Source organism: Bos indicus, chromosome 2 (genome assembly GCF_029378745.1).
Source record: "Bos indicus isolate NIAB-ARS_2022 breed Sahiwal x Tharparkar chromosome 2, NIAB-ARS_B.indTharparkar_mat_pri_1.0, whole genome shotgun sequence".
NCBI lineage: Eukaryota > Metazoa > Chordata > Mammalia > Artiodactyla > Bovidae > Bos > Bos indicus.
Window position 1 is genome coordinate 20,852,738 of NC_091761.1, and position 144,179 is coordinate 20,996,916.

Below are 144,179 nucleotides of genomic sequence, written 5' to 3' on the forward strand. Positions count from 1 at the left end.
GCATTATCCATTTTCTATAATTTATAGAGTAATGTATGAGAATTCTTATACCAGGTACTTTAGATGGTAAAGACTCTATTATTTGAAATTTAATATAAATTATTTTTATTTATATATTTATTAATTGCTTTGGATCAACAAAAATTTTTTTGAGTACCTATTATGTGTTAGGCATTGTATTTGATGCTAGAGATACAACAATGATCAAAAGTAGCCCTCGCAGATCTATAGTTTAATGTGGAGATAGATATTAATCAAATAAGCACAATAATAGATATACAATTTTAACTATGAGTAAAACACAGAGTCTTAGAAGAGTCTGTAGGGCTCTGACAGGGTAGAACTTGTAGAATTTTACTTTTTTTGGTATATGAAAATTTATTAGTATTGTGCTTTCATCATCAAAATTTATGATCTTGGTCTTTCCTTCTTGCCTTTGTATAAAACCAAAAGAGAGAGATTGGCTACTTTGACAATTGGCTACTTAAAGCAGACTCCAGGAATGTCACCAACAGCATGACCTTTGCGACCAAATCCAGCAACCAGAACTTCATCATTTTCCTCAATAAAATTCAAGCAACCATCATTGGGTACAAAAGCAGTGATTTTTTTGCCGTTCTTGATTCGCTGAACCCTGACACACTTCCTGATGGCAGAATTTGGCTGTTTGGCTTCAACTCCTACTTTTTCCAGCACAGTTCCCTTGGTGTGAGAAATGCCGCCCAAAGGGTTGGCCTTCAGGGCAATGCCCAAGTGGACTTTCTTGTACTGTGTATCATGCCACTTCTGGTCTCGTCGGTGGCTACGGAGCTTCCCGGCAGTAGGAAGACCGCGACACTTGCCCATCCTGCTGGCGCCATGGGCCTGAGCGAAAGAGAATTTTACTTTAAGTAACATCTATATTTCCTGATTTTTGTATTTATCAAAGGTGATGCTTTAACTTAGAAATCTATTTTAAAAAATTTTATCTTGCTGGGTTAATTACTCATATAAAACCTATTAATTCTGCAATACACAAGTCTAATATTTACATATTTTAGTATTATAAAACTACTGTGTAACATAAACTTCTGTGTTAATTTATTAATTAGGATCATAGAAGAGAATCATAGATGGTAACAATTAGTAAAGTCAAAACTAAATCAGCTAATCTTTTGCCAGTTGCTTCTTCTGCAGTCCTTCTTCCTCCTCACACCCAACACCCCCCACCCCCTTTTCCATATAGTTCAGCAATCATTACCCTTATTCAAAACAATGACAGGCAATATATTTGACCCCCCAAAAGAAGTCAGTGCTTTAGAATCCATGACATTCTGTATTTGGAAAGACTCTTAAGTATCTGAGGGTTACCCAGTGCTGAAGTGTCACTGAGCACTTCTGTTGTCCATTCTAGTAATTTTATTCCCTTTATCTTCGAAGATCCAATTAGAAGATTGCTTTTATGAAGTTCAATTTGATAATACACAAGATACAGATTCATTCACTTTTTGAACAGATTGTAGATATCCACATCACAAAAGCTAAATTTATATATATGAATGTGCCCCTAGCAACAGAAATACACATTTTAGTTTTTCTTTTTTCCCATAGTAATAGTGGTAGCTGCGAGTTAAGTCATTCCCTACTTTTCCAGATACTCCTTTTTTTTTTTAATTTTATTTTATTTTTAAACTTTACATAATTGTATTAGTTTTGCCAAATATCAAAATGAATCCACCACAGGTATACATGTGTTGGTCTTATATGGGAAGCCACTGAAAATGACCCAGTACCTTTAGCCCTTTACCTAGTGTCTTAGATCAGGCTTCCTAGAAGCAGATCATCAGATGAGGATTCATGTGCAAGTGATTCATTAAGAAAATACTCCTGGGAGAAACCAAGAAGGGGATGTGGAAAGCAGGACAGGAAAGAGAAGACATACAAGCAAGGATGAATCTCAGGCCAACTCCGATAGAGAGTAGGTTCAGCCTGTGATTTGCAGGGGAATCTGGAATGTAAGTTAAACCTCAGGATTGTCCTAATAGCAGAGGGTAAGGGGGCTGGTCTTTCATACTGTGGCACACATCAGTGCCCCCTGGGTGAGGTAGAGTAGGGGGGAAGTAAATTCCTAAGACTTTCCAGTGTTCCTAGGACATCTTCTGAAAAACAGTCCAGTGTTCGAGTTTGAAAGCAGAAACACATAAACAGGTAAAATAGGATCTGAGGCTATTGGGGAGAAACATCGGCAGTGCTTGCAACACCCTGTCTGGGCACTCCCCCCAAACCCATTCTCCTTTACTTCATGAGCACATAGTTAGTGGGTCTCCCTTGCCAAGCATGGCCCTGTAACTGTGTTCTCTTCAATGGAACAGAGTGCAAGTGATATGTGCCACTTCTGGGCCTAGGATAGCTTCACCCATACTATCTTTCTCCTCTCTGCTGGCTGCAACTCTGGGTGATCCAGCTTATACTATAAGAATAATGACAATGACCTAAGGTTTGATGATGCAATATGATGGAAGGGCTGGAGTCCCTGGAAGACTTCTTAATGATCCAGAGCAGTCAGGGTGGACTGTTAGGGGAGAAACAAACCTCTTCTTCAAACCACTGAATTATTGTTGGGTCTTTATCACTGCGAGGGCTTCTCTGGTGGCTCAGTGGTAAAGAATCTGCCTGCCAATGCAAGAGTTGCATGTTCAATCCCTGGGTTGGGAAGATCCCCTAGAAAAGGAAATGGCAACCTACTCTAGCATGCTTGGGAAGTCACACGGATAGAGGAGCCTGGCGGGCTATAGTCCATGGCGTCACGAAAGTATCAGACAGGACTTGGTGACTAAACAACAACAACAACAACAACAACTCATCACAGCAGCCTAGCTATTTTCTAATTAATACAAGATGCTTTATTCTTATTGTAACATTATATTATAGATTCATTTTAATTGCTTATTCTTGGTTTCTTCTATTAAAATATATATTATATGAGAGCAAGAGCTTTATCTCTCTTTTTCTTGCTGTCATAAAATACTCAATAAGTATTTATTTAGTGAATAAGCAAAAGCATAGTTACCTTGTCCCATAATTATTAAAAATTTTAAAACTACATTATAATTATAGAACCCTCTATAAAACTAAATTCAGAGTGATATAAAAGAAATGAAAAGAGTTTAAGGAAAAGTAATCGAAATGTTTAATAAGATAAAATAGTGATATGGAGATAAACATACTGATATATTAAAAATGGATGGCAGATATATCGTGTAAACTTGAAAAAACAAGGCTGAAGGGCACCTTGATAACTGTCTTTGCGTATTGGAAAGGTGATTATAAAGAGGTTGCTGACCAACTGTTTTCCATGTCTGCAGAGGAAAAACTTCAGGAAAGAGCTTAAACTGACCTGACAGTAATAGTGATTAAACATTAGAAAAGGCTCCAGAGTAATATTGTAGAATCTCTGTCCCTGGTGAATTTTAAGGACAAACCATCTGTCTTAGACATTTCAGGCAGAGCCTTGCAGGAAGAGAGAGGTCTGGATTAAATGACTCCTTGAGCTGGCTCCCTTTCAATTCCAGGAGTCTGTGCCACTATACAAGGTATCAGGGGATCTGGCAGTGACATATTTCACTCCAGTGACCAGCCAGATTGATTAACTGGCATCTCTTATCTGTAGCTTGAGAGAACTATTTCTCTGGCTGGGGATGATGGGGTGGGTCGAAAGTAGAGAATAAGAAAACAAATTTTCCCTTCCCTTAAAAAGATATGAAAAAGTATAGTTTGCACCTACAACTCTAAGATACTAAGTGATTTCCATACTATCAATACAAACTAGAAGAGTTCTAAGATTTTTATACCTTTTAAGTGCTAGATTTTATTTAGTAAGATTAACTTCTACAATGATTGAAAAATAATGGTTTACTACTATATATAAAATAGATAACTAATAAGGACCTGCTGTATAGCACAGGGAACTCTACTCAGTACTCTGTAGTAACCTATATGGCAAAGGAATCTAAAAAAGAGTGGATATATGTATAACTGATTCACTTTGCTGTATAACAGAAACTAAGACAGCATTATAAATCAACTACATTCTAATGAAAAGTTTTAAAAATTAAAAAAGATAGTGGTTTAATACCAACAGTGAAATGACATAGAATAGAGAAAAATGTTACTATTGACATTCCATTATATTTATTTACATTGTTTTGCAACATTAGCAACAATGTAAAAATGCTATTTATGATATTGCATTGAATTTAAACTGTACTTATGTCACTCATCAATAATAATGTTAGAAGTTCCCTAAAGACAAGCTTTCATTAGAAGAGGGAATTCCTAAGTCTCAGAAGTTGACTTTTTTATTACTGAATAATATCATGGCTACAAAAGCAATTCAATAATCTTAGTGAAATTTCACATTTTTGCTACAATCCAAAGATATACTTTTGAATTCTTCCAGAAAAGGTGGGAAACCCCTTTAAATTCTAAGGTGTTTTAGTGTTTGTTTATTTATTTGTTTCTACGTATTTATTCATTTATTTTAATGGTAGCTGTTGTAAAGTTACAACTCAGTAGGAGTCTTTTCTTCATTAAAAGTAAAAAATCTAGTCATATTTGGAAAGAAATATTGACTGCTCTTAATGTAATGAGTTTTGAAAGTAAATGTTGCTCTTCAATACATAAAGTGATAATCTGCTGCTGCTGCTAAGTTGCTTCAGACATGTCCGACTCTGTGCGACCCCATAGACGGCAGCCCACCAGGCTCCCCATCCCTGGGATTCTCCAGGCAAGAACACTGGAGTGGGTCGCCATTTCCTTACCTCCCTCATAATTAGAAAACTACAAAATTACAATGAGAAACCATTTTAAAAAATTTAAGTATAGTTGACTTACAGTGTTATGAGATACCATTTTTATCACACACTGTGTTGGCCAGGGTTGGGGAGAAAGACATTTCTGGTGGGAATGTAACTTAGTACAACCTCGATGGAGGATAATTTGGCAATATCTATTGAAAGTATAGTTGTCTAGACCCTTTAGCCCAGCAGTTCTACTTCTAAATATTCTTTCTTACAGATGTACATGACATAGAAAGAAATGGCGCATGTAAACGATTATGGGCTTTTTTGTATTGCTTGTAACTGTTAAAAGATCAGAAGCAACCTAAATATTGATGATGAAGAATGCTACATCCTTTTAATTGAATATAACACATCTATTAAAAAGACTGCCATTCTTAAGATATATGCTTAATAGTGTATAGGATGAACTAATCTTTGTGCCAAAAAAAAAAAAAGAGTGAGTGAAATATATCCATATATTCACAAAAGATATCTGAACTAAGAACTGGCAATAGTGTTTGTTTCTGGGGAAGGGACCTGTAAGTGCTGAGAACAGGATAGGAGAGAGACAATTTTCACCTTATGCCCTTTTGCAACTTTTTTTTTTTAATTTTATTTTATTTTTAAACTTTACAATATTGTATTAGTTTTGCCAAATATTGAAATGAATCTGCCACAGGTATACCTGTGTTCCCCATCCTGAACCCTCCTCCCTCCTCCCTCCCCATACCCTCCCTCTGGGTCGTCCCAGTGTACCAGCCCCAAGCATCCAGTATCGTGCATCTTTTAATTTTGTATCATATGTGTGTGCTACCTATTCAAAAAATAAACAAAATTATTAAAAAAGAAAAATATTGTGAATAATTCATTTATTCTGAGTTTGAGGATTTGTTTACATTAACACAGAATTATCTTTAATTTCAGAGTGTAGAATTATGGCAATATCAAACTTTTTTAGACTCTGCTTGTACTTTCTATGTGGGCTATATTTATGGGTTATAATTACTATTTATAATATGAAAACCCACTTTGAAACAGTTTTAATATATTGCCATATATAAAGACCAACATTATTCATTTTTCCTTCATCCTTAAAGTATGAGGTCCTTGAAGCCAAGGATCTTGTACTCTTTCACCTAGAAAGATAAAACAGGACAAAATTACTTTGTAAAAAATTATTATGTTAATTATAAAAGTAAGATATGCCAGGCATATTTCAAATTTGGTGGTTATTTTAAAACTGACCTAAGCAAGGGCCGATTTACACGTTCACCCACAGTGTATGACAGTACACATCACAGAACTTATCTCAGGTAGACTATTTGACACGTTTCACTCCATCACCTCAGCACGCACGTGAGAGCTCGGTCGCTTCAGTCTGCGACCCCATGGACCACTGCCTGCCAGGTTCCTCTGTTCATGGAATTCTCTAGGCAAGGATATTGGAGTGGGCTGTCATGCCCTTCTCCAATCACCTCAGAGAAATAAGGACAAATAAATAAATTTGGCTAAATAATTTAGATGGAAAATAAGAACAACTTACTGGTATAAAATAGAATTCCTAAAGGAAGCATAAGATCTCTGAAATACTCTGAAATGAGCCATTTTGCAAAAGGTTGAGAGTGAAATTTAAATAGCTTCAGTGTAGGAAAAAAATGGAGTAGATAATTCTAGAGTGAATTTATCTCTAATAGAAATTGATTTCCAAAACAGTAACCTACTTTTCAATAACACAAACGATATTTCTAGGATAAAAAAAAGATAATTTGCTCATAATTTGTTATGGAGGGTCAAAGTTTAATGCCAGAGAAATTAGTACTGGAGGTGTTGAAAGATGGCATGTGCAAAAACAGCTGAATATAAAAACAATAATTTAAATTTGCTATGAATTGTTATAAAAAAGTAATATTCTAAATTCTTTCATCAAGATTTGATCACCATTACCAATGCTAATCATATTGGAGCCTAAGGCATAGGAATAATATACAATATTTATTCCATTAAATTTTTTTTGACATTTTATTAATTACAGATTTTTTTTTTTGCATTGATCTTAACAAGTATAAAGTTTATGTTGATTACTGAGTTTTTTGACACCTCCCTATAGTTTGGACTTGATGCAAATGCCTCATTCACTTCATCTAGTTCTTTTGATCACTCAAATACTAAAATAGTGTTAAAAGAAGAGAAAAAAATAATTTAAAGCCTCTCTTATGTACCATTTCCTCAATGTTCCCAATATTCTATGGAGAGATATTAAAATGAGAAAAAATAGAATTGATGAAATCCTAAATTAAAAAAATTTTTACAAGCGAGCAAGATATGTATATTTTCTCCATATTTTATATATGAAGAAATTGAGGCTCAAAGATGTTAGTACTTTGCTTTGGGCATACAAAAAAACATGTGGCTCAGCTAAGATTGAAACCGTTTTTCTGTCATTTACCAGAGCCCGAATTCTTTCCAATACACTGAGTTCTTTCTCAGGGAATTATTGACATTTGAATTAAGCCTCAAAAGAAGAGTAGGGATTTGCTAGGAGTAGAAAAAGAGACAAGACATTGCAGGCAGTTGGGAAAATTGTGGAGAAAGCCTGGAAGTAATGTCCAGAGGCAGATTTACCAAGAAACTAAGGAGGTTGATATGTCAAGACTCCTTGGAATAAAATGTTAATAAAGCTTCTTGATAGGAACTTTAGTGATGGTGCTCTCAAAATTACATATTTTTGCAAAATTTGCCCAAGTAAGATATTTTAACTCCAACCAGTGAAGATTGCAGTGTCTTTCCTTCTGACTTTCTTCCATTCAGTTCGGTTAAGCTGCTCAGTCGTGTCCGACTCTTTGCAACTCTGTGGACCGCCAGCATGCCAGGCTTCCCTGTCCATCACCAACTCCCTGAGCTTGCTCAAATTCATGTCCACTGAGTCAGTGATGGCTTCCAGCCATCTCATCCTATGTCATCCCCCTTTCCTCCTGCCTTCAATCCTTCCTAGCATCCAGGTCTTTTCTAATGAGTCAGCCCTTCATATCAGGTGGCCAAAGTATTGGAGCTTCAGCTTCAGCATCAGTCCTTCCAATGAGTATTCAGGATTGATTTCCTTTAGGGTTGACTGGCTGGATCTCCTTGAAGTGCAACAGACTCTCAAGAGTCTTCTCCAACACCACAGTTCAAAAGCATCAATTCTTTGGCACTCAGCATTCTTTAAGGTCCAACTCTCCCATCTATACATAACTATTGGAGAAACCAGAGCTTTGACTAGACAGACCTTTGTCAGTAATGTCTCTGCTTTTTAGTATGCTGTCTAGGTTGGTCATAACTTTTCTTCCAAGGAACAAGTGTCTTTTAATTTCATGGCTGCAGTCACCATCTGCAGTGATTTTGGAGGCCCCCCCCCCCCAAATAAAGTCTGTCACTGTTTCCATTGTTTCCCCGTCTATTTGCCACAAAATGATCAGACAGGATGCCATGATCTTCATTTGTTGAATGTTGAGTTTTAAGCCAACTCTTTCACTCTGCTCTTTCACTTTCATCAAGACGCTCTTTAGTTTCTCTTTGTTTTCTGCCTAAGGGTCGTGTCATCTGCATATCTGAGGTTATTGATATTTCCCTCTGCTATCTTGATTCCAGCTTGTGCTTCGTCCAGTCCAGCATTTCACATGATGTACTTTGTGTATAAGTTAAATAAGCAAGGTGACAATATTCAGCCTTGACATACTCCTTTCCCAATATGGAACTAGTTCGTTATTCCATGTCCTGTTCTAACTGTTGCTTCTTGACTTGCATACAGGTTGCTAAGGAGGCAGGTCAGGTGGTCTGGTATTCCCATCTCTTAAAAATTTTTCCACAGTTTTTTGTGATCCACATAGTCAAAGAATTTAGGGTAGTCAGTGAAGCTGAAGTAGATGTTTTTCTGGAATTCTCTTGCTTTTTCTATGATCCATTGGATGTTGGCAATTTGATCTTTGGTTCCTCTGCCTTTCCTAAATCCAGCTTGAACATCTGGAACTTCACAGTTCACATACTGTTGAAGCCTGGCTTGGAGAATTTTGAGCATTACTTTGCTAACGTGTGAGATGACTGCAGTTGTCTGGTACTTTGAACATTCTTTGGCATTGCCTTGCTTTGGGATAGGACTGGAATGAAAACTGACTTTTTCCAGTCCTGTGGCCACTGCTGAGTTTTCCAAGTTTGCTGGCATATTGAGAGCAGCACTTTAACAGCATCATCTTTTAGGATTTGAAATAGTCCAATTGGAATTCCATCACCTCCACTAACTTTGTTCATGGTGATGCTTTCTAAGGCCCACCTGACTTCCCAGGATGTCTGGCCCTAGGTGAGTGATCACACCATCGTGGTTATCTGGGTCATGAAGATTTTTTTGTATAGTTCTTCTGTGTTTTCTGTTTGTGGGATATATTTACATGTTTCACAGCCACTCCTGTGCTTATTGCTAACCATCTCAGGGTAAGAATAACCTCTCAGCATACTTCAGTTGCCCTTTCTGCCAACTCACTTGACCTGGTGATACGAAGGTGCAAAGGCCAGGGGCTTCTGCCAGATGAATGGTATCTGGATGATGGGAATGGCTTGTTAGGGGAGGAGAAACAAGGTTTGAAATGTATGGACTAGAATACAGTTTGTGGAAAATTCTTTCAATCATCAGATGAGTAAAATTATGAGTTGAAAGTTGAATTTTCATTAAGAAAGTGTCCTTTTTAGAAGCCAAAAATTTAAACTGAAGACTCACAAAAGCGTCAAAATACCAAAAGATTTCTTATTATCTTGGAATACATGCTAAAAATGCCAAAATCATAAAGAAAAGGATGGATTCATTAGAGGCAAGAAAATATAGTGACAGTGGAAGAGATAAAGATTATGAGACTCAGGGCACTCCCAAAGAGGAAATGAAAAATCTGGAGAAACAGAAAATAATCAAGCAAAATACAATTTGTATAGTCAGCAAATGTTGGCAGCAGCTTCATGTTTATGACTTTATTGACTTTAATAAGAACTGTGGTTTTTTTTATTATGGCCCTATCGCTAAAATGTAATAATGTCACTCAGTATTTTAATTAAAGACAAATTCTCCTTCAAAATTGTGAGTCCAATAATATTTATATAGAATCAAACAGAACATAAAATGAGCAAGAGAGATGTTTCTCAAAAAGATATTTTGAAAAAAGTTCTGAAGAGTCACACTCTTATGAGATTCTGGCTAGTTTATCCCAAGGCAAAAAGAGATGATAAATATTGTTTCATTTCTAAATTATTTTCAACAAGACAGACATTACTTACACTGGATGGTTTTTCAGACTAAATGAATTTATTGATAGCCCTCAAAAGCTGTGACTATTCTATGGAGCACAAGACAACTATCTTTTCTTAGATTACCCATAAATAAAAAAACCAGCTGAGTAAGAACATTCCAAATTATTTTGAAGTGCTGAAACAGAAGTAGTTGAGGTTATTGCATTTTTAAGGGGACTTTCAGAGGTCATGATGAAATATAATCATTCATATAACAGAAATTTAATGGGAATCCTAGAAATAACTATTAAATTTAATTCATCTTTGCATGAGAACTTGGAAAAATGCCCAAAATTGAGGGGGGGCGGGGAGTAACAGTTTATGAAGAATGAATAGAAGTAATGGGAAAATATATAATAGAAGGGTTAACAGATAAATAAACCAGAAACCAAATGTTACTCCATTTTTGTAGATTCTAGGCCAGAGGTGTCTGACACTGATTAGTTGGCCATTGTTGTGCTCTACTGCTGTGATTGAAAATTCTATATATGGTTTTGACATTTTTCACCAACTGAAAACCAGCCTTTGGCTTTATTCAACAGTGTGAAATAACTTTTGGAAATAGTAACCTGTGGTTGAAAACATTCATGGAGTACTGTCCGTCTAGACATAGGTGAGGAAAAGGGCTCCCAGCACTCTTTAAAGATATTAATAAGTATGCAGGATGTATACCACGTGCAGTTTATTCCTTTAATCTATAAGAGAAAAAGCTGCTTCCACAGTTGTTAACCATGTTGGCATTTTACAACAGCCATTTTCATTTCAGTTTCCTCTCATAAATGGAGTATTTTACATAAACATATCAACTTGGATTTAAAAAAAAGTCTAAGGGTAATACAATGGGTTATCCACTGTAAAGTTGCTCAAGCTTTGCAACACGGGTCAAGGAAATTTTATAGGCCCTAAAATACTTTTTTCAAAGATTTGGAAGGAAACCCCCACTACAAAAGTCAACCAAAAAGTTTATTCAAAAAATTGACACCCAGCAAATACATCACTATAACTGTAATGTAGAAAGACACTTTAAAATGTTTCTATAAGATATTTAAGAAATTGCAGTCACTATCTTTGAATTATATAAAGGGGACCATCTTTCTTCATCCTTAAATCTATTTATAAAAAACTGAGAAAAAATTCAGATAAAAATTAATGGAATATGAAACAAAAGTGGAAAAGGTAAGCAGTTAAGCCAATAGAAATTATTCTGACATCAAGAAGTATTTGTAACAACAACAAAAAAGATTTGAAATCATCACCAAAGGCAGGAATTAACCAATGGAAGAGATATATTTCAAATAGAACTGATGAATAGGCTCTTGTATAGTTTGATCATGCACTTAATGAGAGGAAAGAATCATATGAACACAATAGAAAAGGATTTATAACTCTTTGATTTGACACAGAATGATTACATTGCAAAAAGTAATATAAAACTCGTAATATGCTATTGCAACAAAGACATCAAGAATGAGTAATAACTGTTATTGATTCAAAGACTATTTTTAATTAATTACTGCACAAAGAAACGTGAAAACTCTGACATTTTATGGTGTCTAGATGAAAAAAACTAGCAATCTGGTAGCACTTTTCCCACACTTGATAGCCATTCTTAAAATTTACATATTAACAGAAAGCTGAAATGTTTTCCTAAACAATCAATAATGCAAACCATTTAAATCAACAAAAGACTGGATTATCTTTCCACTCTTTATAGAAAATGATATTATAAAATTATTGTCACATAAAGAGTCAATGAGAAACTAGCAGGCTGAACTGATGTGGTCAAATTATAAGCCTACTAAAGCCTATCTTTCTGCTGATTACATCTAAAAACACTAGATGAAATGCAAAAAAGCAGCTCTATGAGAACTTTGGAAAGTAAAGAAAAGCAGGCAGATTGGGGAAAGAAGTCAAAACCTGGGGAAGTGAGCTGTATGGCAGTGAATTTCCCATATTTTTGCCTTTTTCTTGCTCATGGTCTTAAGTGTAGGCTCCTGGTACAGCTGGCACATCAGTACTACAGACAGCTAAAACTCAGAGAAATCCTATCTTTCTGTCCATAAGACCAGAAAAGGGGATCCCTGTGGGCCAGAGAGTATGGGGGTAGCACTCTTTTCTCTCTCTTATTTTACTTCCTTTTTCGTTTGTGTCTTACAGAGGGCTGACCTATAGTGGAGTTGAAGCAGTGGGTTTCCTGTCTTTCTGTCCAGAAGAGTTGAGAAAGGGGAGCTGAGGGCCAGAGAAGGTAGGGAGCATTTCCATTTTTTAAAAACCTTTCTCCCCGCCCCCCAATGCCTTGCCCAGTGGGTCGCCCCAGTTGTGGGAAACTGGCAGCAAAATGGACATCTAGAAATCCAAGAGAAATCCCACCTTTCTGGCCAGAAGATCAGGAAACAAGGCTTCAGAGGGCTGGAGAATGGGAGGGAAATCCTGGAAGGGAGAAACTTAGGGAAGATGATTCCCCCAAATCTGTGATAAACCAGCATAATGCCAGCCAACATCACTGAATTGCACACGTTTGGGTGAGATGTATTATTACTCACAATACATCTGACACCAAATACGTGGTTTTCTTCCTTTCAAATGAACCAATTTTCCCACTCTCTGGACATCAACTGAGTGTCCTATGATTCAATTCAATTCTGACACTAATCATCAGAAATTAGCATCAGATGCCACAGGGTTAAGGGCTAGGTCCCGGAAGATTGGACTTCCACAATGACTCAGTGGTGAAGAAGCTGCCTGCAATGTAAGAGCCATGGGAAATGTGGGTTTGGAGGAGAGCATGGCAACCCACTCCAGTATTCTTGCCTGGAGACTCCCATAGAGAGAGGAGCCTGGCAGGCTACAGTCCATAGGGTCACAAGGAGCTGAACACAAGTGAAGCAACTTAGCATGCATGCACACCTGGATGATTGCCCTCCCTTCAGACCAGTCACAAAACTATTGGGTCCCCAGGATACCCATGCTTCTATCTGACAGCTACAAATCAGGGTTCCTACAACCTCCCTCCCTCAGGTTTAATAATTTGCTCAATCAACTCGTAGAACTAAGGAAAATATTTCACTCACTTGTACTAGTTTATTTCTGCTTTATGGCAGAAAGTGAAGAGGAACTAAAGAGCCTCTGGATGAAAGTGAAAGAGGAGAGTGAAAAAGCTGGCTTAAAATTCAACATTCAAAAAGCAAAGATCATGGCATCCGGTCCCATCACTTCATGGCAAATAGATGGGAAAACAGTGGAAACAGTGACAGGCTTTATTTTCTTGGGCTTCAAATCACTGCAGATGGTGATTGCAGCCATGAAATTAAAAGATGCTTGCTCCTTGGAAGAAAGGATATGACAAACCTAGACAGCATATTAAAAAGCAGAGACATTGCTTTGCCAACAAAGTTCTGTACAGTCAAAGCTATGGTTTTCCAGTAGTCATGTATGGATAGGAGAGTTGGACCATAAAAAAGGCTGAGTGCCAAAGAATTGATGCTTTTGAACTGTGGTGTTGGAGAAGACTCTTGAGTCTGCAAGGAGTCTCCAAGGACTCTTGGACTGCAAGGAGATCCAACCAGTCAATCCTAAAGGAAATCAATCCTGAATACTCATTGCAAGGACTGATGCTGAAGCTGAAACTACAATACTTTGGCCACCTGATGTGAAGGGTTGACTCATCAGAAAAGACTGATGCTGGGAAGGACTGAAGGCAGGAGGAGAAGGGGATGACAGAAGATGAGATGGCTGGATGCCATCACTGACTCAATGGACATGAGTTTGAGCAAGCTCCTGGAGATGGTGAAGGACAGGGAAACCTGGCGTGCTGCAGTCCATGGAGTCTCAAAAGAGTCGGACGTGACTGAATGACTGAACAACAACAACTGGTTTATTATAAAGGGATAGCCAAATGAGAGAAATGCATATAAGGCAAGGTATGGGGAAGGTGGGTGGTTTGGAGCTCCCACACCCTCTCCAGGTGTGCCCTCTTCCTAGTACCTTAACATGTTTACCAATCTGGAAGATCTCTCAACTCATAGGTTAGAGATTTTTATAAGGTTTCATTATGTAAGCATGATTGATTAAACCTTGGCCATTGGTGATTAATTCAATCTCCAGCCATTATCCCTTCCCTGGAAGTCGGGAGATGGGTCTGAAAGTTCTAAGCTTCTAATCAAGGTTTGTCTTTCTGGTGATCTGCTCCCATTCTGAAATTATCTAGGAGCCCCTCAGCCAAGAATCAGCTCATCAACATATCAAATGCATTCTTATTATATACGAGATTCCAAGGTTTTAGGAGTTCTATGACAAGAACCTGGAACAAAGCCCAAATGTATATTTTATATTTTACCATAGTGGGACCATATATTTACCATATATTTACCAAGTTATATAGCTAAGTCTTTGTAAATGGATCTACAAATCTCAAATATCACACTAACTTTTAAGTGGTACATGAGAAAATAGAAAATAGCCTACAAATAAATTAAAAAAATTAATCAATCAAAAGACCCCCCCCCCCAAACTAATATTGGGACCATGACCTACAGACAGTGAAGACAGAAGAAGAGATGAAACTTGTGTTCTTGAATGTAAATATGTTGATTGTATGCTACCTAGAGTTGGTCAAACTGTGAAATTTGAGGGTTCAGTGCTCTAGACTTCTGACACCAATCTATATTCACATTCAATAATTCACTCAAAGCATTCAGAACTCATTGACGATTATTATGCCTGTGGTTACAGCTTATTATAGGATTCAAGATTTGAAAATCAATATCATTCATCATATTGACTCACTAAAGAAGAAAAACTATGTGATCATCTCAATAGATGCAGAAAAAGCATTTGACAAAATTCAACATTCAATCATACATTGAATATCAAACTATATTATCCCATCTATAACATTTGTATATATAAATAAAATTCCATACAAAAATGGAATTCCTACAAAAAATAAAGGATTGATTTGATTGGTAAACCTCTGAAATTAGGCAACTGGAAATCCTAACTATATAAACATTCAACAGCATGATAAATACTTTCTGCAAACGAAGAAGGGACTTCCTTAATATAATAAAAAGATTTACAAAATACTTACATCTAATATACTAAAATTGAAAGACTGAATGTTTCCCCTTAAGATTAGGAACAAAGCAAGGATGTCTGCTTTCACTACTTCTATTCAATATTGTACCATAGTACAAGAAAGCAAGAGAAACAAATGAAAAAAGCAGATTAGAAAGGAAGAAAAAAAAAAACTCTGTCAAAACTGTGTGATTCTTCTACATAGAAAATACCAAGAAATTTATAAAAACCTCCTAGTACTAATAAACCATTTTAGAGAAGTCACAGGATAAAAGGTCAAAATATAAAAATCTTTTATTTCTACATATTGCCAACAAACATTTGGGAATCAAATTTTAAAACACAGTATCATTTAAAATAGTACCAAAGCCATAAAATACTTAGATATAAATCTAACAAAAATATGCAGGACATGTATGCTGAAAACTATAAAATAATGATGAAAGAAATCAAAGAATATCCAAATAGAAAGAAATACTCTGTCTTTGGATTGGAAGACTCAGTATTGTTAATATGCCACTTTTCCTCAAGCTATTCTATGTATTCAATGCAATCCCAATAAAAACCAGAGCAAAGTTTTTCCTAGAAATTGATACATTTATTTAAAACTTCATATAGAACTAGGATAGCCAAAACGATTTTTAAAAAGAGCAAAGTTGGAGGACTCACACCACCTCATTTGTTTACTGTAAAGGTATGTGAAAAAAGTGAAAGTGTTAGTTGCTCAATGTGCTGGACTCTTTGGGACCCCATGGACTTTAGCCCGCCAGGCTCCTCTGTCCATGGAATTCTCCAGGCAAGAATACTGGAGTGGTAGCCATTCCCTTCTCCGGGAGATCTTTCCGAGGCAGGGATCAAACCCAGGTCTCCAGCATTGCAGGCAGATTCTTTACCACCAAGCCACTGTAAAGGTATAGTAAACTCATTAATAAAAAGACAAATAATGCCATTTAAAAATTGGCAAATGTTTTGAACAGATAATTTCCTGAGTATGACCTATTTGGATAATAAACAGAAAACTATAGAGCTGCTGTATCTACAAAGGTAGCACAGGGAGGTGGTTTGTGCTCTGCATACACTACACAGTCGCCTTTATCTTGGAGAGAAATATTGGGTCTGATATTAGTATTGCCATAGCATTCGGACTTTTCTAGAACATATGTATATGTTAAGAAAACTAGTGCTTTTGAATATATAGTCTAACACGAAGTTTCTTGTGCATTATAGCTCAAAAATATTAATAAGTTTTGAAGTTGTTCACAATTCAGCTGCACGTAGAGTTGTATGGACTTTTATTTATATATACAAATGTTACAGATGGAATAATATGGTTTGAGCAAGAAGTCTGGTTTAGTGTCTACTGTTTGGGAAATTTAGCTCTTAACCTTTCTAAGAAATGAATTGTATAGTTAGGATTTCCAGTTGTCTGTTTTCAGAGTTCTGCCAAGCAAATCAATCCTACATTTTTTTCTCATGTATTTGCTCATGGCTCACAGCAGCAAGTCTTTTCTTCTATTTTTATCTTCAGTTTTTTCTCCTTCCTCATTTCTTAGAACTTTGTCTTTAATTTCTCACATCTTTTATTCTTCCTTCAAGCTTTTTTTTTCAAATCCCTGGCATGTCCCAATTCTCTGTTTTTATAAGACATGTTTTTTTTTCTTAAATATATCCAGTCTCCCATTGGTGATCACTTGTAAATCATCATGACTCAGTATTTATCCTGTTAGCTACCACCTACACGTGTTTTACTAAGCTCAAGGCAGAAAATTTGTCTTCCATATTTTATGCTTTGTAAAACCCCATGTACTCTTATGACTCCTATTAAAAATAAATCTCAGTGTGAATTAGCTAAAGCTATATCTTCCCTGTTTTATGTGTAAGCTTTACATGCATACAAGAGAAGACTCAAGTTTCACCAGATCCCTGATTTGCCATGTGTACCCTCATTTTTCAGGAAGCATTAGAATGCCATCTTTTTTGGACTTAGTGGACAGAAAGCCAATAATTTATTTTACCTTAGTTTATATATATTTTCCAGAACAAGCAAAGTTGTTTTTTTTTTTTCTTTTCAAGAAGGAAATGTTCCTTTTACAATAATTAGTTTAGACTTACATGGAATTATCTACATGCCAGGATACTTTGTATTCTAATTTTAAATTATGCCTTTCGGACACAATTGGTCTCTGGAATTATGCATTACTTATGATAATAGGAATCTCTAGCGTTAGACTTGATGTCAATATTTATTTTCAGTTATTTCACAGCGATCTAGACTTTCTGTCGCCTCTCTTTTATTGAAACACGGGAAGCACATTTAGTGCTCATTTGCTTCTGGAGTGTGGGCTGGACTCATCTGAACGTAATATGAGCAAACACGCTGAGGAGCTGTGGTGCTCCTTTTGCGGCACCCTAAGCGCTTGGCTTTTGGTGCTGTGCTTTCCCTGACTTGCCGTCCCTTTCCTCCCAAGTACTGTCTATCTATCAAACATAGCTTCAGAGGCAGGTGTAAATACAGGTGCATTTTTAGTCTGAATTCTAAATGGTGAAGCAATCTCAGCTGCAGGTCTTGAGTAGTGTGACCTCTGTGGTTATCGTCCTACTTCAAGTGAAGGCTAACTTGATAAGCCACCAAGATTTCTGCTCAATAAGAAAGGTGCATATTAATTTTCTTTTGCTGCTGTAACACATTACCACAATGTTAGCATCTTGAAATAATACTCATTTATTATCTCACAGTTCTGTAGGTCAGGAATCCAGGCACGCTGCAGCTATTGTGCAGTAACAGCATGTGGTTAGCCTGGTGCAGGGCCCAGGCATGGCAGTATCTGCCACCTGTGTCCACCAAGGATGCACAGAACAGCCTCAGGCTAGTTTTAGAGTAGAGCCTGCTCACCTCCTGGTCCACACATGGGCCCTCCAACCCAAACACACCCTTCAAGGTGTAGTCCCTGGAGCCTGGATTCTCTGCTGCTGCTGCTGCTGCTAAGTCGCTTCAGTTGTGTTCGACTCTGTGCGACCCCATATACGGCAGCCCACTAGGCTCCCCCGTCCCTGGGATTCTCCAGGCAAGAACACTGGAGTGGGTAGCCATTTCCTTCTCCAATGCAGGAAAGTGAAAAGTGACAGTGAAGTGGCGCAGTCGTGTCCGACTCTTAGCGACCCCATGGACTGCAGCCTTCCAGGCTCCTCCGTCCATGGGATTTTCCAGGCAAGAGTACTGGAGTGGGATGCCATTGCCTTCTCCACTGGATTCTCTAGAGCTCAGAGTACCTCTTTTACATCTGCAGAAGTCCTTCATAGCAGTACCTAGACTATCGTTTTATTGATTGATTGATCAGGGGATGGGAATCTCGGAGGGCCATCTTTAGAATTCTACTATATATATTCTACTAAAGGTATATATATAATATACCTTTATTTACTATAAAGGTATGAAATTCATGTGATGAAAATGAAAAAATTTTTTGGAAAACACATGAGAATACCTGAACAAATGTGGAGTCATACCATAAGCCAGAAAGGGGAGGCTCATGTTGAAGGATATTATTCTCCCTGAAATTAATACCCACAATTAAAGAAATGTGAATAAAAACCTACAGCCACATGGATGAATCTTAAAGACGTAACTTTGGGTAAAAGAAATAAAGACATGAAAAAAAATTTATGATTCAATTTACATTGAGTTAAAAACCAGGCATGAAATATACTGTTTGAGTAATTAAGCAATAAAACTATAAAGAAAAGCAAGGAAGTCAATATTTTAATAATCATGATAGTGTTTGTTAACTCTAGGTACTTGGGGGTTATAAAGGAAGGGGCACTTTGGGGCCTTTGGGGTGTTGGTAACATTCTACTTTTTGACTCAGTGTGGGTTACATGAGTGTTTTGGGTTATAGTCTTTAAGTAGTATACATCTGTTTGCTATATTACCCATTAAAAAAATAATTCTAATCTCTTTCCCCCCCTTACTTTCTGATTCTTCCTCTACATCTACAGTGCTTCATAGAGAAAAAGAGATGTTACAGTGAGACTACACAGAGAACAAGCAATTCAGTCTTTAAAAAACAAGATGTTTACAATGTAAGTTCTTGAGAATTTGTTGAGAGTGAAACATAACATTCGAACCTATTTCCCTCTTAACCCTGGCCAGATTAGCTAAAAGAAACCTCTGAATTGGTAGGAGTATATGGAGCATAACACCCATAACACCTTCCCCAGTGAGGGAAGGACAGGGTTTGATGCGAGTGGTAGAAAAAGAGAGCACTGGAGTAGGCTGAGCACCATTTCAGTGGACAGGACAGGAGGCCTGGGCTAGGAGCCAGGGAAGCTGTTACAGCAGCCTGTCAGGGCTGCCTGCTGCCTACATTTGCATCATTCAACAAAGGACACCAGCTTTCCTCTAAACTGCCTGACGGAGCACGTAGGACACTTCTGTAAAGGATGGAGGGTGAAATCTTGGACTACCTGGTACTGCATCATCTTCCTTTCTCCCATCCTCCCATCCCTAGAGGGATGTGCTTTTAATAAGCACTTAGGGTAACTCTCATGCAGGTGGCTTCTGGCACTGGAGTACCACTTTCCAGAGAAACTCCCTGAGAGGAAGACTCACTGGTGGCACTTGTTAAAATTCAAAATTTGATGCCTCATACTAGAGAACTTTTTTTTTTAAATGAAGGCCCCAGGTAATTTGAAAGGAAGTTTGGCAAACAGCTTTAGAGACTTTTACTTTTTGTTTTCCCACAATACTTATATTTGCATTTTGAAAAAATAAGTACTTTGTGGAAAAGAACATATTACAAACCCGAACACTTTTTCTCTAACTCAGACTTCTCAGTGCTGCAGACCCATAGATCTGTTTATGTGACATCTCTCCTTGCAGTCATGAAAATATCTGAGACTCAGCCTGTTGAAATCAATTGAAATCACCATCTCCCCCCAAATCTCTTTCAGTGTTCTCCACACCTCAGTGAACATTGCTTTCCATCCACTGTGCCTGCCAGATATCCTGTCATGACTCCTTCCTCTCCTTCAATCCCCATTCATTCCTCTACTTTACCTAAATCCATTCTCTAGACCTATTTCACCTCCTAAATTGTTCCATTTCCCCCACTTTTCTCCATCTCCTTGTGCCCATCCCAATCCACTTGAACTACTTTGGTCCAAGACTGACCTTGTTCATATCTCCACACTGCAGCGGGAATAATCTTTTCCAAACACGGATCTGATCAGGTTAAATCCCTACCCCATTTTGTTCTCAGTATGGCCAAGCAAGTCCTGCTTAGTCTGGTCTCCCTGCACAGGGCTCTAGTCACAATGACTTCCTTTCAGACCCTTGGGCTTGCACTGTTCATTCCTGACAAAAGGCTGTACATATATTGTTCCCTCTGTTTTCTTTTCTCCTTTCTTCAGTTTCTCATCCTTCAGATCTGTATTCCAGGCGACCTCCTCAAGCATGCCTTACCTAACTTTTCTGACCAGATCAGTGACTGACTCTAAGCTCTCAGAGCACCTATCTCTTGCAACTTTCATTTATCTATCTAAATAAACGTGGCTCGCTTATTTGTTGAATTAGATCTTTACAAATTCCTTTGCCTAGAACAGTTTGTTTCCTTGCTCATCGTCTCTTTGCTTTTCACTTCCTTAGTATCTATTGCAGGACAATTTTTAGTATTAGTATTTACAGCTAAAACACACCTCTGGCTGTTCTTGCCTTAGCATTTTCCGATCTTTTGAACATTTGCCTCTACCACAACACTTATTTACCTTATATTGTGTTTTTTTGTTGTTGTTGTTGTTTTCTCAAAGGTTTCTCTCTCTAGTGTCAGTGGCTTTGCTGTTGCTGCTGCTAAGTCGCTTCAGTCGTGTCCGACTCTGTGCGACCCTATAGACAGCAGCCCACCAGGCTCCCCCATCCCTGGAATTCTCCAGGCAAGAGTACTGGAGTGGGGTGCCATTGCCTTCTCCGGTCAGTGGCTTTAGGGCAGCTATTTTACTTATCTCTGTATTCTCAGCACTTAACACATGGTCTTGTCTTCAATAAATATTTGTAATGACTGAACTGGAGCCTTAGTTCAGCCATATAGTGCATATGCTGATCTTTCTGCTTCTAATATCTTCTCTCACTTTGCCTACAAACTCTTACCACTTGATACAGAGGAGGCAGTGATATAGAGGAGGATAGCATTACTTTCAACAATATATGTATAATTTTTATTCAGTTCCTTTCTCTTTTCAGTTTCATTTGAAAACTGATAATTACCTTAAAAGGTTATTGGAAAGGTTAAAAAAGTTAATGATCTAATTAGTACTCCTCTGTCTCTGCCTGTCAGGTCAAATTTCTCCTGTTCTATATCAACTACCTAAGGTATTTTGTCTCAGGATTAGGTTTTTGGAATTTCTTGTACCCAGTTAGCTCTTTTGTTTTCCCCCACCTGTTTTTGTCCTCTTTTCAGTAAGTCTTGATGGATCAATTAAAACTAGAAAACAAATCATTAGCAAATAGAAAGTATCTCTTCCTTGTTCTCTTAGAGAGATTGTCCTGAGGTGAGGAGCTATATTTGCAAAACTGCACAGGCCTTTCATTTATTTATTTTAAATACATACACATATCCAAATTCTTTTCCCATTTAGGTTGTTATATAATATTGAGCAGAGTTCCCTGTGCTATACATAGGTCCTTTTTGGTTATATATTTTAAATATAGCAGTGTGTACATGTCAGTCCCACACTGCCTAACCGTCTCTCCCCACTACCCTTCCCCTGTGGTAACCAAAAGTTCATTCTCTAAGTTGCCTTTTTTTTAAACTTTAAAATAAGAAAGGATGAATAACAAAATGTTTAAATTTCCATACCAAAATAAGTGAAATGTTTCATTTTCTTTTAGATATGTAATGTGTCTTACCCAGAGCATAAGAAGAAACTTTGGTTTCCTTCCCTTCACATTTACAAATCTGTAACTAAACATTTTAGCAGTTAAGCAACTCTACAGTGAACTATCTGGTAGCTACCAGTATAATCAATTATTCTTACCAACCAAATACTTTGCTTTCTTTTCGTAATTTACCTGTTTGGTTGTCAAAGTTTAAACATAGCATAATACAACGATTATACTCTTTAAAATACCATGGGCACTTAAAATGTGTATATAACTGAACAAAATAGAAGTTCCATGAAAAATGTTTGAACACAGGCGTAAATCGTGACAAGAGCTTATGCTGAAGTTTCTCTATGCTTCTCCAACATTACCTTGTGTGATTCAAGTACTATTTGTTATTGAGACTTGTCACTCTCAGTTGACTAGTAAATTTAATGTGCTTTAGCCAACGTTTAAAATCTGAGGCAAATAAAACCTAGGTGATTTATTCGTGGGCCTAGTACCAAGACCTGCCAAGGAAGTGTTCTTAAGCGTTTTAAGATAGAAAACTCAGTTTATGTTGTTAAGCCACCGGTTTGAAAGCAACATCCTCGGGCAGTTGACGTTTACCACATAATGGTGAGGTAAGCGGCCCAGTCATCAAAGGACCCTTTTTCAAGTCCATGAGTCATAAGTCTCAAGCACTCCTGGAGTCCAGGCTGAATTTCTTCACTAGCTTGGTTGGGAACCCGTCTCTCCTAAGCTGTGTAGTTAACTGGCTCCGTTGCCGGCTGGATGACAGCTGATCCCGCACTCTTCAGGGCGGGCTCGTGTCCAGGTGCACCTATCTCCACCGTCAAACCCACTCCTCTCTCTCGCGGCGGTCTAGGGCCATCCGGACCAATTTCGGGGGTTTTCTTTAGCCAGTGAGACTTTGCAGAACAGGTTCCAAAAGAAAAGCAGGAGGCAGAGGAGGAGTAAGAAGTAATTATTGGTAAGAGTCAAAACAAATGACTCTCCACCTGTGAGACGCGACGACGAGCACCCCATTTGGCTGCGGAAGCCACAGGGATGCACAGACCGCCTCCCGCCAACCGTCTGCCTCTTCCCCCAACTGCCCACCCTAGTCACGGTCACGTGATGAGGGAGCGGCGCGCGCCGGCCACGGCGCTGATTGGCCGGCGGAGGGAGCGCGGGGTTTGATGGGAAGGAGTTGGCCGGGCCCATATCTCTGTCACTGGCTGGTGCTGTCCGCTCTGGAGGCGGACTGCGGGGTGGTGGCTGAAACTGGCAGAGGTGGACGCCAGCGCCGGGCTTTGCCCGTTTCTACTTGAAGGTAGAGGGTTCAAAATGAGGGTCATTGGGAAGGTTCGGCAGAAGGGAGGCGCGCTGAGCTTTTCCCTGGGAAATACGCTGCCGATTATCTCGCTTGCCTCTCCCAGGCGCCTCCGCCTTATGCCGAGTGGCCTACCAGTTGCGCGGCGGCGGCTAGTCGAGCTCCTGCCCGGCTGGGTGCTGACCCCTTCTCACCGCCTGATCCCCTTGGTTTCCCGGTCCAGTGGCTGGGATGGCTCTGGAGTGTTGGAGACCCCTTTTTGTCCCCGGAGGGGAGTTGGTTCCCCAGCCTTTTTTCAGAGATTCGAGGCGGGGGTGGTGGTGCGGTGGCTGGGTTGAGCGGCGCACCATCCCTTTGGCCCACCTCTCTGTCCGAGCGAAGGGTCAGAAGGTCCTACAGTAGGCCATCGCTCTGCGTGGGTTCTACCCTTGTCATCTTTTGCTGAGTTGTGCAGAGGCGCCGCGAGTGGGAGAGATCGGGAGGGACCGAAAACTGTCAGTGTCATACTGCTCGGCCCAGGCTTGTGGGCGTGGATTATGTGCTGCTTAGAGAAGCCTCTCTTCTGCCGTTGTACTTATTTGAGAGATGGTGGGGTGAAGGGAAGGGCGAGATTGCGTGGGTGTCATAGGCCTGGCAGAAGAAGAGCAACTCTAAACCGCATCAATAGTTTTAATTCCTGAATATTGTGTATGGGGATTAAGAGAAAGTTGGGATTGGTGCTCTCAGTTTTGCTGATGGTGCTCTCGCTGTACTAAGTAAAATCTATGACTCACTGAATTTTCCATTTTCCGTTTTTCCCAGTAGGCTTCTGGTTTGTGGTGCCCATTGTCGACTGTTTTCTCCTTTCTCTGTGGCCTGGGTGTCACTGTTGACAAAATTGTCACCACACAAAATTCAACAGCAGTTTGTGTGGTTGTGAGTAAGCTTCGCTTCAGGGATATGTTCAAACTGGCAAGGAATGCTAATTTCTTGTCCTCAGCAGCCCCCGTAGTTTAGTTTTAGGAGAATCAAGTTGATTTTGAACACATTTTTAAACGAGTGATGCATTTACAATTAGAATTTCAGTTTTTCTGTCATCTACTGGGATGAGCCCAATACTGTTAAAAACCTTGGTGTTCATATATTATTAACTTGAAATATTCTTTCTTAAGGAAGAAATGGCTTACAACAGGTATGATTTGTTATAGAAATCTTTCCAATCAAATAGTCATTTTTTGAGTAGTATTTAGTTTAGAATGACTATTGACTTACCGTGAAGACTAGAACTTAATCATTAAATAATAAAAGTACACTTTTAGAAGTGTACTTCTTTTCAGTAATTTTATTTTTGAGCAATAAATGTGGTTTGGGATATTTCAGAATTGTCCTTTCAGTTAGGATATTCGGGAGTTAGAGTTCTAGAACAAACCCTTTTAATCTCAAGTTGAATAGTCCAGTGTGTTATAGAGGTTTCTATTGATGGTGACTGAATAGTTTTTACTTAAGTTTGGAACTTGATAAAACTAAACTTCCTTTGCTGTTAAAGGCCCTATAGGGTTATTTTAATGGAAGAGTTGTTAGAGTATTTTGCTTTTTTTTTAATATTGGAGGAAACGAGAGCAATACACTTTCAGTTTAAAATGCAAACTAATTTTGTTTTCCAATTTTAAAATTATGAAACAGTTTCTTTATAAGAAAGTAGAAAGAAATGTGTTCCATATGAGAAGTACTGCTGTACTACATGTGTTTTCTGGTAATAGTAGTAATAAGTTCTATAGTTTATTATACACTTCATTATTTGTTGAACACTGTGCCAAATAATGTATGATTTCATTTAACTTATACAACAATTATGTGAAGTGTACTTTCACAGCTAAACAAATGCTGAACTGAGGCTTAGAGAGTTTAGTTTATCCAAGATCGCATAGCTAGTGTGTGGTTGAGTCATATTTTGAATCCAGACCTTTTTTATTGCCTTATTTCAATATGACTTGAAGTAAGCTGAAAATTTAAGAATAACATGTCTCAAGATTTTAAATTCTGACACCTAAACCTGAGTGTGAATAGCAGTTAGTAGAAAGCATTCGAATAATATGGTGGGCATTGTTATTTATTGAAAAACACATTAGATGCACCCAGCTCTTATGGTCATGTCAGGTCCCATTATATCAAAGTGGAAGGAGACTCTTTGTACATGTTCATAGAAGAGTTCTTAGAATAGGCCAGTTGAGATTGAACCATCTGTCCACTCAAGGGCAAGCAAATCGATTTATGCTTCAGAAAAAAATGCTAGTAGTTTGATTCTCATGTATTTTCCCTGTGTTGAAAGGAAGCAGAGATGGACTGGAGAAAGGCAACACCCACAGCAGTAAAAAAACAATTTGTGTTGAGAAATTAGGATGTGTCAGACACTGTTGTAAATCCTTTAGAATGCTTTTTAACATTTGAGAGGATTCTTATCTATCACTGTTTTGCAGATGAAGATAATGAGTAACTGAGAGGTTAAGTACTTTATTTGCCCAAGGTTTCATAGTAATGTTAATGTTTCATTAATACCAAAACAATTCTCAAGCAAATAATTGATGTGAAAGTTGGTATTAATTGTAGTATTATGCATATATTTCATATGACATGTATTTTAAAAGTGATATGCAGTAAACAAGTAGAAGTAGTACTTGAAGACTTCTTGTACCAGTTCTGCCCCTACCTGGAGGTACATGATTTTGGCACATCATTTAGCTTCTCTTCCGTATAGACTTAAGCACTCAAATTTAATCAAATAAAGGAATTGGGCTACATGATACACTGTACCAATCCTGGATCTTGTGTTTATAACTTTCCACTGCAGTAAGCCTGTTTACCAGATGTTTGAGAATGTCTGAGGTGCTTTTACGTACAAATAATTCAGTGTAATCTACAGAAAGATTTTATTTCTGATTTTGAGTTATTGGAAATAACTTGTTTATTTTTTTGGCCTTTTTTATTGAACTATAGATGATTTACAATATCATATAAATTGCAGGTATGTAACTTAGTGATTTACAATTTTTAAAGATTATTCTCGATTTATAGTTATAAAATGTTGGCTATATTCCCTTGCTGTACAATATATCCTTGTAACTTATTTGTTTTATACATAGTAGTTTGTACTTCTTAATCCCCTACCCCTAACTTGTTGCTTTTTAAAAAATCAAAAGTAAAATACTGTGTCTGGGTCTTCTATTAGTACTTACTGTCTTTGGGAACTTAGTAAATTATTTCACTTCTGTAGCCTCAGTTTCCTCATTTGTAAAACAGATTGATAATAGTATCTAAATGACAAAATTTATGAAAAACATTTGTTTTATGGCTTGCTAGAAGATTGAGTACTCAGCGTTTAAATATTATTGTCATTAATTTCAAATGTTAAAATATCTAGTTTATGGTAGCTATAAACTTGGAGGCACGTCACTGTTTCAAACCAGAATGTGTAGGTCAGTTGTATACAAATCACTGTCCTATACACCATGCATACGTGGGATAATGTATACTTTGAAAGTATACAAGTTAAGTGGTTCATCTGAATCTTCCCTCCCCAGTCACGTGTCTTGGTGATTTTTAGCATATATGGTTTTAAGATCTATTTAATGTCTTAGCTTAGAAATTTTTAGTTTTATTCATTAAAGTTCCTGTGTTTCCTACAACCACATTTTAGAAATTTGAATACTGAGTTACTATTGAAAGATTAATAATAATATTTAGATTGCAACTTAAATGTGACTTTATAGCATTGATTACATTTATAAACTGCAGAAATTTTTAGGATAGATGATAGATATTTCTGTCCATAAAAGTCACTTTGTATGTTTTATAATTAGATTTTTTGTTACTTCTGTAACCGAGAAAGTTCAAGGTAGGCATGCCTTATGCTAATTCCAATCTAAAAATAGTATTTCAGAGTGTATGTACTTACTTGGTACTGGCATTATTTTGTGATTACATTTATTGGTTTAAAAAAATGTAAGAATTATGGCCTAACTTTTTTGCATGGAAATGAAGCAGTTTTATATTGGTAGAATATAACTGTAACCTTGTAAAAATATGTAAGTTTGAAAATATAATTCAACTATTTGAATTTAAAAGAATTAAAAATTATATAATTATTGACTGGTAAATTGATTTAGGTTATAATATTGCTGATACATTTTTTAAATGTATGGTAATATTTAATATAGCTTCCCTTGTGGCTTAGTGATAAAGAATCTACCAGCAATTCAAGAGACTGCCTGCAACACAGGAGATGCCAGTTTGATCCCTGGGTTGGGAAGATCCTCTGGAGAAGGAAATGGCAACCTACTCCAGTATTCTTGCCTGGAGAATTGCATACATTTGAGACTCATAGAAAAACAACCAAAAGATGGGGATAGGAGATACAACTGCCTGACATGACACTTTAACTAACTTGAGGGACTCAGAGTTTCAGAGAGAAATGCTTATTTGGGTGTTGACTGGTTCTAGACAGATCAGAAGTCTGAAGATAGAGTTCCTTTGGGTAATGTTTCTTCTGAGTTATGGACAAATGACTTGATTTCTTTCTACTTAATTTTCTTATCTGTAAAATGGTAGTAATGAAGATTATCCTGTGAAAAGTGATACTACTATTAACTTTAATGTACAGAAAAGAAATTATGGCTCAGAAACATTAAATGATATGCTCATTGTCACAGGTAGCCTTGTAACCCTTATTTTCTTACTCAGAATCCAGTTGACTTTCTATTATTGTAAAGTGATGTTATTTCTGAACATTGTAGAGCACCCCTAACTCCAAATAACTAGTTTAGTTGGGAGACAGCCAAATGATAGATATGGCTGTATTTAAGAATGTAGAATAAAAGTATAGCAGAACTTTTCTTGTAAGAACAACATAGAGGACCTACTTTAAGGAACAGAAAATTGCAAAGTGGTATAAATATACACTTTTAAAATGCCTTGCTACTTAAAAAGTCCTTCCAGCATTATTTTCACTTTTAAATATGTTCTGCCTTGAAAGAAAGATTTTTTAAAAGGTGGACTATCTGCAAGTCTATCTGAATTAAAATCTCACATAAGTGAAATCCAAGGAAATTAATATTTTATAGTATTTTATTTATTTTATAGTATTGCAGCATTTAAATTTTATAGTGAGTATGCTGTGTATTTAACTTAAACTTTAAAAATAATTTCTTTATTTCTAGCTGTGAATTCCTTTGGACAACTGATGATATTTATTATTGTGCCCAGTTTTTACAAATGAAAAATGGGTGGATTATTTTCTCGATGGAGGGTAAGTTAGTTTTCTTTACAACAGTTCCTAGTCTAATGTAAAAGTGTCCCATCAAGTTATTTGTAAAGATCTTTGTGGTGTAAACTTGAGTAGTAGTTTAATATTATCCCTAACTCTATTCAATTTTTTTTTTCCTTCTTGTGAATTTGTTTTTTATTTGGACTTTAATGGTTATACTTGCTTTATAGGTGTCTCATGTCTCTGTTTAACAGGATTATTTCACTTTGACTTACGAATTATTTTTATTTCTCTCTTTATACCTTCATGTACAAATGATTATCTTTTATTGTTTTCATAGCACCTAAATTTCAGTCTTACTTGAAAGATAGTTGAAATTATTCTATGCAGTACTTAATGTTTTTATAGGTTGTATCTTTTTGCTTAAAGCTTATCACAAATATTTACTGAAGTGATACTAGATGTACTTTTAGGAACTACTAGGTTAAACACAATTAAAAATAGAGTTTTATTTTATTGGCTAAGTCTTTAAATTTAGGGTTATAAAATATATTGGTAAATGCTCTTCTTTAAAATAAGGGAAGGTAATGTAGTCTAGGACAAACTGCTTATTTTTTTTACTCCTTTTTACCGTAGTAACGGAATCTAGCAGTACTTGACATACAGTTTAGTTTTTGAACTATTGCTGGAACTGCTTTGCTTTGGATTGACATTTTATTGATACTGTCCACCCCGCCCCCCTTTAAAATCTGATAATTGAATTTATCTGTTCTTCCTTTATCTTTCTTGTTAGGTTGAACCATATGAAATTACCAGTCTTCAACAGTTCTGACTCCATAAACAGCAATTTCATATGGTTTAATCTAATATTAACAATTCCTGTGGGTGCTGCAATGAATTGATTATCATTACCCTGTTAGATGGTTGAGTATATAATTAGTAATTATTTTTTCAAGTGTTATGTGAGCCATTTTGGCTGATTTTTATTCTAGGTGATATAAAAAATGTCTCTGAAAAACAAGCTCTGTTGTAATGAAGTATTCTTAGATGCCCTTTAAAAATCTGATCTTCAGAAAAGTACTTTAGGAATTCAGAATGAAGGTAGCTTATTGATTTTTGACCCCCAGCATCCTAAGTGAACTTATAGCAATAGTAGATCAGAACATCTTTAGTTTTGAATTTTTAAATAGAATTTATAGTTATAATAATTTAATATAATTATTTAGAATTAATAATTTATAATAATAATATAATTCTTTTGAATAATCATATCTAAGAAAATTTTCCTTAAAGGAAAATTTAAACGAATTAATCCTCAATAATTTCTAAGTATGTTTGATTGGGGTTAACGAGAGTAAAAATTGAGCTACAGAGTTGAAAGTACTTTTGGGCCTAAAAATAAGTTAAATAGGAGCATCTTATTTCTTTAGTCTTGTGTAACTTTGTTTATACTTATAATTTTTATTTAAATCTAAATCTCATTTGTAAATAAACAGGAATACATATTGCTTGATAATATTGAAAAAACTTAGTTTTGGATTAAAATGTTCTTTTATGATTAAAAAAGTCAAAGTGTTTCCAAGTTAGTGATAACAAGCTTTAATGCTGTCTCCTATTTCTGTTTATATAACAGACGAAACCTTCAACTGTAGAGGTTCTGGAAAATATAGATAAGGTATGTTCTTTGGCTCTGGGGTGTTATCTAAATATTATTTTAGTATATATTACTTTGGAGACTAGATCTGGTATGGGAATTTAGAGGTGATATACAGTAAGCCTGAGAACGTTCATGTTAAAGTCCAAAGTCTTATCAGTGACTTAAGAACTCTGTGTCAAGTAATAGTGTAAATCAATGTTACACCATCATAGATAAGTAGATTATAAAATAGTCTGAAACTATTTATATCAGCTTGCAAACTTCACAGCTTTTTACAGTTTCTATCATAAAAAATACTTATTCCTTGGGAATATTGAGAATGATGAATAGATTGAGGGAATCTAGTATGGATCACTGTTTCAATTTTTATTAATCCTTTTTATAGTTACTTTTTGTTTGGCCTTATACAAAGAGAGTTACTACTTGTTTGTTTTAACAAATACTGAATATTGATGCCAATTTTATACCTCTTGAGCTTTGCTAGTTTGATAGGTTATCAAATATTATTTTTAAATATTTTCCATAAAAAGATTTGTCAAATCATTATAGGCATTTTAATATATTTTAAACTTCATTTTTAATTGTCTTTTCATATTATGTTCTATTTCAAATATCAAGGTATTATATTTCATTGAATTTTAAGGGTTGTTTCTCTGTAACTTCTCTATCATGTTAAATTTTTTTTAAACAGTTTACTTTCTTTATGAATTTTTCTCTTCACAGGAAATTCAAGCATTGGAAGAATTTAGGGAAAAAAATCAGAGATTACAAAAATTATGGGTTGGAAGATTAATTCTGTACTCTTCAGTCCTCTATCTATTTACATGTTTAATTGTATACTTATGGTATCTTCCGGATGAACTTACAGCAAGACTTGCCATGACACTCCCATTTTTTGCTTTCCCGTTAATGTAAGTAAAATATTCTTTTTGTTGACTTTTCTTCTTTCTGACTAGATAGTTTTAATATAGTCAGTTTCTTTTTATTATGAAATATAGTACTGTTGCAGATTGAATAAATTTCCTTTTTTTTGCAATTTGAAAACTGTTTCTTTAAAAAAGTAGAACAGTTGTTCTAAACTTTTATTTACAGTCCAGTGTACTTGAGGAATATGACCCAGTGACATTTATAATAATGGTTCTATATGGTAATCTTTTTGTGATTCTCTAATAGATGGTCATGCTTCCTAAGAGTATTGGGCATGGAGTGGGCATTTCTGATTGTGGGTAATGGTAAGTGAGGGAACGCTTATAAAACAAAAAGAACAATTGCTCCAGTGATTCTGAATGTATTCCATTCTCCTGCTGTTCCCCTCTTTTTAGTAACTGCTATAAAGCAATTGACTCTTAGTATAGAAATATTTTGTAATATAGTACTTTACAGGAGATGAGTCATGATTGAAAATTTTGACAGAAAGTTGAGTGAAAAATTTGTTCAGTCAGCAAATGTTTATAGGTACCAATTGTGTAGATGTTGGATTATTGTGGTGTATGGTACACAAAAACACTAAACCTTTGTCCATAGATCTTAGACTGCATACATTAACTTAAGTATAATGAGTATTATGAGAGTGTCAAATGGTCTGGGAGCATTTGACAGGATCCCTAACACAGTCTGGAGTGGAGGTGGGGGTCAGAGAGGTGGAGGTGGGGGTCAGTCCTTTGTTTTCTTTATTACTGCTGCCACAAATTTAGTGATTTAAAGTAATACCATTTATTATATCACAGAAGTAAGTCAGAAGTCCAGGTAGTTTGGACTTTTTGCTTAGGGTCTTACAGGTTTAAATCAGTTATCAGCTGGCCTGGAGTCTCTGGTGGGAAGAATCTGCTTCTAGGCCCAAACGAGGTGTTGCCTGACTTCTGCTCTCTCTGCCTCTGATTTCCTATTTTGCCCTTGATTGGGAGAAACTTCTGCTTAATGGCTTAGCTGGTTATATTAGATCCACCAGGATAATCCATGTTAATCTTCCTATCTTAAAATCAATTGAGTAATAATTATATCTGCAAAGCCCCTTCATCAGTTCAGTTCAGCTCAGTCCAGTTCAGTTGCTCAGTCATGTCCGACTCTTTGCGACCCCATGAATCACAGCACACCAGGCCTCCCTGTCCATCACCAACTCCCAGAGTTCACTCAGACTCACGTCCATTGAGTCAGTGATGTCATCCAGCCATCTCATCCTCTGTCATCCCCTTCTCCTCCTGCCCCCAATCCCTCCCAGCATCAGAGTCTTTTCCAGTGAGTCAACTGTTCGCATGAAGTGGCCAAAGTACTGGAGTTTCAGCTTTAGCATCATTCCTTCCAAAGAAATCCCAGGGCTGATCTCCTTCAGAATGGACTGGTTGGATGTCCTTGCAGTCCAAGGGACTCTCAAGAGTCTTCTCCAACACCACAGTTCAAAAGCATCAATTCTTCGGCGCTCAGCCTTCTTCACAGTCCAACTGTCACATCCATACATGACCACTGGAAAAACCATAGCCTTGACTAGATGGACCTTTGTTGGCAAAGTAATGTCTCTGCTTTTGAATATGCTATCTAGGTTGGTCATAACTTTCCTTCCAAAGAGTAAGCGTCTTTTAATTTCATGGCTGCAGTCACCATCTGCAGTGATTTGGGAGCCCCCCAAAATAAAGTCTGACACTGTTTCCACTGTTTCCCCATCTATTTCCCATGAAGTGATGGGACCGGATGCCATGATCTTCATTTTCTGAATGTTGAGCTTTAAGCCAACTTTTTCACTCTCCTCTTTCACTTTCATCAAGAGGCTTTTTAGTTCCTCTTCACTTTCTGCCATAAGGGTGATGTCATCTGCATATCTGAGGTTATTGATATTTCTCCCGGCAATCTTGATTCCAGCTTGTGCTTCTTCCAGCCCAGCGTTTCTCATGATGTACTCTGCATAGAAGTTAAATAAGCAGGATGACAATATACAGCCTTGACGTACTCCTTTTCCTATTTGGAACCAGTCTGTTGTTCCATGTCCAGTTCTAACTGTTGCTTCCTGACCTGCATACAGATTTCTCAAGAGGCAGGTCAGGTGGTCTGCCCCTTCATAGCAGTACCTAGATAACTGTTTGTATAACCAGAGAATGGAAATGTTGGAGAGAGAGGGTGGGTATCTTGGAATTCTGCCTACCATAGCCTTCCTGAGGAAGTGATGTTTGAATTTGAGATCTGAAGGTTGAATATGTGTAGCAAGGGTTGTGTGATATGGTAGGTAGTGTAGTAGGCAGAAGGAATGGCATGTGTGAAGACGCCAAGGGAAGATAGAGCATGTAGGTTTAAAGAAGTGAAAGAAAGCTGAAGACTGGATTATGGAGAAAAATCTGGATAATTAGGCGAAGGATATTTCTTGTGGGCCTTATAGTCCATGATAAGGATTTTAGCTTTTAATCTAAGAATAGTGGGCAGCCACTGAAGACTTTTAAGAAGTATGACATGATTGTATTGTTATCTTGAAAATACCACTAAGGCTACAGCATGGAGAGTAAATTAGAAGGGAGTAAGAAGGAAGGAATGATGCTAAAGCTGAAACTCCAGTACTTTGGCCACCTCATGCAAAGAGTTGACTCATTGGAAAAGATTGTGATGCTGGAAGGGATTGGGGGCAGGAGGAAAAGGGGACGCCAGAGGATAAGATGGCTGGATGGTATCACCGACTCGATGGACATGAGTTTGAGTGAACTCTGGGAGTTGGTGATGGACAGGGAGGCCTGGCGTGCTGCGATTCATGGGGTCGCAAAGAGTCGGACACGACTGAGCCACTGAACTGAACTAAACTGAAGAATGAATCTGGAGCAGCAAGATAAAAGGTTATTGTAGCTGTCCGAGAGAGACATAGTGGTAATTTGCACTTGAATGGTGGTAGCAGCATTGAAGAGGAACAGATGGTCTGAATGAAGTGGATGGGTTGAAGAGATTTAGGAGGTAGAATTGAGGTAATATGGAGAGGTTCTTCGTGATTGGTTGGATATGGGGTTGGGGGGGTGAATTGCATCAAGGATAAAATTGAAGTTCATAGCTTGGGAAATTTGGCTGATGGTAGTGTCATTCATCTGAATAAGCAACAACATGAGAGCGAGCAGGTAGTTGACCCACTGAGACCGAAATACTTGTGTTCTATCCAGATAGAGCTGCCAAGTAGGATGGTTAAGTATGACTATGAAGTTCAGGAGAGAAATTTGAATAGAAGGTACAAATTTAGGATTTGGAAGTATATAAATATTAGTCAAAGCCATCATTTGTCTATTCAGTAAATATTGAGTACCTGCAGTGTATTAGGTTTGGAGCTAGCCCCCAGCAATAAGATCTTTGTCGTCATGGAGCTTGCATTCTGTTGGGGTTGGACAGACAAAAAATGAGAGACAAGTAAACAAACAAAGTTAATTTAGAGAAAGATAAGTGCAATGAGGGAAATAAACAGGTGATGTGATAGAGAGGAGTAGGATACTTCAGGATGGTCCAGAAGGCCTCTTTTGAGGACCTGGTATTTGAAGTGAGAACTAAAGTATGAGAGAGAACCAGTATGGAAACAGTTGGAGTATATGGAAGATTATTTATATATACAATGTAGAATAGCATGTATACCCACAGAGAGATATAGGAAAGGATTATCCTCAAAATAATAATGGTAATTTTCTCTAGGCTTTGGAATTTTAAGTAGTCATTTCTTTCCATTTGCTTTTTTGGTGTTATTTGAATTTTTAATATCAATGTATTCTTCAAATGAAAAACACAATTCCAAGAAGATCTTTCCAAAAGAAAATGCACAGGCTGTGAAGTATGAGAGAGTATTACTTAGGCGAGAATCAAAAACATAGGTATATCTGGAATGTGTGAGGAGAGGATGAGCAATGGAGAGGAAGAGCAATACAAGGTGAGCTTGCACAGTCTAGGTCATGGAGATCACAGAGAGGAGTCTGAATTTCATTTTGGGTGAAATGGTAAATGTGTAAAGGTTTTAGTAGAAAATGGCATGATGATATCTAAGTTAAGATCATATGTGCTGTCGTAGGGAGATGGAGTAAGAGGAGGACAAGAGTAGAAACCAGGAGATCAGCTCAGAGGCTGTTATAGAAGTTTAATTAAAAAATGAAGGTGGATTAGACTTCCCAGTGACAGTAGAGATGAACAATGATTTGGAAATATTTTGGAAGTGAAACTGAGACAACTTGATGGGAAGAAATGGAAGGTAAGGGAAAAGGAGGAATCAGGGTGATAACAAGTTTTTTGCTTTGACATTTGGTGGGTAGGATCTTTTTCTTTGGGACTTCTATAGTAAACATGTTTGGTTTAGTCTTTAGGAACTCCTAGAGCTGATACAATTTTAACTTTGTGTGTAGGTTAAAGAGCCAAAAATCGAGTGCATGCATATTACAAAATAGTTGTTTCTGCCATTTAAAAGTTTTTTCTTCTCTTTTGAAATCTATTGGAATGCTTCTTAACCCCACATGTAGTCACAGATTTCATAATGCTGAGCTTCTTTCCCTTGTTTCCTTCCTATTTTTTTCCCTTTAAATGAAGAGAGAAAAATTTAGAAAGTGAGTAAGTGGAAATATTAGTTGATTTAAGTGTCTTTATATACTTAAACTTCACTTGACATCCATTTCCATATAAAAATTGATTTTCTGCTTATAAAAGATTTTTTATCTAGTTGTAAAAGAACGCCTGGCAGGGAACTCTACTGTGTTAATTCCAGTGCCTATCCATAGATTGTCATCAGCTATTTTGACTCAGAAGACTTTTTTTCCCAAATAAATCATACACTGTTTTTAAAAGTAAAAAATACTTAGTTTCTTTAAAAATGTTTGTTATTTCTTCCATTTGATCTTTCCACTCTTTGAGTATGAAACTTTGTTATCCTTACTGTGTCCTTTTGCTTGTTCTGCATCAGCTACATCTAGTATTTCTTGGCATGTTACACTTCAGAGCTATTTCTCACTCTCTCATTCACATCTGTGACCTGGTTCTCTGCTGCAGTTTCTATTTCAGTGTGCTCGTCACTTTTGGAAGCATAGCCCAGTTATCCAACAAAGAATAGAATTGTCCTTCTGATTGATGACAGTCAAAAAAGCATGAAATAAAATACAGCAACCTGAGAGTGAATGTGGTAAATAGAAAGAAGACTCACCACAGGACATTTTCTTTTGAGTGTAATGTGAGCTGTTGCCCAAGCTTACCCCTGGACTTTTTTTCTTTGGAAACTTCTTTTTTTTTTTTTGAGGTTTTTTTCCTTTGGAAACTTTTTTTTTGAGGTCTTAACCAGGTTTTGCTTAAAGAAATGGAGGCAGAAGAAGCAATAAAATGCATTGCTTCACTCTCATCACTGTCTACATTGATTGTAAAGTTTAGACATCTACCTAATAACTACAAGAAGTGACTGCTGCTTCTGCATTCCAAGTTTCCCAAATGCTTTTACTTGCAGAGAAGTTATAGATTTTGGACTGAGCATATATTGCCTAATCATAACTATTCCCCAATTATCTTTTATTATAGAATATTTTATTATGTCTTCTTTTTAGGATGTAATATGGAGGGACTTGGTGAGATTCCAATCTATTGTTTTTCTGCTTTTCAGATATGATAATATATTTATATTTCTCTGGTCTCTTTAACTGTTACTAAAACTGAAAGTAAGGTGAACTGATTTCATAGGAATTATTAAGACTGCGTGCTCCATAGTGAGGGAAGGTTTGGGTTACAGTTAAATTTTTATATTTCTACATTTTGCTGGCTGATACATGCATTACCTTGGGAGCTGGCTCATTTTTTGAGTGAACAACCGTAAAGTTCATCTCTATCCTTAACTAACTCTTTGAGCAACCTTATAAATTTTTATTTCTGGATACCTTATTCTTACTAGTTAAACCTTTCTAGAAATTCCATTCAAAAGATCATTTCAGAGACCAATTAGCATAAAATGTTGACTTCCCCATAGGATTTAACCATGTTTTCTTTCCCTGTATGTGTGTTTTCCTCTTAAAATGAATTTATGAAGGGGAGAATTTAAGCAGAGTAACTGAGGAAGGTGGTTTTGTGCTGTTTGCTATGTTTTCTTAGTTTTCTGCTTGAAAGCTGTTTGAGGATAGAGCTTTGATCTTATACTGATACAATTTTTATGCCTCTTTCCCACTTTATCTTCTCCCAACAGCTTGTGATATATATTTCCTCAATCCATCTAGATAGCTAACAGACATAATTTGTAGCCTTTTAAGGAAAGTTAAAAGTTTGTTTCATGAACTCTAATAATAAAGTATCGAGTATAATAAAGTTCAGTTCAGTTCAGTCGCTCAGTCGTGACTATTTGCGACCCCATGGACTGCAGTACACCAGGCCTCCCTGTCTATCACAAACTCCCAGAGCTTACTGAAACTCATGTCCATTGAGTTGGTGATGCCATCCAGCCATCTCATCCTCTTTTGTCCCCTTGTCCTCCTGCCCTCAATCTTTCCCAGCATCAGGGTCTTTTCCAATGAATCAGTTCTTCACATCAGGTGGCCAAAGTATTGGAGTTTCAGCTTCAGCATCAGTCTTTCCAATGAATATTCAGGACTGATTTCCTTTAGGATGGACTGGTTGGATCTCCTTGCAGTGAAAGGGACTCTCAAGTTTTCTCCAACACCACAGTTCAAAAGCATCAATTCTTCGGCACTCAGCTTTCATTATAGTCCAACTCTTACATCCATATATGACTACTGGAAAAACCATAGCTTTGACTAGACAGACCTTTGTTGGTAAAGTAATGTCTCTGCTTTTTAATATGCTGTCTAGGTTGGCCATAGCTTTTCTTCCAAGGAGCAAGCGTCTCTTTAATTTCATGGCTGTAGTCACCATCTGCAGTGATTTTGGAGCCCGCAGAAATAAAGTCTGTCAGTGTTTCCATTGTTTCCCCATCTATTTCCCATGAAGTGATGGGACCAGATGCCATGATCTTAGTTTTCTGAATGTTGAGTTTTAAGCCAATTTTTTCACTCTCCTGTTTCACTTTCATCAAGAGGCTCTTTAGTTCTTCTTTGCTTTCTGCCGTAAGGGTGGTGTCATCTGCATATCTGAGGTTATTGATATTTCTCCCGGCAGTCTTTATTCCAGCTTGTGCTTCATCCAGTCCAGCATTTCTCATGATGTACTCTGCATAGAAGTTAAATAAGCAGGGTGACCATATATAGCATTGATGTACTCCTTTCCCGATTTGGAACCAGTCTGTTCCATATCCAGCTCTAACTATTGCTTCTTGACCTGCATACAGATTTCTCAGAGGGCAGGTCAGGTGGTCCGGTATTCCCATCTCTTTAAGAATTTTCCACAGTTTGTTATGATCCACACGGTCAAAGGCTTTGGCATAGTCAATATAATAAAGTATCTCTCATCAACTATAGTTGTAAAGAAGAAGGTATCTGAACACCTCTTGATATTTACTCAAGGAGACTACTTAGTTTTTGTAGGTAAGAAAATAATTTTGCAGGCATCCCTTTTATAATATTGATAGCTATTAAAACATAGATATTCACTTGATATAATTTTGTATTTAAAGAATTATGTACTGAGACATAATTAAGAGACAAATCCTATTCTTGGATAGGGAGATTCAGTATTGTAATGAGATTGGTTCTCCCTAAATTAATCTAAAAATGTGTAATCACAATAAAAAGACTAAAAATCTTGGTACACTTATTCCATAATTTTTAATGGAAAAGTAAGCAAATAAAAATGTCTTGAAAAATCTAGAAAAGGAGCAGAGGTCTACCAGGCTTCAGATGTATTATAAAATTTCATTAAGTAAAAGTTTGGTCTAAATAGAGACACAGACCAAAGGAAGAGAGACACAAGAATCCAGAAATAAATCTCCAAAGGAATTTTTATTGCATATGGTTTTTATACATGATAAAGATAACATTTCAACTCATTGGGGGAAAATGGTATTGAGTTATATCTCCCTTTCCATTATAAAATAAAATAAAAAAAATAAAGCTTGTATATATGTATGGAATTTAGAAAGATGGTAACAATGACCCGATATATGAGATAGCAAAAGAGACACAGATATAAAGAACAGACTTTTGGACTCTGGGAGAAGTCGAGGGTGGGATGATTTGAGGGAATAGCATTGAAACATGTATATTACCATATGTGAAGTAGATGACCAGTTCAAGTTCGATGCATGAAGCAGGGCACTCAAATCCAGGGCACTGGGACAACCCTGAGGGATGGGATGGGGAGGGAGGGGGGACACATGTACACCCATGGCTAATTCATGTCAATGTATGGCCAAAATCACCACAATATTGTAATTAGTCTCCAATTAGTTAATTAAAAAAATAATTCTACTCAACATTGTTTAATAAAAAAATTATTTTCTTAAAAAAATAAAGCTTGTTCATTATACCAATATAAATTATTTTTGTTTGAATGTGAAAATAACTCTTGCTAAACCCTTTGATGATTAAATAAACTGACAAAATAGTCAACATAGTTATAAATACTGAGATCTGTATTTTTTCACTTTTAGCTTTATATATTGCTAAGTCTCATCTTAAAACATTTCAATAAATTGGATGGGTTTTGTGCAGTTGTTAGAAAGAAAGCACTTAAATTTGGCAAAAAGGACCAAATAAGTAAAAACTCCTTTGTATATGATTATTGCTAAAAAATCATCAGAGATTTATGGAATGTTAATCCTTCAGTAAAAATGAGGAAGGTTTATGTTGTTTGAGTTTTAGACATTCTGCTGCATTTTAACGTTTATCATTTTTAAATTCAGTACAGTAAAAACACTTACTATGAAGGATTTAAAATGTTTACTGAATCTAAGGTGTAGTTCTGTTTTATTGAAACTCCAATTTTTCATGTTAGAGCACCTTTATAAATTTACAGTGCAAGTCACTGATAATATTCAACAGAAATTCATTCCGACTTACTTTTCAAATAACATCAGATTCATTCAGAAAGGAACAACAGAAATAATTTAATGAATATGAGTTAAGGGATTTTAGTATGTCTTAGTATTACTATCTTAGAACTGATTGTGTATATGAACTTAACTGATTTTCTGTACTAGTTTTGTATTCAACCATAATAATTGTCTTATTGTTTCTTTTTAAAATTTTACTTTTTGACCCTTTTTATTTTGTATTAGGGTGTAGCCTACTAACAATATTGTGATAGTTTCAGGTGAACAGTTTCTAATAAATATTTTAGTTGATTCTTTGAGAGTTTACAAGTATGCAATCTTATTATTTGTAAATAGCAATAATTTTACCACCTCCTTTTAGATTTTTTGACTCTTTTCAGAATATTCCCCCCTCTTTCCTAATTGTGTTGGCTAATACTTGCAGGACAGTGTTAACTTACAGAGAAGATAGTTGTCATCCTTGACTTGTTCTTTCGGAATGCTTCTAATTTCCCCATTGGGCATTATTCTGACTTTTGGTTTGAGACATATATTTTATGTTAAGGAATTTTCTAGCTTTTTGTATATTGTTTAGCTTTTTTTAAGAAAGATTATTGAATTTTGTTAAATGCTATTTCATCATCTATGGAGATAGCCAGATAATTTTTCATCTTACACTTCTTTATATGATAGATCATATTAAATATTGAATTCAAATGCCAAAATGTTGATTTCTAGGAAAATTTCTACTTTCTTAGTTGCAGTCATTTTGTAAAAAATTAGAAAGCTTTTCTTTCTTTTTAAATGGTCTGTAACAGTTTAAATAGTACTGGCAGTATTTGTCCTTTACAGGTTTAGTAGTATTCCATTTGAAATCTTTTGGGCTTTGTGTTTTTTAATAGCAGCTAGCTCTTAACAACTTTTAAAATTCAATAGTAGTTAATTTTTTAGGCTTTCTCTCTCTTCCAAGGTTACTTTTGTTAATCATTCTGCAGTTTTAAAATATATTTGCAGTGTTGTAATAGTAGTAATCACTGTCTCTAATTGATTTTTAAAATCTTCCTTGTAGCTATGATTGCTGCTTCCTTATTGTTTCTTATTTTGTATATTTGTAATTCTTTTTTGATTGAATTGTTTTTATTAGCTGTTTTATTCCAAAGAACCAGATTAAAAAAATGACTTCTTTTTATTAATTATTTTTTCATGCTTAGGTTTACTTTATTCTTGTTACTCAAAATTAATGCTTTAATATATTTATTTTCATTCTTATTTCTTAACACAATACACGGTGCATATATTTGAGGCCATGGTATTTTCTGACTGTTTTAGTTTTATCCCACAGGACTTAATATGTGGTGATGTGTATTTACTTTGGTTATTTTAAGACATCATTGCATTTTTTTATAAGTTTTTATAATTTAAGGGTTATTTCTAGATGGCAGGGTGTATTTGTATGTTTGGTTTTTTGGCTTAGTTATTATTGGCAGTTTTTTTTTTTTACAATAATAAAATATATTTATCAGTTTTCACAATCAATAGTTGAAAAATAAAAGATAGTCATAGTTGCAAGCCATAATGGGAACATGATTGATCTAACAGTATAAAATAATTACATACAATTTGGAAGATCAAGCAGAGTGATGTAAGTGAAAGTGCATACATGCACATGTTTTCATCCACCCAGCCAATCTGTGTCTTTCTGTTGATACATATAATCCATTTACAATTAAGATAATTATTGATCTGTATGATCCTGTTACCATTTTCTTAATTGTTTTGGATTTATTTTCTGTAGGTCTTTTGCTTCTCTTGCGTTTCCTGCCTAGAGAAGTTCCTTTAGCATTTGTTGTGAAGCTGGTTTGGTGGTGCTGAATTCTCATAACTTTTGCTTGTCTGGAAAGCTTTTGATTTCTCCATCAAATCTAAAGGAGACTCTTGCTGGGTAGAGTATTCTTGGTTGTAGGTTCTTCCCTTTCATTGCTTTAAATATGTTGTGCCATTCCCTTCTGGCTTGTTTCTGTTGAGAAATCAGCTGATAGCCTGATAGGAGTTCCCTTTTATGTTATTTGTCATTTCCCCCTTGTTGCTTTTAATATTTTATCTTTGTCTTTAATTTTTGTCAGTTTGTTTACCGTATGCCTTAATGTGTTCCTCCTTGGGTTTATCCTGCCTGAACTCTGCTTCCTGAACTTGGTTGACTATTTCCTTTCAAATGTTAGGGAAGTTTTCAGCTATTATCTCTTCGAATATTTTCTCAGGTCCTTTCTTTCTTTCTTCTCTTTCTGGGATCCCTATAATGTGAATGTTGATGTGTTTAATGTTGTCCCCTAGGACTTCACTGGTTGCTCAGCTGGTAAAGAATCTGCCTGCAATGTGGGAGAGCTGGGTTCGATCCCTGGGTTGGGAAGATCCCCTGGAAGAAGGCAAAGGCTACCCACTCCAGTATTTTGGCCTAGAGAATTCCATGGACATGGAGTCACAAAGAGTTGGACACAGCTGAGTGACTTTCACTTTCAGAGATCTCTTAGGCTGTCTTCATTTCTTTTCATTCTTTTTTCTATATTGTGTTCTGCAACAGTAATTTCCACCATTCTGTCCTCCAGGTCATTTATCTGTTCTTCTGCTTCAGTTATTCTGCTATTGATTCCTTGCAACCCACTCCAGTATTCTTGCCTGGAAAATCCCATGGATGGAGAAGCCTGGCAGGCTACAGTCCATGGGATTGCAGAGAGTCAGACACGACTGAGCGACTTCACTTCTCTTCAATATACTATTCATCTTTGTTTGTTTGCTCTTTAGTTCTTGTAGGTCTTTGGTAAACATTTATTGCATCTTCTCCATTGTTTTCCCAAGCTCCTGGATCATTTTCACTGTCATTATTCTGAATTCTTTTTCTGGAAGGTTGCCTATCTCTACTTCATTTAATTGTTTTTCTGGGGTTTTGTCCTTTCATCTAGGAGATAACTTTCTGCTTTTTCATCATGGTTAGTTTTCTATAATATGGTTTTTGTTTTAGCTGCTGTGGAACTGTGCTTCTTCCTTCTGCCCTCTGATGGATGAGGCTAAGAGCTTATGTTAGCTTCCTGATGGGAGGGACTGGCAATGGGAAAAACTGGGTCTTGCTCTGGTGGGCAGGACCTTGCTCAGTAAAGCTTTAATTAAATTATCTACTGATGAGTGGGGTTGCACTCCCTCCCTGGTAGTTGTTTGGCCTGAGGCGACCCAGCCCTGGTGTCTAGAGAACTTATGCCAAGAAGGACCTTCCTGGCCTGCTGCTGCCAGTGTCCCTGTGGTAAGTTCCTGCCAACCCAGGCCTCCACAGGAGACCCTTCAGCACGAGCAGGTAGTTCAGTCTCCTGTGGGATTTCTGCTCCTTTCCTCTGGGTCTTGGTACATGCAGAATTTTGTTTGTGCATTTCAAGACTGGAGTCTCTCTTTCTCCCAGTCCAATAGAAGTCCTATAATCAAATCCCACTGGCCTTCAAGGCCAGATTTCTTGGGGATTCCCAGTCCCTTTGTCAGATCCCCAGGCTGTGCAGCCTAACATGGGTTTCGGAACCTTCACAACAGTGGAAAAGCTTCTTTGGTATTACAGTTCCCCAGTCCGTGGGTCACCCACCCAGTGGGTGTGGGGTTTGGTTTCATTGATGGTGCTGCTCCACTCCCACTGTCTTGCTGTGGCTTCTTCGTCTTTGGACGTGGGGTATCTGTTTTTTTGGTGAGTTCCAGTGTCCTCCTGTCGATTGTTGTTCAACAGTTAGTTGCTGTTTTGGTGCTTTTGCAGGAGGAGATGAGCACACATGCTTCTACTCCGCCATTTTGAACCAAGACCCTATTTCTAGTTTTAATGTATTTCTTTCAGAGAATGTTGTTTAATAATATTTCTACTTCTTTGATCTTATTGAGACTTTTTGGTGGCATGCTGTTTGGTTACTTGCTGTGTTTCATGAATACCTGAAGATAGTGTTTTTTTCCCACATACACAGAGTTTGATAGTATCAGTGAAAATGACCTTGCTGTGTTATATAGGTCTTCTGTATCCTAGTAACAATGTACTTTTACTTCTTGCTATATTTCCTTTAGTTTTCCTTTATATGAATGTTGATACTTTTCTATTTGATGAGTAGATATTCCTAAACTGAAAGCACATCCTTTAAAAAATACTTTTTACTTTGAAATAATCACAGATTCATAGAAAATTGGAAAAAACAGATATACAAGCATGTCCTATTTCTCCTTCACCTAGCTTCCCCAGTGGTTACATCTTGCATGACTATAGTTAAATAACACAGCTGGATATCGTTATTGGTTCAATTCATAGAGCCTATTCAGATTTCACTAGTTTTGCATATGCTCATTTGTGTGTATGTATTTTATATTTGTTTAGTTTTATCATATGTGTAGCTTCATATAACTATCCCACAATTTAGATCCAGAATTGTGCAGAGTTCCTTTTTGCTTCCCCTTTATAGTCATAACAGCTCTCTTCCACCTGCCCCATTCCTAACCCCTGCCACCCCAATCTGTTTTCCATCTCTATAATTTTATTTCAAGAATATTATAAAATCGGATCACATACTATATAACCTTTTGGAATTGGCTTTTTAAACTCCGCATATTCTTGAGATCCATCCAAAATGTTATATTCTTGTGATCCATTCAAAATGTTAAGTATGACAATAATTCCTTTTTATTGCTGAGTAGTATTTCATGGCATTAATGTAGCACAGTTTGTTAGTCCTATTCTTGTTGAAGGACATTTGGATGTTTTCCAGTTTTTGGCTCTCACAAATGAGACTTCCATGAATATATGTGTACAGGTTTTTGTCTGAATGTAAGTTTTCATTTCTCTGGTGTATATACCTGAGTGTAATGTCAGAGCCACATGTAAATACATGTTTACTTTTATAAGAAATTGCTGAACTTTTTTTCAGAGTGTGTGTGTATTCAGTCGCTCAGTTGTGTCCGACTCTCTGAGACTCCATAGACTGTAGCCTGCCAGGTTCCTCTGTCCATGGAATTCTTCAGGCAAGGATACTGAAGTGAATTGCCATTCCCTTCTCCAGGGGATCTTCCCAACCCAGGGACTGAATCTGGGTTTCCTGCACTGCAGGCAGATTCTTTTCCATCTGAGCCACAGGCTTTTTTTTTTTTTTTCAGAGTAGAGGTACCTTTTTACACTCCCACTGTTACGTTTAAGTGGTCTAGTTTCTCTGCATCCTTGCCAGCGTTTACTGTTTTCTAATTTGATCATTCTGATAGGTGTGGATTGATAGATCACTGTGGTTTTAACTTACATTTCCCTGATGGCTGTGATGTTGAACATATTTTCATGAGTTTATTTTCGATTTGTATCATCTTCTCAGTGAAATTTCTATTCATGTTTGCTGTCTGATTTTCTAATTGAATTATTAGTCTTTTTGCTGTTGAGTTTTGAAAGTTCTTTATGTATTTTAGATAGAAGTTTTTTGTTGGATATATGGTTTTAAAATATTTTTTCCCAGTCTGTAGTTTGTCTTTTCATCCTTATAAACGGTTTTTCACAGAGCCAAATTTATTATTTACAATTTTCCTTTTATGGATTGTGCATTCGTTATCAAGAACCCCTCTGTAACAGACTCAGACTTAGGGAACGAGCTTATGTTTGACAGCGGGAAGGACGGGGGAAGGGATACCTCAGGAGTTTGGGATGGACATGTACACATTGCTATGTTTAAAATGGATAACCAACAAGGACCCACTGTATAGCACATGGAACTCTGCTCAGTGTTACGTGGCAGCCTGGATGGTAAGGGTGGATTTGGGGGAGAGTGGATATGTGTATGTGTATGGTGGAGTCCCTTCGCAGTTCACCTGAATGTATCACAATACTGTTAATGGCTATATCTCAATGCAAGACAAAAAGTTAAAAACAAAAAACTGCCCTGTAGCTGTAGGTCTTGAAGAATTTCTTCTTTATTTGCTGTGCTTTTTTCCTTCTAACATTTTACATTTAAGTTCATAATCCATTTTGAGCCTGTTTTTAAATATAAGATGTGAGGTTCCATTGAGATCCTGTCTGTTGCTTGCTTTCTTTGCCTGTGGATGCTCAGTTGCTTCAGCTGTATTTGTTGGAAAGAAACTTCATCCTTTTTAATGCTATAAAATAACCTTTTTCTAGTTTGAAGCTTTGTTTGATTGGGGGGGTAGTCTTGAATTTAATTTTGTGTCATATTATGATCAAACCTTATTTTGTGTGTATTTGCCTACTATATTTTTTGTCCATTGTTTAATTTTCAACCTTCAAAAAACTTAGTTTTAGGTGTCAGTTTACATTATAGGGTTGGTTTTTATTTTATGATCTAGTCTGAAAGTCTTCTTCTTTTGCTCTGGTGAGCTTAGTTCATTTACATTCATTTAAATGAAAGATGTTGGTCTAAGTTTTGAAACATAATTTTCTATTTTGATTTTGGTTTTTATAACTTACAAACAAAATCTATAGGTAGGTGGTATGTTTACTTTACTTTCGTCCAGTTATTTGTAAGAGGTTTATGTGAGAGTATAGAGGCAAGTCTTCCTACATTTTAGGCTATCTATAATTTTCCATATGATCCAGGGTTTAGTATGTTAGTTTGTTCAGCTTTTATTTGTCTCTGGCTAATAAGGTTAGGCAACTGTGTATAAAATTTTTCATAATTCAAAACTTCTCTGCCATGCTGCCATAGAAACAGAATATTCTTTGTAAATAGGGTATTTATGAGTGATTTCTCTTTAAGCCCTGATTTTTCTGTTTCACTGTTGGAACCAAACTGGGGAATTTCTGCTTGTAGCATGTGTATCTTGTTCTCACTGTAATAAACATGAGTTCTAACCTTTACACTTTGAGAAGTTTATCTTCCTGTCTTTTAGTGAGATAAGCAGTTTTCCTTCTCTGCTTTTATTCTTTTGAGCCCCAGCATGATCTCTATTGTTTTGGGGAGCCCATTCACATATTTTGAGAGATGAGTTTTAGCTTATCTTAATTTTATCAGAAAATGAATTTGTGTTTTTGTTTCCCTTCTGTTTGGATGATTTCCGAGAAGGGGCAAATGGAGACTATGCCACTATTCTCAAAGTATAGGAGTCAGTAGAAATATCCTTAATATCTTGACAAACAAGTTATTGTATTGTCATAAGTTATGTTTAATTATTGGGAGTGCAACATCTTTATTGGGATAACTAGAACACATATTCCAGAAGTACTTTAGTTCTTTTCCTAAATTTTATTTTAAAGAATTAGCTATTTAAAAGAATTTCATTTAACTTCTCTTTAAAAAATAGCTAACTGTATTATAGTCTGTCTTTTTAAGTCTTGAAGACTTGACAGTTAGAAATGTGTATTGTTTGACAGCTCCTTTTCTCCACCAGTTGTTCTGATAAAAACCAAAAGAAGAATTTGTTGTCCACAAAGGGGTATTAGTAAGTTTTATTATGAAGTAAGGGACTGTATTTTCATTCTTACAACTTTTACACTTTGAAAATTACATATACTTTTACAGATATCTACCATTTAAGAAAATTAATAGATTTCCTACAGAGTTTTAGTCTTTATCTCTGCAGTTCCTTCTCCTGTGTCCTGTTTTCTTCCTCTGTACTTTTTTTTTTCCCCACCCCCAAATCATCTCTCAGTTTGCTGCTGTTTGAGTGGATTTGCAGTGGGGAAATATTATGGGACTTTTCTACTCTTGTAGAATCTTTGAGGGTTGTGAGTTGTATGTTTAACCTTTTTTTTCATCTCCCTTCCCTGGATAAAGAAGGCCAGTGTCTTTTTTTTTTTAGTACTAGGGTAGTTGTCCAAGTACTATGTAGGAATCTGCTGCTGGTTATTTTGGTGTTTTCATATCATAAAAATAAATTGTCATAATACAAAAAACATGTACTAGTTATCTGTTGCTATGTAACAAATTGCCCCAGAACTTTGTAGCTTAACAAATGTTTATTTTCTCTTTCAGTTCTTGAGGGGCAGAATGTGGGAGCAGCTTATTAGCTGGATGGTTCTGGCCCAGGGTCTTTTTTCATATAAAAATTGCAGTTAAGCTATTGGCTGGGGCTACAATCATCATCTCAAGGCTTAACTAAGGCTAGAGAATTTACTTCTGAGCTCACACATGTAGTTGTTGGCAGGACTCAGCTCCTTCCTGGCTGTTTGCCAGAGACCTCTGTTCTCATGAAATGGGCTTTTCTGTAGAGTTCCCTGAAGGTCTTCATGTCATAGCAGCTGGCTTCTCTCAGAGTGAGTAATCCAAGAGAGAAAGATAGCAAGCTGAAGAGGCCTGAGATGGAAACTGTGTATTTTTATAACCTAATCTTGAAGTGACATACTATCACTTCTGTCGTATGCTATTGGTCACACAGACCAACACTGGTGAGAGAGGGCTACACAAAGTTCAGAGTTGTGAATACCAGGAGACAGAGTTCACTGGTGGTGACCTTGAAGGCTGATTCCAGGAATAGCAATGATGTATTTCAGAGTGAAGAACTAGTTTTCATACTTATTATTTGAATTTACATATAGATACAATGTATTTCTTTTATAAAATGATAATGTTTGTATACTTATTCTGATATGTTCTATGGAGAAAGGAATTTGGTTTATTTACATTGAATTTAAGAGATGACCTGGGCAAGTCTGTGATGAGGATCATTCTTCGATTTTCTTTTAATTCTCTTAATATCATTTGATGTCTTACTAATGTAAAGCCTAAAGAATTACTCACAAAATTTATGAAAGGAGATGTTTAGCTGAATTTACTTGTCAATTATTTATTTGATTGTAATATTTTGTTTTTTCTCAAGATAGCTTATTTGGTAAAGTTCCCTATAATATTCAATAACAGGGAAGGAGTATCAACTTACATTTGTATAATGCTCTGGATTTGTAAAATGTGTTTTTCCTAATGTATAGAAATAGATAAAGTTTTAGAGTTCATGTTTACCTAGTAAGAAGGAATTTTATAATTTGTTCGTAATCTTTTGGAGGATTCATAGATCCGTTTGAGAATGATAAGGGCAACGGTCCCTCCAGAGAAATGCACTTAGGTGCACAAAGGCAATTTCACAATTTGGAGGGACCATCAGGAGGTCCATGAATTTTAGATTGAGAATTCCTCCTTTGAAAGCACAGGTAGATTTCTGGTGGCTTCTGAAAGGAGTGCTTTTTTATTTTCAAAATACAAAGGGAAACGTTGTCTCTGACTGTAATTAGAAATGTGTATTTGTTTTCATTTAATGTGGCTTCTAATCCATGTCTCCTAATTATGGTTTTTGTTTCCGATTTTTGCTTCTTCTATAGCATCTGGAGCATAAGAACAGTGCTTATTTTCTTCTTTTCCAAGAGAACAGAAAGAAATAGTAAGTTTAATTTTGAAGTTTTTATAAATACATTTAAAAAACCCATCTTATATGGTGCATTGGTTTGTAATTGAATGACAGGTTATGAAATGGTATACTGAAATGACAGTGGTAAATATTGAGAAGTTGTTCACTTTAAAGCATAAGAAAGTTTATGAATGATAAAACTGGTTCTATTTTTCAGTTGTATTATTTCTCTCTTGTCCATTTAGAATTTTTTTTACTCAATACACAAAATAAGTCATTTCTTATTTTGTGTGAAGAGAAATTATACTGGTTATCTTTATAGAAAATTTATGTTATTAGGGAGTAAAATATAGTTAAACATCTTTTGATTTATTCTATTAGTTGCGTCTATTCCTTTCAGTCTCACAGTAGTGTGGAATGTATTATTACCAAAACACAAAGCATTGTACTTTTTATGCATTGACGGTATAATTATACTAAAAGAATACACATATATATTGACTACCATGTTAACTATTCATCATGATATTCCCAACACACAGAAAAGCAATGTTAGAAAAATTAGAACATTTAAAATGGGATATCTCATCATAGAAGAATTTCTTCATAAAAATAAAAAGTGAAAATGGAACTTCAAAGTAAGTTTCTCAGTGGCTTATTTCTGAAGTAAAGGTAGCTATTTACCAGTTGTGAGTTAATTAAATTATGTAATTGCAGCAGATGAAAAACACGTATTTAGGGAAAATCCTTACTTGGCTAGTAGCCTTTTTAGCAAGAACAATTGGTTGAAGAGTTAAGAACACTGGAAGCAACATAGTTCCATTATGTTCATATATTCATATGGATGAATATGTTATATAACATTATGTCCATAATTCCAATATGTTCCTAAACATAGCAACATTTAAAAACAAGACAGATGATTTCAAGTGATTGTCAGTTGGCTCTTTTTTTTCTTTTTTGGCCACACTATTTGGCTTGTGGGATCAGTTCCCTGATCAGAGATTGAACCTGGACCATTGCAGTGAAAGTGCTGAGTCCTAACCACTGGACTGCTAGGAAATTCCCTGTCATTGGTTCTTGATGAGTTGACAGATGTTACTGATACAGCAAGAATTAGCCTCTGTAAACAGTCTGTGTAGAACATGCTGGGAGAGAATTTTTTTAAAGAAGTTGAAAAAGCACTAATTTAATACAACCTGAAATGGACTCTGCTGAGATTCATTTACAACTGTTGTGGTAAAAATATGTGTGAAGCAGAAAAAGGCTTAGTGGGTTAATTTACAAAGCTCATGAAACTGTGAGGTGTTTAAATTCCGTGGTTATTTACTTTGTTACTCAACAGCAGGTATCAATACTTGCAGAGCATATTTGAACCTGTCATGGGTTATTGAACTCATATAGTCAGTGGGGAACTTCATGTGCTCTCACAGACTTAATCATCATCAGTTATATGATCTTTTATCAGAAATAGAAGTGGGGGGACTTCCCTGGTAGCCCAGTGGTTAAGAATCTGCCTTGTAATGCAAGGGGTGCAGGTTCAATCCCCAGTTGGGAAACCAAGATCCCATTTGCCACGGAGCAATTAAGCCCATGCACTGCAACTACGAAGCCTGCAAGCCACAACTAGGGAGTCTGTGTGCCGCAAAAAAGGGTCCTGCATGATGCAGTGAAGATCCTGCGTGCCACAACTAAGACCTGACACAGTCAAATAAATAAAAGAAATAGAAGCAGTTGGATGGATTAGTAATAGTAGTAAAGTTTTATTATGATATTTTGAGCTCGACCAGGATCGAAATGTTTCTGAGGCAAACTGCCTTTAATCACTGTGAATGAACTGGGCTTTGGAAATTAGGTCTTGCAGACTTGATAATGGTTCTTAATGAACTCAGCCTAAGATTACAAGGTGAAACAGTCCTCATATGTGAAACCTATAGTGCTATAAAAGTGATTTAGAAAGCAAATAACAATTTAATGACAAAAAGTAATTTTTTAAAAAGTGCTATGAAAAGTTAAGAAGATCTCCATTCCCACACAGATTTGTAGCAGCTATATTATATGAGCTCAAACTGCAGTTCCAGCAGTGTTTTTCACACCTCATGCAAGTACAAAGGAAATTTCCATATTTCAAAATCCATTTAACTGAAAGTGATTAATTTGCAGTGACATAATAAAGACAAATATCAAGAGAAGAATCTAAAGAATTTTATAAATGCCCTTCACACAGTGAATATGCTCAATTAAAATCATGTGGTTATCGATTGATTTAAATATTTAGCAGCACCTATCTGTGTGAAAAAATTTTCAAAAATAAAATGTTTGAAATCTCATTACAGATAAACTAACAGATTGACTTTTGCAATCATTTTTGTTGGTAGGGGATACTAATTTTGAATCTCAATTAAGTGAAATGTTATCCCCCCACCTACCTCCTAAAATTTTTCTTTTCATTGGTAGACCTATGTTATGAACAATTGACCACAATTATTATTATATTTGAATTTTGTCATTAAAAGTTTTGTGGGAATTCATTTACTCTTTTGCTTTAAAATTACCTACTTAATTTTGCCTTTTGGTCCATAAAGCCATTTGCTGTCTGGCCCTTTATAGAAAAAGTTTGCTGATCTCTGCATTAGAGGCTAAATATTTGGCTTGGTCTTATCTAAGTAAGGGCTTCCCTGGTGGCTCAGACCGTAAAGCGTCTGTCTGGAATGCAGGAGACCCAGGTTCAATCCCTGGGTCGGGAAGATCCCCTGGAGAAGAAATGGCAATCCATTCCAGTACTATTGCCTGGAAAATCCCATGGACAGAGGAGCCTGGTAGGCTACAGTCCATGGGGTTGCAAAGAGTTGGACACGACTGAGCAACTTCACTTTCGACTTCACTTTATCTAAGTAAAGATGATTGTTCTCTTTAAAGATGTCAGTAGTTTTTTTCTCCTTTCAGTAATAAGTCAGCTATAACATTAAAGACTACCTAATACATTTTGGAAAAAATATAGTAAAATCATCTTTTCAGAAGTTTATATTTCTTTGAATTTGTATGTAAATAATAATATTTGAATTGATATTTAGATGTTTGCTACTCCAAAACTTCAATGAAGAGATAATTTTGTAAGTAAATTTAATGAAAAATTAAGAACAATTATTTAAATTCTATTTGGTAAAATTTTTAAAAATTTATTTTTTGATTGAAGGATAATTGCTTTACAGAATTTTGTTGTTTTCTGTCAAACCTCAACCTAAAGCAGCCATAGCTATACGTATATCCCCTCCCTTTTGAACCTCCCTCCCATCTCCCTCCCCATCCCACCCCTCTAGATTGATACAGAACCCCTGTTTGAGTTTCCTGAGCCATACAACAAATTCCCATTGGCTATCTATTTTACATATGGTGGTAAAATGTTTAAATCAAGTTTTAAGTCTCTTCTTTCTCCCTGGGATAGTATTCCTATTTATGCTAGTTCAATATTTCTAGAGAAAAACTAGAAACCTAAAATAAATTTGTAAAGCAGATACTGATGTTCATAAATTACATAAATTATATCCTTTGAAATAATTGTTTATGTTCTACCAATGCAACCTAACTAAGCATGCAAATCTTGGAAAAGTTTAATTTTTGAGAAGTAATTAGTATCATCTTCCTTTTCAAGTCCCTCCTCAGGTATAATACTGTAGGTTTGCAAAGGTTTTCTTTTTAGTGCTCATTTTCTTGAGATCAAATAGCTTAATAAAATGTTCTTTCTTTATAAATAAAAAGAACATTTTTATAACCAATGTATAAAAAGAGAATCAGTGAGTGGGATGTTGAAAGGAAGGAGAAATTATAGAAAGTAATGTTTCTGAAAATATTTAAAAATATATATTTTTTTACATTTGGGAAAAGTGTTTTATTCTATGTAAAGTCCATTTTTTCCCAGCTGAGCTTGTAGTATATAATATAGGCAAACATATAAAATATATGTGGGTAAAGATGAGATAACTTCTGTTTGTACACATCAGTGAAAAATCCTAAAATGAGAATGTTTTCTTGCAGTTGCTTAATGTATATCATTTGACGTGATTTTTTTCTTGTATCTTGAGCATCTTAGTATCTGATTTAGTTTTGGTTTAAATCTTGTTTTCTAGATGAAGCATTGGATGATTTAAAATCCCAGAAGAAAAAAATAGTAAGTTAACTTTTATTTAAGTTAATTTGTATAAAGCTAATGAATTAAGGACTGAATAATTAATGTTTATATGCTGTAAGTAATGACTCTCCAAGGAACACGTATGCTTTTAAATAGCAATTTAATGGTGAAGCTAAATTATGAATATTTTTGCTAGTAAATAATGATTGACAGGAAAAAGTAGTTAGGTGGACTTACGAGATTCTCAGAGTTCATGTCAGTTGGAAGCTGAGAAGTTAGTAAATGAATCATTTTGGAGCACTAAATGAGGCAGAGGGGTAAAAAGGTGAATATCTAGATTTATTATTAGGGCCAAAAAAGGACCAAACATCATGTCAGTTCTCAGATTTTTTTTGACATAATAAGGCTGAGAGAGAGGGGAATCAAGAGGATTGGCTATAAAAGAAATTTAACAATGAAAAAAGAAAAATAACCCTAAAGAAAAGGTGGGGTGGGGAAGAGAATATTTCTTATTTGATTTCTTCCATTGTCATTCTGTGTCATTGTCCATTCTATCAGCAGTTCTAATTACATGGGCATCTATTGTGGGGCCAGTTAAATGCATCCTTCAGATGGGTTGGAAAGACAAGGACCAAGAGAGAGGAAGGACTTCAGATATTTAGAGGTTGATATTTATTAGTTTTACTAAGTGAATTGAACTTGGTGTTTGACTTGAATTTATATATACTTTTTTCGCATAATTATTTTTGAAATATAAAAATGATAGTTGACAGGAGTATCATGTTATATGGAAACTTATTTAATGATATTTAATCATATGCAAAATCAGTTTAATGTAATTTAGTCTAACGTCCCAGCTGAGCTATTTAAAATCCTAAAACCCAATGCTATTAAAGTGCTGCATTCAATATGCCAGCAAATTTGGAAAACTCAGCAGAGGCCACAGGACTGGAAAAGGTTCATTTTCATTCCAATCCCAACAAGGACAGTGCCAAAGAATGTTCAAACTACCATACAGTTGCTCTTATTTCACATGCTAGCAAGATAATGCTCAAAATCCCTCAGGCTAGACTTCAGCAGTATGTGAACTGAGAACTTGCAGTTGTACAAGCTGGATTTAGAAAAGGCAGAAGAACCAGTGATCAAATTGGCAGCATCCGTTGGATCATAGAGAAAGCAAAGGAATTCTAGAAAAACATCTATTTCTGCTTCATTGACTCTGCTGAAGCCTTTGACTGTGTGGATCACAACAAACTGTGGAAAATTCTTAAAGAGATAGGAGTACCAGATCACTTTACCTGCCTCCTGAGAAACCTGTATGCAGGTCAAGAAGTGACAGTTAGAACTGACTGGTTCAGAATTGGGAAAGGAGTATGACAAGGCTGTATATTGTCACCCTCCTTATTTAACTTATATGCAGAGTACACGATGTGAAATGCTGGGCTGGATAAATCAGAAGCTGGAATCAAGATTGCTAGGAGAAATATCAGCAGCATCAGATATGCAGGTGATACCACTCTAATGGCAGAAGTTTAAGAAGAACTAAAGACCGTCTTGATGAGGATGAAAGAGGAGAGTAAAAAAGGTGGCTTGAAACTCAACATTAAAAAAAGTTAAGATCATGGCATCTGGCCGCATCACTTCATGGCAAATAAAAGGGGAGAAAGAGGAAGCAGTAACACATTTTATATTCTTGAGCTCCAAAATCACTGCGGATGGTGACTTCAGCCATGAAATTAAAAAATACTTGCTCCTTGGAAGAAAAGCGGTGACAAACCTAGATAGCCTGTTAAGGAGCAGAGACATCACTTTGTTGACAAAGGTCAGTGTAGTCAAAGCTATGGTTTTTCCAGTAGTCACGTACTGATGTGAGAGTTGGACCAGAAAGAAGGCTAAACACTGAAGAATTGATGCTTTCAAACTGTTGCTGAAGAAGACTCTTGAGAGTCCCTTAAACTGCAAGGAGAGTAAACCAGTCAATTCTAAAGGATATCAACCCTAAATATTCATTGAAAGGACTGAGGCTGAAGCCGAAGCTCCAATACTTTGGCCGCCTGATACGAAGAACTGACTTATTGGAAAAGACCCTGATTGAGGGAAAGATTGAAGGCAAAAGGAGAAGAGAGAGGGTGTCAGAGGAGAACATGGTTGGATGACATCACCGGCTCACTGGACATGAATTTGAGCAAACTCAGGTAGATAGTGGATGACAGAGGAGCCTGGTGTCCTATAGTCCATGGAGTGGCAAAGAGTCAGACACTACTTAGCGACTGAACAACAACAACAATGTAATAAGTAACAATTATGGATGAAACTAATAAAAGTTATGAAGGTTAAGGTTAATGTTAAAAATTGTTCTGTGAATTGATAAGAAAAGACAACACTAGTCAAGGGATTTACGTACCTGAAAAATAAAGAAGCTTTAATTTTGAAAGGATTCCTTAATCTTTTTTTGTTTGATGTCTCTCAGTGTTCTGTGAGGTATTTATCAAAATTGCATTGACATTTTTGATGGTCCTAAATTGAGTTGTAAACATATTCCCATTGTATCTTATTATATTTCTGGCATTTTGCATGTTATGGAACAGCCAGAAGTTCAAAATGAGGAAATGCCAACGATTCTCAATAATATAGAAGTTGTGATATGATTGGTTTGCTGATGTGATGAAGAATATCTGATAGTGTTGATGAAAGCCAAGCCCTACTTGTACCAAAATGGAGAAATACTGATTAACATAGAAAAGGCAAAGAGGAAGACAAAAGAAAAAAGGAAAAAAGAAAAGTTCTAAGTGATGAGAAGCTGATTCAATGTCAGTGGAATTACATGACCAGAAAACAGAATCTTAGAGAACACATGATTGGGGAAAAATTATCAGTAGAGGAACAGAACAGACTTAGAAAATTCTACGAGAGAGCAAACTAAGCTATTTACTTCTTAAATAACCCTTGATGGAATCGCAAAATAGAAAATGTGCATCTAGGTCTGCCAGTTGGGAAATTCAGTTCAAAGTTCAGTTGTTTTGTATGTATAAATGGTTTATGAGGCATCAGTATTACAGAATAGTTCAGAATGGCATTTCTCTTGCAGTATGATTAGAGAAAAATAAGTTGGCTGCACTCTAAGGGAACATAGTTTACGTTAAATTGATTGTTAAAGGTTACAGTACTGTTGCTATTGGGAACTAGTCCCTTGTCTTTAATGCTCAAGCCCTCACCAGAGCTGCTTTGTTTCAGAAGTACTTTATATTTTGTTTAGAACAATGGCTGTTAAAGGGTGAATTTGTAAGGAGCACAGTGTTAGCTAATGATTGTACTGGTAATGAGAGGAGAAAGAAGGGACATTGCTTTTCAGCAAAAACAAAATGTAACCATATGTTTTACCCTACATTTATAGCTTTAAATATACTGACATGACAAATACCTATTAGTTTAAAACTACTCAACTCTTAACTCTTTCATTAAAAAAATTAATATAAATTGTATTTACTACTTGACATTTTATTGAAGGTGGTTTTCTCAGGGATGCATCTCTTTAATCTAGATAGATCTGTAATGTAATTTGTAATATGTGAAAGTGTAATTTGTAATAGTAAACATGAATTATCAATTGATTAAAAATTACTTAGAAAGGAAAATGAGTAAGAACAATCTTTTAAAACAATGTTTTAAATCTAAGGACTTAATCTAAGTATTTACTTACTAAAATAAAGCTAGGAATTAATCTTTAGTTACCTAAAAACTCTCCCAAGTCTAGATGTGAACATTTTGCCACTCACATATTTTGTGGTCTTTTTTTTTTTTAACTTTTAGTTTAAAAAAAAAATCACTGTTCAACAGATAATCCGTCTGTATCCATGAGCATTCCATTAAAACAGTTCAAAGTCAAAATCCAGCAAAACATGAGTCAAAATGACCTCTTTGGCTTCATGAAAATTCTGTGCTTTTTTCTGAGTAGAACAGGTATTTCTGTATGGTAAGTCCTTCCTGGCATTTCTCAGGCAATTTATATTTTTCCAAGTCCTGAGGAGAATCGTTTGAGAAATTGGGAACATGGGAAGAAGTATTATAATTCTCTGAGAATTAAAACTTAACAATCACTACAAATGTTACTGGTTCAAAAGAATCCACTGCCAATTGAAAGCAGGAGCAAAAGCGGCTAACATGCTGAGCTGTAGGTTAATGTGGACGTTTCAGGTGACAGGACAGAGCACATAGAAGTGGCACAGTCTACTTAGTCTTGCTTTTGTGGCCATGTTACAAGTATGTTATGGGCCTTGTCTCTTATAATAGTGAGTTATTCTTACAAATAAATGTTAGTAAGTTTATTTATTATTTTTTAAGGACTTCTTTTGCTTCCAAAGTTTATTTCATGGAATGTCACTCACAGTATACTGTAGTATACTCTGCACAGAATCCTGTACAAAGTGACATTCCATGAAATAAATTTTGGAAGCAAAAGAAGTCCTTAAATTGACAATTTTAGCATATGATTCTGTGTGGGGCTATTAACCTCACTAGAAGTTTCAAATGTTACATTTTTATATTACCCAGTAATATTTGCTGGCATTTTCCAGTGTTTGAATATTCACTATAGGCTACATATCTTTGTAAATACTTTAACAAAAGAAATACAGAGAGAGAAGTTAGTGTTATTGTGAAATATGCCTATGTGAAATCAAAAAATAATTTAAAATCTGAATTATTAAAAAAATATTGATTTCAACAGCAAAACTAAAATCAGGATAAGCAGACAATATTTTCTGGTTCAAAATTGGAAAAGAAGTATGTCAAGGCTGTATATTGTCACCCTGCTTTTTTAGCTCATATGCAGAGTACATCATGTGAAGTGAGGCTGGATGAAGCTCAACCTGGAATCACGATTGCCAGAAGAAATATAAATAACCTCAGATAGGCAGATGACACCCACCCTAATGGCAGAAAGCAAAGAGGAACTGAAGAGCCTCTTGATGAAGGTGACAGAGGAGAGTGAAAAAACTGGCTTAAAACTCGACATTCAAAAAATGAAGATCATGGCAACTGGTCTCATCACTTCATGGCAAATAGATCGGGAAACAATGGAAACAGTGAGAGACTTTATTTTTTTGGGCTCCAAAATCACTGTGGTTGGTGACTGCAGCCATGAAATTAAAAGATGCTTGCTCCTTGAAATATAAGCTATGACATACCTAGAAATGTATTAAAAAGCAGAGACATCAGTTTGCTGACAAAGATGCATATAGTCAAAGGTATGATTTTTCTAGTAGTCATGTATGGATGTGAGAGTTGTACCATAAAGAAGGATGAATGTGGAAGAATTGACACTTTTGAACTGTGGTGCTGGAGAAGACTCTTTAGAGCTCCTTGGACAGCAAGGAGATCAAATCAGTTAATCCTAAAGGAAATCAACCCGGAATATTCATTGGCAGGACTGATGTTGAAGCTGACGTTCCAATACTTTGGCTATCTGATGAGAAGAGCCGACTCATTGGAAAGGACCCTGATGCTGGGAAAGATTGAAGGCAGGAGGAGAAGAGGATGACAGAGGATGAGATAGTTGGATGGTGTCACTGATTCAGTGGCCATTAGTTTGAGCAAACTCTGGGAGATGATGGACAGAATCCTGGCATGCTTCAGTCCGTGGAGTTGCAAAGAGTTGGACATGCCTGAAAGACTGAACAACAACAGCAAGACATTATTTTATCATTTTAAAAATATGTGTTTAAATGTGAAACATGTACCCTAAAGCTGTGAATTGAAGATGCTTTTGGGCACACTCTTTAATAATTTGACCAAAGTCAATGCAAAACAAAAGACGTTTTTAAAGAAAATGTTGTGTGTTTATTTTCTGCTGCACCGAGTCTTCCTTGCTGTGTGTGCGCTTTCTCTAGTTGCAGTGAGCAGGGGCTGCTCTTCATTGTAGTGTGTGGGCTTCTGGTTGCAGTAGCTTCTCTTGTTGTGTAGCGTGGGCTCTTGGGCATGCAGTCTTCAGTAGCTGCAGTTTGTGGGCTTCATTGGTCGTGGTGCTTCGGCTTAGTTGCTCTGTAGCATGTGGGATCGTCCCAGACCAGGGGTCAAACTGGTGTCCCCTGCATTGGCAGGAGGATTCTTAACAAATGGAGCACCAGGGAAGTCCAAAATGCATTTTTCTCTTTTAAAAAATTTTATTTTTTAATATATTTTTGGCTGCGTTGGGTCTTTGTTGCTGTGCGGGCTTTTCTCTAGTTATGGCAAGCAGGGGCTGCTCTCTAGTTGCAGTATGCAGGCTTCTCATTGCAGTGGCTTCTCTTGTTATGGAGCATGGGCTGTAAGGCATGTGGGCTCAGTAGATGTGGTTCCTGGGCTCTAGAACACAGCCTCAGTAGTTGTAGTACATGGTCTTAGTTGCTCTGAGGCATGTGGGATCTTCCCGACTCAGGGATTGAATCTGTGTCTCTTGCATTGGTAGGTGGATTCTTTACCACTGAGCCACCAGGGAAACCCCAAAAGACATTTTTCTACGTGTGGAATATTCATTAAGAAACAAGCATCAAGAATATTGGATAGGGCAATTAATGCTTTGTGTGTTTTAAAATTTTATTTCAAGAATTATAATTTAAATATTATAGAATTATCTCTCAAAATAAAAAAAAATTGACATTTATTTTGTGTTAGTGTTCCCTTCTTTTAGTGTTCTCTGATGAAATTCTGTATCAGGTAGAAATAAATTTATATGTTCTCAAAATATATAAGCTTGGCAAAATAATGTTGATTGATAATAAATAAGCAATCTTGTGTTTATTTTTCTCTTTTTTATATTGTTTATTTAAATTTTTGGCTGTGCTGGGTCTTTGTTGCTGCACAGGCTTTTTTCTAGTTGTAGCAAATGGAGGCTACTCTCTACTTGCAGTACACAGGCTTCTCATTGCTGTGGCTTCTCTCGTTGAGGAGCACAGGCTCAGGCTTTAGTATTTGTGGTACATGGGCTCAGTAGTTGCAGCTCCCGGCTCTATAACACAGGTTCAGTTCTTATGGTGCACGGGCTTAGCTACCCCGTGGCATGTGGAAGCTTCCTGGACCAGGAATCAAACCTGTATCTCCTGCATTGGTAGGTGGATTCTTTACCACAGAGCGTCAGGGATGGGGAAACAATTACAGACTATTCTTTTGGGCTCCAAAATCACTGCAGATGGTGACTGCAGCCACGAAATTAAAAGATGCTTGCTCCTTGGAAGAAAAACTATGACCAACCTAGACAGCATATTAAAAAGCAGAAACATTACTTTGCCAACAAAGGTCAAAGCTATGGTTTTCCCAGTGGTCATGTATGAATGTGAGAGTTGGATGATAAAGCTGAGCATCAAAGAATTGATGCTTTTGAACTGCGGTGTTGGAGAAGACTCTTGAGAGTCCATTGGACAACAAGGAGATCCAACCAGTCCATCCTAAAGGAAATCAGTCCTGAATATTCATTTGAAGACTGATGCTGAAGCTGAAACTCCAATACTTTGGTTACCTGATGTGAAGAGCTGACTCATTTGAAAAGACCCCGATGCTGGGAAAGATTGAAGGCAGGAGGAGAAGGGGACAACAGAGGATGAGATGGTTGCATGGCATCACCGACTCAATGGACATGAGTTTGAGTAAACTCCTGGAGTTGGTGATGGACAGAGAGGCCTGGCGTGCTGCAGTCCATGGGGTCGCACAGAGTCGAACACGACTGAGCAACTGAACTGAACCAGGGACTCCCTCTCTATATTAAATAAAAAACTCTGAAACTTTCAATATAATCATATCACAGGAAAGCAATCCATTCTTTGTTACATCATTCATTATTATTTAAAGTATGTAAAATATTTTGAAGAATACAGAGTAATTTATAATTTTGGGTATTCTGAGAATTCAATTACTCATTCCTGAGTCCTGGTATTAATATGTTGGGACTTGAAAACGTGTTTGAAACCTTGTTTCAGATCCACTCTGAAAAATTGACGTAATCTCTGAAGATTGTGTGTTTTGTGTTAGGTGCTATTGTAGACTCTCCTATATTATTTAAATTGCACAACAGTGTTATGAGAAGATAGTATTATATCTTCAGCTTTACAAAAGGAGAAACTAGGGCTAACAGATTTGCTTAAAGTCTTTCTATAGCTAATTAAGAATGGAAATGTACTTTGAACCTAGATCTTTTCTCATGCTGTGGTTTCAAGTTTGTATTCTTCCCACTGATCAGATGTCTCTCTATATGAAACAGATTATTTGCTTAAAATGTAGTAGGAATAAATGTGTTAATTAAGCTATTACAAAAAAAAAGATTTTTGATGTGAAGAGCTGACTCATTTGAAAAGATCCTGATGCTGGGAAAGATCAAGGGCAGGAGGAGAAGGGGACAAAAGAGGATGAGATGGTTGGATGGCATCACTGACTCGATGGACACGGGTTTGGGTAAACTCTGGGAGTTGGTGATGGACAGGGAGGCCTGGTGTGCTGCCGTTCATGGGGTCCCAAAGAATCAGACACGACTGAGCAACTGAACTGAAATGCAAAAGAGAATGGATTTGTATTTTTTGCTTTTTAGAATGATTTTAAGATACTTTAATGTACATAGGCATAAGCATGAATATTTGCTGAATGATGTACTAGGAGCGACAATAGTTTGTTAAAGTGGCATTTTAGTTTTTAGTTTTGTGTATTGTTTTAAAGATCACAGTTGTAACTAATCTTCTTTTTAAACCTAGCTGTAGTCTTACTCTAGAATTGTGCTGTGCAAATCAGCCACTAGACCCATGTAGCTTTTAAAATTTATGTTATTTGGAGTAGGATAAAGAGGCTTCCTAGGTGGACAAGGCAATGGCACCCCATTCCAGTACTCTTGCCTGGAAAATCCCATGGACGGAGGAGCCTGGTAGGCTACAGTCCATGGGGTCGCTAAGAGGCGGACACGACTGAGCGACTTCACTTTCACTTTTTGCTTTCATGCATTGGGGAAGGAAATGGCAACCCACTCCAGTGTTCTTGCCTGGAGAATCCCAGGGGGAGCCTGGTGGGCTTCTGTCTATGGGGTTGCACAGAGTCAGACATGACTGAAGCGACGTAGCAGCAGCAGTAGCAGCAGGTGGTCCTAGTGGTGAAGAACCCATGCAGGTTCTGTCCCTGGTGAGGAAGAAGATCCCCTGGAGGAGGAAATGGCAACCCACTGCAGTACTCTTGCTGGAGAATCCCATGGATAGAGGAGCCTGGCAGGCTGCAGTACAAGGGGTCCCAAAGAATTGGACATGACTGGGTGACTGAGTACAAAGTAGAATAAAAGCTACAGTTGAATTCCTTAGTTGTACAAGCAATATTTTAAGTGATCATTTATCACATATAGTATTGTAGCTATTGTATTGTGTACATATAAACCACTTTCATTATTACATATAATTCTGTTATAACAGTGGTCTGGACTATCAAAAATCAATTTGTAAAGGTCAGGGATTCAGTTCTTTGCTATTTCATGTAGATTATGTTCATTTGGGGATAGATCATGTCTTGCCTTCTGTCCCCATTCCCAGTTTTTCCCCAGCCCTAAAGAAGTAATGTTCGGAGAAGGCAATGGCACCCTACTCCAGTACTTCTGCCTGGAGAATCCTATGGACGGAGGAGCCTGGTAGGCTGCAGTCCATCGGGTTGCTACGGACACGACTGAGCGACTTCATTTTCACTTTTCACTTTCATGCATTGGAGAAGGAAATGGCAACCCACTCCATTGTTCTTGCCTGAAGAATCCCAGGGACAGGGGAGCCTGGTGGGCTGCCGTCTATGGGGTCGCACAGAGTCAGACACAACTGAAGCGACTTAGCATTAGCAAAGAAGTAATGTTACAAACATTTTCTTTACATCAGAAATTTAGATGTGCTTGTTTTAAGACTTTATGATAATTTTGAAATAATTAGAAAAATGTTGTAGTTTCACTAAACCAAGATTAATAAATCATTCATCTAAGCACTTTTACTTCTTAAATATTATATTGAGTTTTTAATGAGAAATCTATTAACTACTATTGTGGCAGCATATTTTAGTTATAGTTTAACTTGGTAAATGTGCTCTGCTTTGCGTTTTAAAATAAATGTCCTTTGTAATAAACATGACATTTAATGAATCTAAGTGGCTGTCAGTGGTCACTGAAAAGGAAAATTCCTCTTCAAGTTTTGCAAAAGAATTTTCATTCTGTATATTAGCTATCTGTCATAATTATGACTGTCTTGTATTAAAGTAAAACTTTTTCTGATATTGGGCTTTAACTGCTAAAATGATGCTTTACTAGTGATTACTTTTGAAATTAAACCCACATATTAAGCCATAAAGTGACTTGAGTGCATTGTAAATAAAATGCTATAATAATGAAGTGCTTTAAATATAGTCACTAGTGTGAGCATAGAACTCAGTAAAATTTTTTTACTTAAATTCTTACTGTGTTCTGTTTTTTACCTCTAAAGTTGTTTGAATCTAAGTAAAAAAGGGAGAGCTTCACCTTTTAAAGTCATTTGAGGAAATTCCATGAGAGAGCATGGCTGTTCTCCCAGTTACTGAGTTTTCACTGAATTTGCAGCAAGCTAATTGCTTCTGCTAATAAATAATCTAAAATCGATGCTGACAGCAGCTAATTGGCACAGAGATTTTATTTTGTAAAGCTCTTGGCTAACGACCTTCTTTAAATTAATAGCATTAAGTGCTATGAGGAAATAAATCTGAGGAATTGCCTGTCATTTGCTTGTCATGTCTAATAACTTCCAATAATGATGGCTGATAGATTTTTGCACATTCCATTATTGAAGTTGGTGCATGTAATTATTCTCCTCATTATACGTAAACAATTAGCAATATTTGGTATTTCCTTGTAGTAAAGCTGTTGAATACAAGTAGCATATTAGAGGTTAGAAGCTATTTTAAATTCTGAATTTTATTATTTGAATGTAGGAAGTCTTTCGTGCTATCTGGATGTATTATGTGCTATTTATTTTAAGCCTTGTACTTGAATACTTTTTGAATAGGACTTATAAAAATATGTAGTGTATGAATGTTTTAAAATGTGACAATTTGTGGAAATTTTTGTTTGCAGCTTGAAGAAGTCATGGAAAAAGAAACTTATAAAACAGCTAAATTAATTCTTGAAAGGTTTGATCCAGATTCAAAGAAAGCAAAGGTAAGGCTGTGATATCACCATTTTATTATAAATTGCCCATTATAGTAGGACACTGTAATAACATTACTGTATTTGATAGGAGTTTGAGCCACCGTCTGCTGGAGCAACTGTAACTCCAAGACCTGGACAAGGTAAATAAACTTTGTAGAAACTGCTGCTGCTGTTGGAAAGATCCCTGTTTACCCAAGTGAGTTCAAAAGTGTGATAGAGGTCTGAAAAATGTAAAATGCTTTTATATTAATTTGTATTTGGTTATTTGAGATATGACTTAAAGTAGATGGCAGTAAGTTTATTTCATTTTTCATTAAAGATGTTATCTATTGAGATTAAATATATAATTGGTTACAGTCTTTTGAAATTTAAGTGATTTTACCAATATTTTGTAATTCCTCCCCCTTTAAATAAGAGCCTCCTGGAATATCTGCTATTATGAAAATTCCTACATTTTTCTGATTTATTTTTGAGGAAATTAAATGAAGATTTTTGTCAAATTTGAGTTTCTTCTAAAATAACACTTTTAGTTAGGAAGAGGAAAATAATTTAGAAATGAGAAGAATATTGAATTACTGCTATATAATAGCATTAACTCTTTCTTTTTGAGGTTATATTGCCAGATTACTAGTGAAACCATTACTATTATATCATTAAATATTACATAATTTAAAAAATATTATTAAGTGATTATATAAAGAATTCCCATGACTAGTGTGTGAAAAGATATTTTTGAGTTTGCACTGGCTTCCCTTTTTGTTCTTGTCTCTAGAATATAATAATACATAGATATACCTCAGAGATATTGCAGGTTTGGTTCCAGACCACGCCCAAAAGTAAATATCGTAATAAAGTGAGTCACATGAATTTTTTGGTTTCCTGGTATATATTAAGGTTATGTTTACACCATAATGTAGTCTGTTAAGTGTGCAATAGCAATATGTCAAGAAAAAAATGTATATCCCTTAATTAAAAAATACTTTGTTGCTAAAAAATGCTAATCATCATCTGATAATGCAGAGTTGCCATAAACCTTCAATTTGTATAGTTTATTTTGTAAAAAAAAGAAAAGAAAAAACGAACTCAGTATACATAAAGCACAATAAAGTGAAACACCGTAAAATGAGGTATGTCTGTAGTTTGTAAGGCTTTTGTTGCAATACAGAATATACTGTATTTAATTTTTACTCTTATAAATCATCAGAATTGGAGCCTGGTTTATAAAGTTAGGGTGGTATTTAGAACTTTGAGAAGTCAGTACTTTTATTAATTTCCACAGTGACCAGGGATATTAATAAGCCTTAATAGTTTTAGGTGTTCTAATTGGTGGAGGAATGTGGAAAGGATCTCATCTCTGCCATCTTTCATAAGTAGAATTCTGGTTAATAGAAATATTAGCCTGCTCTTTTGATGAATATAGAAGTTTATCAAAAGTTATGTTAAAGTTTAAAGATGATTAAAATAAATTAATCTTAGGGAATTCCCTGGTGGTCCAGTGGTTAGGACTCTGTACTTCCACTGCAGGGGGTATGGGTTCAGTCCCTGGCTGGGGAACTAAGATCCAGCAAGCTGCATGGCATGGCTGAAGAAAAGAAAATTATTTTACAGTGTAACACCTACTTTCATAATCAGTTTAAATATTTTTACAATTTATACTTCTTACTAGAAATTATGAAAAATATTGTGGCCTGCAGGCCAGGTTTCTATACTTTTTACTTATATAACTATTAACTAACTTTACAAAAATACTTTTGAAATAACCTTCATGAATGTATTTTTAAAATGTGATATTTTGCAGAAAGCTGATGCTGTTACTTTAAATCTATTTTCTCTCGTTATAAAAGAGCATATGTATGACTTTCTTAAGCATTTATTAATAATTAGGCAGCATTAATTCATTTAAGAATCTGAACTTATCTTTCCTTAGAAACTTTTGAAACTCAAACTTTTTTTCTTCTGATGTCATATTGTAACTGTAGAAAAACCGTCTCTGGTCTCTCTGATTTGGATTCCTGAAGCACTACTTTTGGATATTCTTTTAGGGAAAATTAACATTTAGCTATAATACAAATGAATTGTTCACTTAAAAAAAGGTATTAAATAACTCTTATGTGTAGACACCAGGGGGAATAAAGAGATGAATATAGTATGGCTTTTGACCTTAAGAAGCTTATCTATTTTTTAAAGTATTTTTTCTGGGGTACACTATTCTAGTATTTGTAACTTTATTCGTAACTTTATTAATATCTGTAGATATTAATTACTATTTGGAATTTTTCCCCCTATTTAAAAAAAATTATAAACTATATCTCAACTTTATTCCCCTTATTGAGAATTACAGTTTTCATGTTACTTTGATCTTGTTACTGTTATTTTGATAGGTGACTTAGTCATACATTTTATTTATGTTTAAGTTCTGTGTTTCTGTGAGTTTAAACTTGTCTTTATTTCTTTGCTTTAAACCATTGTTAGTCCCTCCCTCCCTTCCTTTTTTCCTCCCTCCCTCCCTCCCTGTTACTCTTTTCTCTTCCCTCCTCCTTTTTTTCGCTTTTGTTTCTTTCACCTATTTCTGAGCTTATATAATAGGAAAGGGGAAAAACTACTAAAGGGTGTTTGTATGTACATTATGTGGCCCTTGAACAGATCTGCTCTCCAAACTGAATCTAATTGGGGTGTCCTTATTTTACTACCTTTCTTTAATATTTACTAAACCAGAACTTAGATTCATGTATAATAGATAGCTTTCTCTCATTTTTTATTATTAGGTGTAAATGATACATATTATGGGCTTCCCAGGAGGCGCTAGTGGTAAAGAACCTGCATGCCAGTGCAGGAGATGTAAGAGATGTGGGTTCAATCCTTGGGTCGGGAGGATCCCCTGGAGGAGGGCGTGGCAACTCACTGCAGTATTCTTGCCTGGAGAAGCCCATGGATAGAGAAGCCTGGTGGGCTATAGTCCATAGGGTCGAAAAGAGTTGAACATGACTGAAATGACTTAACACAATGTGTATTATACTAAGATTTATTATGAAATTTGTGAATAGTATTTTTTGATTTGTTTAGGTTTAGCACTAAAAGGAATATAGTATTTACTGACATAATACTAACCTGACTGCCAGCCTCCTACCCCCTTTTTATCTCTTGTGTTTATTTTTTAAAAAATTACTGAAGTATGGTTGACATACAGTATTGGTTTCAGGTGTACAACATAGTGATTCAACATTTATATGCATTAAAAATGCTCTCCTTGAAAACTACAGCAATCATCTGTCACCATACAAAGTTATTATCATATTATTGACTATATTCTTCATGCTGTACATTATATTATATCCTCAAAACTTATTTATTATGTGACTGGATGGATGTTTGTACCTTTTAATCTCCTTCACCTATTTTGACCATTTGCCAACTCCCCATTTCTCTGGCAACTACCAGTTTGTTCTCTGTATCTGAGTCTGTTTCTGTTTTGTTTGTTTTGGTTTATAGGTATGACATATAAGTGAAATCATCTGGTTTTTACCTTTCTTTGCCTGACTTACTTCACTTACCAGAATAACCCATAGGTCCATTCATGTTGTTGCATATGGCAAGATTTCATTCTGTTTTATGGCTGAGTAGTAGTCCATTGTATACATAAATGTATACCATATTTTCTTTATCTATCTATGGGTGGACACTTAGTCTGCTTCCATATCTTGCTATTTGACATAATATTGCTATGAACATAGGTGTGCATATATCTTTTCAAATTAGTGTTTTTGTTTTCTTCAAATAGAAACCCAGGAGTGGAATTGCAGGATCGTCTGGTTGTTCTTTTTATTATTTGAGCAACCTTCATATTGTTTTCTATAGTGGCTGCACCAATTTATCCCACCAACATGAGAGGGTTCCTTTTTCTCTTTGGCAATGCTTTTTATTTGTTGTCTTTTTGGTAATAGCCATTTTGACACGTGTGAGGTGATACCTCATCGTGATTTTGATTTGCATTTCCCTGATAGTGACATTAAGCAACTTTTCATGTTTCTGTTGGTCATCTGTGTGTCATCTTTGAAAACATGTTTCTTTCTGTTCCTCTGCCCATTTTTTAGTCAGATTGCTTGGTTTTTTGATATTGAGTCGTGTATATTATTTGTATATTTTGTATATTAGCCCTTTGTTGGATATATCACTTGCAAATATCTTTTCCCAATAAAAAGGTTGCCTTTTTCTTTTGTTGTTGTTTTTCTTTGCTATGCAAAAGTTTTTAGTTTTATAAGTCCTGTTTGTTTATTCTTGCTTTTGTTTCCCTTGGCTGAGGAGATAGATACAAAAAGATATATTGTTGTCAGGATTTATTGCCTATGTTTTCTTACAGGGGTTTTATATTTTTAGTCTTTAATTGATTTTGAGTTTATTTTTGTATATGGTATAAGAAAGTGGTTTAGTTTGATTCTTTTGCGTTTAACTGTCCAATTTTCCCAACACTATTTATTGAAGAGACTTTAACCACTTGATATTTTTGCCTCCTCTGTCGTAGATTAATTGACTCTAATCATGGCTTATTCCTGAGCTTTGTTCCATTCCGTTGATCTATGTGACTGCTTTTGTGAGCACTGCACTATTTTGATTAGTATGTGTGCATGCATGCTCAGTCACTTCGTTGTGTCTGGCTCTTTGTGACTCCGTGGACTTCAGCCTGTCAGTCTCCTCTGTCCATAGGATTTTCCAGGCAAGAATACGAGAGTGGGTTGCCATTTCCTCCTCGAAGAGATCTTCCCAACCCAGAGACTGAACCCGTGTCTCCTGCATTGGCATGCGTGCTAAGTTGCTTCAGTTGTGTCTGAATGTTTGCTACCTCATGGACTGTAGCCCATCAGGCTCCTCTGTCCATGGGATTCTGCAGGTAGGAATACTGGTGTGGGTTGCCATGCCCTCCTCCAGGGGATCTTCCAGACCCAGGGATCAAACCCATGTCTCTTATGTCTCCTGCATTGGCAGGTGGATTCTTTACCACTAGTGCCGTCTGGGAAGCTCTTTGATTATTATACCTCTGTAGTATAATTTGAACTCTGGGAGTATGCTAACTCTCTTTGTTCTTCTTTGCCTATTTGGAGTCTTTTGTGGTTCCATATCAATTTTAGGATTATTTTTTCTAGTTTTGTGTAAAATGCCATTGATATTTTGATAGAGATTGCATTGAATTTGTAGATGGCTTTTTGTAGTATGGACATTTTGAGTGTTAATTCTTCCAACCCATGAGCATGGTATATCTTTCCTTTTATTTGTTTCATTATCAATTTTTTTCATTAGTATTTTACAGTTTTTAGAGTACAGGTCTTTCATCTTCTTACTTAAATTTATTCCTAGTTATTTTATTCTTTTTGATGCAGTTATAAATGTGATTGTTTTCTTAATTTTTTTCCTTTCTGATACTACATTATTAGTGTATAGAAATGAAACAGACTTCCATATATTAAATTCATATTCTTAAACTTTATTGAATTCATAAGTTGGTTTGAAAGTTTTTTTGTGATGTCTTTAGGGTTTTGTATATTTAATATCATGTTCTCTGCAAATAGTGACAGTTTTATTTCTTCTCTTCCAATTTGGATTCTTTTTCTTGTCTGATGGCTGTGGCTGGGACTTCCAATACATGTTGAGTAAATGTGGTGACAGTGGGTATTTTTGTCTCTTTCCCAATCTTAGAGGAAAAGGTTTCAGCTTTCTCTGCTGAGTCTTAGCTGTGGGTTTGTCATCAGTTCAGTTTAGTCACTCAGTAGTGTCTGACTCTTTGCAACCCCATGGACTGCAGCATGCCAGGCCTCCCTGTCCATCACCAGTTCCTGGAGTTTACTCAAACTCATGTCCATTGAGTCAGTGATGCCATCCAACCATCTCATCCCCTGTCATCCCCTTCTCCTCCCGCCTTCAATCTTTCCCAACATCAGGGTCTTTTCCATTGAGTCAGTTCTTCGCATCAGATGGCCAAAGTATTGGCATTTCAGCTTCAACATCAGTCCTTCCAGTGAATACCAGGACTGATTTCCTTTAGGATTGACTGGTTGGATCTCCTTGCAGCCCGATGGACTCCTAAGAGTCTTCTCCAACATCGCAGTTCAAAAGCATCAATTCTTCAGCACTCAGCTTTCTGTACAGTCCTACTCTCACATCCATACATGACTACTGGAAAAATCAGAGCTTTGACTAGGTGGACCTTTTTTGGCAAAGTAATGTTTCTGCTTTTTAATATGCTGTGTAGTTTGGCATAACTTTTCTTCCAAGGAGCAAGAGTCTTTTAATTTCATGGTTGCAGTCACTATCTGCAGTGATTTTGAAGCCCCCCAAAATTAAGTCATCACTGTTTCCGCTATTTCCCCATCTATTTGCCATGAAGTGATGGGACCAGACCATGATGTTAGTTTTCTGAATGTTGAGTTTTAAGCTAACTTTTTCACTCTCCTCTTTCACGTTCATCAAGAGGGTCTTTAGTTCTTCTTCGCTTTCTGGCATAAGAGTGGTGTTATCTGCATATCTGAGGTTTTTGATATTTCTTCCAGCAGTCTTGATTCCAGCTTATTCTTCATCCAGCCCAGAATTTCTCATGATGTACTCTGCATGTAAGTTAAATAAGCAGAGGGTCATATATGGACTTTATTATATTGAGGTATATTTCCACCATACCCATTTTGTTGAGAGTTTTTATCATAAATGGATGTTGGATTTTGTCAAATGCTTTTTCTACATATATTGAGATAATCATGATTTTTATCTTTTTATCTTTTGTCTTGTTAACATGGTGTATAACATTAATTGATTTTTGGATATTGAATCATCCTTGCATCCTTGGGATAAACCCCACTTGATTGTGGTGTATGATTCTTTTAATGTATTCTTCAATTTGGTTTGCTAGTATTTTATTGAAGATTTTTGCATCTTTGTTTATCCAGGAGTATTGGCTTATAATATTTTTATAGTGTTTTTATCTGATTTTGGTATAAGCGTAAAGGGAACACTGTTGGAATGAATTTGGGAGTGATCCTTCTTTTTTTGGGATAGTTTGAGAAGGGTAGGTATTTACTCTTCTTTAAATGTTTGATAGAGTTCTCTGTGAAGCCATTTGGTCCTGGACTTTTGTTGGGGTTTTGTTTGATTACCAATTCAATTTCATTATTGATAACTATAGTCTGTTCGTATTTGCTGTTTCTTTATGATTCAGTCTTGGGAGAGTGTATGTTTCTGGGAGTTCATCCATTTCTCCTGCTTTGTGCATTTTGTGGTGGTGGTAGTGGGTTAGTTGCTAAGTTGTGTCTGACTCTCGCAACCCCATGAACTGTAGTTTGCCATGCTCCTCTGTTCATGGGATTTTCCAAGCAAGAATACTGGAGTGGGTTGCCATTTCCTTCTCTAGGGCATATTCCCAACCTAGGGAACGAACCCGGGTCTTCTACATTCCAGGTGGTCTCTTGCATTGCAGATGGAATCTTTACCAACTGAGCCACCAGGGAAGCCTTTGTGCATTTTATTGGCTTATAATTATTCATAGTAATCTTTTATGATTCTTTCTGTGGTGTTTTGGTTGTGTTGATTGTAACTTCTTTTATTATCTGCTTTTATTTATTTGGGTCCTGTCTTTTTTTCTTGATGAGTCTGGCTAAAGTTTTATCAATTTTGTTTATCTTTTCAAAGAATCAGTTTTTAGTTTCACCGATCTTTATTATTTTTTAGTTTCTGTTTCATTTATTTCTGCTCTGATCTTTTTTAGTTTCTTCCTTCTGCTAACTTTGGGGTTTTGTTTATTCTTTTTTTCCCCCAGTTTCTTTAGGTGTAATGTTAAATGGTTTGCTTGAGGTTTTTCTTATTTCTTAAGTAGGCTTGTATCATTGTAAACTTAGCTGTTAGAACTGCTTTTGCTGTGCCCCATAGATTTGATATGTTTATCAAACATATCAAGGTATGTTTATCTCAAGGTATTTTTAAATTTCCCCTTTGATTTCTTTGTTGACCAGTTTGTTGTTTAGTAGCATATTGCTTAGCCTCCGTGTGTTTGTATTTTTCTATTTTTTTCTTGTAATTGTTTTCTAGTCTTATACTCTTGTGGTCAGAAAAGATGCTTGATATAATTTCAGTCTTCTTAATTTATTGGGACTTGTTTTGTGGCCAAGCATGTGATCTTGGAGAATGTTCAATGTGCAATTGAAAAGAATGTATTCTGCTGCTTTTGGATGGAATGCTTAGTGTATTTATATATAAAGTCTTTCTGGTATAATGTGTCATGTAAGACCAATGTTTTAAATTGATTTTTGTCTGGCTATTCTATCTATTGATGTAAATGGGGCATTAAAGTTCCCTATTATTATTGTGTTATTGTCTCTCCTTTTATGTCTGTTAATATTTGCTTTATATTTTTAGATGCTTTTATGTTGGTCACATAGATATTTACAAGTGATATGACTTGTTAGATTCATCCGTTTATCCTTGTGTAATGCCCTTTGTTTCTTGTTACAATTTTTGCTTTAAAGTCTGGTTTTTTCTCATGTAAGTCTTGTTGACCCAGCTTTCTTTTTATTTCCATTTGTATGGAATATGTTTTCCTATTCCTCTGCTTTACATCTATAAGTATCTTTAAATTTGAAGTGTCTTGTAGACAGTTTATGTATGGGTCTTGATATTGTAATCCCTTCAGCCATCCATTGTCTTTTGATTACAGTATTTTTGTCCATTTATATATAATTATTGCCATTTTGTTATTTGTTTCTGGTGTTTTTGTAGTTCTTCTCTGTTTCTTCTTCTCTTGAGATTTTATGGTTGTCTTTAGCATTATGTTTGGATTCTTTTTTTGTTCTGTGTGTGTATTTTGTACTTTTATTTGTTTCTGTATATGTATTATATATTGCTGTCTGTTTTAAGTGATGATCTTGTTTAAGTTCAAATGCTTTCTCAAAGCCCTTCATTTTTACCCCCCACGTCATATTTTATGTTTTTGATGTCTTATTTCACATTTTTAATTTTGTGTATCCCTTAACTACTTATTGTAGATAAGATGATTTTACTACTTTTGCCTTTCATCCTTTCTACTAGCTTTATAAGTGACTGATCCACTTCCTCCACTATATATTTGCCATTACAAGTGAGACTTTTCCTTCATAATTTTCTTATTTCTAGTTTTTTTTTTTCTTTTCCTCCTGAGAAGTGGCTTTAACTTTTCTTGTCAGTTCAGTCACTCAGTCGTGTCTGACTCTTTGCAACTCTGTGGACTGCAGCACGCCAGGCTTCGCTGTCCATCACAAACTCCCAGAGCTTGCTCAAACTCATATCCATTGCGTCGGTGATGCCATCCAACTGTCTCATCCTCTGTCATCCCCTTCTCCTGCTTTCGATCTCCTTCCCAGCTCAGGGTCTTTTCAAATGAGTCAGCTCTTTGCATCAGGTGGCCAAAGTATTGGAGTTTCAGCTTCAGCATCAGTCCTTCCAGTGAATATTCAGGACTGATTTCCATTAGGATAGACTGGTTGGATCTCCTTGCAGTCCAACGGACTCTCAAGAGTCTTATCCAACACCATAGTTCAAAAGTATCAGTTCTCTGGCACTCAACTTTCTTTATTGTCCAACTCTCACATCCATACATGACCACTGGAAAAACCATAGCTTTGACTGGATGGACCTTTGTTGGAAAAGTAATGTCTCTGCTTTTTAATATGCTGTCTAGGTTGGTCATAGCTTTTCTTCCAAGGGGCAAGAGTCTTTTAATTTCATGGCTACAGTCACCATCTGCAGTGATTTTGGAGCCCAAGTAAATAAAATCTTTCACTGTTTCTCTTGTTTCCCCATCTGCTTGCCATGAAGTGATGAGACCAGATGCTGTGATCTTAGTTTTCTGAATGTTGAGCCAACTTTTCACTCTCCTCTTTCACATTCATCAAGAGACTCTTTAGTTTTTTGCTTTCTACCATAAGAGTAGTGTCATCTGTGTATCTGAGGTTATTGCTATTTCTCCTGGCAATCTTGATTCTAGCTTGTGCTTCATCCAGCCCAGCATTTTGCATGATGTACTCTGCATGTAAGTTAAATAAGCAGGGTGACAGTATACAACCTTGACGTACTCCTTCCCCGATTTGGAACCCGTCTGTTGTTCCATGTCTGGTTCTAACTGGTGCTTCTTGATCTGCATACAGGTTGCTCAGGAGACAGTTCAGGTGGTCTGGTATTCCCATCTCTTTAAGAATTTTCCCCAGTTTGTTGTGTTCCACACAGTCAAAGGCTTTGGCGTAGTCAATAAAGCAGAAGTAGATGTTTTTCTGGAATCCTCTTGCTTTTTCAATGATCCAGTGGATGTTGGGAATTTGATCTCTGGTTCCTCTGCCTTTTCTGAATCCAGCTTGAACATCTGGAAGTTCATGGTTCACGTACTGTTGAATCCTGGCTTGAAGAATTTTGAGCATTACTTTGCTAGTGTGCGAGAGGAGTGCAGTTGTGTGGTAGTTTGAGCATTCTTTGGCATTGCCTTTCTTTGGGATTGAAACTGACCAAATTCCTTTCACTTCTTTGAGAATGAAAACTGACCTTTTCCAGTCCTGTGGCCACTGATGAGTTTTCCAAATTTGCTGGCATATTGAGTGCAACACTTTCACAGCATCATCTTTTATGATTTGAAATAGCTCAACTGGAATTCCATCACCTCCACTAACTTTGTTGGTAGTGATGATTCCTAAGGCCCACTTGACTTTGCATTCTAGGATATTTGGCTCTAGGTGGATGATCACACCATTCTGGTTACCTGGGTCATGAGGATTTTTTTTTGTATAGTTCTTCTGTGTAATCTGTCACCTCTTCTTAATATCTTCTTCTTCTGTTAGGTCCATACCATTTCTGTCCTCTATTATACCCATCTTTGCATAAAATGTTCCCTTGGTAACTAACTCTAATTTTCTTGAAGAGATCTCTAGTCATTCCCATTCTATTGTTTTCCTCTATTTCTTTGCATTGATCACTGAGGAAGGCTTTCTTACCTTGCCTTGCTATTCTTTGGAACTCTGCCTTCAAATGTGTATATCTTTCCTTTTCTCTTTTGTTTTAGCTTCTCTTCTTTTCTCAGCTACGTTAAGGCCTCCTCAGACAACCATTTTGCCTTTTTGTGTTTCTTTTTCTTGGGGATGGTCTTGATCTCTGCCTCCTATATAGTGTCACGAACCTCTGTCCATAGTTCTTCAGGGACTCTGTCTATCAGATCTAATCTCTTGAATCTATTTCTTACTTCCAGTGTATAGTTGTAAGGGATTTGATTTAGGTCATACGTGAATAGTATAGTGGTTTTCCCCACTTTCTTTAATTTCAGTCTGACTTTTGCAATACCTTCTTGATCTGATCCACAATCAGCTCCTGGTCTCATTTTTGCTGGCCAAATAGAGCTTCTCCATCTTTGGCTGCAAAGAATATAATCAATCTGATTTTGGTATTGACCATCTGGTGATGGTCACGTGTAGAGTCTTCTCTTGTGTTGTTGGAAGAGGGTGTTTGCTAAGACCAGTGCGTTCTCTTGGCAAAACTCTGTTAGCCTTTGCCCTGCTTCATTTTGTACTGCAAAGCCAAATTTGCCCATTACTCCAGGTATCTCTTGTCTTCCTACTTTTGCATTCCAGTCCCCTATAAGGAAAAGACATCTTTTTTGGGTGTTAGTTCTAGAAGGTCTTGTAGGTCTTCATAGAACTGTTCAGCTTCAGCTTCTTCAGCATTACAGGTTGGAGCATAGAGTTGGATTACTGTAATATTGAATGGTTTGCCTTGGAAATGAACAGAGATCATTTAGTCATTTTTGAAATTGCACCCAAGGACTGCATTTCAGATTCTTGTTGACTATGAGGGTACTCCATTTCTTCTAAGGGATTCTTGCCCACAGTAGTAGATATAATGGTCATCTGAGTTAAATTCTCCCATTCCAGTCCATTTTAGTTCTCTGATTCATCAAATTTTGATGTTCACTCTTAGCATCTTCTGTTGACCACTTCCAATTTACCTTGATTCATGGACCTAACATTTCAGGTTCCTATGCAATATTGTTCTTTACAGCATTGGACTTTTTTCCATCACCAGGGACGTACACAACTGGGTGTTGTTTTCTCTTTGGCTCCGTCTCTTCATTCTTTCTGGTGTTATTCTCCACTCTTCTCCAGTAGCATATTGGGCACGTACCGACTTGGGGAGTTCATCTTTCCGTGTCCTGTCCTTTTCCCTTTTCATACTGCTAATGGTGTTCTCAAGGCAAGAATACTGAAGTGGTTTGCCATTGCCTTCTGTAGTGGACCAACAAAAAGTTGGAGGAGTTCACTACCATTAAACCAACCTTACAAGAAAAGTTCATACTGTTCATGGGGTTCTCAATACTGTAGTAGTCTTGCCTCAAGAACCCCATGAACAGTATGAACTTTTCTTATAAGGTTGGTTTAATGGTAGTGATCTCCTCCAGCTTTTTGTTGTCTGTAAAACTCTATCTCTCCTTCAATTCTGAATGATAACCTTGCTGGGTAGTTTTCTTGATTGAAGTTTCTTTTTTTCCCTCCATTACTTTGAATATATTGTGCCACTCTTCTGACCTCTCAAGTTTTTGCTGAAGAGTTAGCCAATAGTCTTATGGGTAACTAGTTGTTTTTCTCCTCTTGCTTTTAAGATTTTCTCTTTATCTTTTGACATTTTATATATAATGTGTCTTGGTGTGGACCTCATTGGGTTTATTTTCTTTGGGACTGTCTGTTCTTCCAGGACCTGGATATTTGTTTCCTCCCTCACACTGGGGAAGTTTTAGGCCGTTATTTCTTCGAATAACTTCTCTACCCTTTGTCTGTCTCTCTTCTTTCTGGAATTCCTGTAATGTGAATGTTAGTGCACTTAACTTGATGTTGTCCCCCAGGTCCCTTACCAGTGGTCCCCAGTGTTTTTGGCCCTTGGGATTGGTGCAGAAGACAGTTTTTTCATGGACTGGGGAGGAGAGGTGGTTTCAGGATGATTCAAACACATTACACTTATTGTACACTTTCTTTCTTTTATTATTACATCAGCTCCACCTCACATCACATTAGATCCCAAAGGTTTGAGACCCCCTGCCTTAAATTATTCTCATTTTTCTGAGTTATTTATCCTTTTTTCTGTTCAGCATGGGTGGTTTCCACTTCTGTGTCTTTCAGATAACCAGTCTGTTCTTCTGTATCATCTAATCTCCCATTGATTCCCTCTAGTATGTTTTCCATTTGGGTTATTGTACTTCAGCTCTGATTTTTAAGCATATTTTCTGTCTCTGTGAAGTTCTCATTGGGGTCATCCATTCTTATTCTGAGTTTGGTGAGCATCTTTATAATTATTACCTTCAATTCTTTATCAGATAGTTTATTTCCATTTCATTTAGTCATTTTTCTAAGAGTATCTTGTTCTTTCATTTGGATCATTTTCATTTAGCCTAATTCTCTGTTTGTTTCTTTGTGTTAGGTGGGCCCATTACATTTCTTGATCCTGGAGAAGTGGTCTTATGTAGGAGGTGTCCAGGTGCATGCTTGCTTCTGTCCATCAGAAGATGCTTCAGGGGTGTACCCTTGTGGACTATATGCACCTTTCTATTGTAGGACCAACCGATACGGGTTTGCTCGTATGTGGAGCATGCCCCCTGGGCCCAGGTAGCTGAGATGACCTGCTTCATGTTATTACCAGGGGTACGTTGGTGGACAATGCAGCCTCTTCACATCTGGCTCAGAGGCCTGCTGCCATGCAATTTCTGTTAGCACACTGGTAGGTGGGGCAGGCCCCTGGTGTTAATAAGCTCAAGAGAGGATTCCAAAATACCTGCAACTTCTAGTGCCATCAAGGTAATATGAGATCACAAAAGTGGCTGCTGACAGTGTCTCAGTACTCAGGGGGAGTCCCAGCAGAATATTTCTTAAGATCAGCAGACAGGTCTGACCCTGGCGTCTTTCACACTGCTGCCTTGTGCTTAATTTCAGATTGTGTGTGTGTTTTTCCTGCACCTTTAAAGAGCTATGTCTCAGTTTCCTACACCCTTCTGGCTCTCCCAAATGTGAGCCCTGTTGATTTTCAAAGTCAGACATTTTGGGGGCTTATCATGGTATGGGACTCATGGGCTGGGGAGCCCAATGTGCAGATTGGACTCCTCAGTCCTTGGGGAGGACGTCTATAGTTGTGATTTTCCTCCCCATTGTGGGTTGCCACACTGGGGTTGTGGGGTGGGTCCTGAATAGACTGTGTCTCTGCCCCTCCTACCTGCTTTTTTGTGGCTTCTTTATATCTTAGTTATGGGAAATCTTTTCTTCTTGTCTTCTGGTCATTCTCAGAGATGGTTGCTCTCTAAGTAGTTGTAATTTTGGTGTGCCTGTGGGAGGAGGTGAGCTCATGCTTATCCTACTCTGTACTCTTGATATAGGCCCTCTTCCCCCTTTTTAGTAGATTGAATCTTTTTGAACATTTTTAGATTTACAGAAAATTTACAAAGCAATAGCTTTGTAAAGAGTTCCCATATACCTTTGCACTGCCTTCTCCTTATTATTAATGTCTTACATTAATGTAGTACATTTGTTAAAATTGATGGACCAGTAACAAAATTGATGAACCAGTAATTCACTATTATTAACCTAAAGTCCATGGTTTATAATAATTTCCTTAGTTTTTCCCTAATGTTCTTTCTCTGTTACAGGATCTCATCCAGGATCTCACATATATTTAGTTGTTATGTTTATTAGGTTTCATTTGGCTGTGCCAGTTTCTTGGACTTTTCTTTGGTTTTGATAATCTTAACTGTTTGACCCTGACTCTTTTTTAATAAGGAATTTTAATCAGTGAGTACTTAATCTTAGAAAATCAGTATTGTCATTTGATATGAAGTTATTGATTTGGCCAAAAACTTCCATAATATCTTATGGAAATGAACATGTTGGCCAATCCAATATAAATGACAAAAAAATAGGTATATGTGTATATATGTGTGTGTGCTCAGTTGCTCAGTTCTCTGTGGCTCATTGACTGTAACCCACTAGGCTCCTCTGTCCATGAAATTTTCCAGGCAAGAATACTGGAGTGGGTTGCCATTTCCTGCTCCAAGGGATCCTCTCAACCCAGGGATTGAACCCATATCTCTTGCATCTCCTGCATTGGCAGGTGGATTCTTTACCACTGTGCCACCTGGGGAGCCCGTGTGTATATATACACATATATGTATTAAGTAGAGTTATATGGTTACTAGATGTGCAGCATTTATTTTAGTTCTATAGAAAAAAGGGACTGAGAAATGGAAGAATTTTATATCCTTACTGGATTAAAAAGTAATGAAGTTTGGATTTAGTGAAAAACTGAATTCGCTATAGTGCGGATTCCTGAATAGCTTCTCTAGGATAAATTAATATAGATATTTGGGGCTAGTGAAAAATTTCTTTTTAAAGTTTTAATTGGTATAGGGGAATAAATTTGACCTGTATGTGCTAATCTGATTTTTTGTTGTTGTTGTTTTGTTTTAAAATAAATGTTTAGTGAGTATGTACTGCCAGGCATTGTTTTAGGCCCTGAGTTCATAGTAGTGAACAAAATATAGTAAAAAAAAATCACCTTTTATGCATTTGGTGGGGGTAGACAATTTTATCAATTTATTTGTATAATGTTGGAGGAAAATGATAAAAGGATAATGCATAGGTAGTGTCTTGAGTGAGAATGGGGTTTTAATGTTACATAGGGCTGTCAGGAAATGCCACATTGAGGAGGTAACATTTGATCAAAGTTATGAAAGGGTTTCCCTAGTGGCTCAGATGGTAAAGAATATGCCAGCAATGTGGGAGACCTGGGTTTAATCCCTGGGTCAGGAAGATCCCCTGGAGAAGGAACTGGCAACCCACTCTGGTATTATTGCCTAGAGAATCCCATGGACAGAGAATCCTGGCGGACTGCAGTCCATGGGGTTGCAAAGAGTCAGACATGAATGAGTAGCTAACACACATACACACATGAAAGAGGTGAGGGGATGAGTCATGCAGATACCTGAGGGAAGTTACATTCCAGACAGAGGGATCGTTAAGTGCAAAAATTGAATACAAAGCATGCCTGGATTACTCTAGAAATAGCATGGAGGCCAATATGGCTGGGACTGGGTTGAACAATTGGGACAATAGTAAGAGAGGCAATAAAAGAGGCAGCAAAGGATCGTGTCATGTGGGATCTTGTAGAATGCAGACCATTGCAAGAACTTCAGTTTTTAGTTTTTAAAAAAGTTTTTTTTTTTGTCTTTTGTTTTGAACTGAGGATTGACATGATTTAAATTGTATTTTAAAAGAAAGGTGATTATGTTGGGGGTGCAAAGGAAACAAAAGTGGAGTGCAGTTACCTGGGAAAGCATTGATGTGACCTGAACCTTTTAGTATCATAGGAGTGGTTTAAGATTCTGCATATATTTTAAAGTTAGAACCCAAAAGAACTCCTGATGGATTGGGTATGGTTGGGGTCAGAGAGAAGTCAGAGATAACTTCCAGGATTTTGGCCTGAGTAACTGGTAAGGTATTTACTAAGATGGTAAGTAAGTAAGTAAGTAAGTAAGTGTTAGCCGCCCAGTTGTGCCCTACTCTTTGCGACCCCATGTACTGCAGCCCACCAGGCTCTTCTGTCCATGAGATTTTCCAGGCAACGATACTGGAGTGGGTTGCCATTTCCTTCTCCAGGGGATCTTCCTGACCCAGGGATCGAACCCAGGTTTCCTGCACTGCAGGCAGATTCTTTACCAACTGAGCTACAAGGGAAGCCCCACTGAGATGGTAGAAGTTACAAAAGAAGCACTTTTTGAATGGGGGTTCAGATGAGGTGATGAAGAACAGGGTTTGATTTTGGATATGTATCTTTGAGATGCCTATTAGACAGGTGTCCAAGTAGGGATTCTAAGGAAGTAGTTGAATATGAGTCTGGCAAACAGAAATTATCTGGATTAGAGGTACAAATTTGGGTGTCATCAGTTTGTGGATTGTATTAAAACCATGAAACTAGATGAAGTTATCAAGGATGTAAATGTGGAGAAAGAAGAGAAAGGACCAAGTCCACCCTTGGGTACTCTAACATTAAGATATTTGGAGTAATGAAGAAGAACCAGAAAAAGAGACTGAGAAATGGTCAGTGAGATAGGAAACCCAAAAGTATGTGGTGTCCTGAACACTAATTGAAGAGTTTCTAGGTAGTGATCATTTGTGATAAATACTGCTGCCAAATAAGTTGAAGATCTAGAATTGGCCATTGATTTTAGCAATTTTGAGGAACTTGATGACCTTGAAAAGAACAGTTTTGGTGGAGGAATGGATTCATTAGAGTAGATTTAAGAAAGTAAGCGAGTAGAGAAGTTGTAAACAATGAGAAGAGACAATTCTTTTGAGTAAAGAGACTTGAAAAACATGGGTAGCTGGAGCATTTTGTATGGATGTATATATGTATGTATGGGTGAACATGATGTGTGGAAGAAATGATAGCATGTTTATGTGCTACTTGGAATGGCCTAGAAAACATAGATGATTGATTTTGGAGAGAGTGCGACGGTTGGTGGAGAACCATCCATGAGGAGACAAGAAGGAATGGGATTTAGTGTACAAATGTGGAGTGGGCTCTTGATAGGAGTGTGCTCACTTCATCTGTATTAGGAAGGCAGACAGAGAACTTAGGCAGTTATAGGTAGGTGATTGGAATTGTTTTCTGATTGTGTTTATTTTCTCAATGAGAGTGAGGATGAGGAAGATGTTGAGGGACCTGAAGAGAAGGAATAAAATAATTCTCAGAATGTAGGAATACCAGGGGACATTTATGTCCACTTTAAAGTTAATAGTTACGTATTTAAAGAATAGTTGTCTGAATGTTTTCCAGTTGAGTTTAGCTGTGTGAGTGCAGGCTTGGAGTAGGCAGAGAGTTGATTTTAAGCAGGGTTGGGCTTTAGTGTAATGGATTATCAAAGGGCAAGGAGATGAAGTTGTATGCAAGGAGGTAATTATAGTGATGTGTTATTGAATCTGAGATGATCATAAAGGAAATGATATAACAGGGGGATGATGGACAGTCAAAAGCTATTGGTAGTATTATTAATAATACAGGGGTTTGCAGTCTTCAGTCTGCAAATCTGGGCCAAGATCTGTTTTCTGTGGTGCTTGAGCTTAGAGTTACACATTTTTAAGTGTTCCAAGGGACTTCCCTGGCCATTGAGTGGTTAAGACTCTGTGCTCCCAATGCAGGGTGCACGGGTTTAATCCCTGGTTGAGGAAAGGAACTAAGATCCCCATGCCATACACCAAAAAAAAAAAAAAAAAGTTCCAGAAAAACCAAAACAAAACACAGAATTAAGAATATGCAACAGAATTCCATATGTTATCTACAAAGTCTTAAATATTCACTATGTGATCTTTTACCAAAAAAAGTTTGCTGACCTCTTTAATAATTAATGGATTATAGATCCCCTTATTCTGGAAGAGATGGGAACACCAGACCACCTGATCTGCTTCCTGAGAAATTTGTATGCAGGTCAGGAGGCAACAGTTAGAACAGGACATGGAACAACAGACTGGTTCCAAATTGGGAAAGGAGAACGTCAAGGCTGTATATTGTCACCCTGCTTATTTAACTTCTATGCAGAGTACATCATGAGAAATGCTGGACTGGATGAAGCACGAGCTGGAATCAAGATTGCCCGGGAGGAATATAAATAACCTCAGATATGCAGATGACACCACCCTTATGGCAGAAAGCGAAGAAGAACTAAAGAGCCTCTTGATGAAAGTGAAAAAGGAGAGTGAAAAAGTTGACTTAAAGCTCAACATTCAGAAAACTAAGATCATGGCATCCGGTTCCATCACTTCATGGCACTTTCATGGGGAAACAGTGGAAATAGTGGCTGACTTTATTTTCTTGGGCTCCAAAATCACTGCAGATTATGACTGCAACCATGAAATTAAAAGACTCTTGCTCCTTGGAAGAAAAGTTATGACCAACCTAGACAGCATATTAAAAAGCAGAGACATCACTATGCCAACAAAGGTCCATCCAGTCAAGGTTCTGGTTTTTCCAGTAGTCATGTATGGATGTGAGAGTTGGACTATAAAGAAAGCTGAGCACTGAATAATTGATGCTTTTGAACTGGTGTTCGAGAAGACTCTTGAGACTCCCTTGGACTGCAAGGAGATCCAACCAGTCAATCCTAAAAAATCAGTCCTGAATATCCATTGGAAGGACTGATGCTGAAGCTGAAACTCCAGTACTTTGGCCACCTGATGAGAAGAACTGACTCATTTGAAAAGACCCTGATGGTTGGAAAGATTGAAGGTGGGAGGAGAAGGGGACGACAGAGGAGGAGATGGTTGTATGGCATCACTGACTTGATGAGTTTCAGTAAACTCCAGGAGTTGGTGATGGACAGGGAAGCCTGGCGTGCTGCAGTCCATGGGGTCGAAAAGAGTCTGACACGGCTGAGCGACTGAACTGAACTGAACTGAACTGAGATCCCCTTGGAATTGAAAGAGTCATAGAGGAAGGAAGTAGGAAATGTAAGTGAGATTTGAGAGTGGGATGCTTGAACTTGATGGCAAGGTTCTAGAACTAGGTTATGACCGTAACAGTGAATGACTGAAGTAGGAAGGCTGATAAGATTTTTGGAGAATGTCATCTGATAGCTGAAAATAAACCCTTAACAGATCCTCTTATATTTGTTTTAAAAGGAAGGCACTCATACATTCTCTTTTACCTTTGTATATAACCCTGCATCTCTACTAGTTAATAAATAATAACTAGCTAATAAATAAGTTAATAAAAGGAAGGTCAGTCAGAAGTCAAAATCGTGCCACAGCTAAGTTTGAAATCAAAAAGTTTTGAAAAAAAATTGAATGGTTCTGGCAAATGGATTACAACTTATTTAAATAGGTTTTTACAGTTTACTCGTGTTCCATGGCATATATGGAAGATTAAAGTAGAAATCATTAATCTTTTTTGCTTTTGTTAGCAAACCCAATGATATTTCATATTTTGAGGTTTCAGGGGACGTACATTTGATTAACAAAATCTGGGAAGACATAAAATAGCAAATTCACTTTTTTGGGTGTTCTTACATGTTATAGCTGTGCTTTTATTTATTGTATTACAAACCACTCCACATCTTAGTGGCTTACACAATGGACATGGCTTTGGGTGGACTCCGGGAGTTGGTGATGGACAGGGAAGCCTGGTGTACTGTGGTTCATAGGGTCGCAAAGAGTCGGACACGACTGAGCGACTGGACTGAACTGAAAACAACATTTATTTGTTTTGCTCATGAATTTACAATTTTGACAGAGTTTGGTAGAAATATCTCGTCTCTACCCAACATGGGTTGGAACTACCTGATTGGGGATGGAGGAACTACTACCAGGATGGCTTACTCACATGATTGACAAGTTGGTGCTGGCCATTGGTTCCTCTCCACATGGATCTCTTTAGTGGAGCCACTTGTACTTTCCTAATATGGTGGCTGGATTCTAAGAGCAAGCTGCCCAAGAGACAGAAAGTAGTTTTGAAAACTAGAACCTGTATTCTGTTGGTCAAACAGCAGTAGTACAGATTCAAGGGAGGAGACATAGACATTCTCTTTCTTCCATTTTAATGGAGGCAACTCAAATAATTTTGGACTTTTATTTTAAAAGTGCCACATATACCTTAATACAGGTAACAAAGGCATTTCTACCCCTATTCATTTTTCAGTGTTTATCTTAAATGCCACTATTACCACAAAACCTTTCTTCAGCCCATCTTTGAGTTTAATATCCTCCTTCCTGAACCCTCCATAGTACCTTGTTAGTTCCTTTTTTTGTGGCACTTACCTTGAGTTAGTGTAATTTGTAATTTTGTATTATCTTTGCTTGCCACTTTTATACACAACTCTGACTCCCATTCTGAAGTGCCTTACTCATAGTGGTTGCTTAATAAATGTGTTGTTAAAGGAAATTAATAGGAAACTTTTTTTTAAAGAACTCACAAATTTTGTTTGAATGTTATAAAAAATGTGACTAACCAAATGAGACCTTGACGAACTGCAAGGTGCAGGTTGATTAACGTTGAGAGATAAGAGAGAACTAGAAATAAATTATCAAGGTGATGAAGAAAAATAAATGTTTAGATAAATTGAAAGTACATTTTGCTTTATAGTTCTTTAAAAAGCAGAGCAACAAAAAAGTGAACTCAACTAAATGTTGGCATGTCATATGTACTATTAGAAAATAATAATATTTGAGAATGTTTGAAAAAGAAAGCTTTTTTGTATGGTCTCCTGAAATTAGGCTGAAATTCTCAATGTAGCAGGCAACAAATAGGACATGACTGAGCAACTAACACTTTCACTTTGACTCTGTATGTAAGTTACATAAGCAGCATGACAATATACAGCCTTGACATACTCCTTTCCTGATTTTGAACCAGTCCGTTGTTCCATGTCCAGTTGCTTCTTGACCTGCATAGAAGTTTCTCAGGAGGCAAGTAGGGTGGTCTGGAATTGCCATCTCTTTCAGAATTTTCCAGTTTGCTGTTATCAACACAAAGGCTTTAGCATAGTTAATGAGGCAGAAGTAGATGTTTTTCTGGAATTCCCTTGCTTTCTCTATGATCTAATGGATGTTAGCAATTTGGTCTCTGGTTCTTCTGCCTTTTCTAAATCTAGCCGGTATATCTTAAAGTTCTAAGTTCATGTACTGTTGAACTCTAGCTTGAAGGAATGGCACCCCACTCCAGTACTCTTGCATGGAGAATCCCATGGACGGAGGAGCCTGGTACGCTGCAGTCCATGGGATCGCTAAGAGTCAGACAGGACTGAGGGACTTCACTTTCACTTTTCACTTTCATGCATTGGAGAAGGAAATGGCAACCCACTCCAGTGTTCTTGCCTGGAGAATCCCAGGGACGGGGGAGCCTGGTGGGCTTCCATCTATGGGATCGCACAGAGTCGGACACGACCGAAGCGACTTAGCAGCAGCAGCAGCAGCAGCAGCAGCAGCAGCAGCAGCGTGTGAAAGGAGTGCAATTGTGCAGTAGCTTGAACATTCTTTGGCATTGCCCTTCTTTGGAATTGGAATAAAAACAGGTTGTACAAGCTACCGCACAATTGATGCTTTTGAATGCGGTGTTGGAGAAGACTCTTTTGAGAGTCCCTTGGACTGCAGGGAGATCAAGCCAGTGAGTCCTAAAGGAAGTCAACCCTGAGTATTCATTTGGAAGGACTGATACTGAAGCTGAAGCTCCAGTACTTTGGCCACCTGATGAGAAGAGCTGACTCATTGGAAAGACCCTGATGCTGGGAAAGATTGAAGGCAGGAGGAGAACGGGATGACAGAGGATGAAATGGTTGGATGGCATCACTGACTTAATGGACATGAGTTTGAGCAAACTCCAGGAGATGGTGAAGGATAGGGAGGCCTGGCGTGCTGCAGTCCATGGGATCACAAAGAGTCAGACAGGACTTAGGGACTGAATAACAGCAGCAACAAAGGGGTAATTATGAAAAGATTTTGTGTGCAACATTACAGAGCTTGGGACTTTATTTTAGATGTAACATGGAAAGCCACTGGAGGCTTTGTGTTTTAGAAACAACAGCCTTTTTGTTTGTTTTTGTTTTTTTTTTTTTTTTGTAACATGGATAATGGATTCCAGAATGCCAGGCTGAACATCTGGAGATGAATTAGAATACCAGCTAATATAGGTAAAAGATAAGGGCCTGCACTAGATAGATTATTGCAACAATGTTGGAAGAGATTTAAGAGAGAATTCAGACTTAAGAGTAGATTGACAGGACTTGATGGTGATTAGATTTGAAAAGTGTGGAGTGGAAGGAGGAGTAAAGGTTTTTGGCTTGGGCAGCTGTTTAGATGTTAGTATTTTAAGCAAGATAAGGAACATTAAGAATTGAAGTAGATTTGTGTTAAAGATAATGAATTTGCTTTTGTATCTATTAAGTGGGAGTTAAATCCAGGTAATATAAGGTATAGATAATTATTTCAAGTGGAGCTTAGAAAAAAGTTGAATTTATAGATACAGATTAGGAATCATTGGGAAGTATAAGTGATATTTATTGAAACTATGCAATCAAGTGAAATTTTCTCTCCAGGGAGAGAAAATGGAGTAAGAAAACCTGCAAGAACATTAGCATTTAAGGGTAGATGGAGAAAGAGCATCCCAGGAAAAAAAAAAAGATCAGAATTAAAAGTAGAACTAAATTGACATCTAGAAAGTTGAAGCATAAGTAGGGATTATACCCACTGCCATATTCTGTAAAGGGTCAAGTGGATAGAAGAGAAATGAGTCCATTGAATCTGACAGGATATATAACAGAGTGAGGGTATCTGCCATAAAACCTTGGATTTGAATCCTGGCTCCATCTCTTATTATACTGTAAGACTTTTGGGAAGGTACTTGACTTCTGAGCTTTGGTTTCTTTTGAAAACAGGATAGGAGTTTTCACAAAAAGTTGGTCTGAGTACTGTATGAAATTAGTAAACGCAAGTAAAATGCCTCATATAGTTCCTAGCAAATAGTAGGGATTTGATAAAATATATATATAATAACAAAAATCCCATGGACAGAGGAGCCTGGCAGACTGTAGTCAATGGGATCACAAGAGTTGGACATGACTTAGTGACGAAACCATTGCCACCATGTATAATAACAGTAATGGTGATGTTATAAGTTGGTAACCAAAGCAATAGTACTTCTAGTGGTAGGTGATACTTTGGTAGCTAAGGAGGAGGACAAAAACCATATTGCATTGGGTTGAAGAATGAACTGTTAGGAAAGTTTTTCTTCTTTTCTTTTTTCCCTTAAAGCTTTGCCTATATGGGAAGAAAAAGGTTATGGAGTCATTTTTGTTAATAAAAGGCCATTGACATATTGAGAAAACAAATTGGATAGAAAAGTAGGGCAGAAGCCGAATTTAAAGGAGCTTAGTATGAGTAGGTGTAGAAGGCAATGGCACCCTACTCCAGTACTCCTGCCTGGAAAATCCCATGGATGGAGGAGCCTGGAAGGCTGCAGTCCATGGGGTCGCTGAGTGTCAGACACGACTGAGCGACTTCACTTTCACTTTTCACTTTCATGCATTGGAGAAGGAAATGGCAACCCACTCCAGTGTTCTTGCCTGGAGAATCCCAGGGACGGGGGAGCCTGGTGGGCTGTTGTCTAAGGGGTCGCACAGAGTCGGACAAGACTGTAGTGACTTAGCAGCTTAGCAGTATGGTAGGATGTGAAGAAGATGATACAGTGAATGCAGACTTTAGATCATTTAGAAAGTAAAAGGAGGAAATATCAGATGTATGATATTTATTATTTTATTTAAAGGAATCATATCAATTTAAACAAAAGAGACCTGAATTTCTATAAATTCAAAAATAGAAACTCTCCTGAAAATATATCTCTGTGTTCCACCTAATTGCATCTCATGGTCACATTTATAAAGAACCAAATTCCCCTAAATTTGAGTGTCCACATCTGCATATGCTAATCATTCATAGACTTAAAGACCTTTTTCTGTTCATTGCTAAAATCCTAGTCAATGAAATTTCTTCGTATGACGCTTAGGACTGAACACGATAGTTCAGAAAGCCTTTAAACCAGTATTAGGGAAAATATGAGGATTGTCTTTGTAGTTCTGCCAACACTCTTTTAAAGAAATGTGAAACCCAGCGTGGATAAAAAGACTTTTAGTTCACATAAGGAAATGGTGGTATCAGCTAGGATGAAAATATAGGCCCCTAACTGTTGTATGATGTTTTTGCTACTACAGCTTAATACCAAAACAAAGACAAAACCTTCTACCTGTATGTATAAGGAATCATTATTTAAAAATCTGATAAGGGATAATTATTGGTATTATAGAACATTCATCTCAAGAAGTATTTAATAGCAAGCTAGAGTAATAGATTTAAGTTTTATATAATGCATTTAAGCAAGTTCACAAATAACTCTAGGAAAACATTTAATTTGCAAACTAATATCTATATTTTGTTTTAATAATTACTTTAGAAATTCTAGATTGCTCAGCTTTAGATTTATTGTACAAGCTGGAACCTTTAAATGTATACCACTTCTAATAGTTATTACTTATTAAGTACTTTTCTTATGCTCTGGCTAAGCTCTTTGTGTTGATTTATCTCATTTATTCTTTATAACAACTGTAAGAGGTAAGTATTCTCATTATGAGGAAACTGAACTGAGAGATGTCATCAACTTGGAAAAGCCTTCCTACACAGCTAATAAACAGGGTGGAGCTAAAATTTACGGAGAAGGCAATGGCACCCCACTCCAGTACTCTTGCCTGGAAAATCCCATGGGTGGAAGGGCCTGGTAGGCTTCAGGCCATGGGGTCGCTGAGAGTCAGAAACAACTGAGCGACTTCACTTTCACTTTTCACTTTCTTGCATTGGAGAAGGAGATGGCAACCCACTCCAGTGTTCTTGCCTGGAGAATCCCAGGGACAGGGGAGCCTGGTGGGCTGCCGTCTATGGGGTTGCACAGAGTCGGACACTACTGAAGCGACTTAGCAGCAGCAGCAGCTAAAATTTAAATCCAAACAATTTGATTCCAGAATTTATGTTTTTAACAGCTATTCTGTATCATTACTTTAAACTTTGTTTTCTTCCTTTTGTTTATCATAAAATAGTAGTTTTTGATCTCATTTTGATTCTGTTTGATTCATTTTGAATTTAAAATTGGGCTTTCCAAGTGGTGCTAGTGGTAAAGAACCTGCCTGCTAATGCAGGAAACATTAAGAGATGCTGGTTCAATCCCTGGTTCAGGAAGATCCCCTGGAGGAGGGCATGGCAACCCACTCCAATATTCTTACCTAGAGAATCCCATGGACAGTGGGGCCTAGCAGGCTACAGTCCATAGGGTCTCAGAGAATAGGACATGGCTGAAGCGAATGTCCTCATACTTAGTGTGATTTTTATTGAATTATTGATTGGTCATTGATAAGGATATCCTCTAGTCAAGAGGTGACTTTATGGGATAGTCCTTGTACCTAACGAGACTTATGTAGAGTGCTTGGAAAATGTTGTTAGGGGATGGTATTTTACGTTTGAATGTGGGAAATGTTCAATATATCCAATATGACTATTTTGTTGAGTGAGAGAAACTTTTTAAGAGATTTAATAATACAAAGCATTTGTAAATGGCACATAGCTAAAAGTAGATAAATCTTAGCTATTTTTCATTGAGACTACCAGAATATTTTATAGTACTTTACCAAATATAGATTTGGTATTGTATTGCTAGCTGTTTTCAACCATAGTCATTGTAACTCTTTGTTACCTTCTTTTCCTTTGTAAATACTGAAACTGTGTTTTCTCCCTTTCCTGACTCTCTTATATCAGTTTTCCCTTTTGTCTGCCTAGTTTTAGATTTAGAAATAATATGAAGCCAAGTCTCTTTTATGGAATGCTGGATATGGTGTTCCTTTTAGTTATAGACCTTACCTTTCAGTAGCGTATGAGTGACGTTAAAAGTGTGCTTTAGTTAGTTTTCGCTGGGTAAATGCATGCTCAGAGGAAACAGTCTCAAATCTTTGTTCAAAAAGTTAAAGACTAAGGTAGTCTAATAAATGTTAAGCATTTATCTGGAAGAAAAATACATTTTTGAGTTGAAAGTGAAGTGAAAGTCGCATAGTCGTATCCTACTCTTTGTGATGCCATGGACTGTATCCTGCCCAGCTCCTCTGTCCATGGAATTCTCCAGGCAAGGATACCCTCCTCCAGGGAATTTTCCCGACCCAGGGATGGAAGCTGGGTCTCCTGTATTGCAGGCAGATTCTTTACCAACTGAGCCACTAGGGAAGCCCTTTGGAGTTATGTTTTACCTAAAAATCTGCTAAAGAAATAATTTAAAATGTTGATGCCTTGTTTTTTAAATTAATTCCAGTAATCAGATCCTTATATGATTTCACTGATTTCAGTACCTTTTGTAGAATTTAATGGCTTTCCTAATGTGTAACCATCTTTTAAGAAGTTCCTTGTGAATAAAAGATAATTAAGTGACCAGTTAATTTGCTGGAATTAATTAGGATATAATTAATCTAGGTAAAATTCAAAATTTTCTATAAACTGTAAGGAAAATAGCCAAATATAAGGACATATCCATTTATATAGTGATGACATGCTTGTAATTTATTATCGCAGTGGCTAGGTTAGAGACTCGGAGAAGGCAATGGCACCCTACTCCAGTAGTCTTGCCTGGAAAATCCCATGGACCAAGGAGCCTGGTGGGCTTCAGTCCATGGGGTCTCTAAGAGTCGGACATGACTGAGCGACTTCCCTTTCACTTTTCACTTTCACGCATTGGAGAAGGAAATGGCAACCCACTCCAGTGTTCCTGCCTGGAGAATCCCAGGGACGGGGGAGCTTCCATCTGTGGGATCGCACAGAGTCGGACATGACTGTAGTGACTTAGCAGCTTAGCAGCAGGTTAGAGACTAAATTAACAACCAATGGAAAATTTGTTGGTCCCAGTAATTACAGCTAAATGGTGATTTGAAAATACTTAATTGTATGAAAGCACTGTCATCTGAAATCTGTATTCAATAAATGTGATCTGTCAACTTACAGACATTATCTTATTTAATTCTTTTAACAATTCTGAGTTAGGATATTATTATCCTAATTTTGCAAATAAATAGAGGCTTAACAAAGTTAACCCATCTGGGGTCATGGAGCTGTAGCTGGGATTCTAACCAAACCTTTTTGACCGCAGGACCCAGGTTCTTAATAGTTGAAGAGGTTGTAGTAAACTGAAATCTGGTGCTCAAGTTGTGATTGCAATGAGCTGTTTATGAAAATCTTTAACTGTCAAATGGAGTCCAAATTTAAAGTATTTTGCTTCTGAAACGGCATTTTTTACCAATCATGCCAATTAAAATTTATTAATAACTTCTTTAGCTTTAGCTTACCATTTCAGGATTTGTAATAATTTAAGGTGATATGTAGAATTACAAAGTTAGAGGTGCATCTTTATTTGAGATCGTACCGTCAACATTCAAGTAAGATATTGGTGAGAATGGGGAATGACAGGATTGAATTTTATGTTACTGAGTACAGAGGGGGATCATGAAACTTTCTGTAAAGGAACAGATAGTAAGTATAGTGAATGACTTTGAGAGCCATATGGTCTCTAGTGTGTTTACTCAAACTCTTCTAAAACAGCCATAGACAATATGTAAAGCACTGTGTTGTTGTGTTTCAGTGAAAAACTACAAAAACAGGCGGTAGCCTGGATTTGAGTCATTTACCAACTTCATGTAATTTCTGCATCAAAAAGATAAAATTTGTTATTCTAATGTATTGTTTGTGCAGAGTGAAAGTTTTCCTCTGTTGAATGTATTGACCAAAAAAAATTTACCCCAAAAGATAGTAGTATAAAGGAGAATAGAAATGGTACCTTTCTTCAGCATTTCTATGACTACTTAGATTAATTACTTCATAAATTACATGACAATTCCATATATACTTATTAGCTCATTTCTTAGCATTACCATTTTTTATCTTGAAAAAACAATTCTGCAGTTTTCACTGATTCTGATAAACTTTATCATAACTTGGGAGGGATTGATTATAAAAAGATATGCATAATTGGGTGATTTTATTTTATTTTATTTGAATTTATTTTGAAAAATAGTATCAGTAGGTAGACTTAGATCAAGACTTACGTAAATATATACATGTAGTTGAATTTTAGGTTCAGAAATGGAGTACTCTGTAGTCAGTTTTCAGTGTTACATTGTACAGATTTCTTATTTACAAGCAGTTTGACCTTGTAGATGATTTCTAGTGCTGCAAAGCTTTATTGAATGTAAAAAGTCACTTGTGATATTGACTGATGGTGGTATGCTCAATGTTAAACCTAATAAATACTTTTTATTCTTATTTTCAGAGATTCGTCAGCGAACTGCCGCTCAAAGAAACCTTTCTCCAACACCAGCAGGCTCCAGCCAAGGCCCTCCTCTGCAAATTCCAGTTTCTCCTGGACCACCAAAGGACACTTCAGCCCCTGGTGGACCCCCAGAAAGAACTGTTACTCCAGCCTTATCATCAAATGTGTTACCAAGACGTTTTGGATCCCCTGCTACTTCAGTGCCTGGAATGGGTAAACAGAGCACTTAATGTTATTTACAGTTTATATTGTTTTCTCTGGTTACCAATAAAACGGGCCATTTTCAGACAGTATGGAAATGGCATTTCATTTGGAAATAGCAGAGCAGTTATCTGATTAAGCAGGAGTTCCATATTCAATTAGCCATAACTCTTTACAGCTGGCACCTTGTGATACTGAAACCTATTTCTTGAGCTCATTTAACTGTTATGGCTTCTTTGTTTAAATGGCAATAAAACTTTGTAGTATTCTGTAGTCAACAGTGTAGCATATCTTTATATTCAGCTTTAGAATGGCTCCAGATTTATATAAAATGAGGATAGAAGAGAACATTTTGGGAATGTATTCATGCTTTTTGCTAAACCCTTCATATATATTTTTAAACTTGACAGATTAACATTTCAGGAAGAATATTCATGTACTGTAGTGTGTAATGCTACTAATGTTAATGTGAGCTTGGTAGATTTTTTCTTTTTTTAAGCCGTAGAGCCTCAATATTTTCTGACAGATACTTTAACATAAAGTCCTATTGAATTAACATACTGCCTTTACTACTATTTCATCTCTTTGGATTCTCCTTTTTCAGTTTTGTAGATCTCTAGGGGAAGATCCCATTTTAGGAGTGTAATAGATTATATTACCCTGCAGCTTTCTTTTGGAGTATGATTGCGACATGAAAGTCTTCTTCTTCAGCAGATCACATTATTGTATGTAGAGTCCCATGTCAGATTCTTAAATATGATAATAAATTATTTATTTTAGGATATTTAATTTTAATTTAGATTAATTTCATATTTCATGACTAATTACATATAATTTATGACTTTGAGCCTCATCAGAAGTTGATATTAGATATTCAGGGCATTTACATAGTCTTACTAAAATCAGTAAGCAATCTAAATGATACTAATACAGTAGATTTTTTCCCCCTCCTTTTTCTTTGAAAACAGCATAAGATTTTAGAAAACTAAAAAACTATTAATTTATAAATATATTATGAAAGCTAACTACAAATGAAATGAATACAAATCATAACTTTTAATTGTTGATTATTGAAAAAATACTTTTAAACTTAACATATAATGATGTCACTCAGGGCAATTGTATATTTTGTGAAATTGAGTAAATTGGTTGAAAATTTTTCATCTTTCATTTGTTACTGGTTGATTTGAGATACCCATGACTTGTAAAGCTCTTAATTGTTTAATGGAAGAACTAATTTTGTAAGAATGTATTTTGTGTATCTATTTTTAAAGAAATTAGAGTTTATCAACTTATACAGAGTAATAAAAACTATATAATAGCACACGTAAGAACAGGGTTTCAGTAGCCTACCATTTCATGATCATGTAAACATAATATATTTTACTAAAGTTTTTAATTAGTTTCTGTGTAAAAGACTTTGTATTTAAGTTGTACATTGCCAAAAATGTGAGTGAGCTAAGTGATTTCTTATAGAGAAGATTAATAATTCATTTTTTCATTATGCCATATTTGTGAAAGAGAATCAATTTAATGTGTATTACCACAGGGCTCCCATATGTTTGAAAATTAATAACCAGCAGGTACTTGATAATTTGCCAAGCTGTGTAAAAATGACCAATATTCCTACAATGATTGCTCTTGATGTTTGTATTAATTACTGTTACCCGTAACAGCATGAATACAAAGATGTGTTATTTTAAAAGTTATTAATATGCAAGGGAGTTAAGATATTTTTATGAAATCTGTTGTTTTATTTATCCAGATTCCCTTATGGACATTTTCATTTTAAGTAGGTAGAAGTAAAATACTCCAGCAAAAGTTAAGCTGGCTTAAATGCTTTCAGAATTTAATTTGGCGTACTTATTTAAGTTGAAAGTTTGATAATGAGGGATGACACTTAATGTCTGCATTCAAGTTTATTTTTTGATGCTAGTGATTGAATGTTAAGTATGACTGTACTTAACATTAGCCAAAGAAATACCAATAGCCAATGAGATATGAAAAATGCACTTGATTCCTAATACTGAAAACTTATTTTAGAACCTAATTTCATTTACTAGCTATAATTCTATATCATTCCCCCCTTTTTAAGATGGTAACAGCCTTAAGATTTGTGACTATTTACAATGCAGATCTCTTATCTTTTAGAATAGTAATATCATATTGCTGCCCTAAAGTCATTTTTTAATGCTTTAAAGGTTTTGTCACAGTCATTTTGAAGACCTTTAATCCATGTATTGCAGGGCTTGTTTCAACAAGACCTCATTTTGTTTGGAAGTCTTCTACAAGGTCTCCATGTAAACGTCCATTGCTGCCTATCTTACTTTTATCTGGCCTTGATTTACAAAGGCAAACATCACATCTTGTTTATTTTATTCTCTAACTTTCTTCTCAGTGCCTTCTGTGTAGTCTCTAATTTTAGAATATCTCCTGCAAACAGTTCTGTTTCAGTTTTCAGAGATTGTGGAGTTACAATTCATAATTTTGAATGTGTAACTTTATTTTTGTTACTGTTTCTATATAATGTAATATTAACTAAATTCTAAGTTATTCCTCTACTCCTGACTCTCCATTCATCATCTCTGATACTGGCTAATTTATTATAGGAATACAATGTATCTCTCCATTTATTTAGATCTTCTCTAGTTTCTCTTAGCAATGTTTTGCAGTGTTCATAGCTTTTGTACCTTTTTTGATTAAATGTACATCTGATTATTTCATGTTTTTATCCTAGTTTAAATACTTTATTAACTGTTTCCATTGTTCACTGGTAATGTAACAGAAATTGATTTTTGTATAGTGATCTTATATCCTGTAATATTGCTAAAGTCACTGGTTCTTATAACTTTTATATAGATTCCATAATATATCCTAAACAGGCTTCAGATTGTTGGTGACTAAATACAATTCTACTTCTTCCTTTTAAATGTAGATTCCTTTCATTTCTTTTTCTTGCCTTATTACACTAGCTAGAATTTTCAGTGCAGTGTTAAATAGAAGTGGTGAGAGCAGACATCCTTGTCTTACTGCTGATCTTAGGAGGAAAGCATTTACCTTTTTACCATTCAACTCAGTGTAAGCTATAGGTTTTTTTTTTTTTTTTTAATAGATAGCCTCTATCAGATTGAGAAATACCCTTCCATTCCTAGTTAGCTGAAGGTTTTTATCAGTAACAGATGATGAATTTTTTTGAATCTTTTTTTTACATCTATTGAGATGCTCTTATAGGGTTTTAGTTTAGTTATATATTTTTTTAATATCACTATTTCATATGGTGAAATACATTGATTGATTTTTTTTTTTTTAACATTGACTTTTTTTTAGACATTAAACCACCGTGCTTTCCTGAAGTAAATTTGACTTGGTCATGATGTTTTAATTTTTATATATATTATTGGGTTCAGTTTGTTAAAATTTTATTAGAAATGTGTACATCAATTTTCCTTAAAGATACTGGTCTGTTTTGTTTTTGCTTTTTGTTTTTTTTCTTGTAATTTTGTTTTATCTGTTTTCTTTATTTGTTTTCTTGTAATTTTTTTGGTTTTCTTGTAATTTTTTTGGTCTGGTTTTGGTATAAGAGTAATGCTGGCCTCAGTATGAGAAAGCGTTTTCTTGTCTTTAGTTTTATGGACAAGTTTGTATAGAATTGGTATTATTTCTTAGTAATAAATTTAAATGTTACAGGTTGAAGTGGCTAGGCCTGGTGTTTTCTTTGCTGAAGGTTTTTTCTTTTTTTAAAAAAAATTCAACTTTTTTAAAGAAAAAGAAACTACAGACCAATATCCTTATAAATATAGATGCAAAAATTCTTAACAAAATTTTAGCAAGTTGAAGTTTCTGTTTCTTGTTGAGTAAGTTTTGGTAGTTTGGTAGTCTTGAGGAATTTGTTTCTCCTAACTTACAGAATTTATTGGCATAAAGTTATTCATAATATACCCTTATTATTCTATGAATATCTTTACTATCTGGATTTATGTCATTTCTCTCATTGTTAATATTTTATATCTTTCCTTTTTATCCTGATTAGTCTGAGTAGAGCTTTATCAGTTTGGTCTTCTCAAAGAACTAGCTTTTCTCTATTATTCTAGTATATTTTTATTAATTTCCACTCTGATCTTTATTATTTCATTTATTCTGTTTACTCTGGGTTTCATTTGCTCTTTCCTTTTAGGTTCTTAAGGTAGAAACTGAATTCATGGATTTTAGATCTATCCTCGTTTGTAGGTGTTTAGCAGTATAGGTGTTTAGTGTTATAAATTTTCCTCAAAGTATTGTTTTAGTTGCATATCATACATTTGATATGTTGGTTTTTTGTTCTCATTCAGTTAAAAATACTTTCTAATTTCTTTATCTTTAAAGCTTGGATTATTTATATATTACTGAGTCTTCAAATATTTGAGTATTTTCCTGATGTCTTTTTGTTGCTTATTTCTAGTTTAATTCTGTTGTGGTCAGAAAACATACTTTGTATTGTTGAATCTTCTTGAATGTATTGAGATTTATGTTTCAGACTATCATTTGTCTTGGTATATGCTTTGTGTTCACTTGGAAAGAATATATGTTTTGTTCCTGCTGGGTAGAATGGCTGTAAATGTTGATTGCATCAAGTTGGTTAAGTAGATAGTATTACATATCATTAATGATTTTTTGTCTGTTTATTCTGTCAGTGCTTGAGAGAATGCTGTTGAAATCTCCAGCTATAATTGTGTATTTATTTCTTTTTGTATTTCTTTTAGTTTTTGCATAATGTGTTTTGAAACTCTGTTATAATGCACATACATCATAGGTTTAGGATTATTATGTCCTCTTGATGAATTGACTCCTTGTCATTATGAAATTACACTTTTATCCCTGTTTATATTCTTTGCTCTAGAATCTACTTTGATTGCTATTAATACAGGTGCTCTAGGTTTCTTTTGAATAGTGTTAGCGTATTTATGTAGTTTTCCCTGTCATTTACCTTTGGTCTGTTTGTGTTTTTATATTTAAAATGGATTTTTTGTAAGCAACATCTGTTGGGTCTTGCTTTTTTATCCGTTCTGACAATCTTTGCCTTATAGTGAGGATGCTCAGGCCACTTACATTTAATGTAATGATTGGTATGTTTTAGTTTGAGTTTAAATCTTTTATTGTGCTAGTTTTCTATTTGTCCCATTTGTTCTGCTACCTCTCTTGTTTTCTGCCTCTTGTGGGTTGAGTATCTTTTATGATTGCTTTTAATCATTTTTTTTGTTGTTGCCTTGTTAGCTATAGTGCTTTTTTTTGTTATTTTAGTGGGTACTTTAGACTTTGCAGTATGTATCATTAATTTATCACAGTTCATCTCAAATGGTATGACACCAGTTCTCATACAGATTAAGAATCAAACTACAGTATACTTAATGTTTCTCTCCCCTTGGCCTTTGTGGTATTGTTTTCATACATTTTACTTATACATGTGTTATAAACCCCACAAGGAATTGCAGATATCCTCCGCATTTTGAAAGTTCACTTTACACCACTTTCCTTTTATGAAAGACCTACATTAGTGCCTGTTTACACTAATTGAAAGAATCGGAAGAAGGTTTTCGCTTTTACAAAAAAAGATGAAAAGCGAAAATAGCGTTCAGCATTTGTTTTGCAGCGAGCCGTTGTAGAGGCAGCGTGCATCCTGAGCAGCAAGAGTGGCACCACCAAGCTCCTTTCCTGGGAACTACACTCAGCATCTCATCAGCAAGCCGCCATAGCTTTGAACTTTGTCTGTGAGCATCTGTGCTTTGTCTCAATTTATTTTGTGCATCCGTTAGCAAGATGTGTCCCAAGGTAATTGCTTCTTCACTTTATGCCATTTTGGCTTACGAAAGCTTTCATGGGAACTTTTGGATAGCAAGGGAAACCTGTATTACTTTTTCTTTGAGCCATCAAGTGTTTTTTAAAGCGGTATAAATAATGTTTTATATATTTACCCACATGGTAACCATTTCAGGTACTCTTTCTTTTGTGTGATCCAGCTTTCTGTCTGGTGTCATTTTCCTTCTACGTGAAGGATTTCTTTTAACATTTCTTGTAGTACAGTTCTGTTAGTGGTGAATTCTTTCAGTTTTGTATGTCTGAAAAAAGTCTTCATTTTGCCTTCATTTTTAAAAGATGTCTTCACTAATACAGATAATTTCGCTAATTTGATAGTTTTTCTTTCAGAACTTTAAAGATACTGTTTCATTGTCTTCTCGCTTGCTTATTTTCTAATGAATAATCTGTCATTCTTATCGTTGTTTCTCTGTACTAATGTATCTTTTTCTGACTGCTTTTAAGATTTTCTGTCACTGGTTTTAAGAAGGTTGATTATGCTGTATCTTGGTGCAAAATTATTTCTTGTGCTTAGGGTTTGTTGATATTCTTGGGTCTGTATGTTTTCGGTTTTCCAGGTTTTGAAAATTTTTGTGCATTATTTTTTTGAGTCAATTTTTTTTCCTCTCCTCTTCTGAACTCCAATTATACATATACTAGATGCTTGAGGTTGTTACATAGCTGACTGATTTGTTCATTTAAAAGTCTTTTTAGTCTTTGTGTTTCACTTTGCATGGCTTCTATTGCTGTCTTCAGATTTACTAATTCTTCTGTAATGTCCAAACTGTTGTTCATTTCATCTGTGAATTTTAAAATCTAAGACATTGTAGATTTCATCTGTAGAGGTTCAATTTGGATCTTTTATAAATTTTTTTCATGTCTCTGCTTAACATATTACAGTTTTTGTCTAGATTCTCAAGCCTAAGGAATATAGTCATAATAAGTGTTTTAATATGTTTGTCTCTTAATGCTATCATCTCCATTGTTTCTGGGTCACTTTTGATTGATTCTTCTCATTATAGGTTTTCTTTTCTTGCCAATTTGCATGACTAATAATTTTTTATCTAATGTCAGACATTGTAAATTTTGCCTTATTGGGTACAGGATATTTTAAAATTACGGTACAAGGCCTCTCTGAATATTTACCCAGTGACCTGTGAGTTATGAAGTTTTCCATCCTGGCTGGTGGGAACATGTGATATTTTTGGCCCCATGTGAGCACTGGTACCTTTAGTATTTTGGGGGCAGTTCTTTCTTTGTCCTCAGGTAGTTTTTCTCATTTGCATCCTGGGCAGATCTTTGGTGTTCTGGCTCTCGGCATTCTCTCCTCTCTGTTCCCAGTGAATTCAACCTGTCTTGGCCTCTCCAGCGTTCCAGCTTTATCTCTTCAACTCAGGGAGACTAATGAACTTCACCGGGATTTACTCTGCCTGAATTGCTACCTGGAAAACTCTCCAGGCAATAAATTGGGGCAGTTGTAGGGCTCATCTTATTTACTTTATGTGTTTCAGGGATCTTTATCCTACATTACTTGATATCCAGTGTCTCTAAAACCATTGCATAATATATTTTACATGGTATTTTAGTTGTTTTAAGTGGGAGATTAAATCTGACTCTGATTACTGTATTATGGTACACAGTGGAAGTCTCCTAGTTTGTTATTGCATAAACTTTTAAGAGTCTGAGCATTTAAAAAATTAATTTGTACAGAACTCAACATAGTTTTATTCCGTAATAGATTATGTTTCTGGTTCTAATATAGCACATAGATAAATATATTTTTGTAGTATAGTGTTTTTAATGAAAATTTGAATACAGAGATGATAGTATCATTTTTATTTTGTTAAAATCATTAAAAAACTCTTAACGAGCATAAGTAGTTCTTGGCAACTGAATTGAAATTTAGATGTATTTTACACATATAAATTTTGTGTATATTTATTTACTAGGTCTTCATCCTCCTGGTCCACCTTTAGCAAGACCCATTCTGCCTCGAGAACGAGGTGCTCTGGATAGAATTGTTGAATATTTAGTTGGTGATGGTCCACAGAACAGGTAATGTTTACTAGGGTGTAGCTAAATGAAAATGAAGAAAGTTTATTGGTCAGAGTGGGTGTGTATGTGTGTGTGTACACACATGTGCTGCTGCTGCTGCTGCTAAGTCACTTCAGTTGTGTCCAACTCTGCGACCCCATAGACGGCAGCCCACCAGGCTCCCCTGTCCCTGGGATTCTCCAGGCAAGAACACTTAAGTGGGTTGCCATTTCCTTCTCCAATGCATGAAAGTGAAAAGTGAAAGTGAAGTCACTCAGTCGGGTCCGACCCTCAGCGACCCCATGGACTGCAGCCTACCAGGCTCCTCTGCCCATGGGATTTTCCAGGCAAGAGTACTGGAGTGGGGTGCCATTGCCTTCTCCAACACACATGTGCACATGCACTAAATGTTCTATGATTTTGTAGTTGTTTCCTGATTTTAGAACATAATGCAGTATTTTATGGCCCTGCAAAAGAGTACATACTCAGTTGTTTTTCAGTAGTAGATTATCTAGATAAAGTATTTGGATAAAATATTTTAAAACATATTATATATAACAAAAAAATATTGTAACTGGTATGTTATAACGCTGCTATAACATTATTTTTAGAGAATTTGAATCATTTTGTTGAATCTTTTGAATTTGAAGAGTTTGTAAATAGTGAAAAGTTGGTAGGTTATAAGAAATGGAGTTTTATAGATGTGAGTACTGGACTTAATGATAGTGAAAATTTTAATAACAGTGAGGACAGTTTCATGTATTTGACACTTAGAGTTCCAAAATGCTTCTCCAGTTATTTTAATTGATCCTTATAATAACTCTAGGATTATAAGGATGATAGGAGCAGAACAATTGTCATAGTATAGACTTTTAAGTAATTCTTAGGGTATTTTAAGAATAGATATTTGACAAGGTTATTGGTTAATATTATTGTCTTAATAAAGAGACTAGAATTTAATGTTAATGTGAAAAATTATACGTTCTTCAAAACAGATAGAATGTTGTTTGATAGGGCCAGGTATTTATTAAGTATTTACTCAGAGAACAGAAAGGGTATATAAATAGAAAATGTGGAAGATGTTTAAGTGTAATTGGGATAGCTAAGAAATCATGATATACAGAAATTAACCTTTGGACTGGACTAAACAAAATTAAATTCATTTCTTTACTACAAGACTTCACAGCGGTTTTAATAATACTCATTTGTGAATCTGTAAGAGGCTTCATCTTTTCCACTCTTTATCTGACCACAGATTTGGGGTCTGTCATCCCCAGGAATATGTGTTAGGAAACATTAAAATTTAAGTGTTCTCTTATCAAATACATTTCTGCTTACTAAGAAAATTTTATTTGACTGCTTCTTAGTTTATTTTTAATTTGATATATAATATTTTAAAATAATTGAAAATTTGACTGTTGTCATAAAGAGTGTTGTTTATTGTTTACAAAGTAATATCTATTATGGCACATCTAGCTACATTAAATGCTATGTAATCTAACTGTGTACTTTAGCTGTGATGGCTAAAGTAGCTTCTCCCACTTGTTTTGTCTGCATTTGTAACTACTCTGTTCATTTTTCCTTTTGCTGTAGGTACGCCCTTATATGTCAGCAGTGTTTTTCTCACAATGGCATGGCTTTGAAAGAAGAATTTGAGTACATTGGTAAGAATTATTTGGCAGTTAGATTTTAAATATTTTACTCTTAAATATTTCATTCTGTGCCAATTGCCATGTAATGCCATTTTGTTTTAGGTATTGCTCTGTATATGTTGTTCAGGCATATTATAGAATACACAGCAAAGCAGAAAAGACAACTCAGATTTTTTCTTCATACAGTGTACAACTTCTAGGCTAGCTGTTCTTAAACTTTCACTGTGCATCAGAATTAGCCTGAAGAGCTTTTAAACATTGTGATGCCCAGGTTCCACCTACAAATAATCTGCTTTAGTTGATCTGAGGTGGGGCCTAGGCATCAGCATTTTTTTTAAGCTCTTCAGAATATTTTCATGTGCAGCTACTATTTAAAAACATTGAACTAAATTAATCATGCTTCTCAAATATATATAACATGCAACATTTTGGGGGGCAGATGAGTAAAGTTCTGGCTTTTAAGATACCTCATGGTGACTAGAAGTGTAATTTCTGTAATACATTTAGATCATTATTATTGTTTTGCTATTGGTTGACCTGCTATGTAACTTATTATCTTTTCTGCTTTAAATTGGTATTATAATTCTAATAATAATTTTTAAATATGCTTTAAAATAAACTTTGGTTAGAACACCTGCCATAATATTATTATAACCATGTGTAATTTCACAATGAATAAATGGCTTTTGAAAGATTCTTTGTAAAATTAACCTTGAGGGTTACTTGATTAGTCCTTAAAGTTTATTTGGTTTATGGTTTTATTTTTTTTTAATTCTCTACAGCTTTTCGTTGTGCCTACTGTTTTTTCTTGAATCCTGCTAGAAAAACCAGACCCCAGGCTCCAAGACTTCCAGAATTTAGTTTTGAAAAGAGGCAGGCATTGGAAGTCTCAAATACAGTTGGTTCCTTGCCCTCAGAAAGTGTAATTTCATCAGAGAACCAGATCAATGAAGGTATGAATATGTTAATTTAGAAGTTTTGTCTCTTGATAATGTTTGCTTTCAACAATAAAAGCATAATTGTTTTAGACAAGAATGGATCAGATTTTTCAGCATGCATATTATCAGGTATTGCTCTGATATTATGGCCTCCTATGCAGTCGGTTTGATGTGTTTGAGTTTTAAAATATATATTGTGTTAAGCAGGATCTAGAAATAGCTTGGTAAATATTATTTATGGAGTTATCTTTTTAATTAACTGTTGGGAGATTTAACTAGTAATACATGGAATTGCTTTTCAATTTATGTAAATGAAGCAGATTTAAGACAACTATGAAGCCACTACTCATAAGGGTCAGTTTCTTATAATAATTGTAGTTAACACTGATAAATATAGGTTTGTGCCTTAGCATTTCTATGACTACAAGTTACTCGAAAACAGGAAACTCTGAAGTTGAAAAGTCAGCCTTACATTCTTTGGATGACTATATTGACAGGACTGGTGTTCCTTTGAAACAGACAATTTATCAAGGTCCATAGGATTTAATATTGCTGATTAATGCCTTTGTTGTAAAACAAACTTATTTTAAAGAAATGGAAGTTATCAGGATTCATTGAGTTTTAGAACTTATCTTTCAGTTCTGTTTTAGGAATTCCTGAGGAAGTTTCATGGAAAGATGAGATGGAAGATCTGACTATTAATTGCCAACTATTTCTTGTTATTAATGTTGGGTGAGGAACTATTTGTTAAGCAGCTCTGAATTATGAAGATTGCTAAAGTTATGACACAGTCCCTGATATTTTGGTGCTTCACCCCGTACAGAAAAAAAAAATCCACATGGGAAGTTTCGTTCACATAGTTTAAGGTAGCAGTCAGTATTCATTCTTTTAACTTCTAGAAGTTATCATTTACATATATTTGATTTCTTTATAAAATCACTGAGTAGTGGAAAAAGTGCTTTAACTGAGAATAATATACAAGGCAGTGAATTTTCACGTATCTGAAGTTTGGTATGAGAATTTGACTATGTTTGTTTGTTTTTTTAACTTTGAAGAATGAACCTAAAATATGTGTGTTGACTTGGGCTTGGCTTTTGTCTTACTAACAAATATCAAAATGAATTTGAATACAGATAGCCATGACAAAGAGGTCTGTGTACTTGAACGCTGAATCTTTGTATTTGTCTTCTCCATGTCTGCAACGTCAACTCCAAACACAATGTCAGACTTTTATCTTTTGCTTAAGTCATGCTCTGAGCTGCATGCTGTCACAGGCAAATCATCTGCCTTGCCATTGCCGCCTCTTGGAACTGAAAATTAAAGAATTCCAACCTGAAGATGCCTAGAGGAAAAATTGGAGTCCCTGCCATGAGTAACTTTGCTTATGAAAGCTAAAGTGAATATTTGAAAGCCAATAGTTGGGACAAAAAAAGAAAAAACAGCCAACAAAATAGATATCTTGATAATGAGTCCCATGCTTTTATCTTCTACTAAGGTCAAGATGCAAAGTTAGCAAACCACACCCAGCTATACCTTTCCTTCTCATCTAATCTAGGAGGAGCAATACCCCAGATGTCTCATTTTCTGTCAGAAACCTCCGGAATGAAGTCTAACTGGCTCAAACTCAACCCTAATAAGGTAACGTTAATAGGTGAAGACATTGAGGCAGGGTATGATAGCTCCACAATGCTAGAAACTGAAGCAACAATTCCATTTGGTTAAGATAGTCACTATAGTAGTAACTTCTTCATTCTTCTTTTTGGATTCATCAAAATGGCTAGTATGAGCATCGTTTTACTTCTTTGGTTTGTCAGAAGACAAAATTTTTTCCAAGACTCCTGTCTCTCAACACTGTGATATACGGTTATCAATTTCAAGCTGGATTCCATTAGTAAATGGCGGAAAGTATTTCTGATGAAGAGATAAAGCTGCATTTATTTAAACACTGGTGGCGTACCTTTATGATTAAATTGAACTGTGAAGTAAGGAGCATATCATCTCAATCAGCTACTCCCTCTGTTGACAGCCAGAGTGATGAAGGGCTTAGATTGCTGATTTCTACACTTCTGTGTAGAAAAATTACACAAAACTTAGGGTCTGAAAGAAAAACTTTCCTGTTTCAATTTTTATATATTTTTAAAAGTATTGAACCAGCTTCTTGAGATTGTGTTACTGAATTTACAGATGGAACCAAAAGGTAACTTTCTTTTGTCTTAATGTTTTTTCAAAGAATAGTTCATAACCATTTATGTGAATCTAGAATTAATACAAGAAATCCTTTTTTCAATTTATGATGCAAGACTTTAAATTTTATCTTCATTCTACTGGAATATTTTGCATTTAGGGTGAGGCATAAGGCTTTTGAAATTTTTGGACCACTCTTGGAACAACACATGAAACCTTGGAAAGTTTTCATCAAAGAAGGAGCGCTAGAAGAAAGAAATTCTTCCTGTTAACTGCTCATTTGAATTCCTAAAATTTTTTCTAAAACTGTGTACACGGATGTTTTGGTAATAAAACATTAGAGAAAACAAAAAAATTAAGATTGTCACTTTATTCTAAGAGCATGCTAGATATGGTATGTCAAAGTAATGAGCTGGTTTTTAGTTTCTTTGGTTTCTTTTATTGTGAAATGAATAGTACAGTAATATTTGAGTGTCTGCTAAGCCATGTTAAAGTCAGTTTATCAGTTTTTCTTCTTTTTAAAATGTGTTTTTCAAAATAATTGATTCATAGTATTCTTTTTGTTAGATGTGATAATAATTAGAGTACAAGGTTACTACACTATTAATATTCCAGTATAGTGATTTGGAGTTAGCATGTTTAAAAAATGTTAATATTGTTTTTGTTGTTCAGTTATATTTAGTTAGATCTTATGTAATTCTTTTAGTAGAATATAGCTTTATTCACTGGAAATAACTTGCTAGTAATAAAACTCATGGCATCTACTTAGTACTATCAAAAATAGCAAGTACAATTTATATAAGGTGAATTTTATCTTGATAATCCGATTTTTGCTCTTCCCTTTCTTTTGTTTCAACAATAATACTGTTACCATTAGGTTATGTTGAACTAAGGAAAGTTCTGTTTTTAGTTTTGCTTATTAGGTGCTTTAGGAAATTGTACTATTTGATAATGTAGATTTTATTGAATTCTATGTATCAGATCAGAAAAACTTATGTCTTTATTTTTAGCTATGTATAGCTTACTCAAGATGTAAACTTGCCTATATTATGTTTTTCTCATGCTTGTTTTAGACATAGAGATCTTTTAGCCTGTTGGTTTCCTTTTCTGAAACACCTTCATCTAATAGTTTTACATTATTGCTTAATAATGACATTCTAATGACTCTTCTAATGGATTTGTTAACAAATGGTAAATAATTACACAACATCTTTATGTTTAAAATGAGCTATTTTCTCATAGGTGGTTATCATTTATTTGAATTTTATTCATTGAGCCAGTAAGTTGCATTTTGGGATGAAATTTGTGTCTTTGGTCCTTGAATATAAGTTGGCTGTTTTTCTTAAGGCAGAAAAATCTTTAAAAAACTTGAAAATCTGTGAGTTAAAGACAAATTGTCCATTTTAATTTAACAAATTTCCTTTGGGTGAGTTTTATAGTCTGTACATATAGTAGGTACTGATATGTTAGCAAGGCAAAATTTTTTTTAAGTTATTGTAAAAAGGAGTAAGAAGTAAGAATCTAAATCACCAAAATATTAGGAGTTTTGGAATACATAATATAAATAGACTCATGTATTTTGCTGCAGAAATTATGTGTTTCTTTTGGAGATGTATGAAATTGTTTTGTTAACTATTCTTTAATTTTTTTAGAGAATTATCCTTTCAAGAGCTAGAATAAAAACCTAAATGGACGGTGGTCTTCTTAAATGTTTTTGCATGTTTGTGGTTTATAGGTGAGGCAGTGGCAGTGTTCATTATACAGTTACATTCAGTTTTATGAGGTTGAGCTATCTAGCTGAATTGAAGCTTTACCCAAACAACCAGAAGCCAATTGTTACAGTTTGGTGGGAAAAGCTTTTTTCTCAAGAATATTGGGGTAGGAGAATAGAAGGGGAAGGAGTCAGGTAAGGAACAAATCCCATGGATCATTTTTGTTTTATCACATTGTGATAGATTGTTTTCTTGGCATTACAGATGTCAAAGGTGATTTTAAAAATTTTCCTACAGATGGAATTAGGTCATTCGAGTAACCTTGTATTAATTTTAGTCTTAAACTGGTGCTGCACAGGGAAGAGTAGACCTGTTTAATTAGTGTGAACATGAAATATGGTTTCTCTTTTGGTATTTTATGCCCAAATATTGACATCTACTGTAATGAATTTTATACCACCAACTATTATATATAAACTACAGCTTCACAGAAGAAATTTACTGTTTTCTTCTGTGGCAAATGATACTCTCCCGCAGAAATAAAGTAAGTACTTTTGGAATATATTTAATTATCTTTTTATAAAGTTCTGTGGTTTAGTTATTAAACTGGTATGTAATTAAATTTCTGTTAATCTTGTGCATCTAGTTCACTTGAAGCTTGTAGTGATGACCTCTCACAAAAAGACACTGACATACATAACACTGAATATCTATGTTGTTTAGACTAGCTGATATCTGCATTATAGGTATCATGACACGTACCAAATTTTTGTAACATTAACTGCTATTAATATTACTTTTCTACAGATTAACCTGGGGGAAGAAAAGTAGTCATTTAATACGCTTTTTGTTCTCAAACCCTTTTCATCATTTCACCATTTTTTAGTCTTCTGTATATTTTCTGAAATACAATATAGTATTGATGAGCAGGTTTTGTGTATAATGCTATTTTCTAGTTATGAAAATAATTGACTTTTGTAGAATTCACGTGTATATCTTAGAATTCACCTCTATATATGTTAACAAAATTAAGTATTATAATTTTTCTCTTTGTATTAATGCTTCTTTAAGATTCCAGAATTTTAAAATTTGTATTGTATTTGACTGGCGATGTGTCTATTTCTGAAAATAATTACATCACAAAGCTTTAATATGATAAATCATAAACTTTGATACTTCTCCTGTTTAATACTGAGTTAATCTATCAAAACAGATAACAAACTATGTGGGCCCATGTTCACTGAAGCATGCTTATTGATGAGTTGAGTCCTGAGTTCTGAGCTTTTTGTTTTTTCATTTCGTGTAACTTTATTGGAGGTTTTACTAAATCATAACCACTTGTAAAATTCTTGGCAAGTAAGTATTGCTCTATGGCCAGAGAGTTGTAGAAAACAGTGACTCTTAAAATTCTACCCTGGATAAATTCTGTGAAGGTAGAATTACAGATGGTTATTGACTTCCCTTGTGGCTCAGCTGGTAAAGAATCCACCTGCTATGTGGGAGACCTGGGTTCAATCCCTGGGTTGGGAAGATCCCCTGGAGAAGGGAAGGGTTATCCACTCCAGTATTCTGGCCTGGAAAATTCCATGGACTGTATAGTCCACGGGGTCGCAAAGAGTTGGACATGACTGAGTGACTTTCACTTATTGACTCCTGAAGTGTTCCACTGAACAGTTTGCTTGCCCTTGTAGCAGAAATGGTCTGTACATGTCCATAGAGTTTCATTTCACTTTCTGCTTTTCCTTTGACCACTGGATATAACACAACTTTGTATAACATGACTCGACCTCCTGCTTTTCAACTTTGGATTTTTGTAAGATTCCAAGTGGTGACAGTGCCATTTTATGTTCCTTTTACAATAAAAATAGCATTTTTGTGACATGTGAACATTCCTCATCTTTTTGTGAGCATATGAAGTTTCCATACAGTAAACCTCGTTAACTTAGATGTCCCTAGCTATGCAATTTTGGCTTTTTGTTCTATATATAAAAAGAGAGAAAGAGATTGTGATTAATTCCATAAACTAGAGTCGAAAATATCTTTAAAAATAAGTTAAAAAATTATTTTCAAATCCACCTAGAGTATGTGATATAATTTATATTTATTAAAACTGATATGATAAAACCATGAATTTATAAAACCTCCATGTAAGCATATTTTCTTTAAAAAGTATTAATTTTGTTATCAAAATACTGGCATTTATTATATGCTAAGTTGCTTTGGTTGTATCCGACTCTTTGCAGCTCTATGGACTATAGCCCGCCTGACTCCTCTGTCCATGGGATTCTCCAGCAAGAATACTGGAGTGGGTTACTATTCTACAAGGAACAAAACTAGAACTTTTTACTAGTGTAAACTGGCCTGTCCTCCAGATTTTTGAATCAGTAGCATTTGTAATATATTATAAGGGATCATCTGTGAGGGTATGAAAATCTCCTTATTTGCTTTGCTGATGTAGTTTAACCATATTTCTCCTAGCAGTAATATTAGTTGCTATTTATTATTACAGAAACAAAACACAGAAACACCTCAAAGTTAGGTGTTTATCTTTGATTTGGAAATTGAGTGGCCCAAATCTCTGCTCCTGTCATTTCCTTCCCTTTCCTATTCTTTAAACTTTGAAGAATTAAAGTTATTATTATTAAATTATTATTAAGAGATATGAGTTCAATGACACTCAAAAGAGAGTTTGAAGGGAGTAAACTTTCAGATTAGGAACCAATGCCTTTACTTGGCCTCTGCTAATGGAGACAGAGGCAAAAGACTCTTCCCTTTCGCTCCCTAGCATTCAAGGTATGTAGCATATTCTGACCCAGAGGTTTAAATCCCAAGGACTTGTCTTGCACAGGGATGAAGGAAGACTTGTCTTGTCTTTGGAAAAGGTGGATCCAGACCCCCACAGTCATGGATAATAGAGATGTAAATCAGTGTGGGAAATCACACCACCTAAACACACATATGCACCCTACAAAGGTACACATTTACTCATTGGTCACAGTGTTGCCTGGAAGCAAGAGACACTAGTTCCTTCAGGACACATAATGTGGGAGTTAGTGCATTTGCTGTTTTTCCTGGGCTGTTGTCTTATAATACATAGTTCTATTTTAATTTTGATATATTCAGACATTCAGCTTTCAAATCCATCTTTAGGAAAGTTCTTAAGTATTATGATAGTTCATTTATTTTGTGAACGATGGGGCTTTAGGTAAAATTATGTTTATGGGTATGTTTCCCCCAAATTGTTTTTTCCTTCATTCATACCATTTCATATATGGTATGCTCTAGGGATAGGCTTCCAAAGTGGCTCAGTGGTAAAGAATCTGCCTGCCAATGCAGGAGACATGGGTTTGATCCCTGGGTTGGGAATATCCCCTGGAGAAGGGCATGGCAACCCACTCCAGTATTCTTGCTTGGAAGATCCTGTGAACAGAAGAGCCTGGTGAGATCCAGGGATTGCAAAAGAGTCAACGTGACTTAGCAACTGATTATGCATGCATGATGTACTTAAGTACATTAAAAAGATATATTTTAAGGATAATGTTAGACTATTCTTCTGTTTCTTAGTTTCTTTGCACATGCTTATCTTATTTAGTAGTTATTAACATTGACTATTCCTGAAGTTTTTACTCTTTATCTTTTCAGAATCTTTAGAAGAACAAGATGTTCTAGATAATAGTACAGAACAGACAGATGACAAAATACCAGATACAGAGCAGACAAACCCAGTGATTGAACAAGCATCTGGCATAGAGGAACCAGAGGAGAAACAAGAAGAGACCGAGAATGAAGAAACCTCAATGAATGAAGACAAGTCAGCAGTTCCCAGAGCTAGTGCTGTTCCTAATCCTGAACTAAGTGGAGAATCTTTGACAATGTAGTAAATACTTCCATGTGCCTTCAACTGGATATTTGTAGTCTTGCTGATGTCAGTTATTGCTTTTTTAGGTGGTACTTTCTTTTTTTCCGCCCCGCCAAAGACATGCTTGGTTTCGTTTGAATTTCAAATTGCCTAGCTATTTCAATATGTCAGACTTACGTCTACTGGCTATTAAAATTAAAAGCAAATGGTGTCAGTAAAGTAAAATCCTTTTGAATGTACAGAAACCCACACTGTTCAGACAACGTTTAGGTATTTTTTTCTGTTCTAAAAGTAAACAAATATAATAGAAGTTTTGTTTTCTTCTTGCGACCTGTAAATACATTTGGCATAGGAAGAACTTTGGTTAGGAATAAGTTCTAATGGCATTTGTTTTATTTTTTATTTTATTTTTTTTTTATGTATGGCATTTGTTTTAAGGAATGAAACTCAATTAAGATTTTTAATACTTCATTATTAAAATGGATAGAATTTTAACTCTTGTGATATTTGCCAGGGGGTAAAAATCTATTTAGGCATTTACATTAAGAGGTGTGAAAGTTATTACAGTAATAATATAGGCATTTGTGTGAATTCTCAGTAAGAATGCAGTCGAACAGTCAAGTGCAGTGTTACTTTTGATGTCTCTTATTTTGCAGCTGGGCCAGAGGTACCTGATGTATATAATTAGCTTATGTTTACATATTAACATATAGGAAATATCTCTGCACTTGACTGTACTTGAATTTTGAACATTATTTATATTTGTAAAATAATGCTATTATAAGTGAATTTTGTGCTCGTATGTGTATTTTGTTAAGGAAAATAAAGATGATCTGGAAGCAATTTCTTTTTGTTAAATATCTAGACTTCTTCAGACAATAGCTTGGTAGATGACTTAGCTACCTGAAAAGTCTTAGTAGGAAGAGTTCACGATTCAGTAAATCTATAAATTATGCTGAGAAAAAATTATGATCTTTTTATTCAAATTTGTTACCTTTCAAGTTCAGAGAATTAGTGACATTTAGAGGTTCTAATCCGAGGTTAGATTTTTCTGATTCAGGAAAACCTTAGGCCATTTGTAGTTTTTAATTTTGAGAGACATAGTTTTGTGAGAATAGGCAGTTAATTACTAGTAGTTCATTGGATTTAATATGTGTATTAAGGACTAACTGGCAATTTTTTCGACCCAGAATAGTAATTCTTGTTATCTTTTCTATTTTCTTTTTATCTATTACTAAGAAAAAACTATCAAGTTATGCCAAAGGAAGGAATATACAGGAATGGTGTATATGGCAAGTATTTCTAAGTTATATATGGTTTGTTAAAAATTAAATAAAATAACCATTTATTATCATTTAAAAATTCATCTTTATGATTTAATACCTTATATCTGATAGGTTTTTTAAAGGAACCCAAATCTGTTAATAGTCTGAGAGTTTTCAAGATTATAGGATTGGGCTTGAATTCTAGCTCTGCAGTCTTGGGCAAGTCACCTGACCTCACTGAGGTCATGTTTTTTCATCTTTAAAATTGGAAGAATACCTACTTTTTGGAGTATGAGGACAATAAAAAGTAATTAATGTAGTGGGCCTAGCTGACTGTCTGATAGTAGATATTAAGTGGTAGCATTTTATACTCTTGATATCTTTGTGAAATGTGGAAGAGGTCTGAATTCTCCTTCTTGCAGATAAGGAAATGAAAAAACAACATGAAATATAATTTGGCTGGTCAGAATCAAGCCAAAGTTTTCTGTATAGGTTTTCTTTATCTTATACATGTATATAAATGCATAGATTAAGGCAATAGGAACCTGAAACTGTGGCATATAATAATACTACAGAATATAGTCTCCTTTTTCCCTTTTTTGATGAAGCCCATCAGTTTTTTTGGTGTGTGTATTATTGGCCCATAACACTTTAGTAACACTTTGCTGAGTCTTCTTGTTATAAAACATTCAAATTCTGAAAAATGAGTAATCTCAGAGAAATATAATTTAGTGATAGAATTAAGTAGATATCAGAAGTATCTATGGAAGAAGGTTAAAATAGGTGAATTAATGTTAACAGGTAACATGCTGTAATCATGTAGTACCTATTAAAATAGAAACGTTTCTTCTGATATTATAATAAACAGTTAATGGTTGAAGAGTGGTATAGTGTCCTATTTCTGATTATTAAGACTAGTATAAATGAGGAAAAGCAAACTAATCAGTGCTGTGAGCTAGAGTAACCTTCGCTTCCCTACTTACTAATGCTCAACAGGTCATCATGTAAACTTCTCACTATGCCCTTAGCATAATCTACAAACATGTCTGGCTTTTCTCTCTGTCTCTCTTCCATCATTATGCTGAAGCCTTAGGGTGTCTTTCAATTCTCTGACTAAGCTAAACCCTTTCCCACCTTAGGTCTCAGTTTAAATGTTCTTTCCTCAGAGAGATGCCCTCCCAAGCTCTGTATCTAAAGCTGGTCTCTGCCTTTTACTCAATCCTGTCATGTTATTATAATCTATGAGTATTTTATCTGTTTATTAGTTTACTGTATTTCTTCAAGACTTAAGAGTCTTTGTGTGCAAGGTTCTGTCTTATTTACCTTTGTATCTCCAGAGCCTGGTACAGTGTTTGACACATTTATTATTTATTAGGTGAATGAATAACTTTGTTGCTAAATTCAGCAAAAACTCAGTTCTTACCTAATTCCATTGACACTCTTGGGTGCTCCCTTTAGTTTGAAACACTTTTTTCTTTTGGCTTTTGAGTTCTCCCACTATTGTTCTCTTACTCCTCTGCTCCTTTTCTCTCAGTGTCCTCTGCAGGTTTCCCTTCCTCTGCCCATCATTTACATGTTGGTGTTTCACCTTTCTACCTTGTCAGCATTTCTTCACTCTGTGTATTCTCTCTCTAAAGGCTCTCATCAACCCCCATGGACTTAATTACATCTGTCTCTCTCATTCTCAGATCTTCAGCCTTGATCTCTTTCCTTCACTTTAGAGTGATAGATATACCTGCCTACTGGAATGACTGTCTCTCCCAATCAATTTATTAAATAGTGAACACTATTTTCTCCTTCAAAACCTTCAAAAAGTTTCTATGTTTCAGTTTAATTTCTGTGCTTCTCATCTTATCAATAGTGCTACTGTGCAAGCTAGAAACTAGAGTTTGTCCACTCATTCCTTTCCCCTTTTTCTTGTACCTTAACTGTCATTTTCTGTTTCCTAAGCATCTTCCTGTTATATTCTCATTTCTCCATCCCATTAACCTTACATTAATGATAGTAAACATTTGCATTCTTACTATGTACCAAGCAACATGCTAACTGTTGTTTAAGTATTATTTGTTCCTTGGCAACAACCCTGTGAGGATTTTTTTCTCTGGGTTATAGATAGGAAAACATGTATAGAGAGTAAGCAACTGGATAAGTGAAAAATCTGAGACTTGAATGCAGGCAAATAACTTCAGGTGGCTCAGACCATAAAGAATCAGGCTGCAATGCAAGAAACCCAGGTTCAATCCTTGGGTCAGGAAAATTCCCTGGAGAAGAGAATGGCTACCCACTCCAGTATTCTTGTCTGGAGAATCCCATGGATGGAGCAGCCAGGTGGGCTACAGTCCATGGGGTCGCAAAGAGTCAGACACAACTGAGCAATTAACACATACACACACATATGACTTTAGAAGTCTTACTTCTTATTACTGTTGTACTGCCTTCTAATTTAGGCCTCCTTCATCTCAAAACTGTTTCTTAACTGGTTTCCTTGTCTCCAGTCTTGTCCATGGCTATCTATTCTGTCTACTTCAGCCTGAAAGAGTTTTCATAACTGGAAAACGAATCATGTCATACCATTGCTTAAACCCTTTAATTATTCCTCACTGTTCTTAGAATGAGGTCCAAAGTTACCCATACGGCTTACAAAGCCTGTGTAACTTTGCTCCTAGTTTCTTCTGGCGTTTCTCACTACAGCTGCTGCCACTGTTTCTCTGCCCCTGTACCCCCACACTTTCAGTACAGCTATACTGTTATCTCTGTTTGCAAATGCAGTGTTTTTTCCTAATCCCCCGCTCTTCCTCTGCCTGGGATATTTTCCCACTTGCACAGACAGGAGGACACTCAGTTGTTGGATTCAAGTGACATAGTTCCAGTCAGAATCCAAGTTTAGAAATCTTGCTAATTATTAAGCTATGCTCTTTATTTTTGTACTTGGTCTTTCTCACTACCAGGCAAGAATACAGGAGTGGGTAGCCATTCCCTTCTCCAGGGGATCTTCCCAAACCAGGGATCAAATCTGGGTCTCCAGCATCGCAGGCATATTCTTTATTGTCTGAGCCACTGGGGAAGCCCAGTGCATTGGACACACAATCACTATTGTTTGCTGAACATAACTGAATCTGAAGAGCTATCTTTTCATGTAGTGAGGGGAGAGGTTCTAATTATATAATTTTCATTAAACATTATATGCTGGGTGCTAGAAATACTAAATGTCTTACATGAAGTCATGGGGAGAGTTAGCGCCTAAGCAAGTTAGAACTCGAATCTCAGCTCTTAATGTAGGATGCTTTATATTAAACCACTGTTTTTATACTGCCAATAATTATTGGTGTTAGAGTTTATGTATTTAAAATATGTAACATGTTTATTTCTATTTCCAGCTGGCAGTAACTACTTAACTATCTTAAAACTTCTTTTCTTATTTTTTCCTTTATTTTACCTTATAGTATTACTCTACAATAATGCCTGTTGGACTGCGCTCAAATCAGTTAGTGGAAGGGTCAAAGAATGAGGATAATTTGTGGAATTATAGCAATTTTGAGACAATTATGGATACAGATCTGCTTTAGAAAATTGAAAGAAAATAATGTGGTGTCATTATCTAGTATAACATCAATTCATTGTAAGAATTATAGAAGAGATTTACATACAGTTTATGAACTCTTAGAGCTATTAAAATAATAAAAGTATTTACATGAAGACAGACTAAGACAGAGATGATTGTGAATTGATGATCTGCCAAATCTTACAGTTTGTAATTTGACTTGTTTTAGAATTATTAAAGACCTAAATATATTGACTCTACCAAATTAGTATATTGTCACCCTGGTTATTTAACTTACATGCAGAGTATATCATGTGAAACGCTGGGCTAGATGAACCACAGGCTGGAATCAAGATTTCTGGGAGAAATACCAATAACGTCAAATATGCAGATGACACCAGCCTCATGGCAGAAAATGAAGAGGAACTAAAGAGCCTCTTGATGAAAGTGAAAGAGAGTGAAAAAGCTGGCTTCAAACTCAACATTCAAAAAAGAGATCATGGCATCTGATGATGTCACTTCATGGCAAATAGAGGGGAAAAAATGGAAACTGACAGACTTCATTTTCTTGGGCTCCAAAATCACTGCAGATGGTGATTGCAGCCATGAAATTAAAAGATGCTTGCTCCTTGGAAGAATGGCCAACCTAGACAGCATATTAAAAAGCAGAGACATTACTTTGCCAACAAAGGTCCATCTGGTCCAAAGCTCTGGTTTTTCCAGAAGTCATGTATGGATGGGAGAGTTGCACTATAAAGAAGGAAGGCTGAGTGCCAGAGAGTTGATTTTTTTTTTGAACTGTGGTGTTGGAGAAGACTCATGAGAGTCAGTTGGATTGCAAGGAGATCAAACCAGTAAATTCTAAAGGAAATTGTTCCTGAATATTCATTGGAAGGACTGATGGTGAAGCTGAAACTCCAATACTTTGGCCACCCAATGCAAAGAGCCGCCTCATTGGAAAAGATCCTGATGCTGAGAAAGATTGAAGGCAGGAAGAGAAGGCGATGACAGAGGATGAGATGATTGGATAGCATCACCGACTCGATGGACATGAGTTTGAGCACACTCTGGGAGATAATGAAAGACAGGGAAGCCTGGTGTGCTGCAGTCCATGGGATTGCAGAAAGTTGGACACAACAGAGCGACTGAACACCACCACCAAATTAGTAAAGCAATAAAACAAAGAGTTTTTGTTGTGAACTGCAAACAATAAACTTAGTTTTAAATAGTTCATTGCTAGAGCTTCAGTTTCTGTCTCAGTGAAACCCAGTTGAGATAATCACACAGTAACATGGTCAGAGATAAAGAGGAACAGCTGCTAGAAAAAAGACAGGAACCCTAGTCAGTCTTCCTCATAGTCACCTGGTCAGTTGACTTTATTATGCACACACAGAAAAACAGAAGCAAATGAAACTGGTTAAGTGTGCTGGTGACCTTCTTTAAGGTGATTTATATCCACAGATTCAGGCTCTGAGTTTAGACTGATAAACTTATAAATATAGAAAAGTACATTTATTAGAATATAACCATAAGAATACAAATAAAGTGAATTAAAATTATTAATGAGTACAGAATTTTTATCAATCCATAAACTTTGTATCAGCCTAATTTCTTTCCTCCTTGGAAACTAATCTACATTTTCTACTTTAATACTATTTTAAAATGCCTTTAAAAATTATTTATTAGATAGTAGGTGTCCCCCCAGTTACCTTTATCAGTTTACCTTTGTATGAAACTTATATTGCATTCGATTTCCTATTCTTTTTCCTCCAAAGCTCCTGTTATATGTAGTTTAATTTATACTACTCATGGGTTTTAGGAAAAGAAAATACTATCCACTTTCATACCTCTATATTACTTGATGTTTTTTAAAACCTAGATTTTCTGTTTTATGCATTTTTCTCTTTTTTAAAAAAATATTTGTGCCTTCCTTTTTTTTTTTTTTTTTTGGCAGCAAAATTGATAGAATCTGGAAGCACTCTGAGAAGATTAAAAAAAGTTCTCAAAATCTCCCTCATAAATTAGTTTAAGTTCTTATTCCAGGATTATATGAGAACGGGCCAAATTTTCAACTGCCAAAGACGTTTACCAGATCCCTGGCACTTGATTTAGGAAAACTGGGAAAAATTTATTTTTGTGAAAATAAGTATTTCTATCTTAAGTCTGGTTTTGAAGGATGAAGAAAGTGGGGAATTAAATGAACATTTTTTTTTGAATACCTGTTCTTGGTCAGGCCCTGTGCCCTGGATACTTTCATATACATTCTCATATAGTCTCACACAGCCATGTGAGGGGCTGGAATCCTGTCAAGCAGGGATTAAATGAATTCCCCAAGATTACTTAATTTATGGATAGTAAATGGAATTGAAACCTAGGATCTCTAAGTTCTGTCCTTTTCACTACCTATGAGTTTTCTCCTCCTCTGTTGGCTGAAAGAAATAGACTCAGGCTCTTGGGTTTCTCATTTTTGTGATAACTCAATTGTTACTTCTTCAGGGCAGTCTTCTGTTAACCTAACACTTGTCAGACTTTCCACTCTGACGTACCCTCCTCTTGAAATTCTTTCATAATATTATCTTTTGCACCAGACTATGAACTCGTTGAAGTCAAGGCCATATCTGGTTTTGCTTATTATATTCCCAGTGCCTGGTGTATAGAAGAGACAATAAATTATCTGTTGAATAGTAGTATGCATGAACCTACCCATATGCACAATGGGAAATACTACTATAGTCTTTAGTGCAGATTTTATAGTGTGAAGGAGTTTGCAAATCTCAAATTATTTGAATTATTGAGAAGGGAAAGGGCCAGAAAGTTTGTTCCTCACAACTTAGGAAAATTTCAACTGATGCTTTTGTCTTTTTTTTTTTTCCTTTTTTTAAAGTCCATTGTCCACATTGCTGTTGGAGTGTTCTAAAACACAAATTTCAAAAACTATTGTCAGGCTCACTTGTGTCTGGCTACCTCCTTGGGTGGCTTGTAAGCATGCCCTTCTTTTCTGGCCTTGTTTCCTACTGTTCTCCCTCGCCTTCTGACCACACTTCTGAGAGATGCCTCGCACTGATCTTCCATGATGCTACTCCTGTCAACTCTCATTTCCTGAAGAGCTAACTCTGTAATCCGAGTGACTTCCTCAACCTCCCTAAGCAGTTACTTGCTTTTTGTTCCTATTGTTCTTTATACACCATGTAGAACTTGTAATCTCCTGACCTCTTGTTTATTGTCTGCCTCCCTCGTTTGATTGTTAACACAGAAAAAAGGCCATGTTGCTCAGTCTTGTATTTCTCACTTTTGCATTCCTCCAACAGAACAGCACAGATTAAAACAAAACTGAAAGCTGGCATGGTGTCAGCTACCTGTCCGTTTAGAGAATGGATTCCTGTGATAGACCTGAGTTGATCAGCACTAGTGGTTGGTATGCTACTTCTATCTGTAACTCCTACAAATACAGGAATTGGGGATACAAAGTGAGAAGGAGTAGCTCAAGATATGAGAAAATGGGAACTGTATGAGCACCTTGAGGATGGGGAGGATTCATTTGTTTTGAATTCTTAATGTCTGAGATAGATGCTTAATAACTGAATGAACCAAGCTGAAGATGGCCTAAGAGCTGGTGTGCTGAGGGGCACCACAGGGTCAGAGCTCTTCCTTGATTCACGTGAGTCTGTTATTTGGGTATGATTTCTAAATTGTATCTGTAATTTGGGTTCTTTAGAAAATTTCCATTCTTGAAGATCCCTACTCTCCCCACCCTCGATCCCATATTTTAATTACCTATGGAATGGTGTTTTTAAAAAATCTCATTTTTATGTTTATTTTCTCATTTCTGACCATTTAATGTTGCAACTGACATTAAGTTAGAATTTTCTGGATTAAGCTGCTGGTTTTGGACATTGTATCTGTTGGAGCCCAGACACAAAAACATCTTAAAATTGAGTACTTTTCCTCAAAAAATCATTAAACATGAGGTATACTGTACATAGCAAATGTAATTCAAACTTGCTTAGTGTGTTATAGTTTATGAATTATAGTCAGCTATTTTTTTTCTGAAAATGAGAAAGGCTACTTGTGCCTTAATGTCTATAGCAAGAATTATAAAGGCTTTGCCTACCTGCCAAGAGTTGACGTATTTTATTAAATTATAAGTAGTAGGGTTTAAAAAAAAACCTTTCCTAGGAATAGATGAAATCAAATTTTGGAATGAATTTGTATTCTCAATTATGAGTCTTCATACAGCCAAAGAATACATGACTTTTCAGAATAGGATGTTGTGAATTTTATAAAATGAACTGAGTATTGACTGAAATAAAATTTATACGCTTGAAACATGTTTTGGGTGGATGTTGTAGACTCTTTTCAACACGATTTTTTTCTTTTGGTTTTTAAAGACCTGGATTCTTTTTGATGTTTGTATGATCTTTCTTCAACAGGGCAATCTCCTGTAGTTGGGCTTGATGAAAGTAAATGGTATTTTATTTGTTTAATACAGCCACAGTCCTTACTGAAGAGTGGGGATTTTTCCTTTCCTGCTGCCATTTCCCCCCTACCCCCACCCTCCACCCTGCCACACCTCCTCCCCTCCCCCAACCAGCAAATGCAGGGGCAGCAGCTGTTCAGGTTTTAATAGATTCTGATAAGACCAATTTATCCTAGCAAACAATTGTTAGCAATAGTTTGAAGCAAGCATGAATATTCAGCACTCCTTTTAGAATAGGATGGCACAAGACTACTAAATTGTGAGTCAGGACAGTAGTGCTGTGAGCTTCGAGTGGGCAGAGGAAAAGGGGAGCAGATGACTTCCCTTCTAAGGAAGAAGCAGAATTCTGGACTGCCTTGTGCAGATGAGTAACAAGAGGTATGTGGCTGACACTTCTGTTTTCAACAGTGCCTCCTCCAGTAGACATGTAAACAATTCAATTTGTGCATTATAGGTTTTATTGCTTTTAAAGTGATTTATGTCCTTATCTCTGCATTATTGCCCACAAGATACTGCCCTCTGTCAGAAGGGCTGTGCTATCTAATTTTTTAGACCTTTGTCTTCATTAGTACAGCAATTTTAGCTTGTGATCATTGTACTAGCCCTCACTGATAAGCTAAGACACTGCAAGATTCATGGTACTGACATCTAACCTTGCCACTGGCTTCTTGACCCTTCTACTTCCGAAACATAGGTTCATTTTTTTTTTTTTAAACCCAAGGTAGAACTCCATCTATTTTTCACACACATTGTGGGCAGTTTAAAGGTTGGTCAGAATCAAATATTGTGCTTTCAAATTTGATAATGTATGAGTACAGAAGGATGACCTTTGATACATGGTTATACATCAACATGACATGAGCAGTAAATGCAGCAATTACCTTTACCTCATTGAAATGGTACTTTAGTTTTCATCTTCAGAGCAATTACTGCAAAAACAAAAAAATGCATTTAAGTTCTCATAACAGTTGCAAAATAAGTATCTTTGGAAACAGTCCTAATTTATGAACGTATTTTCAATATGAGTTTGGTGTTCATAGGATGAAATATAGTTCACTTATCAAAAGATCTTGACATGATAATGTTAGGCAGGTTTCTGTAAATCTACTTCGTGTTTTATAAATATGTGATTTTTCAAAAGGATTAAATGGAAGAGGTGTATACAAGAGGTGTACCATTTGTGTTTTGAAACATTGAAGTCTGTGCCCGGTGGTCATCTAAAGGAGTATTTAATGGTGATAAGGATCTTTATGATATGATCATACACAGCTGCATGTAGCTTCTACCACTATTTATGGGATTGTTGCCCCAGTGTGTTAATTTAAATATTTATTTCTCCATTAATGAGTGCCTCCTGTGTGTCAGGCACTGGAGATGTAGAATGAGTGTGACATGGACCCTACTCTCAGGGAGTTCATTGTCTACTCAGTGGTTAATCTAATAGGTCAGTTCTATCTTAAGTCCCAAGATAAAGAAGCAGTAAGTTGACTTAGTAAGTCCTAAGTGAAGTATTCATAGGACTTAAAAAGTTAGGAGACCAGGTTTGCATTTTGACTCAGCCAATTTCCAGTAGTATGACCTTGTGGGGAAGTTAGGTAATCTCTCTAAACCTTGGTTTCCTTGACTATTGAGAAATGATATGTAATGCATGGAACTGCTGTGAAAATTAAATAGGGAATGTGGACTAGAATGGGAAACTTCCTTGTCTACTTCCCATCCTTTCTTTATCTCCTCCTACACCTCTCATCCGGTTTACTGTTTCTCTATAAATTCCTCTCTTTCTGGTATAGAGGTTGTTAACAAGGATCCAGGGAGTCCAAGGGCCTCTGGAAATTTTCTACAGGATTTTATGTGTGTATGTGCACATTTTTCTAGGAAAAGAATACATAACTTTCATCTAATTTTCAAAGGGGATCACAAGTCAGTAAAGCAGGAATGCTGCAGCTCTCTTCTAAGAGAATAGCTAAGTACCAAAGATACTAGTTAACATCAATGTTTAATAATATTAAAAACAACAATTGAATCTCAAGATCCTTTTCTTTGGGCATTAAAGAACCCATCAAATTACCCCCATGGCCAGAAGCTATACATGAGGTACAAAGCATCAGTGCCACAGCAGTGGCAAAATTAGTATAAAAATGGAACTGAAGTTCAGTGTGTGAGTCTTGCATGTTTTTAGATTGCTGATAGCTTTATCAGTGATCACTTCTAGACATGAGAATTGCTTAAAACTCATCAGGTTAGTGAGATTGCATTTTGAAAATAAGATAGGGGTATTGTAAGGAATCACAAGGTATCTTACTGGTTTTGATGTTATAAGTAAAGTTTCACCATCCTACCCCAAACACCTACTTGTTGCCTCCCCTCAACCCAGGAACTTCCTGCTCATGAAATGATGTCATAAAATTAGCTTTTCACCAATACTTGTCTGTCTCCTTCTCTTGGTTTTTAATACAGGAAATCTAAGTGCAATGATCAAAATTTTAAAAGCTATTTCACTGCATTCTATCACTGTAACACATTAACTGCTTTCTCTTCCTTAGGTTCCCTTTCACTCTTTAGATCTTTTAGCTTATGTATGTGTTTTATAAATTGATAGAAACACAGTTGCATTCTTTATTGTTTTTTGTCTGTGCTGGGTATTCACAGCCTTTTCTCGTTGCGGTGAGCAGGGGCTACTCTCTAGTCGCAGTGCACTGGCTTCTCATTGCAGTGGCCTTCCTTCTTGTGGAGCATGGGCTCTAGGGCGCACAGGCTTCAGTAGTTGTGGCTCCTGGGCTCCAGAGCATAGTCTCAGTAATTGTGGCACACGAGCTTAGTTGCTTTGTGGCATTTGGGATCTTCCTGGATGGATAAGGGAAGGAACCTGTGTCTCCTGCATTTGCAGGTGGATTCTTTACCACTGAGCCACCAGGGAAGCATCCCCCGCCCTGTCCCCGTGCAGTTGTATTCTTAAACCAAACTGTGAGCAAGAGGCTCTCTGTGGTGTTCCACTTGTTCCTGTAGCTTTTCTCACATGAACTGTTATGAAAATCTTGAGTCAATTATTGACCATTCCATAGCACCTGAAGCCATGGGCATTTGGTCACTGGGAAGAGGTTTGAACCCTTAAACCTTTACAGGCCATTGAACAGCTGTCAAGTGGTAATGAGTTTTTCCTTTACACTCAAGCAAAAGTAGGCCGAAGGCTTGAATGCATGGTTTTACTCCTTTCCCTATCGTCTCTGCTTACATTTCTCCTTCAGAATGTACCTTAAGTTTGAGTTTGTACATTTGCTTTGTAGGTCTAAACCTATTGCATTTTCAAGTGAGTTTCATCCCAGAGTTAATTATGACAGTGAAAAAAAGTAGATGGTCAAAATGTTCAGGAGTGGGCAAGTTTTTAAATAGTGCATTTAAATATTTTTGAAGTATTTTTAATAATGAAAGAAAATACTCAAGATTTGATATTAAGAGAAACATGGATATAAAGTTACAGGTGTATATACAGTCTGGTCTCATATACAAGTATATGAAAATAAGACTAAATATAGATCTATCTATAAATAGATACAGATATATGAGAGGGAGGGGTTTATACAAATATAACAAATTTTAACTAATCATATTGGGTTATAGTATGTGTTACTCTGTTTTTTCATCTTTTCCCCCAGACTTTCCCAAACAATATCAAGAATGTGCATTACTTTTAGAAAGTCTAATTTTTAAATTAAAAATCTAGAGTAATGAGATCCAACAAATTACTGTGTTACAGAAAGATTTTTAATTCAAGTTAATAGTTCTGTTATTCCAAAATTCAGAACATTTTTGTATGTGCAAATTCTGGGGAAACAGTTCATTTTCAGAAAAGGCAGAGAAAAAAGTGAGTTTATCTGGGCAGTAAAAATATAGAGACCTCTGTTGTTACTTTGGAATAAAGAATAGAAATGAACGTTTTATAAAAAATATGGAGTTAGAAATTAGGAAGGAATCTGAGAAACTTAGATTTTTTTTCTTTCAGCAGCTTGAATAAAGTGCTCTCCACCTATGTAGAATGGTTTGGAAGCCCTGGTACATCTACATACTTTCTCCTCCTTCCTTTATTTGCACAAAGCCATACACAGCTCATTAATTCCTTTAATTAAAAGGAATGAATCAAAGGTTTTTGTCTTCTAATAAGTAGTTGCTTTATTTTTATGTAATATGACACCATAATATTTAATCTTCCCTTAATATATTTCTTTGGAAATCTAACAAGTTATGGAGACTGCTTCTTATGGATGGGTTCTGATAAACATTGAGAAATAATCACAAACACAGAATACAGTGATGTGTCTTAGTGCAGATTGCTCTAGAATCGTCATATGATAGCAGTTATAGCAAAATCTGACTCAAGCTTCCCAAATTGAGAATTTGTGGCAATTTGTGAGAGAGATGAGAATGAATTTCATGATTTAGAGAATTAGGTAAATTATAATATATTTAGAGATTTGTAGAAATATTTACTTTTTTGGGTAGTTATTTTAAATGTCCATTTATGTACAGCAGTGTACCTGGAGGCCCCTCTGATGTGCTGGTTTTCTACTAGGGAAACTGTAATTGACTGAAAGTTTAATATATACCCAACCTGCTATAAGACATCTTATATATACAGTGTAATTTGATCCTTAGAAGAATTCTTTGAAATAGAAATTATTTATCCTCATTCTTTAGATAAGGAAATTGAGGTTCCTGGAAATTCAGTAATGCATCAAAGGTCACACAGCTGATAAGTGGGAAACACAGGATTTGAACCTAGGTTGATCCATAAATGAACCTTCCCTGGTGGCTCATAGGCTAAAGAGTTTGCCTGCAGTGTGGAAGACCGGGGTTCGATCCCTGGGTCAGGAAGGGCTCCTGGATAAGGAAATGGCAACCCACTCCAGTATCCTTGTCTGGAAAATTCCGTGGACAGAGGAGCCTGGCAGGCTATAGTCCATGCGGTCACAAAGAGTCAGACATGACTGAGTGACTTCACTTGATCCACAAATGTTTCACTATATTGCACTACTTCCAGTCTTACCTATTTGTTCAAATTTACTTTTTACTAGCAATATTCTCTTTATCTTGTATACATTAAAGCGATTAAAATATCCTGTAAAAATGTTCCATAGTAATACTCTGAGGGAAATCTTGAAGAGTTCTTTTGGTAAGATGAACACTCCTTGGGTTGCCCACATTTTGTGAAACAGTACTGGAGATGTTACTATTATTTTAGAAGCTAAAAAAGAATATGGTACTGCTTGCTGGCTCCTCCTCTGCTTAGTTAGGGGCAGTATGCATTCTTTCCGCTTTCACTGTTAGCTCTGTTTCTTTTGTGCTACCATACAGAGTTGAGTTGATTCATGACAAAAGCATGTACATAAATTACCTTTCTATTCTTGGTGTTATGTGAATTTCTACAACCAATATTCAAATTCTTTGATTCTGGTGCCATTTAAAAAATTGTCTTCCCATTGAGATTTTTACTGAAAGCACTGAGAAATATTAAAAAAAGATGTCTTATCAAAATCTTTTCCTGAGTACATGTCAGATGCTTCTTTGATTTATACAAAGGATGAATATTTCTTCCTGGATCTCACTATCACTGAGGGACTAATTGTCTCTTTACATACCTTCAACTCTCACTTAGAAGGTACTTGGCAAACAGTATGTGCTTCATGAGTATTTGCTGAACTGGAATTGTTTCTTAGCAGGCACTGTGCCTCTGATATAGATGATCTTCTTATCAGCTCTGAAATTTAATATTTTTGAAATGAAGAAACCTTGATTTTGAATTTCTTTGTGCCTCTAGGTCTTCAAATGATGCCAGGAGGGAAGGATATGGACTGCTGCTGTCCACAGCTCCCACACCTTGGATTTTACCTAGAGGTCTAGGCGTTGATGACCAGCTACCTTTCTCTATTTAACCTTTGGTTACATGTACTGGCCTCACGAAGGACCTCATACTAGTCAGCTACCTTTCTAGGCCCTTTCCCCTTCCATCCTCTCCCTTCCTTCTTCTGTGATCATCCTTTGCTGACCTGCATCCCCAGGACTTTGCATGTCCTTCTATTGAATTTGGGGTATCAGCTTTCCCCCAGTCCTTTATGGATTTTGCATGTAGTTTCCATGACTCTGATTCTTATGTGTAATTCATGCACTGTGATGTTCCTATTCACAAAGAATAGGAACAAACTTCTACTAACACATACTGCTGTTAGACATTATCACCAGATGTTTGGGAAGGCAGGTAAGGAAGTAGTTCTGGGCTGTAAGACTCAGGCCCTCCCAGGAGAGTTAGGAGGAAGTGGGACGTCCTGTTGCTTCCAGTCACTTTAACAGGCTCGGCCTCTCTTGATGTTTCCCAAGAGTAGTCTGAGGCCACCTCTATCAGCTTTCACAGGATGTGACATCTCTCCTAGCAGCCTAGGGAGTGCTGGTTTTCACGCTATATTCCACAAACCCCCTAGACTCCACAAGTCCTGTCATTCCTCAAACATTTGACTTGTCTTTAATGTGGATCTGTAGTAACTTTAAAAAATGTATACACAATGTATTTAACAATTTTTAACACTGAAGGCCACTAATTTGTGTTCTCAGTGATGGATTGATTTCATAATACGTAAATGTTGTAAATTAGAATTTATAAAATAAATTCATTCGTAACAGATATTGGCAGTCTCTGTGGGCAGCCTTTATTCTCACTCCATGCTGTTCAGACATGAGCCCTATACTTCTCTCAGATTGCGGCCCCTCTCATCTCTCCTCTGGGTTACTTGTAACAGGCACTCATTCACTCTCCTCACAATCCATTCCTAGCAGCAGCCAAAGTAAGCCTATTAGGAGGGTGTGATGACTCCTCTACTCAAAAACTTTCCCGTATTTTCCCATCCTTTTGTTCCAGGTGGCACTAGTGGTGAAGAACCTGCCTGCCAATGCAGGAGTTTGATCCCTGGGTTGGCAAGATCCCATGGAGGCGGGGATGGCAACCCACTCCAGTATTCTTGCCTGGAGAATCCCATGGACAGAGGAGCCTAGCGGGGTACATAGGGTTGCGATCGAAGCGACTTAGCATGCATGTTATTGTTTTGTTTTTTAATTGAGATATAATTGACACATAGCATTGTATAAGTTTAAGATGTACCATGTGTTGATTTGAAATAATAATTATAAATTATAAAATGATTACCACTATACTATTAGCTACTTTTCCATCCTATCAAATGGTTACCATTTCTTTCTGTGGTGAGAAAGTTAAGATCTACCCTCTTAGCAATGTTCTAGCATAAGACGCAGCATCATTAGCTACAATCACCATGCTGTGTATTAGATCCCCCAAATTGTTTATCTGTCTCTGGAAGTTTATAACCTTTGACCATTATCTCCCCATTTCTCCCACCATCCCCAAACCCTGATAACAACCACTCTACTCTGTTTCTCTGAGTTTGTCTTTTTAAGACTGTCTATATAAGTGATCGGAGAAGGCAATGGCACCCCACTCCAGTACTCTTGCCTGGAAAATCCCATGGACGGAGGAGCCTGGTAGGCTGCAGTCCATGAGGTCACTAACAGTCGGACATGACTGAGTGACTTCACTCTGACTTTTTACTTTAATGCATTGGGGAAGGAAATGGCAACCCACTCCAGTATTCTTGCCTGGAGAATCCCAGGGACGGGGGAGCCTGGTGGGCTGCCATCTGTGGGGTCGCACAGAGTTGGACATGACTGAAGCAACTTAGCATCAGCAGCATATAAGTGATGTCAAACAGTATTTGGCTTTCTCTGGCTTATTTCACTTAGAACAGTGCCCTCAGGGTCCATTCATGTTGTTGTAAAGGGCAGGATTTCTTCCCATTTATGGGTGGATGATATTTCATTGTGTATATAACACATCATCTTTGTCCATTCATCTGTGACAGGCATTTAGGTCCATAGTTTAGGTTCACAGTTCCCCATATTACCTAGAGTAAAAGCCCAAGACATTGCAATGGCTTATAAAATCCTACACTACCTACCCTCACCCCCTGCTTGATGTTCCTGTTCTAATTATCCCATCTCTCTTTGGCTTTGCTGTCCTCCTTGGTCTTCCTCCAACATGCCAGCCATACTCCTGCCTCAGAGCCGTTTTTTCTTAATGGTCCTTCTGTTTTAAACATTTTTGCTTAGCTGGACACTCCAACCCCAGGTCTTTACGCAAATACCAACCTGCCTTGCCTAACCTGACAACACCTTCTTTAAAATATCCCTCCATTCCCTTTCCTGCTTTTTTCTTCTATTAAAATTGTCTAAAACTTCTCTATTGTCATTAACATTCAATAGGAGTATTATCACCATCTAATGTACTATATATTTGGCATCTTCATTTTGCAATTCTTCCCCCTATAGAAAGTAATCCATGTTGCCAGAAATTTCTGAATGTTTTTGTTCCCTCCAATATTCCCTGTAGATAGTAGTTGGTAGTTATCAATAAATATTTGTGTTCTCTAGGAATAATCCACGAGCCCCAGAACGTTAGTAAATAACTAGATTTTTCTGGGAATTTTGCAGGGGGAGATGGACAAGATGGTTTATGTCCAAGGGGGAGATTCTCCTTTCAATTACTCCTTTCCTGAGAATAGAGACCAAATTGTTTTGACTTGAGAGATGCTCTCCCTGGATATCACTATAAATAGATGCTTTTTAGGTCAGTACAACATATAATCAAGCAGATTAAGTGATAATATTTATGAGGATCTGAGAGTGAGATGTGCCATAATGCACAAGTCAACTGGATTTTGGAGGAAAAAGGATTTATAAAAATTCTTTTTAACATTATCTCAAATGCAATGATCTAGATAAGCTAAATAAGTATTTTTCCTCTATTTTTCCTAACCCCCAACCACCAGCTACCTCCCTCCTCATCTCCATCCCCGTCCCCCAGCTGATGAAGTAAAGCCAAACTTATTGTCCAAATGGTGGATTACCTAAGGCATTTGCTTTTACCTCATGACTTTTCCTGGAGAAGGAAATGGCAACCCACTCCACTATTCTTGCCTAGAGAATCCTTTGGACACGAGTCTGGTGGGCTGCTGTCCATGGGGTTGTGCAGAGTTGGACACGACTGAATCGAGTTAGCAGTAGCAGCAGCAGCAGCATGCCTTTTCTGTTCCCCACCTGGAATGGCAATATGAAAACAATTAAGGTAATTAACATTATTACTTACGGTAAAAATTTGGGTGGGGAAGAAAACAAGTATTGACTAAAAGGAAATTTGAAGGGTCTGCATGGATTGTCTCTCCATGTATTTTGTTAGCACATATAATTGATAGCAATATTAAGGCATTAAAAATATTATTTACTTCCTGGTTTGCATTATTAGCTCACATGTATTTCATTAACACACATGAGCAAGAGTGATACATAGCAACAAGTGAGCTTTCTTTACCAGCCATTGTGCAAGTTAGCATGTGGCTATTTTAAAGGCTGATCTACTAGTATTTGTAAATGTAAACACCTCTGTGTGCTATGGTGACATCTTTAAGTAATTGAAAGCTCAGCGTGAAAGTTGTGTCCAGCCTAAAGACCACTCTCAGTTAAAAGGTTAATCCTTTTAATAGTTAAATAGGCTGCCCTCTAAGACACATCTCAGAGAAGAGAATTTATTAGGTATAATCTCATTGGGTATGCAAGGTAAATAACCTCATTAAAACTAAAATGTGAAGGAGATGCAGTACTATTCAAATAGGGCAAAAAGGGGCCAACAAGGTAAAACAGAAAGCAGTTATGGAAAGTCAACCACTGCTTTTATTTTGTGTTTCATATTTTGTGCTGAATAAGCAGATTAAAACGGTGAACTGCCTAGCATCAAGAAGAGCCTAAAGGAAAAAGGCCTGGATAAATTCTTTTGGTGAAAAAGCAACAGATTAGAGCATAGCCTGTTGGGCATGCATTAGCTGAATAATCTCAAAGAGTGGGAATGCTGGTTTCCACAAGTGTTCTTCAAAGGGCTATAAATGAAGTGATCCTTCCTGGATCTAAAACCCTAATAGACCTTGAACACTTGTTTTCCCAAAGCATGGGTACCCTTGATGGATGACTTGACTAACTGTCTTTTTATTTGACTAAGCTCCCTTGTTATGTTGGAATTTCAAGATCATTATTTCTCAATGAAAAATTCCTCTTCCACGTAAGGTACTGAGCAACGCCCTAGAACTAGAATATCTCTCAGTTGTGTCTGACTCTTTGCAGCCCCATGGACTGTAGCTGCCAGGTTCCTCTGCCCATGGAATTTTCCAGGCAAGAATACTCAAGAGGGGTGCCGTTTCCTACTCCAGGGCATCTTCCTGACCCAGGGATTGAAACTGCGTCTCTTGCATCTCCTGCATTGGCAGGTGGATTCTTTACCACTTGCACCACCTGGGAAACCCTTTGGTCTCCTACCTATCAGTATCTACATTTATTGTCATCTACATCTATTTCATCTGTTTTGTTGTTTTTAGTTGCTCAGTCATATCTGACTCTTTTACACCATGGACTAGCCCTCGGGGCTCTGTGGGATTTCCCATGGAGAAATTTCCCAGGAGTGGTCCATGGGATTTCCCAGGCAAGAATACTGGAGTGGGTTGCCATTTCCTTCTCCAGGGGGTCTTTCTGACCCAGGGATTGAACCCATATCTCCTACATTGGCAGGTGGATTCTTTACCACTGAGCCACCAGGGAAGCCCTATTGTAGTTTACCTACAGTTTTTCCAGGGGAATCTGTAGTGGTTCTAAAATAGAAATTAGCTTTTATGCAACTGGTATTTAGGACAATGAGGCCAGTATAACTCAGAAGTTATGTTGGTCATACATGATTTCCCTCAGATTACTAATATTTTGCATCACTAAACAATAGCAGCTGAATGCAGCAAGTTAGAAGAACATAGAATATAGAAAGTAAAAGTGTTAGTTGCTCAACTGTGTCTGACTCTTTGTGACCCCGTGGACTGCAGCCTGCCAGGCTCCTCTCTCCATGGAAATCTCCAAGGCAAGTATACTGGAGTGGGGAGCCATTCCTTTCTCTAGGGGATCTTCTCAACCCAAGGATCTAACAGTGGTCTCTTGCACTGCAGGCAGATTCTTTACCATCTGAGCCACCAGAAAGCCCCATAGAAATAGGACCTACAGCCAAACTATGTTGAAAAGAAGACCAACCTGTGAACAGCTTGGCTATGTGCTTTGTCTTCGAAGTGCTGAGTGTGTGGTTCTCTCTGATCCTTGCGTATTTTGCTCTTGTCTCCTCAAATAAGCAGCCTCTGTCTTCTATTTGATCCCTTCTAGCAAGCTGTCTAGTTTCTCTCTCTCTTTTATTGTGGTAAAAAATATATATCTTTTTTTTAAAAGAGGTAAAAATTCCTGTATTTACAGTGGTCTTTTAGGAAGTTAACTTGAGCTTTAAAAAAACTGAAAATATTTTTATTAGGTTTATTCTTTGTGTTGGTATTTTTATTACAAAGCTGCTTAAATTTGGAGTGGTTTGCTACTACTATTTTCTCTATAAATCCTGTGACTTTGCAGAATGAAAGTATCTTTTGAAACACATATATCTCTTATAGCAGTTGCTGCTGCTGCTAAGTCGCTTCAGTCGTGTCCAACTCTGTGGGACCCCATAGACGGCAGCCCACCAGGCTCCCCCATCCCTGGGATTCTCCAGGCAAGAACACTGGAGTGGGTTGCCATTTCCTTCTCCAATGCATGAAAGTGAAAAAGTGAAAGCGAAGTCGTTCAGTCATGTCCAACTCTTAGCGACCCCATGGACTGCAGCCTACCAGGCTCCTCCGTCCATGGGAATTTCCAGGCAACAGTACTAGAGTGGGGTGCCATTTCTTTCTCCACTCTTATAGCAGAAGAGCCTGTATTTCATTTTCTTAGTGGATGTTGCATGGATGTCATAACTAATCATGTTCAGAACTTGTCCTAGGAAGCTACACTAAGGTTGGAGCAGGATCATCTATAAAGAACACAACAGGAAGAAGTTCCAAAATCAGCCAGGAGACTTGCTGAAGCTTTTTTTTTTTTTTTAATATATTTATTTTTAAATTGAAGGCTAATTGCTTTACAGAATTGTGTTGGTTTCTGCCAAACATCAACATGAATCTTGCTGAAGTTTTGTGGGTTCACAAGTGTCAAAGTTTGGAAGCCTCACAGTTATCACTCTTGGTACAATGTTCTTATTCCTCTGGCCTCTCCTACTTCCAATGAATCAGTTCAGCTGCTCAGTCATGTGTGACTCTTTGCAACCCCATGGACTGCAGCATGGCAGGCCTACCTTCATCACCAACTCCTGGAGTTTACTCAAACTCATGTCCACTGAGTCAGTGATGCCATCCAACCATCTCATCCTCTGTCGTCCCCTTCTCCTCCTGCCCCCAATCTTTCCCAGCATCAAGGTCTTTTCCAATGAGTTAACTCTTCTCATGAGGTGGCCACAGTATTAGAGTTTCAGCTTCAGCATCAGTACTTCCAATAAATATTCAGGACTGATTTCCTTTAGGATGGACTGGATGTATCTCCTTGCTGTCCAAGGGACTCTCAAGAGTCTTCTCCAACACCACAGTTCAAAAGCAGCAATTCTTTAGCGCTCAGGTTTCTTCACAGTCCAACTCTCACATCCATACATGACTACTGGAAAAACCAGAGCTTTGACTAGACGGACCTTTGTTGGCAAAGAAATGTCTCTGCTTTTTAATATGCTGTCTAGGTTGTTCATAACTTTTCTTCCAAGGAGCAAGCATCTTTTAATTTCAGGGTTGCAGTCACCATCTGCAGTGACTTTGGAGCCCCCAAAATAAAGTCTTCCACTGTTTCCAGTGTTTCCCCATCTATTTGCCATAAAGTGATGGGACTAAATGCCATGCTCTTAGTTTTCTGAATGTCGAGTTTTAAGCTAACTTTTTCACTGTCCTCTTTCACTTTCATCAAGAGGCTCTTTAGTTCTTCTTTGTTTTCCGCCGTAAGGGTGGTGTCATCTGCATATCTGAGGTTATTGCTATTTCTCCTGGCAATCTTGATTCCAGCTTGTGCTTCATCCAGCCCAGCGTTTCTCATGATATACTCTGCATATAAGTTAAATAAGCAGGGTGACAATATACAGCCTTGACGTACTCCTTTCCCTATTTGGAACCAGTCTGTTGTTCCATGTCCAGTTCTAACTGTTGGTTCCTGACCTGCATACAGATTTCTCAGGAGGCAGGTAAGGTGATATTCACATCTCTTTAAGAATTTTCCACAGTATGTTGTGATCTGCACAAAGGCTTTGGCATAGTCAAAACAGAAATAGATGTTTTTCTGGAACTCTCTTGCTTTTTCGATGATCCAGCGGATGTTGGCAATTTGATCTCTGGTTCCTCTGCCTTTGCTAAATCTAGCTTAGATTCTGGAAGTTCATAGTTCATGTGCTGTTGAAGCCTGGCTTGGAGAATTTTGAGCATTACTTTGCTAGCATGTGAGATGAGTGCTGTGAAAGTGCTACACTCAATATGCCAGCAAATTTGGAAAACTCAGCAGTGGCCACAGGACTGGAAAAGGTCATTTTTCATTCCAATCCCAAAGAAAGGCAATGCCAAAGAATGCTCAAACTACTGCACAATTGCACTCATCTCTCAAAGAGTCGGACACAACTGAGGGACTGAACTGAACTGAACTGACACTTACAGGTGACTTCTCTGAACTTTCCTGCAACCAGTAAAAATGTTTTTTGGTGTCAAGAATATAGTTTGCTTAACACGCAATGAAGCTCTTTTCTAAACCCTTTTCAGTTACAAAATAATTCTGTGTTTTCCAAGTGGGATTTTTATTTCCATCTCCCCGCCCCCAGCCCTCCCCTGCACTCAGGCCTCTTGCTCTGTCCTGTGATGTGTTCACTCATTACTAACTGGGCAGGTCACATGGACATGATCTCATGGATGCTATTTCAGTTCAATAAGCATATATTGAACACCTAATGGCACCCCACTCCAGTGCTCTTGCTTGGAAAATCCCATGGACGGAGGAGCCTGTTGGGCTGCAATCCATGGGGTCACTAAGAGTCGGACACGACTGAGTGACTTCACTTTCACTTTTCACTTTCATGCATTGGAGAAGGAAATGGCAACTCACTCCAGTGTTCTTGCCTGGAGAATCCCAGGGACGGGGGAGCCTGGTGGGCTGCCGTCTATGGGGTCGCACAGAGACGGACACGACTGAAGTGACTTAGCATAGCATAGCATATGACATGTAGGGCATTCTGCTAAGGAGTTTCTGTTAAGTCTCCCAGATCAGAAATTGGTTATCTTAGAGACCTTCTAAAAGGCAATTCCTTAACCCAAGACAGCAACCAGATGAAATAGGGCCTCAAGTATTCCTAAAACATCTCCTTAAATCTCTTCAGGGACCCACCCTGGTATTTTCCTGGATGACCTATTCGGTATAGTGTCTGCAAACAAGCTAGGAGCCAAGAAAAGTGGGGAGCGATGGGCATCCATACTTCAGAAGCTATTCCTTTATTCAATAACTGGTTTCATCCATGACATTAATTTAATGATTTGTGTGTGCTGGGCAGGTATATGTTCAATTATTCCACAAAGGACCATGAAAATTTCAGTGTCCCAACAACTAAAATTCTCTGTGTTGCAAAGCCACCAAGCTGGCCTGGAATAATGAAATTCCCATGAAATTGAATTGATCCTCAAATTATTGCTTAAATGATGAGACAGTAGAACTTGAGGGAATATTAATGCTAATGAGAGTTCTTCAGCGAATGCTATGAGACCAGTTGCAAAGTGGATTAGGCATACTATGAAAAAAGCCATTATGCTCATCTTTTCATAGATGCATGATTTGTTTTACTCTTAAAACATTTGAGGTTTAAAGTTTTTATACCATGCTCTATGAATAGAAGTGTAATGAGGTTGAAAACCAAAATAGTACTCACCACTATTAGAAAAAGAAAAAGAAAGAAGCTCTGGTTGAATGCTGCCCATTTGAATCCCATTTTCTAAAAATCTAATTTTTTTATTACTTGTCTCATTAACCCCAAGATTTAGAAAATTGAATGGTGTCCGAGTAAAATGAGTGACAGTGTGAAATATTTTTAAAGGGCCCGTCTTTCTGTTGATCTTCTGTTAAACATTTTAAAATTAAAATGTTCTTACATGATAAAACTATTTGGATATGTAAGTGATTTATCCCAAAGTTTGAATCCACCTGTCTTAAATGTATACTGAGCTTTTATTTATGCTTTGAAAATATAGTAGATAAAAAGCATAAGTGTTTCTGATATTATGTTTTGCCATCTCCAGCGAAGAAGATTGAAATCTTGAGAAACAATTTTCTGAAGAAATGAAATCGTATGCCCTCCTGAACCCTTGGGGGAAAATAGCCTCTCTGTTTGCTCAGAATATGAAACAGTAAAACAGTGCAAGTAAAACAGACAGCCATGCCACGCGTGTCACATTTCCATTTGTATTGTTTGAAATGATGTTTTAAAAAGATTTTCTGGGGTTTTATTTATTTATTTAAGAAGTAACTGGTACAAATAATATTTGCACAATCTCGCTGGTGTAAGAATTTCCAAATCAAATGTATTTATTTTCTGGGACCAGAAGGGATTGGTTTGTAACCCTTGTGATCTACGACTAAGCAGAGAACATGTAGAAAAAGTTTCAAAAGTGCTCTATAATAGTAACATTTCTGAAAAGATAAAGAGAAGCTTCCAACATCCTTGTCTCCTAGACTGTTAGGGGAGTCCTCAGTAGACTCAGTGACCTCATAGGGTAGGCAGAAAGAATAACTTACAGAGGAAGGAAACTTTTTAAAAAGGCAAAAAATGAAAAAAAAAATTTAACTGCTATGCTTCTCAAAGAGAAGATTATCACATTTAGAGGGAATAATTTAGAGTGAAGAATTGTCCTTTCTCATCCCTCAAAGTCATAAATGTCCCCCTTGGGCCTGATGATAATCTAGATAATTCAGTACAGTTGAGGCTGGAATGGAAGATTCTGTAAAAGTCTAAAGTAATATTTTTTGCTTTTTAAACAAGTTAACATAATACATCCAAACACTTCTGGGGACACATCCCTTGTTATCAGATCTTGGACTTAGGGGGAGGAGATGTTCTTCTCCTTATAAATTTAAAAGATTAAAAAATTTTACTTTGCAGTTAAACTGTATTATAAAATTATAACAGTACGTAACTGAGGAAGATCACTTGTCAGAAGTGGTTTGTCAATAATTAAAGAAGAAATCTATCTCCATATTTATATTCAAATATTATTTCTGGTGCCAAGTAGTTTTTTAAGCTGGGTCACTCACCTTAATCAACAATCTTGGCTCCAGATATTTTGATCATTCCGAAACTCCAGATCTACCTCCAGTGATTAATGTTTGGTACCATTAGGAATATTTAGAGGATAGGTGGTAAGCTGTGAAGGCCATCTCCCTAATGGAGTTCCAATGCTGCGTTGAGACAGCCTCGCAGACTAAGTGTGTGGTCCTAGGTTGATGGCTTTAAATGAAAAAGCACACATTTGGGCTTTATACTCTGGTATATTTATTTAAAAATCAGTTGCTTTACTGTGGAGTCATAACTTGTGTACCATTTGAGTTAGAAATGCATTTCCTCCAGATTCTTTGAGTGCTCAGAAAGCTGCCATGGTTTAAAGCACATAGGATCACTTAGCCCTAAAATTTCTGGCATCAGAGAGGGATGGTCTCAATAAGAGTATTTGAAGTTGAACCACTTGCCAACATGAACTAAATTATCTGTTGCCAATCACTACCTTTAGAAAAGGGTCCCCACTCACACATTTCCTCCTATTGTGTATATGTCAATGATATTTTACATAGTGACAGCAGCCCTTGTTTGCCAGTTGTTTATAAAGGGTTTCTGAGTATTTTTATGTAAATTAATTCTTTATGCTTGTGTTAGTAAGTTTTTGATTGCAAGTGGTAGAACTCCAGCTGGTTTGAGAAAGAGGGGAATGTTTTGGAAGGTTATAGGTTTATCTTACATGACTTAAATTCAGTTGGGGAGCTTTGTGGCTAGACCTTAGGGACAACAGCATCTAGACATTCAAATGCCCTCAGAGCTCCTGCTCTCTCCAACTCTCAAACGTGTTTCTTTCTGACTGTTGGTTTCACCCTCCACTGCTGTTGAGCAATGTCTTCCATGTGGCTGAGAACACATGGCTGATGCCAAGTCTTGTATCTCATAGCTCCTGCCATTAGATTTATCAACTGTCACTTCTCAGTTTTAGTTCAGTCAAGACCACAGATAGGCACACCTCTAGATCCATCAGTTCAGTTCAGTTCAGTTTGGTCGCTCAGTCGTATCCGACTCTTTGTGACCCCATGAATCACAGCACGCCAGGCCTCCCTGTCCATCACCAACTCCTGGAGTTCACTCAAATTCATGTCCTTTGAGTCGGTGATGCCATCCAGCCATCTCATCCTCTGTCATCCCCTTCTTCTCCTGCCCCCAGTCCCTCCCAACATCAGGGTCTTTTCCAATGAGTCAACTCTTCGCATGAGGTGGCAAAAGTATTGGAGTTTCAGCTTCAGCATCAGTCCTTCCAATGAACACCAGGACTGATCTCCTTTAGGATGGACTGGTTGGATCTCCTTGCAGTCCAGGGACTCTCAAGAGTCTTCTCCAACATCACAGTTCAAAAGCATCAATTCTTCGGCACTCAGCTTTCTTCACAGTCCAACTCTGTGAAAAACCATAGCCTTGACTAGACGGAACTTTGTTGGCAAAGTAATATCTCTGCTTTTCAATATGCTGTCTAGGTTGATCATAACTTTCCTTCCAAGGAGTAAGTGTCTTTTAATTTCATGGCTGCAATCACTATCTGCAGTGATTTTGGAGCCCCCAAAAAATAAAGTCTGACACTGTTTCCCCATCTATTTCCCATGTAGTGATGGGACCAGAGGCCATGATCTTAGTTTTCTGAATGTTGTATCAGTGGAGACCAAACGTCTCATGTAAGAACATGGCAGTCCCCACTAGGTAGCGGTGGGGAGAGAAGCTCTCTAGACAAGGGAAGAAAATATGATAGCAGTCCATCACAATTTCCAACCAGAAATAGAAGAGCCCTAAGGACAGAGGTGGTAGTATGTTGAGTAGAATGTCTTAAGGGCTCAATGCATGTTCAAGGATGGCTGCTTTCCAGATAACTTTTAGGGCTTGAAAATACAGCTGTTCAAACTGTAGAATTGGTTAGAGCAAATCTCCCACATTTCCTTGACCTCACCACATGGGTTATCTGTGGTGACACTGCAGTTAAGCATGTGGGCTCTGGAGCCAGACATCCTGAGTTGAAATCCTCCCTTCTGGCTCTGTGCCCATGGGCAAGTTACTTATCCCCTGTATCTCAATTTCCTCATCTGTTAAATGGAGTTAGGACCTTCATCAGAGGCATATCTAAAAATTCAATGAGGTTTTAATACCTGTACCTGACAAATGTAAGGAGTTAGATGTTGTTACTCTTCTCCTCACAGTTACATAATTAGAAAGAGAAACTACAGGAAAAAATGTCTGTGTGTCTGGATATGCTGTTCTTTCTGCTGGGATGGCCTTTTCCCTGCTCTCCTAACGTGCCAATCTCTAACAAAGCCAGAGCTTCAGCTTCTTTCTTCTGGTTGCTCAAAACATACTAAAGGCAGAAAACACCGACACACTGCTGTGGGCTGTGGGGTTGCTGATGCTGCTCTTCCTATGTCCTGGGGGGATCTTTGAGAGTATGTACTGTGTTTGTTTCATGTACATATTTTAGAGGTTAGCAGATGACAGAAGACAAGTTTTTGGTAGGATGACTAAAAACATGCACATTTCAATTTTCTCTCATTGGCATTGCCTCTGCCATTCTACTTGGCATTTCTTCCTTCAATTCTTGTTTTGTTGAAATCCTATCAACCCTTCAAATTGCAGTTCAAATGCTGTATTTAGAATCAGGCATTCTCTGAACAGGCCAGGTCTCTGCAATCTCTTAATACACCTTCCTCCCCAGTCACTTAGCACTTTTGTGTATCCAACATGTTGGTTTGCCTGAAAACAAAGAAGCCTTAGAAGTTTTATTCTTATAGTTGCCTAAGAAAATTATTTAGTCAAACAAATGTAACTTTTTGCTTATGTGTAGACCATATGTAATCAGTTCTGACTTTAAAAATATCAGTTTAATATATTTTTAAATATAGCTCTGTGTCTAGTAACCAGGAAAGAGTCCTTTTATTTCCTGAATTCTTTTTTTTTTTTAACGTAATACTGTTTATTTAACTTCAAAAACATTTCAACATTCTAAACATACAAAAAAAATAACAGAACATTGCAGATCGTATTTAGTACAGAAGATTCTTGAACTTTCACTGGTGCAGTGGCTCTTGGCTTTGCTGACAATGAACAGTTCTACAGTTTGTTTTAAAAAAAAACAAAACAGTTTAAAACTACCGCACTTCAACTAAAAAGGATCCAAAACACTTCTCATGTCTGCTGACCTCCCCCACCTACTCCACAGCTAAGAATGGCAGCGGGATGCTATGTCGCTATATACAAAAACAAGACAACCTGAAGCTAAATGGATGCCCACTGCAGTGTCCACAGGTCCAGCCCCACAGTGCACGCCCTGAGCTACAGCCCCTCTGGAAGGCATTGCCCCCACAGCCTCCACACCAAGCAAGGAGCATCAAGAGTGTGTCTTGGTTGCTTTGTTCTTTTTACAAACTATAGATATGTACAGTTGAAAACTCGGGATTTCTAGCCAATGACCATAGAATTAACACACCACCTTACAAATTAAAAAAAAAAAAATGCCAGAAACGTCTTTAAATGCCTTGTCACACCAACAGCAAAGTGCACAGAGTGAGGAGAACACGAGAGCCTTTTTATTTTAAAAATGTTTGGAAATATGTACAACTTTGATACAGTTTCCAGGTGCTCCAGACACCCATGGCCACTTAACGTAAACCACTGACAATTGCTAGAGCACTTTCAGAGACTAAGATATGATCATGATCCAATTGGGTAATTAAACCTAATAAGGGCAACAGACACATCTTGGGTGAGAGGTGTGTCAATCAAGGCGCTCCCTACTCTAAGGTATTCACAAGGAGACAGATCAACAGTTTTTTTTTTTTTTATTCATCCTCTTCCTCCTCCTCCTCCTCATCCTCTTCGTCTTCCTCTTCCACCTTTTTCTGGGCAACTTTAGCAGCACCCTTGGCGCCATCAAACTTCCCTTTAGACTTATAGTCTGCGACATCCTTCTCATACTTCTCCTTCAGCTTCGCAGCCTTGTTGATATATGGCTGCTTCTCACTATCACTTAAGTTATTCCACATCTCGCCCAGCTTCTTTGCCACATCTCCAATAGAGATACCAGGGTTAGCAGACTTGATCTTCGGGCGGAATTCCGAGCAGAATAGGAAAAATCCAGATGGTGGTCTCTTGGGGGCATTAGGGTCCTTCTTCTTCTTGCCTCCCTTAGCTGGTCCATAATCCTTCATTTCCCGATCATAGCGCACTTTATCCGCCTTTGCTATTTCATCGAACTTCGACTTCTCTTTCCCGGACATGGTCTTCCACCTCTCAGAGCATTTCTTGGAAAATTCAGCAAAATTGACAGGGACCTCTGGGTTTTTCTTCTTATGTTCCTCTCTGCACGTCTGCACAAAGAAGGAATAAGCAGACATCTTGCCCTTTGGTTTCTTGGGATCACCTTTAGCCATCTTGACTGTATTGTTCGCTAGTCTGGGCAGCGCAGGGCACGACGCGCAGCTCAGCGCTCCACAACCTCGCGCTAGCTGCCTCCACGAGAGCCGCCTGTTCCTGAATTCTTATACTTAATTTTAAAACATTTGTTTGCATTATTGGCAAAATTGAGCCTATTAAACTATTAATTTTATTATAAGATGAACTGGAAATTCTGATTTCATGATTCTATTAGATTTTAACTTAAATTGTTAAGGATAGAGAATCCAAATGATCTTAAGAAGCCAAAAGAAAATTGAAAACAGAAAAAAATATGTGGAATTCATGCTATTTCCTAGTAGGTGTCAGTGATAAGATTAAAAAGCGGTGAAGCTTTAATGGATAAAGACCAGTTGCCTATTTTGGAACTGAGGACAGCTGATGTTCTAGGTACCTTCATTGTGAGTGTGTGTGTGTGTGTGTGTGTATGTGTGTGCATTCAGTTGCTTCAGTCATGTCTGACTCTGCAACCCCGTGGACCATAGCCTACCATGCTCCACTGTCCATGGGATTTTCTGGGCAAGAATACTGCAGTGGGCTGCTATTTCCTCCTCCAGAGGATCTTCCTGACCCAGGGATCAAACCTGAACGTCCTGCATTGCAGGCAGATTCTTCACTGCTTGAGCCATCAAGGAAGGCCCTTCATTGTGAATAATCATAGACAAAAGTATTCACAATATCAAGTTGCATAAAAGTGCTTGTTTCCCTGTACACTTTTTATGATTCAGGTGGTCATTTTTTTTCCAGCAGGAGGTGCCATATGAGATGGATGTGGGCACAACTTGGAATTGTTTCTAGTTTCAGCTTGAGTCCCCTGTCCATGAACACAGAGGACATAATACCTATGTGGAGAGGATCTGAAGGCATGAGATCTGGAAGTGCACATCTGGGAGCCCCAGTGTTCATTGTTGGCAAACCTTTATTTTTCCACCCCACAAACAGTAAGTATTCATTCATGGAATATTTTATCTAGGTATTCATTAGTATTTAAAAAGAATGTGTTTTTAATACTTTAATGGTTACATAAAAACAGGAAAAAAGAACAAACAAAAAAAAAAGGTAGGGGAAGATTTTTCCTAGGCACTGCTGAAATTTTCCAGGATGATTAACTTAAAAAAACAAAACACAATACTTTAAGCCACTATTTCTATTGGCTGGCTTCTAAATAGGTCACCATGGCTCTGTCTTCAAAAGTGCAACAGAACAGGCTGAAACATTTTAAAAATGCACGCATGCTGTGTCAAATAACTTGCTAGACTGGTCTTTTTTCCCTGGTGACCTGATGGATTTCTAGAGATGATCCTTTCCTCTGATTACATCTCCTCTGTCTCAAGACTGTCTCAGCCTCTGTCTCAAGACTGTATCATCTGTTTTTCTCTTCCCAGTTTCCCCCTTCACTCTCCTGTCCCCTCCAGCATCTCTTCTTCACTAGCACTTTTCTATTCAGCCCAGAAACTCAGGCTTTTGACATACCCAAAGAATCTTTCCTGCATCCTGCCTCTCTGACACTTACCTCATTCCCTCCTCTTCCCAGCCAAGTATCTGAAAAAGAAAATTTTATTCCTGATGCCTCCCCCTCCATTTAAACTCCAGAGTCTGGCTTCCACCTTGAGAATTTACTGCAAGTACCCTTGCAAAAGTCACAGGTGTTCAGTTAATGCCCCGCTCAATGTCCTTTCTCTGCTGCCCTACTGCTCTAGCACTGTTGACACTGGGCACTCCAACTGGTCCACCAGCAAGGTCACTTGCTCAGCATCATTGCTAGTTCTGGCTCCTTTTTCAGTCTTCTTCATTGGTTGTCCTTCTTCCACTCACCCCACCATTAGTGGCCGACATTGCTTTTGGTCCTCCTCTTGCTTTTTTATGCTTTTTACTGGTGAACTCAGTCATCCCCATATTGTTAGCTATAGCATATACCCACATTCCAATAACCCCAAATTTTGTATTTCCAGAACTGAGATGGTCATAAATGATGTCTGATCCCATAACTTTTTATACAGAGTAGACGTAACTTTTTAAAAGTTAGTGAGAAAGAGAAACAGTTGGGAAAT

The 144,179-nt window shown here is 36.6% G+C and overlaps 2 protein-coding genes and 1 pseudogene across 7 annotated transcripts; 1 reads left to right on the top strand and 2 right to left on the bottom strand.

The window, feature by feature from the left end:
- Positions 1–480: 480 nt before the first annotated feature.
- LOC109576357 (small ribosomal subunit protein uS12-like) lies at positions 481–852 on the bottom strand. Its single transcript, XM_070800509.1, has one exon. The coding sequence runs from the start codon at positions 844–846 to the stop codon at positions 481–483; it is 366 nt and encodes a 121-aa protein (XP_070656610.1). The 5' UTR covers positions 847–852.
- Positions 853–23,235: 22,383 nt separating this feature from the next.
- LNPK (lunapark, ER junction formation factor) lies at positions 23,236–121,241 on the top strand. 6 transcript variants are annotated; one of them, XR_011570762.1, is made up of 14 exons: positions 23,236–23,392; positions 28,585–28,673; positions 30,265–30,306; positions 31,012–31,199; positions 49,482–49,540; positions 53,635–53,675; positions 64,714–64,797; positions 64,877–64,928; positions 93,697–93,909; positions 101,676–101,781; positions 103,354–103,424; positions 104,195–104,365; positions 111,889–113,397; positions 116,814–121,241. XR_011570762.1 is itself a non-coding variant. In XM_019970485.2 (14 exons), the coding sequence occupies exons 2-14, from the start codon at positions 28,647–28,649 to the stop codon at positions 111,895–111,897; spliced, it is 1,146 nt and encodes a 381-aa protein (XP_019826044.2). In that variant the 5' UTR covers positions 23,236–23,392; positions 28,585–28,646; the 3' UTR covers positions 111,898–112,152. The 6 variants fall into 6 exon arrangements, 5 of the variants coding, with proteins under 5 accessions (XP_019826044.2, XP_070659231.1, XP_019826036.2 ...); XM_019970485.2 differs by lacking the exon at positions 116,814–121,241 and adding an exon at positions 105,906–105,988 and having other exon boundaries at positions 111,889–112,152; XM_070803130.1 differs by lacking the exons at positions 111,889–113,397; positions 116,814–121,241 and adding exons at positions 105,906–105,988; positions 106,695–111,882.
- A 19,687-nt stretch (positions 121,242–140,928) lies between these two features.
- LOC109576363 (high mobility group protein B3 pseudogene) lies at positions 140,929–142,174 on the bottom strand (annotated as a pseudogene).
- Positions 142,175–144,179: the final 2,005 nt, after the last annotated feature.

What these genes read in the sequence shown, in the direction of transcription:
- LOC109576357 (XM_070800509.1), bottom strand. Translation starts at nt 846, where the DNA reads ATGGGCAAGTGTCGCGGTCTTCCTACTGCCGGGAAGCTCCGTAGCCAC.
- LNPK (XM_019970477.2), top strand. Translation starts at nt 28,647, where the DNA reads ATGGGTGGATTATTTTCTCGATGGAGG. An exon ending in TTTTTTGCTTTCCCGTTAAT is followed by an intron (nt 31,200 to 49,481) that starts GTAAGTAAAATA and finishes CTTCTTCTATAG; the next exon opens with CATCTGGAGCATAAGAACAG. An exon ending in CAGATTCAAAGAAAGCAAAG is followed by an intron (nt 64,798 to 64,876) that starts GTAAGGCTGTGA and finishes TGTATTTGATAG; the next exon opens with GAGTTTGAGCCACCGTCTGC.